Source organism: Oncorhynchus clarkii, chromosome 19 (genome assembly GCF_045791955.1).
Source record: "Oncorhynchus clarkii lewisi isolate Uvic-CL-2024 chromosome 19, UVic_Ocla_1.0, whole genome shotgun sequence".
In the NCBI taxonomy this organism is placed as follows: Eukaryota; Metazoa; Chordata; class Actinopteri; order Salmoniformes; family Salmonidae; genus Oncorhynchus; species Oncorhynchus clarkii.
In genome coordinates this window covers 38,575,171-38,710,558 of record NC_092165.1, presented here as the reverse complement: position 1 = coordinate 38,710,558, position 135,388 = coordinate 38,575,171, and the positions used below count along the sequence as shown (strand labels likewise).

The following is a 135,388-nucleotide window of genomic DNA, read 5'->3' as shown; positions in this document are numbered from 1 at the left end:
TATGGGCAGAGCAGACCATCAAATATGCATTTAAATATTTTGATATGCAACCTGGAATTAAATTCAATAGCACCAGTGCTTCTACAGTGAAACAAATCTCACATTGGTGCCATTTGTGAGCGATGTTGTTAGGCTACATTGTATCGTTGTTTCTTCTCCAGAGTGCACTGGCAATAACAATTTCATTTCACAGAGACAACACGGGTTCTTCAACTTTAGCACTAGCCAATATCCACACATTTTTGAATGATCTGAATGAAGATGATGGTGAAGGGTGTGATTGAATTTACAATATACAATTGGGGTTGGCCTCTAACCAATTTGTTCCTGAGCTTGTAGCTACTCGGTGGGCCAGAACATATAGCCTACTATCTGCCCAATTAATATCCCCACACTACACATTTAACACATGGTTAGTGGGATAATCAATTAAATGACAATGTGATCATTTCGATCTGAATACAGTGGTTAATTCACCAATGTCTCTATTAATAGGCCTTTACCTACTCTATTAAAATGCTCTATTAAAATATATTAATCTTATATGTATTTCTCCAATGCCAAACCAGTGTGTCTTGTTTGCAACGAAACTGTTGCTTTTTGCAAAGAATTCAATCTGAGATGTCATTATGAATCTAAGCATGGTACTTTCAGAAGTTGATTTTCCACCCCAGACATGAGGCCAAAGTCTGACGCAGAAAGCAGGTAGGCCTATTTAAGGAGTACATGGTGACAGTATTTTGAGGAAATAGCTATAGTGACAAATATATTGATAACATAATTACGTCTGTCAAACAGGTGTGGTGGAAAATTCTCACCAAGTTAGAGAGACTTTGTTATTTCTTCAAACAATCAATCTTTATTAATAACAATTGCAATAATGAAGCAGGTCAGTTATGCACTCTGATGTGTACGGCCAAGAGTTTCGATGACACTTATATAGATAAACTATCTTATGCAAGCATATACAAAACACGTTATCTTGGTATGTGTATGTGTGTGGAGAAAGGGACAAAACTAGGGTAAAAGGTACAGATGTGAATTGGGCGTCTCGTTCTGTGGCAACAGCTAGATATTCTAGTCTAGTGAGTCAAAACAACAGGAAATCACTCTAGACAGTTTCTCTGAAGTAGATAAACGGTTCCCCATTTTGAAATGCAAGAAGCTATACAGCCTTAAAAAGATCATTCATTATACAAGCATTAAAGAGGTTTGACTAAAATTCCCCTTCCACAGGTAAGCCCACCTCTTATTTTTTAAATAGTGGTCCAACAAATCCCTCGTTAGTAAATTTGCCTACTCAACTTTCAGCACCGGGCGCTGCCCATATTGATTTTTGAACCGCGATCCACATGGCTGCATCTCAACAAATATTTTTTCTAATTCATCCAATTGTATTCTATTCTCTGTTTTTTTACCATGAACCTATTCCCCTAATATTATAATTAAGCTTTCACATGTGTGTTTTACACTTTTTATCAAGCTGTTGGTGCTTGCTTCTATTTATGCCAAATCAGTTGACCGCTGTAGGTTGAACTTCTTGTTTCCTAACATTATTCCTTTACAATTTTTTGTAGCGAATTGAGAAGACCCTTTACCCATCATATCCTACATATGTTAATCAAAGCAGTGGTGGAGTGGCTTGTCTGTCCTGGAGATCATGTTGCGGGCTTTGTGCTGTATAGTGTGTTCTTTCAATCAGTTTAGATGTCGTGAAAAAATGAAATAGTAAGCCTATAGGCTACTCCAGTGACATGTAATACCCTATTCACTTTATTTTTATGCAAATCTCCAGAACATACATTGCAAAACTTGAAAGAACTCATGGTTCTCACGGTCAAGCAAAATGATACAATGTATCACTTGTACTCTCTGAAGAGGAAAGAATAATATGATTTATTTGACCATTTAAAATAAAAAAAAATAAAAAAAATATATATATAACCACACATGTTGATCCAATACATTTAAAAATCATTCAGGATAACACAACAAAGTTTAGAAAAGTATTTCCATTGTGGTCCTCTTAATACAATACAATGTAGCCAAACAACATCGCTCGCAAATGGCACAGATGTGAGTTTCTTTTCACTATAGAAGCACTGGGCCTCTTAGATTTTAATTCCATGTTGCATACCAAAGTATTTAGGCTCATATGACGGTCTGCTCTGCCATTCCTCTCCTTCACACCAGGGCTGCCAACAATTTAGGGTTGCTATAAGACGTAAATGGGAAAATACTGGACCTGTGAAAAAACTATAAAATAGCTCCACTACCATAAGATGTATTAAAGCTGCAATATGTAACTTTTTGGGGGACTGACCAAATTCACAGAAATGTGAGTTTTAGATCTGTCATTCTCATTGAAAGCATGTATAGGAAGTTTTAGATCTGTTATGTGCCCTATTTATATACTTCCCATTCTTAAGTTTGGTTATGCTTCTTTTACTTTTGTACACCAACTTTAAAAAGCTGAAAAACAATATTTTGGGTTATTGAAAATATATTTCACAGCGGTTTAGACGGTACAATGATTCTCTACACTATACATTGCTTGTTTTGTCACAAACTGAAATTAGGCAAACTATTTGAATTTTTGCAACCAGGAAATGGCAGAGCAATTTCTGCATATTGCACCTTTTAATTGAATAAATCAAATAAAATGTATTTATATAGCCCTTCGTACATCAGCTGATATCTCAAAGTGCTGTACAGAAACCCAGCCTAAAACCCCAAACAGCAAGCAATGCAGGTGTTGATGCACGTTGGCTAGGAAAAACTCCCTAGAAAGGCCAAAACCTAGGAAGAAACCTAGAGAGGAACCAGTCTATGAAGGGTGGCCAGTCCTCTTCTGGCTGTCCCGGGTGGAGATTATAACAGAACATGGCCAAGATGTTCAAATGTTCATAAATGACCAGCATGGTCAAATAATAGGTCTGGGACAGGTAGCATGTCCGGTGAACAGGTCAGGATTCCATAGCCGCAGGCAGAACAGTTGAAACGGGAGCAGCAGCACGGCCAGGTGGACTGGGGACAGCAAGGAGTCATCATGCCAGGTAGTCCTGAGGCATGGTCCTAGGGCTCAGGTCCTCCGAGAGAGCGAAAGAAAGAGAGAATTAGAGAGAGCATACTTAAATTCACACAGGACACCGGATAAGACAGGAGAAGTACTCCAGATATAACAAACTGACCCTAGCCCCCCGACACATAAACTACTGCAGCATAAATACTGGAGGCTGAGACAGGAGGGGTCAGGAGACACTGTGGCCCCATCTGATGATACCCCCGGACAGGGCCAAACAGGAAGCATATAACCCCACCCACTACAGGGATATCTTCAACCACCAACTTACCATCCTGAGACAAGGCCGAATATAGCCCACAAAGATCTCCGCCACGGCACAACCCAAGGGGGGGCGCCAACCCAGACAGGAAGATCACATCAGTGACTCAACCCACTCAAGTGACGCACCCCTCCTAGGGACGGCATGAAAGAGCACCAGTAAGCCAGTGACTCAGCCCCTGTAATAGTGACCACAGCCCTCCCGAAAATATACTGAACAAAAATATAAACGCAACAATTTCAAAAATATATTCATTAGGCCCTAATCTATGGATTTCACATGACTGGGAATATAGATATGCATCTTTTGGTCACAGATACCTTTTTTTTAAGTAGGGGCGTGGATCAGAAAACCAGTCAGTATCTGGTGTAACCATCATTTGCCTCATGCAGCGCGACACATCTCCTTTGCATAGAGTTGATCAGGCTGTTGATTGTGGCCTGTGGAATGTTGGCCAACTCCTCTTCAATGGCTGTTCAAAGTTGCTGGATATTGGTGGGAACTGGAACACGCTCTTGTACACATCGATCCAGAGCATCCCAAACATGCTCAATGGGTGACATGTCTGGTGAGTTACTGTATGCAGGCCATGCAAGATCTGGGACATTTTCAGCTTCAGGAATTGTGTACAGATCCTTGCGACACGGGGCCGTGCATTATCATGCTGAAACATGAGGTGATGGCGGTGGATGAATAGCACAACAATGGGCCTCAGGATCTCGTCACGATATCTCTGTGCATTCAAATTGCCATCAATTAAAATGCAATTATGTTCATTGTCTGTAGCTTATGCCTGTCCATATCATAACCCCACCTTCACCATGGAGCACTCTGTTCACAACAATGACATCAGGAAACAGCTCGCCCCCACACGACGGCATACACGTGGTCTGAGGTTGAGTCTGGTTGGACGTACTGACAAATTCTCTTACACGAAGTTGGAGGCGGCTTATGGTAGAGAAATTAACATTAAATTATCTGGCAACAGCTCTGGTGGACAGTCAACATGCCATTTGCACACTCCCTCAACTTGAGACATCTGTGGCATTGTGTTGTGTGACAACTGCACAATTAGGTGGCCTGTTATTGTCCCCTGCACAAGTTGCACCTGTCCAATGATTATGTTGTTTAATCAGCTTCTTGATATGCCAAACCTGTCACGTAGGTGGATTATCTTGGCAAAGGAGAAATGCTTATTAACAGGGATGTAACCAAATTTGTGCACAAAATTTGAGAGAAATATGCTTTAAGTGCGCATGGAAAATTTTGGGGATCTTTTATTTCAGCTCATGAAACATGGGACCATAAATGTTGCATTTATATTTTTATTCAGTGTACATTTAAATTGTGTTTTAATGCAATTTTGTCCCACCCTGCTCCATTTCAAATTTGGCTCCCAGTGTGTCTTTACTTCCGGGCTATTTTGATGCAACTTGCAATTCCTTCTCTGTATGCTCCTAGGTCACAGTTAGTGATGCAATGGTAAAACAATGGGTGGATTAACGCTGATTGTGGTGCATTTACCCTCCACTAAACCACTGGTCATAGTGTTTACAAATATGGCCATTGGCCAAGGTTTTATTCAGGCTCACACTATCTCATATTCAGTAGGCAGCAAACAGAGAAGATACATGGGACCTATTCAGGTTCAAATGTTGCAGATACAAGCTAAATATGAACTGACACAATTACCTGTCATTCTGCATTACACACCATATGTAGGGGGCCCAAGACCGACCATCGGTCCTTCAGTGGTCAACCATCCTCCACAGTCCCCATGATGTGTTCTACACTTTGCCAGTAGGTGGTTATGAATCATGGTAAAATTTTCCGATTCTATATGTCTTGGCCGACCAATTCTTGTAGTCTGTTCTAGGCTATACACTTCTGTCTGAATGTCCTGCAATATTATGTACTCCTGAATTTAAGCCCCTGGGCTGTAACTAATCAATTTTGTGTACAGGCAGTCTTACCTCTTAAATCCTGTATGGATATGGAAGTTGGCATAAAATATTTGCAAAAATTGAATCTATGTCATTGTGGTATTCCATCAGCACCTTAGTTGGTCTCACGTTTTTGCCAGAGATGCCAAGTGCTTTATATCCCATGGAAATACAATACATTTCAAATTGTTTTTAATAGGAATTATAACGTCAAACTCCTGCGCAACTCTGTATACGATCCCTTTGTACAGTCCACTGAAGACTAGTTTATGACGCGCGTGAACAAACCCTCTGAATTGGTGCGTGGGAGGGGCAACACCGCAGTGCATAGTGCTGTTGGACTGTACCGAGGAGAATCAGCCATTGAAAACAAATTATCGTTACATACCTACATAAGAGAAAATATACGTATTTGGATGACACAACATCGATTATGATCATTGTTGGCTAGCTGATGGAAACGGACATCTTTAGAAATGTGCGCGAATGTCTTTGGCGCTTTGAAAAGGTGAGACATTTCATGCGCAGCTGGGAAGGTTGTGAAACATTGCTGGCGTCTGTTACATTGAAACAGCAACCTAGCAACTGACAGTTTTGAAAATACGTTTTGTCTGAGAGATAGGCCAGATGCAGCACTGCAAGCCTATGTGGCGGTATGTGAGTTGGTGCATGCATTCTTTGCGGTGACACTGTTGTGTTTACTGCTATTTCTATCGCCATTCGGTCGGTAAGTAAATTATTAAATCGGCTGTTTACGATTACATAATGCTTAAAGCCCTCTGTAGTAGGCATGTAGTAACGTTACTGTAGATAGGCATGTAGTAACGTTACTGTAGATAGGCATGCATGCAATTCAAAGTATTTGCTTACTGGTTTGCTGCGTTTGAAGAGGGACTGTTCTAGAACTCGTATTGGAGAATGGGGTCTCTCAGACAATAAGCCTCACGGAGCATCACCTTACACCGGGGTTCCCCAACTGGTGATTTTATTTGCCCCCCCCCCCCCTTTTCATTTTGTTTCATTGTTGGACATAAAATAGTAAAAACACCAACAACAGCTCAAAGGGATTTACATTTAGGAAAGTTTTCCCACGCATAATAGAGACATGGATGAGATCGTATACAAACGTAAGCAAGGTTTGAAACGATTGTTTTAGTCAAATGTTATGTCTGTGTGGGCTTCTTGCGGTCAATTTGTAGTCTACAAATTATTTGTAATTATGTTCCGGCCTCCTGAACACATCCGCTCCCCCAAAAATTGTCCCGCAGCTGAATTTAGTTGATGATCCCTGCCTTACACAGCTCAATTGTAGACTACAGGTATCAATGTATTGATGACCTGGGTCTAAGATATGTAAACATATAAGCCATGTTGGCAGCCCACAGAAGACATCAAGTTTGATTTGTTTGCTCTTATCGGGTTCTGTGTCGGGCAATTTTTGATTTGTAAACTGTTGGTCTCACAGGTAACCTAAGCCGTGGCCAGAAAAGTGGCATTTGCCTGTGGCATCCTGGTTTGGAGACCTTTCCGGAGACTCAGAATGTGGTCATAACAATGTATGTCCCTTCCTGATAGGCTACCTCTCTCTGACATTCAGAGTGAGGTTACATATCTGGGAGGTTTGACTAGCCTTTCGGGTTTTATTTATTACTCATCCTAAACGGACAGCAAAATTAAATGTATGCTGTTTTATTCAATGTACCTCATGTAGATAGGATTTTGTTTGCGAAGGTCTAGTTGTCGATTTGTGTGGATTCGGCCCATGGTCGTCACCATGCTTTTAGGTAGGAGTACAATAGCAGCACAGTATTATTTTTTGATAGTCTTTCATACTACTGTGTCTGGTTATATTAATTCAAAAGACAACAAGTAGCCTAGTGTCTGTCTCTCTCCTGAGGCCTGTTCTGGAAAAATTAAATCATTTTCTCTTTCATTTCTTGTTTAACCCTCAAATACCTCTTGTCCTTTCTGTGTCAATCCATTTCAATTCAGCAAGCCATGACACCCACCCACCATGCTTCTACACCTGCATTGCTTGCTGTTTGGGGTTTTGGGCTGGGTTTCTGTACAGCACTTTGCGATATCAGCTGATGTACGAAGGGCTATATAAATACATTTGGTTTGATTTGATATCACATTATTCTCAAATCGTTTCTGTAGTTACAAAAATAAGATTCCTACAACATTATTTATGATGAAATGTAATTTGATCTCTGATGTAAAATTGAGCTATAATTGCACCCAAATTGACCATTTTAATTTATAGGATTCATATACTATTCAGTAAATATAATACCTAACATCTTATTTTGACAACTTTTTTTGTTCAAAAGCTACCCACTGATCCCACGCACCCCACTCCAATCCCAACACAACAGTGAGTATACTGTATCAGTTCTCTATGTTTAGTAGAATGGAGCTGCGGCCCTGAGTATTGTTTCTTCATCCTATGTAATGTATTCTCAGTGAATTCGGTGATGGTTTTCTTCCCTTGTTCAGAGAAATTTGTCATTAAAGTTAAGTTTGTCCCATCCTACATCCTCATATTGCCAGGTCTGACCACTAGATGACGTTGCTCCTGCTAATAGGTGAAAAGGGTTGGAAGATTCCCCCCTCAATGTTAAAGGGATAGTTCACCCAAATGACAAAATAACATTGGTTTCCTTACCCTGTAAGCAGTCTATTCATAGGTTGCACCTCCGTCACTTAGTCGCGTTATGAACGTTCTCAAGCCGCTCTCTATCAGTGGTGCCCTAAAGTGGTGATCAGCCCATTCATTCTGGATGGAGGCTAACGGTTTAATCTAAATTACACTATAGTGCCTGTAAATACAATGGCATTGCAAAAGTAGTCATATTTAGTAGGAAACAACTTTATCAGCATTATCATGTCATCAAATTTACTTTAGACAGATGGTAATGTTGTCATTAGCTATTAAAGTTTGTCAAACAGAGCTAACAATGCTAACTTTATCCAGCTAAAATCCAGTGGCCTCCCCTCAATCTTAGCTAGCTAATGTTCTACTGCATCTAAAGTCAATATGTTCACCTCAAAATGATGACAAAAGGTTTTCCTACTAATTATTTGCCTCCTTCTGAATTTCATTGTATTTCCAAGCCACTGTAATGCACTTTTGATTAAATCTTCATCAGCACTCATTGATGATGCATTGAGTAGAATGCTCAGTCAGTCCAAAACAAATGTTCATAACAATATTTTGACAAAACATGCAACCAATGAATTGATAAGGTAGGACATCAACCCATGCTTTGGTTTTGTTGGCCATGGTTTCAAATGGTAAATTTTAAGCATTTGTGGCACAAATCCAATTCAAGTCAATGGTACCTATATTAGCATTTTCACACTTCATGTTTGCCACAAATGCAAAAAAGTTAGCATTTGAAACAGTGGCCAGGTAAACAAAATAATGGCTTGCTGTCATACATTGTCCATAGACTGCTTACATGGTAAGGAAATCAATATGTCATTTGGGTGAACTATCCCTTAAACATTGAGGGGTTCTTAAAAAAAAAAACTTAAAAGCTGGAACAGCACCATTTAGTGGTCAGAACCTGGTATTATCAGGATGTGAGATGGGACATATAAACCTAACAACGTCAATGACTAATTGAACAGGGAAAAACAAACCAAAACAAATTCACTGAAAATACATTACATAGGATGAAGAAACAATACTCCAAGCTGCAGCTCCATACTGCTTGTCAAACACAGAGAACTGATACTGTATAGTCCTTGTTGGGATTGGTGTGGTGGGTCCATGGGAGGCTTTTGACAATTTCTTTGGATTCTTCATGTCTTACTCATTGTTAGAAAAAAAAGTTTGGTCCAAATCAAATGTTAGTTCCTATATTTATTGAATATAATACAATTAAATTAAAATTGCCAATTTGAATGCTAATCTTATCCGTTACTAGCAACAAAATAGGTTTCAGAACAATCGTGTGGTGTGTAGGAGAATACTATAAGCCCTAGGCCTATATTGTCTCAACTGACTTTTTCCAATGGCTCTTCTTAGGTTTTGACTATAGCCTATATGTAGTATTGTCTATGTCACACCGACATTATTTGAGGCTTTTCATTTGGGTTTATTATCTGAGTGGTCTTGCAATGTAACCAATAGACATGTTTTCCTCGGGACTGTTTAAATGGACCCTAGTAATCCCATAATGACTGCCAAATCGGCACTCTCTCTCACCATAATCCCCTTTTGGAAAAATCCCTCATATGGTGAACAACAGTGACACACTGTCTCTTTAAGAATGAGAATAACGACCTGTCTATTGTGACATTACAGACACATCACTGTGGAATAGCAGCAGAGGAACCGCCTGCAAATACAATATTTTGAGAGCCTCTCAATCTGCAGTGTCTGAATGCCGATGGTGCAGAAGTTAGGCTACTGGTGTGTTCTTCTGAGCCAGCTTGATCATACCTGAGCCAGCTTGATCTTATTCATTGAGTTTTCCCTCTGGAGTTTTTGTAAGTAGTGTTGTTGACTATTTTATACAATTAAGGAAACAGTCATCTTTGAGTGAGAGGAATTAGTTCTGTTGGGTGTCATTTTCAGTCCTGCTCAGACGTTCTTTGAAGAATGTAACTCAATTATGGTTATTTCGGACCTGGGGTGTAAAATGACATTGTTGTCGCTGCAGTAATCAGACTTAGTTCAGTGGTGTTCATTAGACAGCCTTGGACATAAGCTGAAATAGTAGCCAGCACTGTGTCTAGAGCTGTAGCCTACTTTCAGTAAGGAGTTTAATGATTGTCATGCTAGTGTTATCATTTAATGTTTTAATTTATTGCCTGTTTTTAGGACATGCATGCATAATTCTTGTTGGTTAAACGGTCACACTAACAAATTGGTATTGTACTTTGATCAAGTGCATCAAGTTCATTTAAACCTCCAGTAACTATTTGTTCTTTGAGGTAATAACAGTGTACAAAAGCGTCTTGTTCATTCTTGTTTTTATTTTGGGTGGAGCTTGGAAACCGCAGGCAGCTTAGGTCAACATTACATAATGGAAACAAGAACACCTGGCCTAACATACTGAATTGGATAAGCCTCATACACTCATTTTAGAGAGTGTAGATTTTGCCTATGAATGTGTTTAGTTATGAACTTTTGTTATTGCATTTGTGCTGTGCCTGTTTTGCAGCTTGTTTGGAAAGCCCTTTGATGGTGGAAAGAGGATGGACCATGGCAGCCAGCAGCAGCAGCAGCAGCAGCACCCAGCCATGATACGGCTCTATGAGGTCCAGCGGGAGGTCCAGTCTCTGGGCCCTCAGGTGTGCACCTTCAGCGGGTTGAAAAACGAGCGGGAGTATCGGCGGCTGGAGCGCGAGCTGACCCGGCTGCTCCTGGAGGTCGACCAGGTGGACACGGAGGGCAGGGCAGACCTACAGGGGGCACGCAAGAGAGCAGCCCAGGAGGTGGAGGGGCTGCTGCGCTACCTTGAGGAGAACGCCACCCACCCGTCCCGCCTGGCCATCGAGGAGCTGAGCCGGGAGGCCCAGGGGCTGGTGGAGCAGGGGGTGGTGGAACCACAGCGGGCCGGGGGCACAGCAGAGATCAGTGATGAGCTGGTGGATGCTGTGCAGGAGCTGATACTGAGGCTCACCCAAGTGAAGACAGGAGGGAGGGTGCCCCTCCGTAAGGCTCGCTATCGGGCCCTGACACGACTGTGTGCCGTGCAGGACGTGATCGAGGGGCGCACGCGCCAGCAGACCCTCCCCCTGTCAGAAGATACACACGTGGCCGTGCAGAGGATCAACCAGGTGATGGTGCAGGTGAGTGGGGCGCGCAGCCAGCTGGTGGCACTGCTGATGGGGCTGAGTGGGAGGGATAGCTGTGCCCACCTGTCCCGCGTGCTCACTGAGCTCCTGGTGGAGCTGGATGCCCTCGACGTGTCAGGGAACGCAGCGGTCCGGAACTACCGGAAACAGGTGGTGGAGGAGATCAACGGTCTGCTCAAACACCTGGACCTGGAGGGAGAGGGAGACGACACGCGCAGGTACACAGCTTTACTACAATTACAAATAATAGTACAGAAAGGATACAGTATGTATACAGTAATACAGTAATACAGTATGCATGTGTGTATACATGCTTTCAGGTACATCTTAGCTCAGAAATGTGATGTTGTATACATCTTTCTTTTTTCAGGTATGACTTGGCGCAGAATGACTCAATCCGTCAGATTGAGGCTGTGCGGGGTCGGGTGGGCCAGCTGCGCGGGGAGGTCCTGCGACACTGTGGGGTGGGCGACCTCTTCAGGCCCAAGCCTGAGCTCCAGAGTCTCCTCACACACCTGGACCAGGTGGACACGGCCCGTAACCCCTGTATCCGTGAGGCCCGCCGACGTGCTGTGCTGGAGGTCCAGGCTGTCATCACCTTCCTGGACCTCCGTGAGGCCCTGATCTGCCGCCAGCCTGGCTCCAACGAGCCCCCACAACACAGGGCTGTGTGGATGGTCCTGGGCAGCCTGTCAGACCTCCAGGCCCAGGTACTCTGCTTCAACGGCAAGCGGGCCGACAAGAGCTACATATTGCTTGAGGAGCTTCTAACTAAACAGCTGCTGGCCCTGGATGCAGTTGACCCACAGGGTGATGAGATGACCAAAGTGGCCCGCAAGCAGGCAGTCAAGTTTGCCCAGAACATCCTCAGCTATCTGGACATGAAGACAGACGAGTGGGAATACTGATCCACTGGAAAAGACTATACATAGATGAAGTATGCGTACGCCGACCTATTAAATTGTATATATACACTGGTGTATCATCACTCTAAGAGTTGGGGTCTGTACATTTTGACTAAATCCCAGAATGCACTGCAGCAGCGCTTTTGGTCTCTTTGTTGTCATTGTCGCTGGCCTGTGGGTAAAAACAACAACCCAAGAAAATGTTTGTGAAATACAATTTGGAGAAAAGTGTTATGACGTGCTTTTGAAAGTTTATTGAGCATCTTTTTGAAATCTACTGTATGTGTATGAGTTTTGATCAGTGTTGTTGTGTGGTTGTAAAGCCTGCGGCCAAAAGCACTGAAGCCTGTTATGGTGGTGGTCAGAGTAGTTAAGATCCAGTCACGTCGTCTGTTTTTCAAAAGCAGGAGTGGGACTAGAGCAATTACATCTCAATGGTATCCATGTTTTGCTTGACTACTTTGGAGGTCAGTTGTAAATTAACTCAGCCAAACGATGTCTGTGATGTCTCAAAATACTTCTTTACCGAGATGAACAGAGAGTGTACATCAGCACTGTGAGACAAGATCTTCACCTGTTAATTTTGCTTATCCTCTGCTCTCTTTCTTCCTTTAATCAACACTTCTGAGGCAAACTCCCCATAACCATGGCTGGACACACCAGTCTCTGGCAACTGTTCAGGTGACAAATGAAAAGGAGAGCTTCTTCATGGCTTTACCCACTGTCCTACAATAATGAGGATGGGCATGGAACTCAGTGAAGTTAAACGGCCTGTGAGATCCTTTGTCAACTTGGAGGGTTAGTTAAAGGCCTAGTTACAAAGAATGAATATTTGTAGACACGATAAATTACTATGTTTGTCTGTAATTTGTAGCTAAATGTTGATTGTGACTTGTGTGTTTGCGAGGCTATATCTTGTCTGCATTGAATTTAGTGAAGGGGAAAAACAGAGTGTGGAGGTGGTTTTGTTTTTGTCTGGGACTTTTCTATTGTCAGAGGAGTATGTCTGGGAGCCCTGGTGAGGGTCACTGATTTTTACCTTACTATTATTATAGCTGTTGACAGTGATCACAGTGGACAGGGCAGTCTAAAACCGCTTCAGCAGAGGTAGGGAGCTATTAGTAAAAAAAATCTGTCTTTCCTTCCTTTCACCCCCCCCCCCCCCCCTTCTGGTGTTTTTATCCCAAACAAAGCAACCCCCACCATACTCCACACACAAGCTAGGGAGGGACTGGCTGCTACCTTTTACAAAAGAATCCTGAAGGCACAAAGACCTGAAAAAGCACTAAATGGGTGACTGAGGAGCACCTAGGCTATTGTCACCGTGAGAAATTTGCACTTTTTACAAATTTTCAGTATTATACCTCAACTGTTTGTAAATGGACCCCTGCATGCCTGGTAGATAGCCCTAAGTACTAACAGAGCATAAACAGTCCTCAGTTAACTCCCACAGAACTCCCAGACTCTCAACATGACAGGGGTTATTCAACCCTTCCCCTGCTGCTGTTGAAAAACATATGGCACAAAAACAGTGAAATCCAGCTACACGGACATGGGATGTCTGACTCATAAGTGAGATAATGATTCGATTAGACAGTGTTCAGTGTGGCCTTCATGTAATGGGTGTTTGTTCACACAGCAAACCTAATGCTGTCTCAAAACAACCAACCCTGCCAGATCAGAGGCTAACACTAGCTACTGTTATAATTCTCCTCTTGATCTGCTCACGTACCAGTCAGTAGGTGTGATTATCAACACACAGCTGCACACAACCTTCCAAAATTGAACATACCTCTTATCTGAAAGCAATGCAAGGTGTTCTATCTGAACTACGTATGCATCAGTTGCATCCAGTGTTTGAAAATGCATTGAACATTTTAGGGGTAGAATGTATAATTTTGTCAGTGAAGAATACCAAAGCTGATTTATTTAAAGGAAACTTTTTTATGTTCTTTACTCTGTGGTGAACCTTTTGGTTTGCTTATTTTGGCAGGAATGTGTCTGTGGGGTACAGTATTAAATGTTTTAATCTGTTTCTCCAGTCGCCTTTGACTAAGTGGATTGTGACAGGCTCTGCTGTGTTTCTCATACAAGATGCACGTGTACAAACGCACACTGAGGTTTAAATGATGTGTGAATGCTTCAATAATAGGTTTGTTTGACTTTTTATTCCCACTCCAAAATAAAAAAAGGTGTGTCCCGGATCTAGTTGTGTAAGTTTTTTTATTCCTGGTTTTGCCGTTCCCATGACAACACTATCATATGAGTAGACCGGTTACAAAACTCCATGTATAAAAACAACTACAATTTGTTAACCTTCAAAATATCAATACTATATTTAGAAGAGTTTACATTGGGAGTAGTATATCTAGCTAGATTTGTACTGCCAATGTACTTTTTATCTGCTTTTAGTCTGCTACAGATTTGAAAGGCCACCCAAATGAAGCCCACTGTATCACCCATTTATGTATGTACATACATTACCGTTCCAAAGTTTGGGGTCACTTAGAAATGTGACCCCCCAATTTTTTTTATACCATCAAATTGATCAGAAATACAGTGAAGACATTGTTAATGTTGTAAATGACTATTATAGCTGGAAACGGCTGATGGAATATCTACATAGGCGTACAGAGGCCCATTATCAACAATCACCACTCCTGTGTTCCAATGACACGTTGTGTTAGCTAATCCGAGTTTATCATTTTAAAAGGCTAATCGATCATTAGAAAACCATTTTGCAATTATGTTAGCACAACTGAAAATGTTCTGATTAAAGAAGCGATAAAACTAGCCTTCTTTAGACTAGTTGAGTATCTGGAGCATCAGCATTTGTGGGTTCGATTACAGGCTCAAAATGGCCAGAAACAAAGGAACTGTCTTCTGAAACTCGTCAGTCTATTCTTGTTCTGAGAAATGAAGGCTATTCCATTTGAGAAATTGCCAAGAAACTGAAGATCTCATACAAGGCTGTGTACTACTCCCTTCACAAAACAGCGCAAACTAGCTCTAACCAGAATAGAAAGAGTGGGAGGCCCCGGTGCACAACTGAGCAAGAGGACAAGTACATTAGAGTGTCTAGTTTGAGAAACAGACGCCTCACAAGTCCTCAACTGGCAGCTTCATTAAATAGTACCCGCAAAACACCAGTCTCAACGTGAACAGTGAAGAGGCGATTCTGGGATGCTGGCCTTCTAGGCAGAAGAGTTCCTCTGTCCAGTGTCGGTGTTCTTTTGCCCATCTTAATCTTTTATTTTTATTGGCCAATCTGAGATACGGCTTTTTCTTTGCAACTCTGCCTTGAAGGCCAGCATCCCGCAGTTGCCTCTTCACTGTTCAACTTTTAACTGTTGAACCCCAAACTTTTGCAAGGTAGTGTATATGGTCACATTCCATCAGGTTATAGTATAGCTTTGCATAAGGACAGATAGGAACTAAGGGTACACCTGCATTGCTTCTACACCTGCATTGCTTGCTCTTTGGGGTTTTAGGCTGGGTTTCTGTACAGCACTTTGTGACATCAGCTGATGTAAGAAGGGCTTTATAAATACTTTTGATTGATTGATTGATTAAAGAAGCTTGAGTTGAGGTGTAGACCGTTAAGTGGTATGAGTTTTGGGGCACTAAAGTGCCTGTTGCCCAGCCTTGACCTCTACCTGAACCCAAAGTATCCAATCAACCATAGTCCGAGATTCCTCCCAACGCCCACACTTCATAAAGACATCAGTGACCATGGCCTCAACACACACACATACACAGAGGCTGACTGATGGATTTCAGAAAAGCCCCCAGCGTTCTACATTAAAAGTCCATCATATAAAGGCTTTTAAGAGCATTAGCTCAGAAGCAGAACTGTGGGAGGGACAGGGTGACTGGCCATCACGTCCAAATGTAAACCCCATGTGTGGGGTCATGACCTTTCACACGACAGGGTGTTTCAGCACCAGCTCACTTCCGCTCCATCACCTGCAACTCTGTACAGTATCACTATAGCATTACTACAGTATCAGTTGAGAGTGCCTGCCAACTTAAACACGGGGTAATTTCATAGGTACTGTGCCATGTTATTTTTTGTCTCTATTTTTCTTTCTCCCATAGGGCACAACTGTTCTTACTTATGGCCACTAGAGAGAGCCAGATAACAGGCCACGCACACACCCAGTGACCCTGTCAACGTCCAGAGAGAGGGTGTGTGTGCTGTTAATCAGGGCGAGGCCCACTCACACATATGGACTGCACCCTGCAGAGTGTATAAACTTGGTGTCGCTATGAGGACTGCATTAGTGTGTCGCACTAACGTAAAAACATGCCATGCGTTTCGGTTCCTCACAACATGGTTCAGTGCTGCTACACGGTAACACTATGTGCAACAACCTGTCAATGATGAGGCTACTGACTCCACGGTCCGGGCCAGCTAGCTGCTTAGTCAAATCAATCCCCCTGCCTGCCTGCCTCCCTCCCTCCACCCACCCAATAATCAATAACAATGTAATACTAGGAAAAAAAACTAGAAATAAGAAGAAATATGAAGTAAGTAAGCATACTATATACAGGGTCAGTTCCAGTACCATATTTACAATGTGCAGGGATACTGGAGTGATGGAGGTACTGTAGATATGTATAGGGGTAAGGTGACTAGGCAACAGGGTACAAGATAAACAGCAGCAGCTTGTATGTGAGTGGGTGTGCGTGTGTGTAGAGTCAGTATAAATGTACGAGTATATTATGTGTGAGTGAGCAGGTGATGGAGTGAGTGTGTGTGTGAGTGTGTCAGGCCCTGTGAGTGTGTCGGGCCCTGTGAGTGTGTCGGGCCCTGTGAGTGTGTCGGGCCCTGTGACTGCTCATAGACACAGTACGAAGATAGAAGGTTAACTCAGATAGTCTGTGTAGCTATTTATCAGATATTTTTGCCCGGAGATAGAAGCTTCTGGAGTCTGTTGGTGCCAGACTTGCACCGGTACCGGTACTGCTTGCTTTGCAGAAGCAGAAAGAATAGTCTATGGCTTGGGTGGTTGGAGTCTTTCACGATTTTTCTTCCTACCACACCGCCTGATATTGATCTTGGAGAGCTTGGCCCCACTTGAATGAATAGTGTAGTGTGTGGGTGCTCTTGTTTGCTATGTGTGTTTATAAACAGTTTGGAGCATTCTATACTGTATTTTGTGACTCATGTCATGTAATGTGTCGCTAGAGTAGTTACATACATGAAATGTATTATAATTCTATATAGAAAGACAGGGTAACGTGAGGTCCCATGATCGTCCAGTGGATTCTCTTCATTGGCCCGGGTCTGAGCCCCATCTGTCTGTAAGTAGGTTATGGTGAATTGAGTTGAACCTCAGCAAATAACCACGTAACTCAAGGACGACAGCTGTGAAATTAATCCCCCCCCCCCACATGGTCCCTGTGAGAAATTCTGTGGGTTTCCAGAAATGATTACACCGCCAGCGGTGAGGTCACAGCGAACAGACTGGAGGAGAGTGGGGGAGCTGGAAGGAGACAGTTGGAGGAGTCAGCCAGTCAGAGGGAAGATATTCTGCTCTGATGTACATAACTTAACCAGCTGCAGGGAAGCCAGAAACTATCTGGAGCAACAAGGACTGCTGACGTCTGTTATATCCCGGTTCAATTCACTGATAGGGATAATCTCAGGACAGAGCTGCAAGGCCCATAAATGATGGGAGTAGAGTAGCAGTTGGCTGGTTGCCACAGCAGCGGGAATTACTCACTCCTCCAAGGAAACTGGCCCTTGTTTGCACTGTGGATGTTGTTCTGTTTTTCCACTCCCACAAATGTACTGATGCCCATCCCTCACCCCAACCTCAGGGACTCAGAGTACACACATGCAGACATACACAGATCCTAAAGATAGGGTAAGGCATCTCCACATATTTACTGTTGTCATTAAATCACCCTCAAAACAGAGCAAAGCATTATTCCATTGGACAAGAGAGCTCAGCTCTACAACAACATAACTGTCTTCTGAGTGGACTCTTCAGTGGCTCTACACAGCCTGTCTTGTTTCTACTGCATATTTTGCTGTGTTTACACTCTCTGGTAAGCATCAATCTATGTTTGAAACCTTTGTAAACAGATCCCTTCTGCGGCAAGCTCAAAACCAAGTCCTACATTCTCAGTTCCCTTAAAAGCCATGCTTAAGGCTGAGAACACATATACAAGACATGCCACATCTATTTACACTGTATCTGGCATTGGGTAGTGTCTAATCTTAGAGGTTGGCACATCTTCATGCATGCTCCAGGGGGCAGTCGATCATTGTGCCATCCCTACCACGGCCAGGCCAGGGCGAACATTTCACCTTGGACGGTGGGCTTTGGAATGGAGAAAGCAACACAGTGTCTTGATGTGTTAGCTACTGTATTTCAGGGGCCATTGTTCCCCCAACCTGAAGTGTTCTCATTCGTCTCAAAGGATCTGTCCAGGTTTCAGATTCTCCTTCTCTCTACAGTGTTCACCTGCCCTTCAGCACGTTCTGTTGGACACTGGCATAGCCTACTGTCTGTCTAGGAATACTAAGAGGAATGTGACACACCTTGGTCTCTGTTCAAATGGATGAATGAAATGCTAAAATGGAGTAGAAAATAGAAACCCACACCCCAACTCTCACCACTACCCGTGCTAAACAAATAGTGGTTCTATTCTTAGCAGGGGGTTAGCTGTCTCAGTGTGGAATCTGTTAGACAAACCTACCAAGTTGGAACTTAGAGTATCCAGCGACTATGTTGTTCTCAGAAGAAAGGAAACACAGAGACAAACAATGACTCAGTGACTGCATTCATGTCTACATAGCTGTCTGTCTCTGATGAGATGTGGAAGGCTGGATGGACCACACTGGCTACTTCACTAACTGGAGGAAGCAGTATTTAGAACAGTTACGTGCAGTTTGGCAGGTGCCCTTCAGACTTCACCAGTGGTAGACTTCCTCATAAACCCAGTGGCAAGGGAGGAGTTGCCTGGAGCAAATGGCATATTAAAACAGCAGGCTAAAGTCCACCAACCCCTGCCTTACCATATCAACAGATCTTGTGACAGCCTGGAGTTGTGGGTATGGGGACAAGACAATAAAAATATACATTTTTATGCTCCAAGGTCCCTGGGCAAAAAAATCAACTTTTGTACCCAGTAAACCAGTACACAACATCCATCACGGAGGTACCAGAGGGGCTGCCACTGGGTGGCTGTAGGGAGTATAGAACAGTACCAACGTCCTTACACAAGAATCATAATAGATTAAGATTTTGGGAAGATTTGGTTTTGGGTCCAATTTCATCTCATATGTCTGCTCTATTCTGATACTACGGCTAGCGTACACACCAACTCTCAATATTCCAAATACTTCCCCCTCTCCAGAGGGAACCGTCAAGGGTGCCCTATGTCCCCGCTCCTTTTTGCACTTGTGATAGAACCGCTTTCCTTGGCCTTAAAATTATCATTATCATTCACTGGAATCCACTGAGCTGGTGAAGAACACAAGGTGTCACTGTATGCAGATGAGCTTGTAACGGGTGCGCTGAGAGTCGGGAAGCAAGTACAGGGAGTGAGTGCTTCAATAAATAAACAAAACAATAAAAACAAAATACAAATCGCACTGACATGAAACAGAGTCAATAACACCTGAGGAAAGAACCAAGGGGAGTGACAGATATAGGGAAGAGAATCAAGGAGGTGATGGAGCCCAGGTGAGTGTCATGAGGTGCTGGTGCGCTTGACGATGGTGACAGATGTGCAGGATCATCAGCAGCCTGATGACACTAGAGGCTGGAAAGGGAGTACACGTGACAGATCTAATATTATATATCACTAGCCCTGTCAACTCTGTCAATAACATACTGCATATTTTAAACACATTTGGATCATTCACAGGTTACAAATTGAACATTCAGAAAAGTTAACGTTTTCCGATCAACCCCGCTGCCAAGCAAATTCACTCTGTCTCCCTCTGGTTTTTCCTATTTAGGTGTGAATATAACACATTCTCAGGGTACCCTCCATAAAACACATTTTGCAAGTCTAGTCACATGAGATGAAGCAGACTTAGTTTAGCAGGATAGTTTTCCTCTCTTCTTAGCTGGCAGAATCAAATCTGTTATAATCTCAATTTTACCTAGGTTTCTATACCCTTTTCCAATGTCTTCCGATCTTTATGCCGAAATAATTTTTTACCAAGTTGGATAGGCTCATCAGTCATTTTATCTGGGCCGGCAAATCACCTAGGTTACGTAGAGCAATAGTTCAAAGAAGGAGACAAGATAGAGGATTGGCACTTTCAAATGTACTGCTTTACTAATGGGCAGCCAATATTCAAAAGATTATGGTCTGGTGTAATGCTCCAAGTAAGTACTGGTGCTCAATAGAAGCACACTCCTGCCAATCATACTCCCTTCCTGTTCTTGCTTGTGCCCCACTGTCCTTGAGTCCTTCAAAGTATACTGGAAACCCCATTGTGCTCTCTGCTCTGAAGATCTGGAGACAATTTCGTCAACATGTTAGACTTTCTGCCCTTTCTCTTCTAAGCCCTATCTGTAACAAGCACCTATTTTTACCCTCCAAACTCCACCAGGCTTTTGTTTTGTGGCGAGAGAGAGGTTTGGTATGTTTCAAAGATGTATTTTTAGATGGGAAGTTTGACACTTTTAATGATCTCGTAGCTAAATGTAATCTGGCTCATTCTAATCTTTTCTGCTATTTTCTTTGTTTGCTCTTTTCCACCTTTCCTAAACTACCTCCCAAGACGTTGCTAGAAGAGATTTAACCTGATTTCTAGATTATATGACATTATACTTTCCTCTGAACCCTCTCCAATAAACAAAATGAAGACAGAATGGAGTCGCGAACTTGAACTTGACCTTCTTAGGATTAACTCCACACCCTCATGTGCTCGGTTAAATTGAATTCAGTTCAAGGACTTGCACAGAATTCACTACACCAAAGAAAACGTAGTAAATTCCTCCCAGACACGTGACAGATGTTCAACCACTCCAGCAGACCACACCCATATGTTTTATTTATGTTCTAAGCTGTCTGACTATTGGTCATTCTTTTTTAATACTCTAACATTCTCAATATTGACCTGCAGCCTTGTCCTTTGATAGCTATATTTGGAGTTCCATCTCTGTTTCCTAGTCTCACTAAAAGTAAAACAGACGTTGTAGCATTTGCTTCCCTCATAGCCCGCCGGCAGATCTTGCTTAATTGGAAATCCTCCAAACCTCCCACTGTATCAGCCTGGTTGAAAGATCTAATGTCTTTTCTACACTTAGATCAAATTAAATACACTTTGAGAGGTTGTACTGATAACTTTTTCTTGAGATGGCAGCCTTTAATTTCCTTTTCTGAACAGTTGCCTTCTATTGATCAGGAGTAATAATTTTGGCCAACAGGGGAAATGAGAGTGTGGGAGGGAAGGGATAGTATGTTGTGATGTTTTTGTTAATGTGTGTGTATGTATGTATGTATGTATGTATGTATGTATGTATGTGTGTGTGTGTGTGTGTGTGTGTGTGTGTGTGTGTGTGTGTGTGTGTGTGTGTGTGTGTGTGTGTGTGTGTGTGTGTGTGTGTGTGTGTGTGTGTGTGTGTGTGTGTGTGTGTGTGTGTGTGTGTGTGTATGTATGTATGTATGTATGTATGTATGTCTCATAGCCGCAGAACTAAAAAAGTGAGCCCATCACATGTAATGAGTCTCATAGCCGCAGAACTAAAAAAGTGAGCCCATCACATGTTATGAGGGCAAACTTAAATGCCCTTTTATAAGGGACAGTGGCGAGCACAGTGGTGTTGTCACAAGGTTGGTCACGTTCAAACAAGTCCTTTACTTTGTGATTAGGCTGATAGTGACCGGGCATGTGTGACACAAGGCTCATGTTTGATATAAACTTTATGGCTTTTCCTCCTGAAAAGTACAATGTTCAACCATAATTCCTATTACATCATTTGCAGCAAATTTGCCTGACATAATGACTTTATAACAACGTATCTTCCCTTTTTATGTGTAATAGTGAAACCTGTCTTGTAAAACACTGACCTAGGAACCAAAGGAAAAATACACTGGTAATATCTTATCTGTACAAACTGCATGACTGGGTAGCCTGTACGTCCAGGCAGCCAGTGTACATATAACAACAGATATGGTTGTCCAACACAGGGCACCATAATCTTTATAGGTCTGTCTACTCAGTGAATTGTCTTGCTATTTTTATTAACACTCATTGAGATTATGAATGCCCACAAGTCCTCGGTAGAAGAGCTCCTCTGTGTGACCTGTTTATACTCCAAATCTATCACGTTAGTTCCAAAGTGGTTGTGGTGGACAAATGTTTCATATGACCCATGGCGAAAATAAGTCATACAGCATTATATTTTAGTGGTAGGGAACAGGCAGTGTGTGGGCAATTTGTGGAGTGTTATTGGACAACCTAAGTAAAATGGTGGGCCTTGGTCAGCTGTTTTCAGTTATAACAGTAACGTAGGGATAGTTGAAATAAAAAGGAAAAGTTTGGTGCTATTCAGATCCGCAGTAAACGTGTCCTCTATATTGCACTGGGCACAGTTGGGCAACGTTCCAGTTGTGGAGAATAAATGTGACATTTTCAGAGTAGATAACAGTCTCAGCACCTTCCTGCTCAGCTACCAGACTAGCCATGACGTCTGTGCCAGAGAGAACAAAGCATCGACGCTGACCCCGAAAGAAGTGACTACTGATAAAACATACAGACATCTCTGTCTCCATTCACATCTAAAGACATGGCAATTTCCCCTCTCAAATCTGTGTGTGCATTGTGGTGCTTCAAAAGTCAAGGGTAGGGAGTGGCAAGGGGGTGCTCCTGATGTCTCAGAGAACTGGTAGTCTTCACTGTCACTAGAACACAGGGATCACCTGGGACAGGAGTCATGGATCACACCCCCACCTCACCCCTCTTCCCTCCTGCTGCAGAGCCAGGATCTTATCACAGCTCACTCAGCAGGTGCCCATCCCTGATCACTGAGCCAATGTAATGCAGCCCTGTGTATTAACCCAGCACATTAACCCTGTGCAACATTGCTTGGAAGTGTGCCCTAGAGGCCTCAGAACCATCAGCTGGAAGACTGCCTTTAATTTAAGCTCTTAGAGGACTATCAGCATTCAGCTGCATGATCAAAGTATAATAATGAAGTATTTTGGGTAAAGTATCTTGTATCTTGCCATGGCGTCTCTCTCGCTTTCTTTATCTCAGCAGGTCACCAGCTGACTAAGCTATGAAGACAAGAGCAGCATCCGACCCTGATGCCCTGCTGTGTGTAGCAGTGCTTGACATGCATGGAGGAGCTGAGATGTTTAATGGGCGTGGGATGATTTTACTGAACTGATGCTGTGTTAGGGAATCGGTACAGGACACTTGTAGTAGCTGCAAAAATCTATTTGCTATTACAGCTCTTATGTAGGCAGCCAGAACTCAACATGGTGACATTGTGTCCATAAAGATGGAACTTCAGACTGGGAAAGCAGTAGTGCACTTTGTTTACACTTGCTGGTAAGATTAAAGCTAAGATAAAAGGGATGGAAAGAGTAATAGCAACGAGGTGGGATGAAAAGTATAAAAGGAGAGGGTATGAAAGCATGACAGGGGATTTTTACGACAGCGATACAGGAATAGTTTCTACTGTACCTGTTTGGCTCTCATCCTTGGTTTAGAATAATCTCATCACAGCCTGTGTGAAGTGTGCCCTAGCCTTTGGGCAGGGGTAAACAGACATTGGCCTTTCATCACAAAACCAATCAATTTGGAAATCAATCTCTTTCCAAAACCAAAATGACCTCACATACAAAATATGGATGTACAGAGGACAAATGTTTGCCTGTTGGGAGAACCAATCAGCAGAAAGAATAATGCAGCACTGTAGAATAATCAGGCTTGTCTAATCCACTGACCAGGAGTATTGACCTCAACCTGACAGACCACACACTAATCACCTCTGATTGGTAGTGTGGTTCAATGTAAGCATGCAGTTCAAAACATGTGATTGTGTGGGAGGGAGATTTACAATTTAAATCATATTTCATATTTAGAAATAATGTTGCTCATGATCTATGGATTTGACAGGCACCCACTGTAAGTAAGTAGTAGTAATAGTAGGGCACTTACTAATTGCCTTGTGAGATGAGACAGTCACCAAGCAGTTCCTACTTTTTTATTTTGTTTGGAACGTCTCTATGACCAATGACCCTGATGTCTGTGGACCATTATCTATGGGAAAAGGCTGCTCCACAATCATGTTCCATTTCCCCTCTGACAGCACCTACAAAAATAGAACCTAAAGCAACCCCCTATCTCTCCCGCACCAAAGGGCTCAGAACTCAATAATTATGTTGTTATTGTGTGCAGAATTGTAATGCAAAACATTCAGCTTTTTATGAAGAGGTGTCCACTGTCTTAATTTGCTTAACTACTTTCAGATATGTTTATCAGACTCAGTATTATGACCATAGAACTATGCTGAACAAAAATATAAATATAACATGCAACAATTTCAAAGATTTTACTGAGTTACAGTTTATATAAGGAAATCAGTCAATTGAAATAAACTCATTAGGCCATAATCTATGGATTTCACATGACTGGGAAGGGGTCCACCCACATGGGAGCCAGGCGCAGACAATCAAAATGAGTTTTTCCCCAGAAAAGGGCTTTATTAAAGACAGAAATACTCCTCAGCACACCCCCCATCCCTCCTTTAACGATCCCGCAGGTGAAGAAGCCGGATGTGGAGGTCCTGCGGTCGTGAAGCCGGTTGGATGTACTGCCAAATTCTCTAAAACGACGTTGGAGGCCGCTTATGGTAGAGAAATTAACATTCAATTCTCATGCAACAGCTCTGTTGGACATTCCTGCAGTCAGCATACCAATTGCACACTCCCTCAAAACTTGAGACATCTGTGGCATTGTGTTGTGTGACAAAACTGCACATTTTAGAGTTGCCTTTTGTCCCCAGCACAAGGTCCACCTGTGTAATGATCATGCTGTTTAATCAGCTTCTTGATATGCCACACCTGAATATGGAACATTTCTGGGATATTTTATTTCAGCTCATGAAAGCTGGGGCCAACACTTAACATGTTGCGTTCATATTTTTGTTCAGTATAATTTGCAGCTCAGTTTACAGGCGATAGCTAGCTATGTGTGAAACATAGAAACATGACTGGTCTCTACTGACATTGCTTGAGTTGAAGAAGCAAATCCTGTGACAGAGGTAGGAGCACTTAGTGTTGCTGATATGGGATGGTTGTCCTAAACCAGAGCAGGTTCTGTAAGAGGGTTAATAGCCACAATACCGACAAGAAGACACAGCTTTTCCTCTGTAATCTCATCAATGCTACATAATTGTATTTAGTTTTTTAAAGCACCAAGCCGCACCAGATCATGGGGTTTAAACTCCCAGTGCGGAGAGGGGACAGAGGAGAAACAAGAGATACAGAGATGTGGCGCAAGAGAGAGATGGGATCTGTTTACAAGTCAACAGTCATCAGTTCAAAGTGGTAAGACCATTTGTATTCTTTGTCCGGACAGCTGGATGGACTCAGAAACACATTTGGGATGTCCTTGAAGATGAGAGCATAAATATAAATCATAGATCCCATCACATACACATTCCAACAATTGCTCAACATCAAAGAAAAGAACAGTGGCCAAAACACTATTTTCTGTGCTTGGACTCCACAAACGCTCATCCCTGGTTTTCACAGTGGGTCAACCCTCTTTTTAACCATTAGTGGATGCTCTCTTCCATCCGAGGTCCGTCCTAGGTTCCATCCTAATGACTGCTTTCACAAGCCTGTCTGTCAGTGCTCTGTGATTTGTGCCTGTGCCATATCTCAGCTCAGGAGGGCAGATGACAAGCTGATTAGGAGTGGAATTTCCAGGGGCTCAGAGTTGCTATTCCCAGCCTCCATCCTCTAGATTAGACCCTTTCTAGCTGGGGACAGGCTGATGACACCCGGGCTACAGGTGAGACCGTTATATCTCATAACAACAGGGTCAGCTTCAACACAACCTGACCACACAGGGCTGTTGATAACCCACACAAATGCCAGGATTGCGTCATTAACTCCCCACCCCATATATACACAAATACACTTTCTAAACATGGTAGGGGGATTTATTCTAAACATGGTAGGGGGATTTATTCTAAACATGGTTGGGGGATTTATTCTAAACATGGTAGGGGGATTTATTCTAAACATGGTTGGGGGATTTATTCTAAACATGGTAGGGGGATTTATTCTAAACATGGTTGGGGGATTTATTCTAAACATGGTTGGGGGATTTATTCTAAGCATGGTTGGGGGATTTATTCTAAACATGGTTGGGGGATTTATTCTAAACATGGTAGGGGGATTTATTCTAAACATGGTTGGGGGATTTATTCTAAACATGGTAGGGGGCTTTATTTAAAGAACATAAAACTTCCAAGTAAAAAAAAAGTGTTGATAGGGGACAGAATGCAGTCGGACGATCAAATAATCGGCATATAGGGTGCATTCGGAAAGTATTCAGACCCCTTGACTTTTCCATATTTTGTTACGTTACAGCCTTATTCTAAAATGTATTAAATTGTTTTGTTTTTCCTCATCAAATCTACACATAATACCCCATAAGGACAAATCAAAAACAGGTTTTTAGAAAATCTTAAAAATGTATTACAAATAAAAAAAACAGAACAATTACATTTACATGACCTTTACTTGGTAAAGACATTACTGTGTAGCCGTAGTCATCGACCTGGCCCAAGGCTTTCGACTCTGTCAATCACCACATTCTTATCGGCAGACTCTACAGCCTTGGTTTCTCAAATGACTGCCTCGCCTGGTTCACCAACTACTTCTCTGACAGAGTTCAGTGTGTCAAATCGGAGGGACTGTTGCCGGACCTCTGGCAGTCTCTATAGGGGTGTGTTATTTCTTACATTGTTACCCCAGGTAATCTTAGGTTTTATTACATACAGTCGGGAGGAACTATTGGATATAAGAGCAACGTCAACTCACCAACATTATAACCAGGAATACGACTTTCCCGAAGCGGATCCTCTCTATTGCCCACCACCCAGGACAATGGATCGGATCCCAGCCGATGACCCAAAACAACGACGCTGTAGAAGGGGCAGACGGAGCAGTCTTCTGGTCAGGCTCCGTAGACGGGCATATCGTGCACCGTTCCCGAGCATACTACTCGCCAATGTCCAGTCTCTTGACAACAAGGTAGACGAAATCACTGTAAGTGTAGCCTTCCAGAGAGACATTAGAGACTGTAACGTTCTTTGTTTCACGGAAACATGGCTAACTCGAGACAGGCTATCGGAGTCGGTACAGCCAGCAGGTTTCTTCACGAATAGCGCCGACAGAAACAAGCATCTTTCTGGTAAGAAGAAGGGCGGGGGTGTATGCCTTATGATTAACGAGACGTGGTGTGATCACAACAACATACAGGAACTCAAGTCCTTCTGTTCACCTGACTTAGAATTCCTCACAATCAAATTCATTATCTACCTAGAGAATTCTCTTCGATTATAATCACAGCCGCATATATCGCCCCCAAGTAGACACATCGATGGCCCTGAACGAACTTCATTTGACTCTATGTAAACTGGAAACCACATATCCTGAGTCTGCATTTATTGTAGCTGGGGATTTTAACAAGCTAATCTGAAAACAAGGCTCCCTAAATTTTATCAGCATATCGATTACGCAACCAGGGCTGGCAAAACCCTAAACCATTGTTATTCTAACTTCCGCAACGCATATAAGGCCCTCACCCGCCCTCCTTTCGGAAAAGCTGACCACGACTACATTTTGTTGCTTCCAGCCTATAGACAGAAACTAAAACAGGAAGCTCCCGTGCTCAGTTCTGTTCAACGCTGGTCCGACCAATCGGATTCCACGCTTCAAGATTGCTTCGATCATGTGGACTGGGATATGTACAGTGTAGCTATTCCCTCCGCAAGGCAATCAAACAAGCTAAGCGTCAGTATAGAGACAAAGTAGAGTCGCAATTCAACAGGTATGTGGCAGGTATGTGGCAGGGTCTACAGTCAATCACAGACTATAAAAGGAAAACCAGCCCCGTCGCGGACCAGGATGTCTTGCTCCCAGACAGACTAAACAACGTCTTTGCTAGCTTTGAGGACAACACAGTGGCACTGACACGGCCCGCTACCAAAACCTGCGGGCTCTCTATCACTGCAGCCGACGTGAGCAAAACATTTAAACGTGTCAACCCTCGCAAGGCTGCAGGCCCAGACGGCATCCCCAGCCTCGTCCTCAGAGCATGCGCAGACCAGCTGGCTGGTGTGTTTAGGGACATATTCAATCAATCCTTATCCCAGTCTGCTGTCCCCACATGCTTCAAGAGGGCCACCATTGTTCCTGTTCCCAAGAAAGCTAAGGTAACTGAGCTAAATGACTACCGCCCCATAGCACTCACTTCCGTCATCATGAAGTGCTTTGAGAGACTAGTCAAGGACCATATCACCTCCACCCTACCTGACACCCTAGACCCACTCAAATTTGCTTACCGACCCAATAGGTCCACAGATGACGCAATCACACTGCACACTGCCCTAACACATCTGGACAAGAGGAATACCTATGTGAGAATGCTGTTCATCGACCACAGCTCAGCATTTAACACCATAGTACCCTCCAAACTCGTCATCAAGCTTGAGATCCTGGGTCTCGACCCCGCCCTGTGCAACTGGGTACTGGACTTCCTGACGGGCCGCCCCCAGGTGGTGAGGGTAGGTAACAACATCTCCACCCCACTGATCCTTAACACTGGGGCCCCACAAGGGTGTGTTCTGAGCCCTCTCCTGTACTCCTTGTTCACCCATGACTGCGTGGCCATGCACGCCTCCAACTCAATCATCAAGTTTGCAGACGACACTACAGTGGTAGGCTTGATTTCCAACAATGACGAGACGGCCTACAGGGAGGAGGTGAGGGCCCTCGGAGTGTGGTGTCAGGAAAATAACCTCACATTCAACATCAACAAACCAAAGGAGATAATCGTGGACTTCAGGAAACAGCAGAGGGAGCACCTCCCTATCCACATTGACGGGACAGTAGTGGAGAGGGAAGAAAGTTTTAAGTTCCTCGGCATACACATCACGGACAAACTGAAATGGTCCAACCACACAGACAGCGTGGTGAAGAAGGCGCAGCAGCGCCTCTTCAACCTCAGGAGGCTGTTGAAATTCGGCTTGTTACCAAAAACACTCACAAACTTTTACAGATGCACAATCGAGAGCATCCTGTCGGGCCATATCACCGCCTGGTACAGCAACTGCTCAGCCCATAACCGTAAGGCTCTCCAGAGGGTAGTGAGGTCTGCACAAGGCATCACCGGGGGCAAACTACCTGCCCTACAGGACACTTACACCACCCGATGTCACATGAAGGCTAAAAAGATCATCAAAGACAACAACCATCCGAGCCACTGCCTGTTCACCCCGCTATCATCCAGAAGGTGAGGTCAGTACAGGTGCATCAAAGCTAGTACCGAGAGAATGAAAAACAGCTTCTATCTCAAGGCCATCAGACTGTTAAACAGCCATCACTAACATTGAGTGGCTGATGCCAACATACTGACTCAACTCCAGCCACTGGAAAAATTGATGTAATAAATGTATCACTAGCCACGTTAAACAATGCCACTTCATATAATGTTTACATACCCTACATTACTCATCTCATATGTATATACAGTACTCTATACCATCTACTGCATCTTGCCATCTTCATGTAATGTATCACTAGCCCCTTTAAACAATGCCCCTTTTATATGTTTACATACCTACATTACTCATCTCATATGTATATACTGTACTCTATACCATCCACTGCATCTTGCCTATGCCGTTCTATACCATCACTCATTCATATATTTTTTTATGTACATATTATTATTCATTCCTTTACACTTGTGTGTATACGGTAATTGTTGTGAAATTGTTAGGATAGATTACTCGTTGGATATTACTGCATTGTCAGAACTAGAAGCACAAGAATTTCGCTACACTTGCATTAAGATCTGCTAACCATGTGTGACAAATAAAATTTGATTTGACAGGGTTCAATTCTCGGGCCGACTCTCTTCTCTGTATACATCAATGATGTCACTCTTGCTGCTGGTGAGTCTCTGATCCACCTCTCTAGACAACACCATTGTGTATACTTCTGGCCCTTCGTTGGACACTGTGTTAACTAACCTCCAGACCAGCTTCAATGCCATACAACTCTCCTTCCGTGGCCTCCAACTGCTCTTAAATGCAAGTAAAACTAAATGCATGCTCTTCAACAGATCGCTGCCCACACCTGCCCGCCCAGCATCACTACTCTGGACTGTTCTGTATTATTGACTGTATGTTTTGTTTATTCCATGTGTAACTCTGTGTTGTTGTGTGTTGAAATGCTTTGCTTTATTCTTGGCCATGTCACAGTTGTAAATGAGAACTTGTTCTCAACTTGCCTACCTGGCTAAATAAAAAAAATGTGTCTCATTCTGGTTAAAGCCAGTTTGCGCTGTTATGTGAAGGGAGTAGTACACAGCGTTGTACGAGATCTTGAGTTTCTTGGCAATTTCTCGCATGGAATAGCCTTCTCAGAACAAGAAAAGACTGATGAGTTTCAGAAGAAAGGTCTTTGTTTCTGGCCATTTAGAGCCTGTAATCAAACCCACAAATGCTGATGCTCCAGATACTCAACTAGTCTAAAGAAGGCCAGTTTGATTGCTTCTTTAATCAGATCAACAGTTTTCAGCTGTGCTAACATAATTGCAAAAGGGTTTTCTAATGATCAAACTTGGATTAGCTAACACAATGGGCCACTGGAACACAGGAGTGTTGGTTGGTGATAATTGGACTCTGTACACCTTTGTAGATATTCCATAAAAATAAAATATTCTGTTTCCAGCTACAATAGTAATTTACAACATTAACAGTGTTTACACTGTATTTCTGATCAATTTGATGTTATTTTAAATGGACAATTTTTTAACATTTTCTTTCAAAAACATTTCTAAGTGACGCCAAACTTTTGAACGGTAGTGTATATCAATCCTTTTCTGATGTACCCAGAGGACCGCTACTAGCATGTTTTAACCACTCCTATGAAAATGGTTGATCAGATACTCAACAAAAAGCTCTGATTTCACCATTACTGAAACAAGTAAATACACTGCTCAAAAAAATAAAGGGAACACTAAAATAACACATCCTAGATCTGAATGAATGAAATATTCTTATTAAATACTTTTTTCTTTACATAGTTGAATGTGCTGACAACAAAATCACACAAAAATTATCAATGGAAATCAAATTTATCAACCCATGGAGGTCTGGATTTGGAGTCACACTCAAAATTAAAGTGGAAAACCACACTACAGGCTGATCCAACTTTGATGTAACGTCCTTAAAACAAGTCAAAATGAGGCTCAGTAGTGTGTGTGGCCTCCACGTGCCTGTATGAACTCCCTACAATGCCTCGGCATGCTCCTGATGAGGTGATGTGACTGACTTGGAGTTACATTGTGTAGTTTAAGTGTTCCCTTTATGTTTTTGAGCTGTGTATAAAGATCCAATCCACTGGAGGTCCAGTCCATTGGGCTCACGAGTTGCACAGCTGTCTAAGGCACTGCATCTCGGCGCTAGGGTCGTCACTAAAGACCCTGGATTGATTCCAGGCTGGAACACAACTGGCTGTAATTGGGAGTTCCATATGACGACGCACAATTGGCCCAGTGTCGTTAGGGTTTGGCCTGGGTAGGCCGTCACTGTAAATAAGAATTTGTTCTTAACTGACTTGCCTAGTTAAATAAAGGTAAAATAAACATTTGAGTTCCCTTACAACACTGAAGTGTGATGCAAAATGCATAGTGCAAATAATTCAAAAAGGTACGGTCGATATTATTCATTCAAATCAGTTTTGGAGATAAGGTACTCATAGCTAACTTTGAAAAGGCTTATGATAAAGTACAACTGGTATTTATTGTATTGTTCACTCAAAAATAAAACTATTACATTACTGTGAAATGTACCTATAAAATGGTCTGACAGTGGACATAATCCATATTAATATACCTAAAGAAATGATATCAATGCAATACATTTTAAGAGAACGTTACCAAAAATAAGACCTTGCTACCATGGAAAGGAAAATACCTGTCTATTTATGAAAAAATATATATATCTGCCTGATTAATTATTTAGTTATATCCCAGTTTACACATTTGCTTATGACCCTGCCTACACCTAACAACTTGTTATTCATATCATTTTATTTGGAAATGCAAGCCAGACAAAATAAAAACATGTTGATTTATATAATATGAATTTGAAGGGCAGAAATGCTTAAATATTAAAGCATTAGACCTCACTAAAGCCTACAAATATTATGGTTAAACTCAAATATACAAATTGATATAAAATATTTAAAAAATTTAATATAACTTTGAAAATCATTTAAATACGACTGGAAATATATGGACATGTCTGCTCTATACAAAACTACAACCAATTAATTGGAGCAATACCGCAAAAATGGAAGAGGCAAGAGGAAGGGGCAGAAAGTAAGGAACTTGTCTGTCAGCCCTGCATTAAAGACCTAAATTGGTTCAAGAGAATTGTGATAAATTAAGAAGTATGAGTTTCATTTAAGGACCAAAACATATACAGCTGTGCCATACAGCTTGCAAAAAAGTTGTGAAGAGATTTGATGTACCGATTCCATGGCACATGGTTTATGAACTGATACACAATGACACTTGCTTCAAAACCATCCCAGCTCTGCAGATGTTGCTGCAAAGAGAGAATAATTTGATCATTTGTTTTGGTACTGTCCATATGTAGGTTGTTTTTAGTTACAGGTTCTGGAATGGCTGAAGAATTGAAACATTTACCTGGAGCCAACTCTGCAAATAGCACTGCTGAGTGATTTGAAAAGTCCTAGTCAATCGATCAATAATACTCTTCGCAAAAATTGTCATCTTTAATTTAAATCTGTAGAAACTATGAGAACAGAAAGGTTCAGAAGTTTTGTGAAACATCACAGCTGAAACACAAGGCAAATACAAATCAAAAATGCATGGTCTTCAGAGACACATTGGGGTTGAGGGTAGTTGAAGGATGGGACTAAAAACAAAAGATATACATACCATATATATTTTACATTAGTTATGTCTAAGCTGGAAATAGAAGCCTAAGTGTCGTTGTCCATTAGTTTACTCCAATTTGAATAGGGGTGGTAGGGTTAGGGGAAAATAATAAATTAAAAGTGTTAAACCCTAGGTTCTCCCACTGATATTTTTTTTTTTAAATTAGCAGACCTGTACACAAACTCATTGGTCATGTGTGATGAGTACAGACAATGTACAAAATCATTGGGCAGAGGTTGTGTTCCTTTGTGTAATGGTCTGTTTCTTCTACAGTAAAATTGTTTACAGTCCCTCACACAGAGGAAGAGAGGGAAGTAGAGCACATCTGCACCTCCTCCTCCCAGCCTGAACGGCTGCCATTCCTCTGCCTGTTTTGGTCTGGAGCCACAGCTCTGTCCAGTAATGAAGATAATAGCACACCATAAGTTAAAGAAAACATATCACAGTACAAGCAAGGCAGTAGGAAGGATAGTAAGGTGCTTATTCTGCGGAGGGTGATACTGTAATGAGGCTGAGACAAAACACCATCTCCCAAACACAAAGTGCAAAACAAATATGTTTAGAAACAAACTGGGTAGTAATGGGAGATTGTAACCATCAATTGGAAATAAAGTAGTATTATTTCAATCCTGAATGATGCAAGAAGATATCGGTGGCATGATAAGAGTGATTGTACATGACAGACTAAGAGCATATCTCAGACAGCTCTCCACAGCCCTGTGTAGAGACCCTCAGCAATCAGCTGCCTATTGATAAAATCCCATTTAGCTTTCTCTTCCCTCCGTGAGAGTGTTTGAGTATGTGTGGGTACGTGTGTATGCACACATTCATCAAAGGCCACAGAAGACTAAAACAGCAGCAATTTCTCAATCACGTCTCTCCCGAAGAGGATGTCGACTGTGAAATGTAGAGTTTTAGCTGAGCAGGGGAGAGGAAGGGAAATACAGTAAATCAGTCTGTGGAGCAGAGGTTTTCCACCCAGGTCAAGTTAGGACCCAAGTCACCAGCAATGTATTTAGATCTTGGAGTTTCCCTGACATAGCCTCCTAGACCAACAGTATCTACAACCTCCAGCAGTCAGTCCTCTACACCCAGGATTTGGTGGCTAAGGTGAAGTAGCCTGTGTGCCCTGCCATCTCCCTGGGGGGCATAGTTGTCTTAGAGAACAGAGGTCCCCGGGTGTCGGTGGGGGATCTCCAGGGGCCGGTCAGTACCAAAGTCTGGTAGGGGGAGCATGACGGTGCGCACGTCATGCACCTTCAGCAGAACCTCCAGAGTGCTGATCGCCTCGAAACCATCATCAGCCAGCGCCTCACGTCTTCTGCACCTGCTCAATGCATGGGGAGAAGGAGCACACACACGTCCCCCTGCAGAGGGAGAGAGAGAATGAGACAGTGGGATTACAGGATGGAGACAAAGGGTAAATAAGGGTAAAACAAATAAACAAAAGGGAGTCAATTATTATGTTTGAATCTCACACACTTTGCTTCTAGGCAATTTCTATGTAAACGTCCTGAGTTTCTATGTAAACGTCATCCCTAATGGAGAATCCTCTAGCTATGTTTAAGATGATTTTTCAACGTCGATACAGATTGGAGGACCAAAAAAAAAAAGCAGACACCGATTAAAATCGGCCAATTCATTAAATGTATTTGTAATAATGACAATTACAACAATACTGAATGAACACTTATTTTAACTTAATATAATACATCAATAAAATCAATTTAGCCTCATAAATAATGAAACATGTTCTATTTGGTTTTAAAAAATGCAAAAACAAAGTGTTGGAGACGAAAGTAAAAGTGCAATATGTGCCATGTAAAAAAGCTAACGTTTCAGTTCTTTGCTCAGAATATGAGAACATATAAAAGCTGGTGGTTCCTTTTAACATGAGTCTTCAATATTCCCAGGTAACAAGTTTTAGGTTGTAGTTAATATAGGAAATATAGGACTATTTCTCTCTATACGATTTGTATTTCATATACCTTTGACTATTGGATGTTCTTATAGGCACTTTAGCATTGCCAGTGTAACAGTATAGCTTCCGTCCCTCTCCTCGCTCCTGCCTGGGCTCGAACCAGGAACACATCGACAACAGCCACCTTCGAAGCAGCGTTACCCATGTAGAGCAAGGGGAACAACTACTCCAAGTCTCGGAGCGAGTGACTTTTGAAACGCTATTAGCGCACACCCCGCTAACTAGCTAGCCATTTTACATCGTTTACACCAGCCTAATCTCAGGAGTTGATAGGCTTGAAGTCATAAACAGCGCAATGCTTGAAGCATTGTAAAGAGCTGCTTGCAAAAAGCACTAAAGTGCTGTTTGAATGAATGCTTACGAGCCTGCTGGTGCATACCATCACTCAGTCAGACTGCTCTATCAAATCATAGACTTAATTATAACACACAGAAATACGAGCCTTAGGTCATTAATATGGTCGAATCCGGAAACTATCATCTCGAAAACAAAACGTTTATTCTTTCAGTGAAATACGGAACAGTTCCGTATTTTATCTAACGGGTGGCACCCATAAGTCTAAATATTCCTGTTACATTGCACAAACTTCAATGTTATGTCATAATTACGTAAAATTCTGGCAAATTAGTTCGCAATGAGCCAGGCAGCCCAAACTGTTGCATATACACTGACTCTGTGTGCAATGAATGCAAGAGAAGTGACAATTTCACCTGGTTAATATTACCTGCTAACCTGGATTTCTTTTAGCTAAATACGCAGGTTTAAAACAATTCTGTGTATTTATTTTAAGGCATTAATGTTTACAGTCGTGCAACGATTGTGCTTTTTTCGGAAATGTGCTTTTGTTAAATCATCCCCCATCCCCCGCTGTCTTTGTTTAAGAAATAGTCTTCACACAGTTCGCAATGAGCCAGGCGGCCCAAACTGCTGCATATACCCTGACTCTGTTGCAAGAGAAGAGACACAATTTTCCTAGTTAAAAGAAATTCATGTTATCAGGCAATATTAACTAAATATGCAGGTTTAAAAATATATACTTGTGCATTGATTTTAATACAAGAAGCCAAGTGTTAAATGCTGAGCTGTAATTGATGAACAGCATTCATACATAGGTATTCCTCTTGTCCTGATGGGTCAGGGCAGTGTGACAGCGCTGTCTGTGGACCTATTGGGGTGGTAAGCAAATTGGAATGGGTCTAGGGTGTCAGGTAGGGTGGATGTGATATGATCCTTGACTCGTCTCTCAAAGCACTTCATGATGACGGAAGTGAGTGCTACGGGGCAATAGTCATTTAGCTCAGTTACCTTAGCTTTCTTGGGAACAGGAACAATGGTGGCCCGCTTGAAGCATGTGGGAACAGCAGACTGGGATAGGGATTGATTGAATAGGTCCGTAAACAGCAGCCAGCAGTCTGCGCATTCTCTGATGACGCGGGTAGGGATGCCGTCTGGGCTGGCAGCCTTGCGAGGTTTAACACGTTTAAATGTTTTGCTTCCGTTGGCTGCGATGAAGGAGAGCCCGCAGGTTTTGGTAGCGGGCCGTGTCAGTGGCACCCTATTGTGCTCAAAGCGAGCAAAGAAGTTGTTTAGTTTGTCTGGGAGCAAGACATGGGTGTCCGCGACGAGGCTGGTTTTCTTTTTGTAATCCGTGATTGACTGTAGACCCTGCCACATACGGCTCGTGTCAAAGTAGTTGAATTGAGACTCTACTTTGTCTCTACACTGATGCTTAGCTAGATTGATAGCCTTGTGGAGGGAATAGCTACACTGTTTGTATTTGGTCATGTTTCCGTTCGTCTTGCCATGAGCACAGGCGTTTCCGGTTTTAGTTTCTGTCTATAGGCTGGGAGCAACGAAATGGAGTGGTCAGATTTGCCGAAAGGAGGGCGAGCTTTGTATGCGTAACGGAAGTTAGAGTAGCAATGATCCAGAATTTTGCCAGCCCGGGTCGTGCATTCGATATGCTGATAAAATTTAGGGAGCATTGTTTTCAGATTAGCCTTGTTAAAATCCCCAGCTACAATAAATGCAGCCTCAGGATATGTGGTTTCCAGTTTACATAGAGTCCAATGAAGTTCTTTCAGGGCCGACGAGGTGTCTGCGTGGGGGGGGGGGGGGGGGGGGGGGGGGGGAATATACACGGCTGTGATTATAGTCGAAGAGAATTCTCTTGGTAGATAATGCGGTTGGCATTTGATTGTAAGGAATTCTATGTCAGGGGAACAAAACGACTTGAGTTCCTGTATGTTATGATCCCATGACGTCTCGTTAATCATAAGGCATACACCCCCGCCCTTCTTACCAGAGAGATGTTTGTGTCTATCGGCGCGATGCGTGAAGAAACCTGGTGGCTGTACTGACTCTGATACATGGCTCACTCGTGATATGTTTTCCGTGAAACGGACACTGTTTCAATCTCTAATGTCTCTCTGGAAGGCAAACCTGGCTCGAATTTCATCTACCTTGTTGTCAAGAGACTGGACATTGGCTGGTAGTATACTCGTGAGCGATGTGCCCGTCTACGGAGCCTGACCAGAAGACCACTTCTTCTGCAGCGCCATTGTTTTGGGTCGCCTACTGGGATCCGATCCTTTATTCCTGGTCGTAATGTTGGTAAGTTGACGTTGCTCTTATACCCAATAGTTCTTCCCGGCTGTATGTAGTAAGACTTAATCTTTCCTGGGGTAACAGTGTAAGAAATAATAATACATAAAAACAAAAGAATGCATAGTTTCCTAAGAACGCGAAGCGACCATCTCTGTCGGCGCCATCATAAGATCTGTCTTTATACTATGGGCACCGATAGGTAACAAGCAGCAATAGTTCTGGTGCTTGGGCATTTCGTCACTGGTTATTTGGACAAGGCCCTATTTTTCGCAGGTGTATCACGTCTTTAGAATTTTGGGAGGGGACAAATCAGCCCATAACTTGCAAAGAGCGAGGGTGGAGCTCCTCGTTACGGTTCCGCTCCTCATTCTAGCATCTTTATCTCTTCTCTTAATACGTGTGGACCCAGAACTTAATCGAACAGCTGACCAATTATGCAAGACTTAACTGAGATGACATTGTTGTGGATGGATGTAAAAATATATTTATTAATGGCTTTGTAAATATACATTTTTGATTCCAACATTGGAACCCAAGTCAGGAGCCGAGTATTTCTGGTCTCTAAACTAGAGGTCGACCGATTAATTGGAATGGCAAATTAATTTTTCATAACAATCGGAAATCGGTATTTTTGGACACAGATTTTTGGCGATTAAAAAAATATATTTTTTACACCTTAATTTAACTAGGCAAGTCAGTTAAAGAACACATTCTTATTTTCAATGATGGCCTAGGAATGGTGGGTTAACTGCCTTGTTCAGGGGCAGAACAACAGATTTTTACCTTGTCAGCTCGGGGATACAATCTTGCAACCTTATGGTTAGTCCAACGCTCTAACCACCTGCCTTACATTGCACTCCACGGGGAGCCTGCCTGTTACGCGAATGCAGTAAGAAGCCAAGGTAAGTTGCTAGCTAGCATTAAACTTATCTTATAAAAAACAAAAATCAATCAATCATAATCACACTGTCACGTTCTGACCTTTATTTCCTTTGTTTTGTATTTATTTAGCATGGTCAGGGCGTGAGTTGGGTGGGCAGTCTGTTTGTTTTTCTATGTTTTGGGGCGTTTCTATGTTTCGGCCTAGTATGGTTCTCAATCAGAGGCAGGTGTCATTAGTTGTCTCTGATTGAGAATCATACTTAGGTAGCCTGGGTTGCACTGTTTGTTTGTGGGTGATTGTCTATGTTGATGGCTTGTTTCAGCGCAGCTCGCATTAGCTTCACGGTTGTTATTTTGTTTACTGTTTCTGTATAGTGTTTCAGTGTTCAGTTCTTTCTTTAATTAAACATTCAACATGAACACATATCACGCCGCATTTTGGTCCTCCGATCCTTCTCGCCTCTCCTCTTCAGATGAAGAGGAGGACGACCGTGACACACTAGTTAAACTAGTAATATCATCAACCATGTGTAGTTATCTAGCATGTCCTGCGTTGCATATAATCGATGCGGTGCGCATTCGCGAAACAGGACCGTCATTGCTCATTCATTATTGTTGTAATTGTCATTATTACAAATTAATTAATCGGCGTCAGCTTTTTTTGGTCCTCCAATAATCGTTATAGGAGTTGAAAAATCATGATCAGTCGACCTCTAGTACAGGTGCATCAAAGCTGGGACCGAGAGACTGAAAAACAGCTTCTATCTCAAGGCCATCACTGTTAAACAGCAATCACTAACATTATGTTGGCAGCAGCCACTCACCGACTCAAATCTCTATCCACTTTTAGAATAAAAAAATTGGATGTAATAAATGTATCATTAGTTATTTTAAACAATGCCACTTTATATAATGTTTACATACCCTACATTACTCATCTCATATGTACAGTCGTGGCCAAAAGTTTTGAGAATGACAAATATCAATTTTCACAAAGTTTGCTGCTTCAGTGTCTTTAAATATTTTTGTCAGATGTTACTATGGAATACTGAAGTATAATTACAAGCATTTCATAAGTGTCAAAGGCTTTTGACAATTACATGAAGTTGATGCAAAGAGTCAATATTTGCAGTGTTGACCCTTCTTTTTCAAGACCTCTGCAATCCGCCCTGGCATGCTGTCAATTAACTTCTGGGCCACATGTGGCACTGATGTCAGCCCATTCTTGCATAATCAATGCTTGGAGTTTGTCAGAATTTGTGGGGTTTTGTTTGTCCACCTGCCTCTTGAGGATTGACCACAAGTTCCCAATGGGATTAAGGTCTGGGGAGTTTCCTGGCCATGGACCCAAGATACTGATGTTTTGTTCCCCGAGCCACTTAGTTATCACGTTTGCCTTATGACAAGGTGCTCCATCATGCTGGAAAAGGCATTGTTTGTCACCAAACTGTTCCTGGATGGTTGGGAGAAGTTGCTCTCGGAGGATGTGTTGGTACCATTCTTTATTCATGGCTGTGTTCTTATACAAAATTGTAAGTGAGCACACTCCCTTGGCTGAGAAGCAACCCCACACATGAATGGTCTCAGGATGCTTTACCGTTGGCATGAAACACAGGACTGATGGTAGCACTTACCTCGTCTTCTCCGGAGAAGCTTTTTTCCGGATGCCCCAAACAATCGGAAAGGGGATTCAGAGAAAATGACTTTACCCCAGTCCTCAGCAGTCCAATCCCTGTACCTTTGCAGAATATCAGTCTGTCCCGGATGTTTTTCCTGGAGAGAAGTGGCTTCTTTGCTGCCCTTCTTGACACCAGGCCATCCTCCAAAAGTCTTCGCCTCATGTGCGTGCAGATGCACTCACACCTGCCTGCTGCCATTCCTGAGCAAGCTCTGTACTGGTGGTGCCCCGATCCCGCATCTGAAGCAACTTTAGGAGACGGTACTGGCGCTTGCTGGACTTTCTTGGGTGCCCTGAAGCCATCTTCACAACAATTGAACCGCTCTCCTTGAAGTTCTTGATGAGCCGATAAATGGTTGATTTAGGTGCAATCTTACTGGCAGCAATATCCTTGCCTGTGAAGCCCCTTTTGTGCAAAGCAATTATGACGGCATGTGTTTCATTGCAGGTAACCATGGTTGACAGAGGAATAATAATGATTCCAAGCACAACCCTCCTTTTGAAGCTTCCAGTCTTATTTGAACTCAATCAGCATGACAGAGTGATCTCCTGCCTTCTCCTCGTCAACACTCACCTGTGTTAACGAGAGAATCACTGATATGTCAGCTGGTCCTTTTGTGGCAGGGCTGAAATGCAGTGGAATTTTTTGTTTGTTTGTGTATTCAGTTGATTTGAATGGCAAAGAGGGACTTTGCAATTAATTGCAATTCATCTGATCACTCTTCATAACATTCTGGAGTATATGCAAATTGCCATCATACAAACTGAGGCAGCAGACTGAAAATTAATATTTGTGTCATTCTCAAAACTTTTGGCCACGACTGTATATACTATAAATATACTGTCTACTGCATCTTGCCTATGCCATTCGGCCATCGCTCATCCATATATTTATATGTACATATTAATTCCTTTACACTTGTGTGTATAAGGTAGATGTGAAATTGTTAGATATTACTGCAAGGACGGAACTAGAAACAAGCATTTCGCTACACTCACATTAACAGCAACCATCATTGATTGAGAGAAGCAGAAGAGGTGGAGCTAGTGGTGATCAGGCTGTCAACAACACTGATCCAGGGAGTGTGTGAAAGCTACTGTTCAAGGTATTTGACAACTAGTCAAAATATATCACGGGCCAGGCAGCCGTGCATACTGACAGAGGCAGAGAGAGGTCAGTAACAAACACGGTTGGGCCAATTGTCTCATCTTCAAGTAGGGACATTGTGTGTGTGTTGTGTGGCCAGGTCTAAATCAGGTTAAGAGGGTTGTGTAGGGACAGATGGAGTGAAAGGGGTTGGAGCAGAACAAACGCAGTGGGAGAGAGAGGGACAGGTCTGCCACTCATGAGCAGTGGTGTAAAGTACTTAACTAAAACATAGTTTTGGGGGTAATATGTACTTTAAATGTATATTTTTGACTACTTTAACTTGACTACTTTAACTTCACTACTTTCCTTAACAAAATATTGTACTTTTTACTCTACATTTTCATTGACACCCAAAAGTACTCGTTACAATTTGAATGCTTAGCAGGACAGGGGAAAAAAAGTCAAATTCACACACCTGGTCATCCCTCCACTTTTACTCAAGTATGACAGTTGGGTACTTTTTCCACCACTGCTCATGAGTTTAGTTTACCAGGATCACAGCAGATCCACTTAACCCAGGATCACCTCCTCCTCTGGCCAAAACCTGGACGTGCAACACTCAGGCTCCAGGGAGAAGAATGTGTGTGTGTGTGTTTCTATGGTGACAAGGAAGCAGTGACAGGACCAGTGTTGAACTTCACAGAACTGAAAGAGCCGAGGCAGAACGTGTGTACGAATACATGAGTAGAATCAAACGCACAAGACCATGCATGCGTTTCCACTGCGATAATGCATCCAGAGAAAGCCTACACACATCATTAACTTACATCCAAGAATGTGTGCAAACTGCAAAGGATTTCCCTCTAAATACAAGCCCCACAGCAGGGGATGAGAGCAGCTTTCCAAGATATCTTCATTAACCTGGAGAGACTGAGTAAAGCATGCAGCCTAAATCACGCGCCTATTACAGAAGCCTAGGTCTCACTGTGAGAAGACTTGATTTTTAGATTTAACAGTGTAGGAACAGTGAGGTGGCTTTTTAGCCTTACAAATAAAACAAGCAACACAAGCAGACATTTACTATTAAGTGCCAAACACACACACACACACCCCAAAGTAGAAGTAATATATTAGACAAGCACTCACAAAAAAAACTGTCTAATCTTGGAAATGTGGGATCTCTTAGATAGCAGACGTTCCATTGACAAATAAGAGCCGCCTTTCTCCTGCTAGACAGCTCTAAAGACATCCCCCATTGGCCCCATGTCTCCTGGAAGAAGGGGGGGGGGGGGGGGGTCAGTGCCAGGATACAGGGTCTTCGGAGCACAGCTTCTCTAAATGAAAAGGAGCAGGCCACTGGCCAATTTTTTAAAAAGAATTACAGTGAGAGAAAAAAAGAAATTCTTCACATTCTGCCCCTTACCCTGGTTCTCAGATAGCATGACCAAATGTAAAGCAGGGGAAAGGAAAACACACTTTTATTATTAGTGGTTATACAAGCTCTGTGCAGGAGCATGTGAAGCTCACAGGGGCAGTATAATTGACTGGTCAACTGCTGGACACCCTCGGCTGAAGCACAGAGACACACCTCCATAGTGTTCAGTCTTCTAGAGTGAATGAGAGCGAGATGGGGGATACCTAGTCAGTTATACAACTGAATGCATTCAACTGAAATGTGTCTTCCACATTTAACCCAACCTTTTTGAATGAAAGAGGTGCGGGGGGCTGCCTTAAATCGACATCAACGGCGCCCGGGGAACAGGCAGAATGACATATTTTTACCTTGTCAGCTCAGGGATACGATCCAGCAACCTTTTGGTTACAGGCCTAATGCTCCTACCCGCCAGGCTACCGGCCAGACTCAAGTCTCTAAGACTGGAACAGAGGGAAATAAATTGTGCCTTGCCTAAAGGAGACTCATGCAACCTCTCCCTACAGCACATAACCCTGTATGGTCATGGGACTAATTCTATATCCAGATATCTGGCTGTGTGTGTAAGGGGGAGTCGGATAGCTAAAGAGGAATATGCAGAAGTGAAACCATAAAAGGGAGGAGTGAAACATCTACTGCAGGAGAAAATGTAGGAAAGGGTGCTGGAGTCTTTGCATTGTTGCTATTCCATGTGCCACATTCCATTTCTTATGGAGGCTTCCGTTTAATAAGATGATCAGTTCATGGGCCTCAGGATTATAAAAATCAACTCAATCTTTTACAAAGCAGTTCATAAACCAGTGATCCAAAGTAAGTAACTGTACTAAGCTAGGGTTATGTGAATAATAGCCCTGATGTATTCTATCCATGTCCCACAAACACACATGCTCGCAGAGACTGACCACCCAACTAAGCCAACAACTTGCCCAGGCTTGCCCCCAATGCACCATGGGCCCTGGTCTGCACAGAGAACACTGCATGCACTTTAATCAGGTCACTTTATTCTGAGTCCGTGTGACATGGAAGAAACAAACAGGGAGGAACACATGCGAGCCAAGGACCCATTTAATAAGCACTCTGCTGACCCAGATCAAAATCCAATATGGAAGAGTGCACTGCACTGCCAGGGAACAAAGACTTGCTGGGATTTCAGAGTGGACAGGCCAAAGTCATGTTATTGGGACCAAGTTTTTGGCTTTCTCCACACACAACCTCGTGTCTTACCCTGCCTCCTCATGGCAATCTTGGCATGTTGGACGGTCTCCCAGGGAGAGGGGATATCACCCTCCTTGCAGATGTCCTGGTTACGGACGGTAGCCTACGCGGTGCTCCCTGAACTCCTCCGCCACCTTCTCAGCATGCTGCTGGTGGAACTCCAGTGTGCAGGTGGCCTGTGGGCGGAGGATGGCGTGGGACAGAGACCTGCTGCCCTTACCTACAACCACAACAAAACAAACAGGGAATGGGTTAAGAAAGGGTATGCGACGAGTGGCAGTGGTAGTGTCATAGATGGCTGGCGTTTTCACAACGAGAAATGTCAAAAACAGATCAATACCATTTTCATGTCATATTTCATAAACGTGTCTGATGTACAGTACAGAGAGTTTGTGTAGTTGTGCAACCATCAAAATAGTAATCAAATATTGGACTGTACATCATACTATATGACCACAACAATACTTGCTGTTGTCTGATTGCGTCTGAAGCAATCTTGTGACACGTGGTTAGTGCAGGGGGACATGGTGATGGGCTACAGTGACCCTTTCTCCTCCCATTGCATCACTGCTGCTTTTGTTCTCATGGCAACAATGGGTGCAATGTTTACCCCACAGCGGCACATTGACTTGCTAAACGCCATGTCGTTTGACCGACCGGATGACTGACGTCAGAGCCAGGGGCACAGACAAGTGCCTGGTAACTACTTACTGCATGTAATCTGATGCTATGTGTGGGTAGTGTTACTGCATGGTAAGCCATTTCCCAGGCTTTGTAGTTTACTCCCCAATTTCATTCACAACTCTGGTCCAGTGTGTGTGATGTTCTACTATGACAATCCTTAAGCACTATGGGGATAGCTTCAAATCGCAAGTATGCAAAACATCCAGTCACCTTCCATGGTAATATCAAGCAGGAACATTCCCTCAGGGTACACGTGAAGGCCTAAGCATGGAGTGCACTGAGGACACATTACTTTTTTTTTTATTACAGCGGAATATGTAAGTATCAAATAATCACACACACTACCAGTCAAAAGTTTTAGGACACCTAATCATTCAAGAGTTACTTTATTTTTATATGCCAGGACAAATGAGTTAGCTAGCTAAATTGCCATGAATGTGTAATGCTTTTCGACAGCGCTCCCAGTCTAGTCAGCATGTAATCCTGGCAGCAGGATGGAGCCTGGTCAGCGGGCAGCAAAGAGGGAAGAAATTAAACATGAGAAGCAGCAGAACATAACAGGAGACCTTGTGCTTGTGCTAGCCTGCTGAACTCCTCTAGTGACTGAATTCTCCCTACAACACATGGTGCACACAGAACAGCCAACTGATAATCACCTATTAATAATCGCCTGTTTACATTGCTCAGTCCCAAAGTCACTCAAGACAAAATAAGTCAACCCTGATATTAATAAGTGCTTATCGGCAGATAAGCTCATTGCAACACTGCAGGACATGTTGCGGCTCCCCATTATGCCAGGGAGGGCGAGTGGGGGATGAGCAAACAGTTTGTTCATCGATAGGCCGTTTTGAGTCGGCACACACGTTTACCGATGTTCCATCAATAACCTGCCCGACTGGGAAGGAACAGAACAGCAGTAAAGCATGATGAAGCACTGCAGCTAGAGCAGCCGTCTGCCTCCAGACACTCCTAGCCAGGCACGTACACGCGGCCAAGGCTGCAGCAACCATCCATTAACCACCCACACACAATCATTTTTCTTCTGAAATTAATTCAACCGGTGGACACTCCTTACTGGGGGAAATTTCTAGATGGTACTGTGGTGTTCCATCTCACGTCTAGTTCAGATCATTCTCATGACTGACCACTTTACTGAATTTGTCAAGAGAGAAAGCTGAAGTAGAATTTGATACCTGTGGGCACTCGAAGTCTAAGAAATGGGATGTAAAAATCCACACGGTGTGTCCCAGTGAAAACAGACATCAACGGCTTTCTTCAAAGGTAGATAATCATGACAACTTGACATGCGTCATCAAAAGCCAAGTGTGATGTTGTCCCCGCCACAGCTCTTGAGTGAGAGCTTTCACTAACTGGCCCCTCTGTTACAAGAATCATTGGTGTCACATTTAGCCTTTTGTTGTTGAGTGCCTGGTTTCCCACTAGTCTATGACACATTCCTCCTCCAGGTCTTCTCTCTGTGACCCTCTCCTACAGGGACCTCTCACCAGTTTCACAGACGACAGAGCCAGGCTTGAGCTCCAGCATCATGGTAATGTTGGCAATGTCTATTGTGTAGGGGCAGGTTGAGGGTCCACAGCTCAGGGGTGGGATGCATCACATAGATCACGAGACCATTGTGACTGGCATCACTGAGTTATAACCCAGGAAGATAATGGCAACATCACCCTCCTGGATAAACTCTGAATACTCTACAAAACTCATGTCTTCTATCACAGGGAGGAACCAAGGTAAAGAGTTCCAGATGTTATCACCACAAAGACTATCAAAAAGAGTGGAAACTAGTGAACATTTCCCCCATGACAAACATAACACTATTCACAAATGCATAAAAATACAAGCTTGTACAATGTATTGGGCGACATAGCTGTGTTAAGCTAAACATCAGTTCTGTCTCCTGTAGTTAGGTGGTCTGGACATCAAAATCCCTCCAAAATGAGTTTGTTTATTTTCATACTCAGAACAGTTGCACGTGCGAGTTGTATATTTTGTTTTAAAAACAAGTATCATTTAAATCTAAACGACCGTTGTTTATTTTCGAATTAGAACAGTGGAGAAACTTTACTTCAGTTATTTGACTGCCTCCACCTAAGAACAGCCACAACCATGGAGAAAATGTAAGTGAAAAACAGTTTGTTCATTTTAAAATTACATACCTAGCTAAGACATGTTAGTAAATTAACAAATCTAGTTAAATGCAATTTAGCAACCTTTCATCGTTAGCTAGCTTGGTTCGACAACAAATGTAATATTGCTTTTCCAAGTACACTATTCGGCAACTTCACTGTGCAAAACTTCTCAATGTTATGGGGGGAGCAATCTGACGCCATTCATTAGTTAGTTAGCTAGCTAGATAACATTAGCTAAAGTCAGGCAATGAACAGTCACGGCAACGAACGTGTTAGCAAACTTTGACCCGCCATAAACGTAGCTACTTGGAACTAACTCTAGTAACGTTACTGTATAAAAGCGAAGTAAAGATCATATTCGAAGTGATTTATATGTCGAAAGGTTAATGATTCAGCCTTGTTATCTAACTTACTTACTGTTCACATGCTCTTGCAGATCGCACATGTGGATTTGTTAGATACCACTGAGACTGACCAGACGAGACTTCGGTTCATTCGCAGTAATCCACTGAATCGTGCAATGAATGAGGCAGTTCAGGTGGTATATAAATCTGCGAAAAGGCGCACACGCGGTGCTTTTTAAATGCTCTTCAACAGCTGAGCTGTGCAGGCTCAAGTTGATGACGTTTAGGATTTCGTTTAAAGGCAGAACATGCAATTTAGTGAATCATAATTGACTTTCAGCCTTGTTCACATGACAGCCCTATATTTGTTAATGAATCCCTAGGAATTGCAAACAGTTTGAGCAAATAATAGTTAGTTAGGTCTATTTACATGCGCCAAAGAAGGTCAGTTCATAGCTTTTGGGACAACATCTGTGTATTGAGTGGACTGACACCACTCAGGGAGTCCAACCAACACACTAACTCTCGATGTTGTGTCCCAAAGCTAGTCAGTTCATATAATTTTACATTGGATAAAAACAGAGAATCATTGAGGCCACTAGGGGAAAAAAAGGCAGTTTTAGCAGGGGCAGCGCCAGGGCCAGATTAAGAAAGCATTAAACAGATATATTACATTTACATAAGTATTCAGACCCTTTACTCAGTACTTTGTTGAAGCACCTCTGGCAGCGATTACAGCATTGAGTCTTCATGGGTATGACGCTACAAGCTTGGCACACCTGTATTTGGGAATTTTCTCCCATTCTTCACTGCAGATCCTCAAGCTCTGTCAGGTTGGATGGGGAGCGTCGCTGCACAGCTATTTTCAGGTCTCTCCAGAGATGTTCGATCGGGTTCAAGTCCAGGCTCTGGCTGGGCCACTCAAGGACATTCAGAGACTTGTCCCGAAGCCACTCCTGCGTTGTCTTGGCAGTGTGCTTAGGGTCGTTCTCCTGTTGGAAGGTCCTGAGTGCTCTGGAGCCGGTTTTCATCAAGGATCTCTCTGTACTTCGCTCTGTTAATCATTTCCTCAATCCTGACTAGTCTCCCAGTCCCTGCCTCTGAAAAACATCCCCACAGCATGATGCTGATACCATCATGCTTCACCGTAGAGATGGTGCCAGGTTTCCTCCAGACGTGATGCTTGGCAAACTCCAAGCAGGCTGTCATGTGCCTTCTACTGTGGAGTGGCTTCCGTCTGGCCACTCTACCATAAAAGCCTGATTGGTGGAGTGCTGCAGAGATGGTTGTCCTTCTGGAAGGTTCTCGATGGTCAGAGTGACCATCAGGTTCTTGATCACCTCCCTGACCAAGGCCTTTCTCCCCTGATTGCTCAGTTTGGCTGGGCAGCTAGCACAAGAAAGTGTCTTGGTGGTTCGAAACTTCTTCCATTTAAGAATGATGGAGGCCACTGTGTTCTTGGGGACCTTCAATGCTGCAGAAATGTTTTGGTACCCTTCCCCAGATCTGTGCCTCAACACAATCCTGTCTTGGCGCTCTACAGACAATTCCTTTGACCTCATGGCTTGGTTTTTGCTCTGACATGCACTGTCAACTGTGGAAACATATATAGACAGATGTGTGCCTTTCCAAATCATGTCAAATCAATTCAATTTACCACAGGTGGACTCCAATCAAGTTGTAGAAACATCTCAAGGATGATCAATGGAAACAGGATGCACCTGAGCTCAATTTCAAGTCTCATAACAAAGGGTCTGAATACTTATGTAAATAAGGTATCTGTTTTTTTGTTTCGATACATTTAAAAAAAATTCTAAAGCTTGTTTTTGCTGTGCCATTATGGGGTATTGTGTGTAGATTGCTGAGGATTTAAACATGTCAAATCTATTTTAGATTAAGACTGTAACGTAACAAAATATGGGAAAAGTCAAGGGGTCTGAATACTTTCCGAATGCACTGTATATTATTATGCAGTAAAAACTTTTTTTTCTTCAATAATCAGTTACCCAATCAAGGCAGGGCCAGTTACCCAATCATGGCAGGCCTCCTCCCCCCCATCTGAAGATTAGCAGAGCGGCAGCAGCAGGCTGTCTAAACTCATTGTGAGCGGGCTCCTGAATCTTCCTGTGGTTGGCAGTTGCTGTAAAAATATATATTTATATATATATACATATACTGTATATATATAATATATATATACACACATATACACATATATACACACACACATATATACACACATATATATATTACATATAATATATACTGTATATATAATATATTTACACATACACATATGTACATACACATATATACACACATATATATATGCAAATATATACACACATATATATACACATATATACACACATATATATATATATATATATATATATATATATATATATATATATATATATATATATACATATATACACACACATATATATATATATATATACATATATATATATATTACATATAATATATATATATATATATATACACATACATATATATACACATATTTACACATATATATTACATATAATATATATACACATATATATACACACATATACACATATATATTTCTGTATATACATATTACTGTATACATTTCCTTTATTTTATTTTAGCTGCCTCTTGGGCCCTTCAGCCCCGGTAAGTCCCTGCATTAACCTGGCCTTGGGCAGTGCCATTGAGAGCTTCCACCATGCTTATTAATTTCAAAGTAGTCAACTAGGTGGGGATTCATATGGGTTGTAACCTCAATGGCACTGCACATGCTGTCACAGACGCTCTCATGCCATAGATATGAAGATAAGCCCTCTATTTTTAAAAATCACATTTTTACATTGTTATATCATATGTAACCGTAAAAGGTCCAATGCAGCCATTTTTATCTCAATATTAAATAATTTCTGGATAACAATGGTCAAAAATAAATAAATAAAATGTCATCTTAGCAAAGAGCAATTTCTCAAGCAAGAATTTCACTAGGTCTGGGAGTGGTCTGAGTGGGGAGGGGCTAGCTGTTACTGGCAGAGAGGTTTGGAACTCTCTTTCTTATTGGTCCTTTAACTCATTTACCTCCTGGTGATGTCATCTCACCAAAAACAGGCTGAAATTTCAGGTGGTCGTTTCAAACAGCTCTTACACTAAAAGGGCATTATCATCATTTTCACACTTTCACATTATCCCAACCTCATAGTATGGAAATATATATTTAAACAGAGGGAAATCACACTTTTGACTGCACTAGGCCTTTAAACCTCTTAGATGTAAAGTACCCTGTTTTCGGGACCTGCGTGGTCCAGGTACCGGTTTCGACTGACATTTTTCGCTTATAAATCATTATGTGGACACCATAGATTGAGCAGTAGCCCTGATTCTCATGGACACATGTCTCTTCTGCCTGTATGAAGCAAGATGTGAAATCTGACACCACTTGAAGCTGGGATGTCCCTCCTACAATTTAATTCACTCTTCCGACTGTCCATCAACTCCTGGCTGAACCCTAGGTCACAGCCACTAACAATGCATATGTCTGGAATCCTTACATCGTAATGAGATGTTCACAGCGATGGGGGCAGACATTTTGATCAAGAGAGACCTTCAGAAGATATGCACATTTTCTCTAACAGTAAATAGACAAATGTTTTTTACAGTTATAAGGAAGGTTAAATCTTATAGTTAGTCATTTTAGAAATTGATTATACTATATTTAGACAAAATATAATTCCTTTAAAGTCTTATTCATACAGTTTTGTTGAATAGGAAATACATCATATAAAATATTTCATATTTTTATCATATTTGTACTGTGTACCTTGAGTTTGTGTCCTCAAAAGTGACTACACCTCAGCAATGTATAAAAAAAATGTCAACCTTTCTTGGAGTATGCATATTACTTTTTGGGATTAAGTAGATGACATTTTCGATTACATGTAGTTACATATAAAAGGTTTCAAGAGAAAAGTGTGAAGGCGAAGGTAAGGGAACATCTAAAAACTGCAATCCGGTATAGTACCAGTAGGTATTAGATGGAGCTTCCTGGCCCCACCCACCTGTGGGTAAAACAATCTGTGGTTACCTAGGTAACTAAATTGGCTCACAGCAAAAACTTTCAAATGCAGTTTTCTTTTTGTTTGCTTGTTTTAACCAATTACAAACTACATTCAAGAAAAGTACATGTCTAAATATGACTTTTCAACATTGCTTGCTCTCTAGAATTCTCACTACTTAGAAAAACGTAATACTGTAGGTCTTCTCTCATGCCCTTTTCTTGACAATGCTAGCAGCCATGTGAGTGAGTGCTAGCTAGTTACCAACCTGACTATAAAGCTACAAGTAGTGAGGAGTTCCAAACGGACTAAACTAAACAAGTTAAATGTCTTACCTGTGATTCAACGTTTTCAACATGCATAGCTAGCTATGTGTAGCCTACTTGGACATCTGATCCCAACATTTCCCAGTCTTCCACACAGAATAGCCTGTACATTGAATAACACAGCAGCATTTCGGAATGTTTTGTTATTTATGTATAACTATAAATATACTACGAAGTTGCCTGTTTTAAATTGGGGGTCAATTGGAAAGAACGTTTGTTTTGTGGGCGCAGTCGAGAGGGATTCCTTATTTTTACGTCAATATCAACTCGGAGTATAGCCTAGTGTTCGACCAATAGAATGAATGGAATACAAACACTGACCAATGGGAGCCGAGTTCGCCTACTATAAAGAACCATCTCCAAGACCATTTTCTTCTACTGGAGAACCAAATAACTTTGGTGATTGCGCGTCACGGTCGGAAAAATAGGGATCTTTGTGTCTTCCCCTAGTAGTAGTAGTGACCAGCCTCGGCAGCAGGTAGGACCCCTATTTCTACTCACTCGAGGATGATCAGAATGGCATCAGTCTTTTTAACCCCAATCTGCACATTAGTGACTCATTAGCAAATACTTTTTAGCAGAGGCTAGATTTAAAAGGATATCATTCATATATTTTTACATATTTCGGGGAAATATCGATAATAGACAACGCAAATAAAGTAATATCTGTAGCCGTGATCGAGCAGGAGACCTCGTTGTGTTGATGATCTTGCTCTAGTCTAGTGTGCCGCACCTGTTATCTCGCATAGCCTACTCTAATTTATTGTTCTGAACGACTTGGATTTAACAAGCAAAATACCACTCTAGACTAGAGCTCTGTGAAATAGTTACTTGGCTTGGAATGACACTGCTGCGCAATCTTTCGCATTTGACTTGCATTCCATCACTCCGCCTCTAGAGCAAAGGGATCTTTTTTATTTAGCAACTTTCTGTCGACATTTTCCTCTAGCCTATATAATCGTGACTGTCTTTCGGTGCATTCGCTTACTACACAATGCGCATATTGATCCATGCAGTCGCATAATAAAAAACAACTATTTGACAGTTATGTTGTACTATTTTCAAGCTCACATTCACCCGTTTTTCCTCCACTCCGTGTTGCGTCCAGGGATCAGCCATGCCTTTCGGAAACACCCACAACGTGCTAAAGCTGAAGTATGCTTCTAGTGAGGAGTACCCAGATCTCAGCCAGCACAACAATCATATGGCCAAGATCTTGACTCCTGCCATCTACGAGCGTCTAAGGAGCAAACAAACGCCCAGTGGATTTACATTGGATGATGTCATTCAAACCGGGATTGATAACCCAGGTAAAGACCCATGCAGCGTTCAAACATCAAGCCACGTGTTCTGCCTCTTCAAAGTGCGTTTAGTGAGGGCGTCCAGTACAGAGATGTTCACAAGTCTTTGAGGTAAAGGTCAAGCCATTGCCAACAGGGACTTTCTGCCTGCTGTGGGTTATCAAATCAAATGTATTTGTCACATACACATGGTTAGCAGATGTTAATGCGAGTGTAGCGAAATGCTTGTGCTTCTAGTTCCGACAATGCAGTAATAACCGAGTAATCTAACCTAACAATTCCAAAACTACTACCTTATACACACAAGTGTAAAGGGATAAAGAATATGTACATAAAGATACATACATAAAGATATGAATGAGTGATGGTACAGAACGGCATAGGTCTATAAACCTTGTCAATTATTTCCTAAATTTTTGGGGACAATTAAATACATTTAAAGTTAGTTACCAAACACTGTCATATAATTTACAGCATATTTAAATTACATGATTTAACATACTATGATACACGCTAGTTCACTTGCTTGTTTTAACAAGCTTTACTTAAGAATAACGTTTGCTTGTTCCTGTCGTTTAGCTACATAGCAATAGCATACACAATGTCCGCTCAATCAAAAGTGCAAATATGAGTAACTACTATTCTCCCATTGAAATAGATTCGTCCTTGTCTGCATATTTTTTTGTGGCACGCAGATGTTCTAGAACACTTTTCAGCCCTCTGTATCAAACTACTTTCTGTTACAATGTCGCCTGTTCAATGTTATCTGACAGAATGCACAACAAACTTATCCCAGTACTGACTTGCATTGTTCACGAGTCTCATCTAGAGGTCAAGTCAATTGATCATGAGTCTAAGTCAAGTCGCAAGTCTTTCTTTGTGACTCGAGTCTGACTCACTGGAGTTTCCATCTCTGATCCAGTATCACACTCTAGGGAGGCGCTCATACACTTTTGTTCTGCACAGTGACCTTGTTGATGGATTATATAACTCTATATGAGTCTGTAATCAATAGGAAGGATGTGTGTATTCCATTGGCCTGCATCCATACCAAATGCCCAAAGCGCAATGGTTCAATGATTTGTTTCAGGTAGCCTTTCAAATTCTGCTGGGAATAATGCTTGTTGGTCTAGCATACCATAATAATGTATCAATACAGACACTATCATCGATTGTCACTGCAATAAGTGACAAATCTGACTCCATATGAACTAAAATGGTATAGTCCAACCCTTTTTGAGGAGAACTGAGGCGCTGAGTAGATAGTCCAAATGCATTTAAGCATAGCAGGTGGCTTACCCTGTAGAATGTGTGTGTTATTGTTCAGCAATGATAAAATGGCTAAACTGACCATCAAGAGGCTGTCACCCGAGGAGGAGTTCCCTGACCTAAGCCAGCACAACAACCACATGGCCAAGGTCTTAACCCAGGACATGTACACCAAACTCAGAGACCGTGCCACCCCCAACGGCTTCACCATAGATGGTGTCATTCAGACGGGGATTGATAATCCTGGTAAAACGAACCCATCTTGAGTGTGACTCCACTTTTGATGAAATGCTAACTATTATTTATTGAGGTTGTTAATGTTTGTCATGCTCTACAATTTGTCTCCTAATTGACTCCCCTGTTTGTTTTTACCCCAGGCCATCCCTTCATCATGACTGTGGGATGTGTGGCTGGAGATGAGGAGACGTACGAGGTCTTCAAGGAGCTGCTGGATCCCATCATTGAGGACAGACATGGAGGATACAAGCCTACAGACAAGCACAAGACTGACCTCAACCCAGACAACCTGAAGGTACTGCCCTCTAAATGGGTACCTGGTTGACTGTGGTATAAGGCAAATGTTCAACTGTGTACCCTGCAGGAAACTAGACCAGTGTTATCAAGTTACAGGTAACTCTAGGATAACTTTGTTTTCATTTATTTTTTTTACAGGGTGGAGATGACCTGGACCCCAACTATGTCATTAGCTCCCGTGTCCGAACAGGCAGGAGCATCCGTGGGTTCTGCCTGCCCCCACACTGCAGCCGTGGAGAGCGAAGGGGTGTTGAGAAAATGTCAGTCGAAGGTACTTACCTCAACCCACCCAGAAGTCTATCAAGTTGGACTGAACATATTTTCTAAATGTTTTTACCCAATAAATTGCGAAGATGGGAAGTGTAGAAACAATGTCTTGAGGGGTTGGGATGCATGGTAGAATTGTAGACAGATGAACTAGAATTGTGTTTGAACTGTGGGGTGGAGCGGTGCAGAGATTTTCAATCCAGTACTGTAGTAGGGTCTGGGACTCTGAGTGGATGCCAGCCTAGAATGATGCCAGTTCCCTCTTGCAACATTACTGTGTTGAGGGTCCCCTCTAGTGGTGAACTATGTGAATTTATGTCTGTTACTGACAAAAGATGACTTCAGACCAAGGGTAATCATAGACCAGGAGTATTTATTTAAAACATATTTGTAAACTTATCTATATTTCCACAGAGGTAGTGCAGGATTTCTGTGAAAATATTAAAATGTATAAAAAAAAGTGGGGAACTATTCAATGTTTTTATGAATTTGACTAGCAACAAGACTAGACCCATTTTGAATTACATACCTACAATGGAAAAGAGGTAAATCATCTCTCTAATAACTTTATTTCTGAACTCCTAATAGTGCAAATTGCATTCAATGGAGTATCTGACATAGGCTTTGACTGGTAATCACAGGTGCTTTTTTTCCCCATGGCAAGTGATGCTGGCTGCTAGTAAGCGTTCTTGAATTGGAAATCATCTTGCACATGGCTAACCTTTGTTTAAACAGTTGCTAATAGCGACCGTGTTTGGCGTAGAGCTGGCACAATTATCGTATAGTCTTAATATATACATTTTAGGAGAAGGGGGGGGGGTTCCAACTTTATATACAAGTGTGGATATATAGTTGACCTAATTCATTTCCAAAAGTTCTAATTTGTCAGACATTTGTTTTTGAGAAAGGAGTGTCACCAAAGCTGTGTTGTATGACTTGGGTAAGCTTACGTTGTATTTGAAAGGGGGATACCTAATCAGTTGTACAACTGAAATGTGTCTTCTGCATTTATGTATGTCTAAATGATGCATTCAAGCTCAAAACGCGTAAACAAAAATGACAATTATTACTATCTATGGTCAATTGCATGACAATCGTTACCCAAATGTCAGTTGTCACAGCCCTAGTTGGAGTTACCTTTCTAGCTAATGTTAGTTGACACTTCCAATTATAATGTGGGGAAGTCAAAATAATAACATCTACCAAACCTATTCATTTTAAAATGTTGATTATACTTGTCCTTTCCATTATTATTCACCGGATGACAAGGCATGGGGGGAAAGAAACACATTTTGTTAACATGATCTGGGTCCCTGGACAAGGAAATGTTGGAGACCTCTGCTTTAGACTGCAGATCACTGTCTGGACATATTTATATACATTGAATTGATACTTTCTTCCTTGAGGTAATTTCTGGTTGTAACACAACCAGATTGAAAGTCATGTAATGAAGACTGCACATTCACTCATCCAGTAAGCTCATGCAGAGCCAATGTATCTGACATATCTGATTTTGTTCCTCTGCAGCTCTGGACTCCCTGTCTGGTGACCTGAAGGGGAAGTACTATGCCCTGAAGAACATGACAGATGCTGAGCAGCAGCAGCTAATTGATGACCACTTTCTGTTTGACAAGCCTGTGTCTCCTCTGCTGCTGGCCTCTGGCATGGCCCGGGACTGGCCTGATGGCAGGGGTATCTGGTGAGAGGACAGGGTTTTTCATTCTCACACTTCTAGGTTTCCTCAAAGGTATTAGAATGTGGTTTTGTTCTAACTCACCAGTCTCTTACTTTCTCACTTCTCCAACCTTACTTTATTCAAGTAAATGACTGCTAGAAGGGTAATGGTAAATTCTCAAATGCCCTCTAACTAGATGTACCTTAATCTCTGCTAAGTCAGAGGGCAAATGTTCATAATAGTTTATACGCTGGTGGTGGCATAAGCCATTGTCCATGACCTTGTAAGAGGACCATATAACATCTATTTATTCTAATCGGTCAAGGCACAATGATACCAAGACCTTTCTGGTCTGGGTCAATGAGGAGGACCACCTGCGTGTCATCTCCATGCAGAAGGGTGGCAACATGAAGGAGGTGTTCAACCGTTTCTGCACTGGCCTCACAAAGGTGAGTGAATATCTGAGGAATACCTTCAAGGTTTTGAGAATTTAAATAAGGATAATTTGCTGTTGCCATATTAAAAATGCTGTGTAAAAACATGCTGCAATGATCAATCGATGGTGTTTGTATTACTTTCCTTGTTAAAATTTGACATTGTCTCTTTTCCTCAGATTGAAACCCTGTTTAAAGATAAGGGCACTTCATTCATGTGGAATGAGCACTTGGGCTACGTTCTCACCTGCCCATCCAACCTGGGCACAGGGCTACGTGCTGGAGTCCACGTCAAGATCCCCAACATGAGCAAGCATGCCAAATTTGAGGAAGTGCTCAAGAGGCTAAGGCTCCAGAAACGTGGAACCGGTAAAACATTTATCCATCACAGAACCAGATATCTACTTTTGTTTGTTCACTGTTGCTCAGGGTAACTTACAAGCACATTAAGGCGGTAGTTCTAGCGTTAAAGCTGTAATTTCTGAGTGTTGTAGCTGTTCAGTCCATCTTCTGACGTTGTCTCCATTCCAGGTGGGGTGGACACCGCAGCTGTGGGTGGCACCTTCGACATCTCCAACGCAGACCGCCTGGGCTTCTCTGAGGTGGAGCTGGTGCAAATGGTTGTGGACGGTGTCAAGCTGCTGGTTGAGATGGAGAAGAAGCTGGAGAAGGGACAGTCTATTGATGACCTCATGCCTGCCCAGAAGTGACACTCTTGATTGCCTCCCCCTTGTCATCTGAATGACATCCTGGAATGCACTCTGTAATAAACAGCACTTACTCTCTTACAAGACACTCATTGAAAGAGGACATCTGAAAATAAAAACTTTCTTCCATGTTTGATTCTATTTCTTTCCCCATTTGTGATGTTGCACATCCTCATTTAGAACTAAAATATACTGAGTCAAGTTGACAATTTTATTGACACAGGTGTTCTTACCTAATGAACATTTACATAAATTCCACCTAAAATCAAACAATATAAATCAAACTGAGTATAACGATGTGTAGCTGTCTTGAAAGTAAGCTACATTATTTACACTGAAAACAAGGGAAACTTTAATGAAATAAATAACATAGCTTTGTCCATTTTCACAGCATGACCAACTATATTCAATTTGTTATGGTCTAACATGACCAGAATATATACTGTAGCTATTAGTAATTCAGTGATTATTGTATAGCGGAATGCTTTTGGCATTTTATCATTCAATACATACTGTATTTTGTGGAGAAAAAAGAGAACTGCTACTTTAATCATTGTACAGCTTAAATACTTTTCAGACAGTTTTGCCCTTTCGTTCATAGCTTTAACTCGTTGGCAACTTTGGATGCAATGTTTTTAAAAGTGATGGATGAGCCTGATATCCTCTTGAATCTCACGCCATTGAGGGAGAGGCGGGGCAGCTTGCAAACCTCCATCTCCCATTGGACAAGGTTCTCAGCATGTCCATCACCATGGACACAGAGCAGCAGGAAACACTCTTGCTGTTCATAATCGCAGTTGTTGGCGTTGAGCACCTTGCGTATCTCTTCCATGATGTCGCAAGGCTCCATGGAGCTGGTGGTCCTCATACTCCAAGTGAATCTGAGGGAGCGGGGTTTACGGTCTTTACTTTCCCCTTTCTGATCCCCAGGTACATTGCGACTGATAAGAGGGAGAAAAAGAAGTTGAATTATCTAAAGCTCTGCATTTTCCCCTAGGTTTAGTCTTTGTCATGTTTATGGCTCTGCATCATGAATAGACAAAACAATGCAAAGTTGCTCAAATTAGCAAAGCATACAGTAAACAGATGGTCATGCAGCACACTAGGAGCACAACACTCAATGAGGAAACCACAATGAAATACAATAACCACACCCTTCATCACATACAGAGACCACTTCCATGGGGAAAAGGTGAGGGAGATGGGACTACTGGTTGACTGACAGAATGGAGAACAGAGCTGGGAGTGAAGTGATATCAAGCCTGTCACAGAAATATCAGGTTGCGAAAGCAACAACATACACCTCACCTTGAGCCCTCAAATCTCCCGTTTCTCTCAAACTCGGTTGAGACTCTGACAGTTGTAGAGGAAGCAGAGCAAGATTAGGAAAAAGAGAAAAAACACATGTGGACTTCCAAAGAGAGTATTTTGTCATTTCAAGGATGAGAGATAACATACAGTGAGCTCCAAAAGTATTGGGACATTGACACATTTGTTGTTTTGGCTCTCTGTACTCCAGCACTTTGGATTTGAAATGACACAATGACTAATTTGAAGGTATTTTCATCCATATCGGGTGAACCGTTTAGAATTACAGCACGTTTTGTACATAGTCCCCCCACCCCATTATCGGGGACTAAAAGTAATGGAACAAATTCACTTATTTATGTTAAAGTAGTAAATAGTTCATTGTTCCCAAATTCACAACACGCAAAGCTCGACTCTATACATTTGTTGGATGCATTTGGTGTTTGTTTTGGTTGTGTTTCAGATGATTTTGTACCCAATAGAAATGAATTGTAAATAATGTATTGTGTGTCATTTTGGAGTCACTTTTATTGTAAATAAGAATACGTTTTTAAACACTTCTACATTCATGTGGATGCTACCATGAATACGGATAATCCTGCATGAATAATGAGTTAGAAAGTTATAGACTCAAAAATATATTTGATATTTGTGCGTCTAACTTTCGACTCATTGTAATCATGGTAGCATCCACATTGGTGTAGAAGTATTTAGAAACAAGAAAGCCACCACCAAATAACTATAACCTCAATATGGAAGTGTTGACATGAACCCTGTGCAGAATCAATGGGACAAGAGACTTTGAACTGGTCACACTGATCAGTCTCGCCGGTGTTCAAACTAACAAAAAGTGCTTCAACAGACCACATAGAGCAAGGGGATACAGGAATGGAAATGTGTTGAGTGACGTATGACAGCTTGGATACGTTTGTTGACATGACGAGATTCACCCAAACAAGACAAAAACAAAACCATACAGTGGAACTACAGTCCACACACCCACACGTCTAATACACACATTGTGTATTAGGGTCAGTGCATGCAGACTGGGGCTGTTGTGGGAGCTCTCATGCAGTCTATTCTCGAGGTTGACAGACAGCAGGACAGAGGTCCTCTAGACATCCTCTAACATGTCCCATGTTTCTTCCCTCTATGTGACACTGGTTATATTTAGAGGAGAGGGGGTTGGCTTGAAAGACAATTAGGCAAGCAGTTACAGGGTCATTGTCGGACTGCATACCATGTCCACAGACCCTAATGAGTTTTGTGCTGCAGACATGCAGACTAGCTCTGAAATGAGTCTACAGGAGGGTAGAGAAAGTTTGATTCCTGGAGGGTTTAGTTAGTGGGCAAGATAGACGCCTCTAGCCAGTGGGATGAGGAACAAGAGAAGTACTGAGACTGTATCTGGGGCTGGGAGTGTCACATACACATTCTAGAGAGAAGGGAATGTGACCATGTAACCATGTTGTATATGAGTTTGTTCTCTCCACACAGAACTCTGACGTACAAAGTTGAGCCTAACTCTTGTGGGGACATAAGGGTTGAAATGATCCCTTACTTTAGGTCTCCATCTGCGACTTCCTATAACTTTCTATATCTTCCGCTCTTGAAAAGCGTGTATTTTTTACGGATACATGAAAAGAGAGTAAGAAAAAAATGACATGATCACAGGCCGATAATGCCAGGATGACGAGGAAGAGGAAGGGGAAAAGAGAAGAGGAGAGATGAGTGGACAGAAGACTTACTAAGAGTCTTTGCTCCCTGGGAAGAAGGGATGGCAGGCCCTGATTTGGCCGTCTGCCGTTTGGCCGGGTCAATACTGACCCTGAGGGGAGGAAGAGCAGTGAAAGGTCCAAGGTTAAAGGGCACAGAAAGGTCAGGGAGACATTGGCACACAGCAATACAAAAGTGAGGAGAAGTGTGAAGGGAGGGCAAAGCGCATTGCCTACTACTGAGACAAGAGACTCCCTGCTAAGACTTCCTTCCTTATACTTCAACCAATCGTATCTAAGATGCTGTTACTCTGTGCAGAAATAAGAATCACTCGACAGAGAAATGAAATGAGTGACAAGGACATGGTGAAGGAAGAAAGATGGGAGGGTTGCAAATGTGACGGAACTTCCTGAGATGTAGAACTCCTGGTCGCCACTTGATCCTCAGTGTGCCACTAAAGGCCTTTTCACACTGCATTGTTCTTAGCCCCAGGCTAAGGCTGGCCCTGGGCTATCTTATCCTGTGTTCACACAAACATTTGTTCACCTAGGGATATTGGGCTAAGCTTCAGCCCTGGGCTAAGGATTCACACTTGTATTCCAAAGCCCTGGGCTAAAGGGGTCTACACAGAATATGCAAACGGAGCCAACGGAGCGTAACGCAGTGTTGAAATGTTGTTTTACATCACAAAAGGGGCAGTGCCACATGAAAATTGTAACACGCCATATCATTCCTTCCAAAACCGTGGGTGCAGTGTTGTGTGAAGTGCTTGACTTGGAATGAAATAGGTGCCGGTACTCATTTTGGGTACCAGTACGTTTTATATTTAGGTGCAGGAGCTCCACAATACTTTCGACCTAATATTTTACAAGAGGAACAGGAGCTCAAGCAGTAGAACATTTTAGGTGCCAGTCCTCAGCTCCAGTGAGCTCCTGCACAAATCAAGCACTGGTTGTGTAGGCAATGAAGCTCGCTTGGTTCCTTGATCTATAGCCTATAGGTCCCTCAAACTCAACTCGACCTCGAAGCCAGTTCCACTGCATTTTTTCGGTGTTCCCCTCTAACCAGGGACTGATTTAGACCTGTTACACCAGGTGTGTGCAATTAATTATCAGGTAGAACAGAAAACCAGCAAGCTCCGCACCTCGTATGGTAAGAGTTGAGTACCCTTGCTATAGGCTATGCATCAAAGTAGCCTATTTTACATTAAGAAAATAATAATAATAATCTCAGTGACTGTAAAAAAAAATAAAAAAATAAAATGTTTTTTAAACAATTGGAGCCTTTTTAGAATCCCACCCAAAATGTATTTTGTTTAGATGTAATAACTAGGGACTCCAGGCTACTGGTAAAAACCAGGGGTGTAAAGTACTTAAGTAAAAATACTTTAAAGTACTACTTAAGTAGTGTTTTGGGGTATCTGTACTTTACTATTTAGATTTTTGACTACTTTTACTTGACTACATTCCTAAAGAAAACAATGTACTTTTTACTCCATATATTTTCCCTGACACCCAAAAGTACTTACATTTTGAATGCTTAGCAGAACAGGAAATGTGTCCAATTCACACCTGCTTTGTTTGTAAATTATGTCTGAGTGCTGGAGTGTGCCCCTGGCTATCCGTAAATTTAAAAAAAACAAGAAAATGGTGTTGTCTGGTTTGCTTAATATAAGGAATTTGAAATTATTTTGACTTTTATGTTTGATACTTAAGTATATTTTAGCAATACATTTACTTTTGATAGTATAGTGTATTTAAAATCAAATACTTTTAGACTTTTACTCAAGTAGTATTTTACTGGGTGACTTTCACTTGAGTCATTTTCTATTAAGGTATCTTTACTTTTATTCAAGTATTACAATTGGGTACTTTTTCCAACACTGGTAAAAACAGCTGTGAGATATATGCTTTTTCTCCACAACCAAAACATGACATTCTATTTTAGTTGATATGGGAGTGAATATATTGAAGCAGCATATCAAACTGGGATAATGTTCTAGGTCACATGGTCAAGTATAAGGATATTTGCCGGATATTTGAACTATAAATCTGATTATAAGGGAAGCTAAGAAAAACTAGCTCGCTTGCTATGTTTTTAGTTGCCAGCTTGCTACTACTAGCAAGGGAAGGAGACTCTTCCTTGTTTTCACTAAATAAAAAAAATGAAAAAGATAATACATTGTCATCGCCCCCTTGTGAATACGAGTGGGACCGGCGAGGATATTGTGTTCCCGAAAGGTGTCCGCTACTCCAAAATCCCACATGCACGCAGGTAGATCAACAGAGTGGAGCTTGTGGTAACCTTAACAGACAAACACAACATGCGAACAACAATCTCTCTGCTAAGTAAGACATTTATTAACACATTATGTCTTCTTGCTTCCAGCCTAGCATTTGATTTCCAACAGTGTTGGTTTATAAACCTTGATGTCTGCCTGTCTGACCTCAAAACCAATGTTTCACTCATACAGATCCTATTAAATTACTAGAGGGGCTATATCATAAACCCTCAAAGTTCCATAATGGCACCAAAATGTCAGCCATCTTGGTCAGGGATTTACTTAATTTACTTAAGCAGGAAAATAAAAGGCATGTGATGTATCAGAAATTAATGTAATGGAATAATTATAGTCAATTGAAAATATTGTCATATAATTATAATCTGAGACATTTTCTGTATAAACAGCTTCTAAAACATATGTAAACAGACCATAAATGTCTCAGATTCTATTTTCTTAGAAAACTGTGAGTGCTATTATATGACAAAATATCAGTACTTGTTGCATTTACAACTTGTCCAAGTCCTATCAACTGTTTGTGCCAGTGTATGGCTGCGGATGGAATGCATTGTTTGAATGTTTGCATTTTGGCAGTTAATTAGAAACATTTATGGAATAATTAATCTAAAACTGTCTGCCTGGGTAGCTAACACACATACAGTGCAGATAAATTCTTCACATTCATTGTTTTACACAATATCTTATCACAACCCTGGCAAACCATGGTTGACCAACTCCCTGACTAACATGGCTGACCTTTGGACCATCATAAGAAGGTTCATTCTAGTATTCTAAATAGTATTCTGTACTGTTGAAATGTGATCTTGCCCTGTACAGAGAATGCTGTGCATAGACGAGACACATTTTTCTGAACCAGGCAAAAATAATGCAACAATATTATTATCATTGATCAATAGAAAAGCTATGAAAACAGTCCAAAGTTTGGACACACCTAATCATTCATGGGTTTTTCTTTATTTTTACTATTTTCTACATCAAATAAACAATATATTTAGATTTGTTTTACACTTTTTTAGTTATAACATAATTCCATATATGTGTTGTTTCATAGTTTATGTCTTCATTATTAGTCTACAATGTAGAAAATAGTAAAAATAAAGAAAAACCCTGGAACGAGTAGGTGTGTCCTAACCTTTGACTGATACTGCATATATACAGTATAAGATGGGATGCATTGACATTATGGACAGTATGTGGATAGAATATTTAGTATATCTGTAGAATACGTAGGATAGAATGGTATACACTGTATTCAGCAATGTTCGAATAGGATGCAATTGACCAGAATACAGTATATACAGCGGCTTGTGAAAGTATTCAACCCCTTGGCATTTTTCCTATTTTGTTGCCTTACAACCTGGAATTAAAATGCATTTTTGTGGGGTCTGTATCATTTGATTTATACAACATGCCTACTACCACTTTGAAGATGCTAAATATTTTTCATTGTGAAACAAACAAGAAATAAGACAAAAAAACTGAAAACTTGAGCGTGCATAACTATTCACCCCCCCAAAGTCAATTATTTTGTAGAGGCACCTTTTGCTGCAAGTCCCTTGGGGTATGTCTCTATAAGCTTTGCACATCTAGCCACTGGGATTTTTTCCCTTTCTTCAAGGTAAAACTGCTCCAGCTCCTTCAAGTTCGATGGGTTTCGCTGGTGTACAGCAATCTTTAAGTCATACCACAGATTCTCAATTGGATTGACTAGGCCAATCCAAGACATTTAAATGTTTCCCCTTAAACCACTCGAGTGTTGCTTTAACAGTATGCTTAGGGTCATTGTCCTTCTGGAAGGTGAATCTCCGTCCCAGTCTCAAATCTCTGGAAGACTGAAACAGGTTTCCCTCAAGAATGTCCCTGTATTTAGCGGCATCCATCATTCCTTCAATTCTGACTAGTTTCCCAGTCCCTGACAATGAAAAACACCCCCACAGCAGGACGCTGCCACCACCATGCTTCACTGTCGGCATGGTATTCTCAGGGTGATGAGAGGTGTTGGGTTTGCGCCAGACATAGCGTTTTCCTTGATGGCCAAAAAGCTCAACTTTAGTCTCATCTGACCAAGGTACCTTCTTCCATATGTTTTGGGAGTCTTCCACATGCCTTTTGACATGTTCGCTTTTTTTTTTTAAGCAATGGCTTTTTTCTGACCACTCTTCAGTAAAGCCCAGCTCTGTGGAGTGTACGGCTTAAAGTGGTCCTATGGACAGATACTCCAATCTCCGCTGTGGAGCTTTGCAGCTCCTTCAGGGTTATCTTTAGTCTCTTTGTTGCCTCTCCGATTAATGCCATCCTTGCCTGGTCCGTGGATTTTGGTGGGCGTCCCTCTCGGCAGGTTTGTTGTGGTGCCATATTCTTTCTTTCTTTTTTATAATGGATTTAAATGGTGCTCAGTGGGATGTTCAAAGTTTTGGAGATTTGTTTTATAACCCAACTCTGATCTGAACTTCTCCATAACTTTGACCCTGACCTGTTTGGAGTGCTCCTTGGTCTTTCATGGTGCCGCTTGTTTGGTGGTGTCCCTTTCTTATTGGTGTTGCAGACTCTGGGGCCTTTCAGAATAGGTGTATATATACTGAGATCATGTGACACTTCGATTGCACACATGTGGACTTTAACTAATTATGTGACTTCTGAAGGTAATTGGTTGCCCCATATCTTATTTAGGGGCTTCATAGCAAAGGGGGTGAATACATATGCACGCACCACTTTTAATTTATTTATTTTTTAAATTTATTTCAACAAATAATTTTTTAATATTCGCTTCACCAATTTGGACTATTTTGTGTATACATAAAATCCAAATAAAAATCTCTTTAAATTACAGATTGTAATGCAACAAAATAGGAAAAACACCAAGGGGGTGAATACTTTTGCAAGGCACTGTACGTATGAAATAACACATTATGTAAACATTATTAAAGTGACCAGTGTTCCATTATTAAAGTGACCAGTGATTCCATGTCTATGTACATAGGGCAGCAGCTACTAAGGTGCAAGGTTGAGTAACCGGGTGGTAGCCGGCTAGTGACAGTGACTACGTTCAGGGCAAGGTACTGGGTGGACAGTCTGATGGACTTGAGATAGAAGCCGTTTTTCAGTCTCTCTGTCCCAGCTTTAACACACCTGTACTGACCTCGCCTTCTGGATGATAACGGGGTGAACAGGCCATGGCTCGGGGGGTTGATGGCCTTGATGCTTATTTTGGCCTTCCTGTGACAGTGGGTGCTGTAGGTGTTCTGGAGGACAAGCAGTGTGCCCCCAGTGATGCGTTGGGCAGACCGCACCACCCTCTGGAGAGCCCTGCGGTTGCAGGTGGTGCAGTTGCCGCACCAAGCGGTAATACAGCCCGACAGGATGCTCTCAATGTGCATGTGTAAACGTTTGTGAGGGTTTTAGGGGCCAAACCAAATTTCTTCAGCCGCCTGAGGTTGAAGAGGCGCTCTTCACCACACTGTCTGTGTGGGTGGACCATTTCAGACTGTTAGTGATGTGTACGTAGATGAACTTGCGGCCCCATCGATGTGGATGTGGGCGTGCTCCCTCTGCTGTCTCCTGAAGATCCTTCATTTTGTTGACATAATTTCTGGCACCACTGTGCCAGGGCCCTCACCTCCTCCCTGTAGGCTGGCTTGTCATTGTTGGTAATCAGGCCTACTACTGTTGTGTCGTCTGCAAACTTGATGATCGAAGTGGAGGTGTGCATGGCCACGCAGTCATGGGTGAACAGGGAGTACAGGAGGGGGTTGAGCATGCAACCTTGTGGGGCCCCTGTGTTGAGGTTCAGCGTAGTGGAAGTGTTGTTTTCTACCTTCAACACCTGGGGGCGGCCTGTCAGGAAGTCCAGGAACCAGTTGCACAGGGTGGGGTTCAGACCTAGGGCCCTGAGCTTAATGTCTCAATCATAGCAATAGCGTCATTGCATAAAATGGTACGCAGCATCATCTGGATACGTGTGCAGCAAAAGTTCAACATTCACCTTCTGCTACCATTTCTGTCAAGCTGTTTTTCGGTAAATCCAACATACGCACCACACATAACGCACTGCAACTGCAACGCAATGCTGCAAGGCAAACGCAGCGTTCCAATGGAAATTAAAGTACTTCTGGTGTACTAAAATGCAATGACCCTGTTTCACACGGGCTATTTTGGCACCATGTTTCTGGGTCTAGCCCCGAAAAGTCATTTCTAACCTGCTCCGGAGCAGGGCCAGCTAGCCCTGGGCTAAGGTTGGTGCTAGTCCACTTTAGAATGTGCAAGTATGAACACTCGCTTGGCCCCGGGCTCAAAATCTCCCTTAGCCCTGGGCTAAGGAGCAGTGTAAACACGTCTTGAATCAGACTGAGGAACAGAAGGTTTTCTCTGAAGAGGAGGAGAGCTTTTTCTTTGCTTTTTTTTAAACTGCTCCTGAGCTGCCAGACCATCCGCTTGTAAATGTTCAGAAATTGATGTCTCAAGACATAATTCCCTTTGAATTTGTGAATTGCATCTGATCTTGCTATCAGTACAACTTGTTCACAAAAAGCTACCCAATAATTTATTTCAGAACCCTCTTGGTTCCCTAACAGTGTACATATGACTCCACAAACCAATATTCCACAAACTTAAGTTCCCAAAGTCTTATAAACAGAATAATCTATATCACGGTATTCAACTCTTAGTTGGAGATCTGGAGCCTGCAGGTTCTGTTCTACCTGATAATTAAATTGCACCCACCTGGTGTCCCCGATCTAAAATCAGTACGTGATCAGAGCGGAAGAATGAAAAAAAGCAGTGGAACTGGCTTCGAGGTCCAGAGTTGAATTTGAGGGATCTATATCATGCCTCAGCACATCACAAAGTCGATCACATTGCTACAAGCCAGCCAAGTTATCACAGGGACCGTCAAGCATAACCCATAAACATACAACAAAATCCAATACTGGACAGAGCACCAGAATCTGTCTACCTTTCAAACACATATCAGTCTACATAAAACACACACACTTACCTGGAACAACAGTTCAATACTAACCAATCATTGCTTTGTGAAAAACAAACCAGTCAATAGCAACTACATAAGCAGCCCCGTCCCCACAGCATGCATTGTAGATTGATTAGTGGCAAGCTTTCTGTTTGCTGTTGATGGATTTTTTTACTGACTGATCAAGAGGACAACACTGCCCTTAGAATATACCCCATCTTTGAAGCCTGAGACCAATCACAAAGGTTCTAAGCAGTGTGTTAGTTTGTCAGTTCCAGCTAATTATTGGTTAAAGAGAGTTTTAGTTGATTAATTGCACACACTGAAGGGAATAAGGGGTCCTACCTTTTGGTAAACCTGAATGACATGTTTCTACAACAGAATCAGGAAACACAAAGAAACATGAACATGAGGAAGGACAGCTGAAGGAATACGACTGATTGGCTGAAATTAGTGAACAAAAATCACACTCGGCTGTCCCCATAGCAGGACCCTTTGAAGAACCCTTTTTAGTTCCAGGTTGAACCCTTTTGAGTTCAATGTGGAACCCTTTACACAGAGTATTCTATATGGAACCCAATAGAATTCTACTTGGAACCAAAAAGGGTTTTCCTGTAGGGACAGTCGAAGAACGCTTTTGGAACCCTTTTTTTTTTAAAGATTGCAGGGTGGTTGGAATCATCAATGGTGAGAAGGAGAAGGTTCAAAAGACAGATGTTGATTTCTATTCCTAATGTCAGGTTAGTCTTGGGACATCCCTAAATTGTTGTCAGTAGCCTGGCTGCCCGCCTGAGATGTGTTAGTCAGTCTGGACAAAAACTCAAATTGGGTTTTCCCTGCTGGTTTACACTTGAGATAAATGTAATTATAAGTATTTCTTAGGCTGGCACCCAGGCTACGTTATCAGTGCTTTTGGAACAATCTATTGTTAGTAGGACTGTGAACGTTCCACACAATGTGAATCAGGATGCTAAAAGGAAGAGTGTTAATAGGATTAAAAACAAACCATATAAGTAAGAATTTCACTGTTAGTCCACACCTGTTGTTTTGATTTGATATACAGTAGCTCGATATAGTCAGAGTATATTTTAGGGGCTTGGACTCGGCTGAATTGAGTGGCATGGAGCCGTTGTCCCTGACACCTACCTGCGTGTGAGTTTGGAGGTGAGTTTGGAGAAGAGGTTGCTGGAGCCGCGGCTGCGAGTCTGGGTAAGGCGCGCGGCGTCGTCGGACAGCGTGGGTGAGGCTGGGGGCCCATTGTAGGTGGCCGTGCGGTGCTCCCTCAGCTGGCCGCCGTGGAAGGTGCTGCGGCTCGCTGTGCCTCGTGGGAAACGTAGTCTGTCGGGCGTGGTGGCGCTGGTGATGCTGTGGGTGGACACCACAGGGTTCCGCTGGCCAGGAGACACGGCCACACTACAGGGAGGACGGAGGGAAGAGATGATACAGAGAAAACAGACTACACCTGGCAGTACATACCAGTTCTATACATAGCATCACCAGCTGGGCCATTACCATATCACCAGAACCTTACCTTCAAGCCCCAAACTCTCAAATTAAATCTAACCTGTGTTAATTACGTTAATTTAGAATAATACTAGTAGTTCCCCAAAATGTTCTATTTTGAAAGTGAGAGGTAACATGAACAGTTTGGGGAAACTTGTTAGTGGGGGAACATGGAGTGACCGACACAGTTTTGCATAGTCAAGGTAGAGGTGGGTGGTGGAGCTGCCAGTGCCAGACAGGGCCCGGTTTCCTGATAGCGATGGAATTTAGGCTTACGAGTGTTTTAACGATGCATCTTTCCTACAACGGCCGAAGATGTAACATGCGTTTCCCAAAACACCATGCAGAATGAAGTGCATCGTTGGAGCATGTGTTGATACTGATAGGATGGAAAGAAAGGTAGCGCTGCTCTCGGATCAGCTTTCTCCATTCAAATCTTACCTTAACATTATTTCACAATACTGACAACGGATATGCTACTAGAGAGATATAACCACCTACGGCTACAAATATTGAGGCGGTGTCACATTGTATAAATGATGTGAGACAGGCGCAGGAATTCGTAATAGGGAGGTTTAATACTCCACCCAAAATATACAACATGCCATGAAAAGGCACGGGGACGAAGCCCAAAACAAACACGTACAAAAACACAGGGATGTAACCCAAACAAAAGAGTGAGGTTAAACCTCAAATAAATACACGGGATGAGACCCGCAATACACTACACGGGGTGAGACCCGTAATAACAAATGCACAACACCCGTAATAACTAGTGCACAATACACGCAAGCCGAAATAGCAAAGCACAGGTACTCACAGACCAACGGACATGGGAACAATAACCGATAAAACAATGATGAACAGAGGGCACATATATACAATTACTAATCAGGGGGAATGGGAACCAGGTGTGCGTAATGAAACAGTTCAGTGATGCTGAAGGCCATTGTGACGGAGTCTCCAGAGCCGGTGCACGGAATGAGCAGCAGTACCGGGGGAATCCATGACAGGCGGCTTATTCTAATGCTAACCCGAAAAAAATGCACTAAATCACTAATTTGGCACATCATTGCACACATGTTAGGTTACACACCATGAAATGGAGTATATTGAGACAAATTAAAGACAGTAGTCTTTAGACAGTAGCAAAATAACCCACAATAACCCACTATTGAACATTAAACGTATTTCAATATGATTGAAATAGGCCTTGAACCTACTGTATTTATAATTTGATGCAGTCATCTCGGTTTTCAATTGACGCATTTTTTCATACATCGCTTGTTTGTATCAATTGCAAAGACATGGGCAACTTTGTTCTAAGTTATCTGTGGTCACAGCGAGAAAGATAAACCATGTGATTCTATGTTTAGCGGAGATCTTTTGTGTATAAAGTGACACGGGTGGGAAAAAAAAACATCAGACGCACTTAGCTGTCCTACAAGTGGTCATAGGCAGGCGTTACATTACGAGCGTTTTCAAGTGCAACGTTAATGAAGATGTTTTTGGGAAACCGGGCCCAGTGCCATACCAGGGCAAGACTAGGGTCAGACCAAAGCTCCAAGGACCAAACAGAGGATGGAGAGATTAGGGAACAGAGTTGTGTGTATAATAAAGGCTGGGGCTGTCTCCTACAAGAGGTTACAGAGAGGGAGAGATGTCGCCATCACAACGGTTAGAGATAGTCCATAAAAGGGATGGATGTCGATGTGGGGCCGTTGCATGGGTTAGAGAGGGCCCGAGACAGTGAAATAGGTGGTCTACACGTGGGAGGGGAGAGATCAAACAGACAGTTGGACTCCCTGCCTGCCGTCTTACTTGGGCCTGTAGAAGTCCAGAGTGCAGTGGGGCAGCGTGGCCCAGTCTGAGTCTGAGAGGCAGGCAGAGAGAGGGCCAGAGGCCTGGTACCTCAGCTGGACCGAGGTGGACGAGCCAGCCAACACGGGGGCAAAGCCAGAGAACGGACTACTCGTCACACAGGCAGACATCTCAGTTATACTGGGACACAACCAGACCAAGAGGTAACGAGATAGATAGAAGAGAAGAAAAATGGAGCCAAGAAAGGCAAGTAAAAGAAGTTGAAATTGATGATATTTCTCCCCTAAAGGCCTTGTTGTGTTTTTCTTTAATAACTTCTCTCAATAATAACAGTATTACTACACATAGTTCTCTCCTCTGAGGCCTTGGGGGGATGGACAGTGAAGGTGCTGTGTTGATTGCTGATGCCATGTGGAGGGTTCCTGTGAAAGGGGCCACTAGGGGTTAAGTGCAGGCAGCCAGTGAACACAGCAACATTCCGGCCTGTTCCTTACCTTTTCTCCTTCCCATTGGGAATGACAGAGAGCCGGTCCGTAGCGTTCTTGTCGCTGCACACGTACGTATTTCTCCTTGTCATCCCGCCTGAGCCAGTGTTATTCTGCAGGGTGGTACAGAAACGCTGATTCAGCACACATCATCAAATCAGAATGAGGGATTCATCCCCACTTCAAGTGTCATAATATGTTCTAGAATCGATAATTGAATGGAATAGCAGACACTCACATTGGGGACGGGGGTAACACCCTTCTTGCCATTGGGAATATCAGCCTTGTTGGGGTTGTTGGCGTTCCCCAGCAGGGGACTGGAGGGGGGGACACTGCGCCCGCCGGGGGTGTTGGGTTTGCGTAGCTGCACCCCTCCCTCCTCTTTGATGTTGTTTTCGGCCGTGCTGGTCTGGCTCCTCTTGGGGTATCCGGACCCTTGGGGAACATTCTGGCCCACTGGAGAAGAGAGAGAAAACGAGGAAGAAATAGTAAAAGGATATAGAAAGAAACATTACTGGCCTACATAGAATTGAATATCTTTAGCCTCACATTTGAGCTGAAAAGCATGAGTCAAAGATGAGAATTGCCTCTAAATGTTTGTGAGTGTCTCACCCTGGTCACTGTAGCGTCGCTGTTTCTGGTTGGAGGAGATGCTCCGCTGGACTTTGAGGTGGGAGGGAGACTGGCCATTGAGCTCGCTGGTGGGCCGGGGCTTGGCCAGGGACAGGTTGCTACTGGAGGTTGACTCACTGGGCTCCAGCTAGGGGTCAAAGGTCACAAGAACACATGTTAAAAAGACTGGACTCTGGATATACTGTGCACTAGAACGGAGATATAAACAACTATCTATAGTGTTGCTCTGACCTCAGAAGACTTCCTTCCAAGCAGCAGGTAGGTGGCAGTGATCTCGTCATACTTCATCTTGGCCAGAGACTCCTGGATCTCCTCTGGAGAGAAGCCCATCCCCACCATTACATCTGGAACAGTACAGAGACATGGGTTCACATACACAGCCCTCACCTCTACAACCATTGTCAACAACTTTCTCATTTTCAGGGACTATTCCTTTAATGAAATTGACCCCAATCCTGCAACCCAAAATGTTAACAAACGTAATAACAAAAATATCTTTATTCACAAGTTTCAGCAACCAAAAACAGCCCACATCCTTAGTGTGCTCTACATAGTTAATACAAAATTCATAAGCAATTATGCACACTTTGTCCTCTGACTCATTTAAAGCAATGGTGTATTTATATCTTCCTATTCCACCATAACGACAAGAGCGAATCCACCACTTATTAAATGCAGCAGAAACCTCATCATGAGTGAGTCAGCACTGCATTCCAGCTCAGGTGTTATCACCCCTCCTCCCTCTCGCCCCATCCATCAGCAGAGGAGGAAAAGTGCTGGGGGGAGGGGAGGAGTGGGTAACACACAGGCCTCCCAACCAATCACTGCCACCCCCGCTGCCTTCCAACCAATCACTCCCCATTTTCCATCTGCCTCCCGACCAATCACTTCCACCCCCGCTGTGCTGCTCGCATCACGTTGAGAGGAGCATGCCAGGTGAGGAAGATCCCGGAGCTGTAGTTCCATCATACATCAGCTCCCTTAATAATACATCAGTTCCCTCTATCTATCTCTGCATCCTTTTCTCTATCTCTGCATCCTTCTATCTATCTCTGCATCCTTTTCTCTATCTCTGCATCCTTCTATCTATCTCTGCATCCTTCTCTCTATCTCTGCATCCTTCTCTCTATCTCTGCATCCTTCTCTCTATCTCTGCATCCTTCTCTCTATCTCTGCATCCTTCTCTCTATCTCTGCATCCTTCTCTCTATCTCTGCATCCTTTTCTCTATCTCTGCATCCTTCTCTCTATCTCTGCATCCTTCTCTCTATCTCTGCATCCTTTTCTCTATCTCTGCATCCTTTTCTCTATCTCTGCATCCTTTTCTCTATCTCTGCATCCCTTTCTCTATCTCTGCATCCTTTTCTCTATCTCTGCATCCTTTTCTCTATCTCTGCATCCTTTTCTCTATCTCTGCATCCTTTTCTCTATCTCTGCATCCTTTTCTATATCTCTGCATCCTTTTCTATATCTATCCATCCTTCTCTCTCTCTGCATCCTTCTCTCTCTCTGCATCCTTCTCCCTCTCTGCATCCTTCTCTCTATCTCTGCATCCTTTTCTCTATCTATCCATATTTTTCTCTATCTCTGCATCCTTCTATCTATCTCTGCATCCTTCTCTATCTCTGCACCCTTCTCTCTATCTATCCATCCTTCTCTCTAGCTATCCATCCTTCTCTCTAGCTATCCATCCTTCTCTCTAGCTATCCATCCTTCTCTCTAGCTATCCATCCTTCTCTCTATCTATCCATTCAAATTGGAAGATAAGGCTTCACTAAGCCCACTGATGAGTTTTTCGTTCCACTGGATGAAAGAGATCGGAAGCCCCCTGAAACATAATCTCTCTCCACTAGACTACAGAGCCCTCAGTGAAACATGTGATCTCTCTCCACTAGACTACAGAGCCCTCAGTGAAACATGTGATCTCTCTCCACTAGACTACAGAGCCCTCAGTGAAACATGTGATCTCTCGCCACTAGACTACAGAGCCCTCAGTGAAACATGTGATCTCTCTCCACTAGACTACAGAGCCCTCAGTGAAACATGTGATCTCTCTCCACTAGACTACAGAGCCCTCAGTGAAACATGTGATCTCTCGCCACTAGACTACAGAGCCCTCAGTGAAACATGTGATCTCTCTCCACTAGACTACAGAGCCCTCAGTGAAACATGTGATCTCTCTCCACTAGACTACAGAGCCCTCAGTGAAACATGTGATCTCTCTCCACTAGACTACAGAGCCCTCAGTGAAACATGTGATCTCTCTCCACTAGACTACAGAGCCCTCAGTGAAACATGTGATCTCTCGCCACTAGACTACAGAGCCCTCAGTGAAACATGTGATCTCTCTCCACTAGACTACAGAGTCCTCAGTGAAACATGTGCTCCATCCAATCTCCCCCCTCTCTTTCTCTCTGTGCGCTAGGTGACTGGCATCTCCCGCTAACACATGTGCTCTGACGGAGATCCCAGCTGCTATTATGCAATACCCCCACACTCCAGAGGACATCTTTCAGAGCATACGCCCTCTCTACCCCTCCCTCTCCCGCCGTAGTGCTTTTATCCAGGGCAGGATGTGGAGGCTTTCTCTGTCTCATGTGTCTCACCCTCTCTCAGGGGCTCTCGCAGAAACAGGGCTGCTTTTATGCTGCATCTCTTCTCTTTCTTTTCAAAGTGTTTAAATACTGAGAGTGATTCTGTTGCAGTGTTGCTGCTGCCTACACACTTGAGTTTCTGAAGCGCAATAACAAGAGCAGTTTTTCTCCTGTTTAGTACCTATTCTCTTCTGATCCGTGATGTCCTGTTCTGGTTCTACAAAAGGCTTAAGCTCGTCCTCCTCCGATCCCACGTTGATCCAGCGGTCCTTCATGATTTGCTGAAAGAAAAATAAATAGTCCTTGTAATACAGGCCAGGGTCCTCTTAGTACAGGGTTTTAACATCATGATCAGTCATACGTACACATGGATGTGTGTAGCATAAGGAACCCTCTTAAATCCACTTTCACATCATTGAACTCAAATAAAGTGAATTGTGGTTTCCTTGAAAAAGATTGGATAGAGATTTCGATTGGATGCAACGCTCCACTGTTTGAAAGTAGAATCGCCATTTAAAGTCTGCATAATGTCATTTTCAAACAAACTCGCCAATCAATAGGACAGTCGTGTACGATGGGTTTACAAGATAATAGGAAATGTACAATCACGAGGCCGACACCTATTCTAAATGACATCTTTCAATGCAAGGTTATAGCTCATCTGAACATCTGGTGACAAGAGGGATGAGGGTGGATTCTAGCACACACAATGTGAACACAGAAACTAAGACAACGTCTGTGTTGTTCTCAGAAACAAAAAGGATAAAAATAAGAGTGATCATTAATTATGTACTGTGCCAACAGCGGAGAGAGATAAAGAGAAGGGAGAATATGAAGCACAAAAAGAGAGTGTCGAGCAGATGCCAGGCCGAGGAGTGGTGGATGGATGGAGAGGTGGTGGGTGGAAAGAAATGCTCTGGAGTGCCATGGCGGCGTGAATAAATAAAGAAGTGTCGAATATTTACATTTTCGCTGTCGTCCCTCACCTCGAAAGTCCCCCGCTTGGCCGGGTTGAGCACTAGGAAGCGCTTGAGGAGGTTCTCGCAGTCTGTGGACATGTAGAAGGGGATACGATATTTCCCCCTCAGAACCCGCTCCCTGAGCTCCTACAGAGAGACAGACAGGGAGAAAGAGTGAATGAGACATCTTTGAAATTGTAAGTTCTTGTTCATCTAAAATTTTACCCATATGTTTCATTGACTATGAATCTCCCAATGACAAAGAATCTGAGGATGGAAGCATTTTTGTGATAGTATTTTTGCTGACCTTGAGGTTCTGCCCATCGAAGGGCAGCGAGCCGCTGACCAGTGTGTAAAGGATGACCCCTAGGCTCCAGACGTCCACCTCGGGCCCGTCGTACTTCTTCCCCTGGAACAGCTCTGGGGCGGCGTAGGGTGGGGAGCCACAGAACGTGTCCAGCTTGTTCCCCATGGTGAACTCATTACTGAAACCAAAGTCTGCTATCTTAATGTTCATGTCTGCATCCAACAGTAGGTTCTCTGCCTAGAGACACAGGAGGGAAGGGAGAGAAAATGAACATAAGGATGAGGTGAGAAATAGCAGTGAAATAGAATAGATGTAGGTAACAGACCAACTGGGTCACAGGTAAAAGCAAATACTTGAATAACTCAAAGACTCATAACAGTAGAGCTCCAATAAGATATAGAGATGTCAGAGGCACAAAAAGATCAACTGATGCCTGAAGAGGGTCCTTTACAGAACACCCCCCACACAAAAACAAAGTGCTCTGCAAGTCAAAGTTAGTGTCGCGTTTAAAGTTTAACTGTGTTTCCTCCTCTCCCCAGTGACACAAACACACAGGGTGGAGATGGATGCTCTCTGCTCTCACATCTCTGTCCTCATGGATCATTCATGAAGCTCTACAGAGGAAGCAGAGTGTGGACACGCGGCTGCCGCCAGAGGAGAGGAGATGGGAACTCTGAACAGAGTCACTCCCACCGAGGTTGACCCACTCACACTAACCGTGATTAAAATAGCATCAATATTTATTCTACTTGTGGTAGCATAACATAGGCTGGCTAAATGGAATGATTGCTTTACGTGAGTATATTGTGCAGCGGACAACATGGGAGCAGGTAAAAAGCCTGCCTCCAGCCACCTGACTTCATCCTCCTCTCCCCCACATACACCCCCTTCACCCCCCCCCCCCCCCCTCCCAGCCAGGCCCTCACTGGTTCCTTACCTTCAGGTCTCTATGGACAATGTGCTTCTGGTGGCAGTACTGCACAGCAGATACGATCTACATAGAAATAGACAGATAGACAGACAGTTACAGTCTTCCACCTGACAATGTTCTCACACACACCTCCCCCCGGGTGAAGGATGTGGTGAGGAGATGTGGTGTAGAGTGAGAAGATACAGCTAGAGACACAGAGTATCTCAGACACAAGGTGTAGACATGACATCTCTAGCTGGGAGAAAACTGTGTCCCCTCTTCCTGTGTGAGCATCTGCTCTAGATGTATCAGTATATCAGTGCCCCCAGTGAAACGCTGCAGTAAGATGAACCTGCAGTGAGACCAGTGAAGTAGGAAGCTATAGCCTAGACATTTCTAAGTGTGCCTTTCCTTCCACTGCAGAGCACTGTGTGTAGGCAGCACACCCCCAGTGTTTCACCGTCAGTGACAGAGAGATAAGAGATGAGGGGAGCTCTGTGTTTTGTCAGTTTGTCAGTTCTCATAACCCCACCTCATACCCTGGGTGGGTCAGGACACTGACTTGTGACATATGGCCAGGCAGGCAGGCAGGGTGTGAATCCAGCACACTGCGGGAAAAGTCCTGTACTTACCTGTCTAAATTTAGCCCTGGCCTCTTTTTCTTTCATCCTTCCATGTGCAACAAGGTAGTCAAAGACCTCTCCTGCAAGAGAAATGCAGAAGTTAGGAGCTGAAATTAAAGGTTGCATATTTCAAAGGGAAAAAAAGTTTAAAAACGTCAACATTCAGACAGTACATCAAATGAGGTAAAACGGTATGTGGAGCATGTGAGCCTAACTGTTCCTCATGCCTACAGAGGGAAACAGAACTCTAATTAATATACTGTAGTTCTGTCCTGAAGGCACAAGCTTCTGAGTATGGCTACAACATCAGGGGCATTCCTCAGCCCACGCACCTGTGTATTTGTGGGGGGGGGAGCATCAACACAATTCTCCCCATAAAACCTCTAGTTCTGCATCCTCAAAACCCTCCCACACACACTCAGTGTTGACCGCAGGTAGGGAGTAAGTGTGTGTGTGTCCATGTCCGTGTGTGTGTGTCTCTTGGCTCTCCCACCCAGACCAAGCTCTTCTCTGTCCTGGTACCCCAATGGAAGAACCAGCTTCCCCCTGAAGCTAGCACAGCAGAGTCCCTGTCCATCTGAAATCCTACCTCTTCAAACATCTTAAATAAATAATCCTCCTCCTCACCTCGACCCCCCCCCCCCCCACACACACACAAATTCTAAAAATAAGTAACACTTCACCAGCACTTGATATGTATGATATGTATGACTCTTCACCAAGCCCTTTACCATCACAGCAGTTGTGAGGGCTGAGAAGCCAAGGCGTAATACTGCTCACCTCCACTGGCATACTCCATCACCAGGTACAGCGTCCTCTCGGTCTCGATCACCTCAAACAACTTGACTGAGGGGGAAAGAGAAAGAAAACTATTTTTCTTTGGCCCACATGCAATAACAACTAATACATTGCATCTTTCTGGCTCAACTTTGTAAAATGCTTGTCCTGGATAGCGCACAGGGCATTCAAGATGGTTCTAGGGAGTTTCTGCTCCTCAGTATAAATAGCAAGCTGTCGTAACTTAAAGCAAGGAATCCAATAACTTACATTTTCTACTGCTGAAAGCCTTGAGGAGGCTGAGGAAACTGAAGACATTTCTAATTTCCTTTTGTGCATGCGTGCCTGTGTGTGGGACCCAGTCATAGACTAACGCTTACCATATCTCACGTGTGCATATACTGTAGGGCACTCACACATGCTTATTGGGTATATACTGTATACGTCTTCCCTGCAGTGTTTTCCGTGAGCTGATCTAACAGTCTCTGGATGAAGAGTGGCTAAGCTCCAGGGCTATATATAGCAGAGGTGGGATGTAGAAGCGGTTCTTTCTCTCTTTTAGATGGTTATCATTGTGTATGTCATTATAATCAGATTTTAGAAATCATGGCGTACAAAATCAAACTAAATTAGCAGAGAATCCTGTCTACTTCCCCAGCTGCAATTGTGTGTATGTGTGTGTTCTACTTACCTATATTTGGGTGGTTTAAAAGCTTCATTATTCTTACTTCTCTGAAGAGCTGGAAGGAGAGAAAATAAATTAATTCATATTTCAGTGTTGGATGTGCCAGAGAAGAGAGACAGTAGGGAACCTTAGACTTGACCATTTTCAACTTAATTTGAGCAGGATGTGCACACACACACTAGACAAATGCTCCATAACCATTACAGAGTTGTGTCAGAGCCATGTGCAGTTTTTTGATTGATCTCCCTTTAACTATAGCTAGCTGTGCTCCCATCCCATCCATAAAATAATAAAAGTCATCCATCTTTAATGGAACAGGACACATGCCTGATGTTGTGCCATACTACTGTGCGGCTGGCATTATCCAAGACATAATAGTGCTGCAGTAGACATAAACAATGCATTAGAGGAGATACAGTATATCACCATGTCTGAAAGTTGCAGCTTAAAGACATATCCTAACTGTTCACCCAAAGGTCCGTTATTTAAAAAATTGAACCACTCCTATACACATGGTAAACTATCAGATACTCAGCAAGAAGGTCTAATTTCACTGTAACTGAAACAGGACCCAGGTGGCAAATATAAAGATCCAGTCCACCTAAAAAACTGGAGGCCACTTGCACTTCAGTTCACTTCAAATCCTAGAAAAATGTACAGCGCTTAGAATTAAAAAGGTATTGTCAGATAATATTAATCCTAATGAAACAGTTTTTTTTACATGGTGATACATTGTAGATAATATAAGACAAGTACTTGACACAATAGAACACTAGAAAAAAAATCTGGGAAACCAGGCCTGGCATTAATCGCTGATTTTGAAAAGGCCTTGGATAAAGTACGACTACAACTTATATATAATTGGACTATTTTAGTGTTGCACAATGGGTTAAAGTTATGTATCCCATGTGATAAAATAGTAAATAATGGCTACTTCTCAGAAAGTATTCAAAAAGGGCAAGAGGAGTAAAACAAGGTTGTCCGTTATCAGCATATCTATTTATTATGGCCATAGAAATGTTAGCTATTAAAATCAGATCCAACATTAATATCAAGGGGCTAGAAATCTAGGGCTTAAAAACAAGGGTATCATTGATCTGGGTACCAAAAAATGTCTGCAGCATTGAAGGTAACCAAGAACACAGTGGCCTCCATCATTCTTAAATGGAAGAAGTTTGGAACCACCAAGACTTCCTTGAGCTGGCCGTCCCAACTGATTGGGGTTAGGGAGGCGTAAAGGGTCTGAATTCTTATGTACATTTATATTTCAGTTGTTGTTGTTGTTTTTTTATTTGTGAAAATGTCTAAAAACCTGTTTTGTTTTGTCAGTATGGGGTATATTGTGTAGATTGATGAATAAAAAAACGAATGTAATGCATTTTAGAATAAGGCTGTAACGTAACAAAATGCGGATAAAGTCAAGGGGTCTGAATACTTTCCGAATGCACTGTATATGGGGGATAGGAAATTCTGTAAACAATTACATAGATAGAACCCACAATCTATCTGCAATATTAAATCTGCCTGTTAAAAACATACAAAAATAACTGTTAAGCCATCAACAAACACAGACAGAAAGATAGACAGACACAGGCCACACTCCGTACTGGCGAAGCCAGCCAGCCTAGAGGAGGATGAAGACCGGAGGGGTTCAAATTTAAGCTCACTTTTCCCATTACATCTCTCTACCCATTATTACATCCAAAATATTGTCATAGTTCTGCATAAATATTGAGAGAAAAAATCCATTTTTCAAAAAGGCCATTTTCCATGTCATGGAAAGGCAGGCAGGCGTATCATTGTTTCCAAATAAAAAACTATGGGGGTCAGATAACACTATATTACAGCAGTTAATGACAGGCTTATGGGGTGACAAAGAGCGGAGCTGGTCAGTTCTCTCACTCTCACACACGCACGCATGCACAGATGCACGCACACACACACGCGTTAGACTTCAGTCTACATCAAGAAACATCCAGAGTGTGCGTAGAGGCATAGACACAGACCACATGGGAACTATCAGGCCAGGGCATTAAGAAGTCTGCCAAAACATCACGAGACACAACACTTCTAGATGTTGTTGCAATCAATGCAGCTATACCAGAGCACTAATACATGGATCATTAATCTTTACTTGCGCAATGCTAATTGTCACAACGGGTCACTTTCTAACAGGCAGTTCCACATTTACTGGTGAGCACTGCTTCTACTCTCATTAGCCTATACTGAGACTAGTGCTGCTCTGTGGTGACTTGAGAAGAACAGAGTAGGAGAGCAGTAGAAGCAGACGCCACACCAACATTTGAGAACAAACTGTTTACCTTTAATCAAGGGCTTCCATAACCGTTGCCCTCTAACCTATGCAACAGCCTGGTCTTCACCTCCAGTGAAGTGTGTGTGTGTGGGGGGGGGGGGGGGCTAGGGATGGATAGAGGGAGGCGAAATAAAATCACAATAAGCTTGTGACAGATGTGAGCTGGGCCTCCTCTCTTCCAAACTAGGATGAAAAAAAACTTCACATCCAACACCTGTAATTACATAACTACAAAGGTCAAGGGCCAAGGTACACTGAGAAGAGGACACTACAAATGCGGGTGGCTTCGGTTATTGGGACAATAAATCAAAACATGGACCGTGTCAGAGAGAGGTAGAGTTTCTATTGTTCACAAATCAAAGTCTCTGATAGCATTGTCAGACAAGGGAATTTCAACTGGCAAAGGGGACATTTAAGCATGGTAGCTTTGCATTGCTATAAATGAGTTAAATCAACATGACTACTCTTAGGGTTTATTTATAACGACCTACAAGGAGGTTGTCAACAGAAGAGTCATGTTTTGTGTGTTTCCAACAAGCCACCTCATGAAGAGCCCCTCGTGGCTCTGATTGTTTCTGTTGGTTTAGCACAATCTATGTCGAAGGGCCAGGCCTTAAATACAAAGCACAGAATCAATGGTGAAAAAACAGATGGAAACTGCAGCTAAGCAGTGAGTGAGAGAGATGCTTACCCTAAGTCTCAGAGTTGGGCAGGCAGAATACCAACGGCCACACAAGGTATGCCCTGGTCATGCTCTGCTTTCTGTCTACCAAAACCCTGCCTGCTACAGCACATCAGTCAGATCAATAATGGCCTCTGACTGGCAACAACCACAACCAGGGCAAAACTACAAAGGTCAGGGGTTGCACAGCCACACTCACAAATGATACATTTTGTCACACCACCTCAATAAGTGTACTGTGAATCGCAGCCACACGGGGAGGATCCTTACCTTTTGAAGGCTGTTTGGGTTTAGTTGTGTCTTGTCGATTATCTTTATTGCCACCTGAGGAGAGAGCAAAAACAAGGTGTGTAGAAGACGAAATACCAGTATAAACAGTCAGTTAGGACATCTACTTTGTACATGTCACAAGTAATTTTTCCAACAATTGTTAACAGACAGATTATTTCACTTATAATTCACTGTATCACAATGCCAGTGGGTCATGAACGTACGTTGGTGCGAAAAGTGCTAATCAATCCCAGAACAACAGCAAAGGACCTTGTGAAGATGTTGGAGGAAACAGGTACAAAAGTATCTATCTATACACAGTAAAACAAATCCTATATTGATATAACCTGAATGGCCGCTCAGCAAGGAAGAAGCCACTGCTCCAAAACCACCATAAAAAAGCCAGAATATGGTTTACAACTGCACATGGGTACAAAGATCGTACTTTTTGGAGAAATGTCCTCTGGTCTGATGAAACAAAAATAGAACTGTTTGGCCATAATGACCATGGTTATATTTGGTGGAAAAAGGGGGAGGCTTGCAAGCCGAAGAACACCATCCCAACGGTGAAGCACGGGGGTGACAGCATCATGTTGTGTGGGTGCTTTGCTGCAGGAGGGACTGGTGCACTTCACAAAATAGATGGCATCATGAGGTAGGACAATTATGTGGATATATTGAAGCAACATCTCAAGACATCAGTCAGGATGTTAAAGCTTGGTCGCAAATGAGTCTTCCAAATGGACAATGACCCCAAGCATACTTCCAAAGTTGTTGCAAAATGGCTTAAGGACAACAAAGTCAAGGTATTGGAGTGGCCATCACAAAGCCCTGACCTCAATCCTATAGAAAATATGTGGGCAGAACAGAAAAAGCATGTGCGAGCAAGGAGGCCTTACAAACCTGACTCAGTTACACCAGCTCTGTCAGGAGGAATGGGCCAAAATTCAGCCAATTTATTGTGGGAAGCTTGTGGAAGGCTACTCGAAACGTTTGACCCAAGTTTAAATTGTTTAAGGCAATGTTACCAAATACTAATTAAGTGTATGTAAACTTCTGACCCACTGGGAATGTGATGAAATAAATAAAAGATGAAATAAATAATTCTCTCTACTATTATTCTGACATTTCACATTCTTAAAATAAAGTGGTGATCGAAACTGACCTAAGACAGGAATTTTTTATTGGATTAAATGTCAGGAATTGTGAAAAACTGAGTTTTTGTAAATGTATTTGGCTAAGGTGTATGCAAACTTCTGACTTCAACTGTACATACACTCACCGAACAGTTTATTAGGTACAGACAGTGAGTCACGTGGCTTGCTATATAAAGCAGGCAGACAGGTATCGATGCATTCAGTTAGTTTTCAATTGAACGTTGGGCAAAACGTGTGACCTAAGCAACTTTGAGCGTGGTATAATCATCGGTGCCAGGCGCGCAGGTTCCAGTATCTCAGAAATAGCCGGCCTCCCGGGCTTTTCACACAAGACAGGGTCTAGGGTTTACCGGAAAAGGTGCGACAAGCAAAAAACATCCAGCGGAAGTCCTGTGGGTGAAAGCAGCTCATTGTGCAAGCTAACAGGTGGGCCACAAACAGGCAAATAAGAGCACAGTACAACAGTGGTATGCAGAACGGCATCTCGGAACGCACAACTTGTCAATCCTTGTCACAGATGGGCTATTGCAGCAGATGACCACACCAGGTTCCACTCATACCAGATAAAAACAAGAAGAAGTGGCTTCAATGGGCACACGATCACCAACACTGGACAACTGAGGAGTGGGAAAAAATTGCCTAGTCCGACAAATACCAGTTCCTGTTGCATCATGCTGATGGCAGTCAGGATTTGGCGTAAGCAGCATGAGTCCATGGCCCCATCCTGCCTGGTGTCAACCGTAATGTGGTGGTGACAGTGGTGTACTGGTGTGGGGAATGTTTTCCTGGCACACATTAGGTCCCTTGATATAAACGAGCAACGATTGAACGCTACAGCATATCTCAACATTGTTGCTGACCAAACCCAATAGAGCATCTATGGGATGAGAGAGAACGGGATGAGATAGATGTGCGCAGCATGAATGTCCTGCCGTCCAATCTGCAGCAACTGTGTCATGCCATTGCGTCAGCATGGACCAACATACCTGTGGAACGTTTCCGACACCTTGCAGAATCCATGCCATGAAGAATTCAGGCTGTTCTAAAGGAAAGGGGGGGGGGGGTACGACCCAGTACTAGCTGGGTGTACCTAATAAACTAGCTGGTGAATGTACATTGCTTCTCTTTTTTTATGTCACCTACTGATGAAAAACATACAATTCATATTTGCACAACAAGAACAACGCTATTGAGAGGGGAAAGAAGTATATATTATTTTATGATTTTACCTTTATTTAACCAGGCAAGTCAGGTAAGAACAAATTCTTATTTTCAATGACGGCCTAGGAACAGTGGGTTAACTGCCTTGTTCAGGGGCAGAACTACAGATTTTTACCTCGTCAGTACAAGGATTCGATCTTACAACCTTTCGGTTACTAGTCCAACGCTCTAACCACTAGGCTACCTGTCTGTGAAGCTAGGTAAACCAGAAAGGGGCTACAGCAGCTTGTCATGCTGCAGGTCTCTCCTCTCACCTCTCTGCCAGTGAGGATATGGCGGGCCAGCTTGACCTTGGCGAAGTTGCCCTTCCCAATGGTCTTCAGGAGCCGATAGTTCCCCACATGAGGCTGCTCGTCGGCACCAGAGTTTCGGGTGCGGACTCCCGAGCGGACAGAGCGTGTGGTGACTTCCTGGCGCCCATTGCTGTGAGTCGTATGCTGGGGACAGACAGACGGACAGACATGAGTGAAACAGTGTGCTGTAGACAGAAAGACTGACGGACAGACAGGAGTGGAACATCTCTGCACTAGCAGTGGCTCATGCTGGGGCATTCCATCCCCTGTCAGGGTCCAAAACAATTCTCCTGTTTATTACATGTTTATTGAAAAGATTATGATCAAGCAAACCAAGAGGGTAAAGAAAGGTTAGTGTAGGTTGGGGTTGCAAAATTTCGGGAACTTTTAATAAATTCCCTCGGAATGAAGAGGGAATAAGCAGGAAATCCAGAATCATCCTACCAGGATTTCTGGAAAACCAGGGAATTTTGCAACCCTAGTGTAGGTGACTCACTATAGTGCAGTTTGACTATCCAGTGTATGTCCAGCGTATTGATCCTCTGACCATGGATAAAAGCCCACAACACCCCATCCCAAAATGAGATAGATACTTTTCTATGGGTCAGTATCGACTCTCCACCCTCATACAGCTCCCTCAACAGGGCCTGCTCTATGCTCTCACTCCGCCCTAACAACCCCAACCCTAACCTGGGCATCAGTGGTTCCCTGGCCACACAGACAATTTCAGTTGTGGGAAAAGATATACAGCGCTGAAAAGCATAGGCTAATAAGATTCTGATGTTTGCATTGATCAGGATGTTACCAGTAAGAATGCACTAGATTCAGCAGACGTCCAATAGCCTCGTAAACCAGACAGATCGCTGTGCTGGTCAGTCTGTTGGATCAGGCTAGACTTCCTATAAAGCCAACCATAACACTGGGTTACAGTGCTGTTATCACTTTCAGGGATGCTATAATATTTTTATTTTTTTAAATGTAACCCTTTTTTCTCACCAATTTCGTGACATCCAATTGGTAGTTACAGTCTTGTCACATCGCTGCAAAATGTTTTAATTTCTGTTGTGATCCACTACCAGCCTAGACAACAACCTAAACACAACACCTCTGAATGTGAGAACAATTCAACTCTCTCATAAACCTTCTCAAAGTAGATCACACTTAAAGTATTATTACCTGTCAATATACTGAGTATACCAAACATTTGGAACACCTTCCTAATATTGAGTTGCACCCCACCTTTTGCCCTCAGAACAGCCTCAATTCCTTGGGACATGGACTCTACAACGTATCGAAAGCGTTTGACAGGGATTCTGGCCCATGTTGACTCCAATGCATCCCAAAGTTGTGTAAAGTTGGCAGGATGTCCTTTGGGTGGTAGACCATTCTTGATACATGTGAGAAACTGTTGACCATGAAAATCCCAGCATTGTTGCAGTTCTTGACACAAACTGGTGTGCCTGGCACCTACTACCATACGCTGTTAAAAGGCACTTCAATATTTTTTCTTGCTCATTCACACTCTGAATGACACACATACACAATCCATGTCTCAGCTGTCTCAAGGCTTAAAAATCATTATTTAACCTGTCCCCTCCCCTTCATCTACACACTGACTGAAGTGGATTTAACAAATTACATCATTAAGGGATCATAGCTCTCACCTGGATTCACCTGGACAGTCTGCCATGGAAAAAGTAATACATATGTTGTATACTCAGTGTATGTTCCTTCACTATAATGTCAATTCCAGATTAACCAGATACAAATGAAGGAAACTTCATACAACAGTATAAAATGATCAAATTCACTAAGACATTCCAAGAGAGTTTCGTCCTCATTTAGCCAAATGAAAATTTCAGGTAGCCTAGAGTTGCAGAGATTTCTCTTATTAATAAATCGTTACTTACTATGGTGATGGGGGGTCTCTTCATCGACGGAGACCCTGTCATTTTTGTGCTGGCAATTTGAATGCCATTTAACCAGATAACTCTCTCGTTTTTGTGGGGGTAACTCATAGATCCCCTCGCGCTTGCCCGATACTCTCAACGAGAATGAAAACTGACAGACGATTGCCTTTGAACTGAAAGGGGTGGGAACTGTGTAAGCCCATTGGTAGGCGAGCAATTGGCACCTCTATTGACCGACACTTTTAAAAACCAGTCTTCTAACAGGTAAGGTTTGGATGGAGATACAAATGAGTATCTATCACTGTCTACAGACCAAACACAGCATATGTCGTGTTATCAGGCAACATAGGAGATTAAAGCCAGGGCATGCACAGTAGAGGAACATATGCCCATCTCCCGTGTGACACAATGTATCGAACACTCAGATACAATGTAGCCAGTAGCCTAAGTAAAATGGTATGTATGATACAATGGAACAGGGAGAGTGGTTATTTTGTATTGTCAGACACAATACACCTCTAACTACTTAATAATACGTTTACTTACGCTTTCCGCCTCTTTCTCATTGACCGTAGGTAGTGGAGTTTTTGTTGACATTTTATTCTCGATGAATGTTGCCTCTATTTCCCGGATGATTCAATTCTGCACCTTCTTTGGCAATACAAGGGGTGGCGATTGTACTCTTGCTTCTGGACCAAAAACCATGGATTCTGGATACTGACTTAACATCGGTCCATCCAATCCAAATGTGTCTCAAGGTGTCCCGGGGACGCAGAAAAAGTGTGATGATGACATCTATTTCCCTATTACGCTCGCTCGGTATATAGTCATTTATATTGAGAATGAAGGCTGATAAGCTATATATATATATTTTTAAATGCCATACATGGCCTCTTAAATTTAAGTAATTATCAGAGACTGGCTCCAATCTAGGCTAGAATAGCACTCAGACAGAGAGGACGGCAGATGGTTGTTGTCACCGGTCCCAAAATCGCTCCTTTTTGTAACGCAATCCTTGTGTGCCTTGATGTCCTGTCCGTCTGTATTCCTGAGTTTCAATAGCGTTTATCTTTCTGACTCGCTGTCGGCTCAATTTCTTCCATCTCCGATTCAGAATGAGGCTAGTGTTTTAGGTGGGACCAAAATGGCTACTCACGGGTTGGATCGGGCCAAATCCTGTCAGAACAGCAGAGGAAGTGAGGAAACAGGCGTCCCTCGGCGCTCATTGGAGCGCAATACAGCCGGTGATAGCGCAGTCACCACTCAGTGATTCACATTAATGACAGATAGGAAATAACATGTCTTTCTCTTGTGTACAAGTTCATGCCTTACCTACAGAAACCATGAGTCAGTGGTTGTGCTTCCAAACGTAGCAGGGTTATGGCAGGATGGCAGGTCCCTCCCATAAAGAAAATATACTGAACAAAAATAGAACGCAACATGCAACATTTATTTTACCGAGTTACAGTTCATGAGGAAATCAGTCAATTCATTAGGCCCCAATCAATGAATTTAACATGACTGGGAATACAGATATGCAGCTGTTTGCACGCTCCCTCAAAACCTGAGACATCTGTGGCATTGTGTTGCGAGACAAACTGCACATTTTAGTGTGGCCTTTTAATGGTCCTCAGCACAAGGCACACCCATGTAATGACCTTGCCGTTTAAATCAGCTTCCTGATATGCCACAGGTCAGGTGGATGGATTATCTTGGAAAAGGAGTAATGCTCACTAACAGAGCTGTAGCAAATGTGCACACACACTCAGAGAAATAAGCTTTCTGGGAGTATGAAAATGGGATATTTTTTTTCAGATCATGAAAAATGGGACCAACACTTTACATGTTGCATTTTTGCTCAGTGTATATTTGCCTCAGCCAAGTGAAGTAGGCCTATATAATATATACTGATGCAATATACTGAATACAAATCAGGGGGGAAGGAGTCACCCTGATGAGCTTCATATATTTCAGTGTTTTCTGTGCTCTCATTATTCCAAAAAGTTGTATCAATTCAAAAATATGCTGCAATGGCACTGCTGACTTGTCAAGAGGGGGAATACCACAAGTGTGTTGAGTACTGAGTGACATCCAGAGGTTATGCACAGTTTACACATACCACAGAGCTGACAATATCAATACCATCTAAAAACTCAATTGGAACAAAATAGTTGTGGACAGTAAAACATTTAATGACAAAAAAAGGGAAGAAATTCATACCAGTCAAGTAACTCCCCCAAAACTGACCCATATCTCAGATCGGATACATCTCAAAATTACAGAGGACATGTGCATAGCGCCATGTTAATCATGCCAGGAAGCAGGGAGGGTGTGAGAAAAGGAAAGGAGGGCTGGTGATTTGACAAGATGAACAAAATGTGATTCAAAGCTACAACTTCTCAAAAATGGCATCCTTGTTTAATTAAATTGCATCAATATCGAAGTCGTCCTCTTCAGGCTTGTTCGGTTTTACTGTCTCCACTTTCAGTTCCCGAGCAGAAGAATCATACACAACCTGAGTATGAGAAAATAAGAGTTGTTACAGTAAGTCTTGCATTAGCTGCAATTTTGACTAAACAGATCCTAGTAGCCCAACTCAAACAGTATAAAACTGGAAAAGCTGTGAAATCAGGGGACAGTCTAACCAGTACCTCCACATTTTCATCATCCTCTTCCTCCTCTACCTCACTGCCCTCACTCTCTTCCTCCGCCTCCTTCAGCCACCTGATGAAAGGAGATGCCCTCGCATGGATCTCTTTGGCAAGTTCCTTAGAGACATACTTCTTGGACACCTGAAAGAGAGTCATGAGCAACGAGACTTAGAGAACCGAGCAAACAGAAAATTAAACATCACTTATTTTACAAGAAGCTACGTAAGTGGACATTCAAATGTATTGAAGTGTGTGCGAGCAATGTACATGTTTCACCACACACCTTCTCTGCCCAGGACAATATGACATCCTCCTCCACTAAATCAGCATCATACAAGTCTTTGAGCACGACAGGCACACGGGGCAGGAGCTGGGCTTGGTGCAGCTTCACCAAGCACTCAAAGCCTCCCAGGAGGTACTTCTGGGCCTTCTTGTTATTCACACAGAACTGAAGTCATACGGAACAGTAACAAAACCCATGATCAATTTGAGATGGTTTTGGTCAACTGTCCCCTCTTGAATGCATTACCACTGAGTTATGAGGTTAAGACAGAGGTCAAACGTAACAATACGGATTTGAAGACTCACGCGAAGGAAATGGCGTTTGTATTTCTTGATCTGGTCACGGATGTTTTCGTCAAACAGCAGTTCGCTCAGAATCAGCGGTCCCATGGCCATCACATCCAGACGCTCTGCCTCCACCAAGATCTCCTTATCTGCTGCATCAACGGCGCAGTCCTCCCTTTTTTGCTGGAGACGGGGAAAGTAACCACAAACAAGAATGATTTTTAACACCATGGTCTTCAACATAGACCAAGAAGCCTAGCAACACAAAGATTTGAGTGTGGAACAGGACTACTGGGCAACACTTCTTGGTCCCGGTCATAAAACGTTCACTCTTTCATTGTTACCCTGTAGGAGACCCTGATCCTGGAGTGCCACGACAAATGGACAATTTAGCTTAATGTTTAAACTGCCATTCCTCTTTGTTTTCCATTAAAAATGCTAAGAAAAAAATCTAATCCACGTCAATTTACAATGCAGATTAATGGTTCTATTACCCATGTATGACCGCTTGGACCTGACAATTAAGTGATGTGAGGTCTACCGCAAACCTTTACAGACATAGAACACAGCTACAGTAACATGTCGATAGCGACAATTGTGAACGTTGCAGACCAAGAAAATAAATAAGTGACAGAATTCTTCTCTGGCATAAAATGTTCTGTATTTTCTCCCCAACAATAAACGTCGCTGACTGATGTGCTGCTGTGTTTTTTTATTTATGGTATGGTAGCTAGAGGTTTAATTTCTATTAAATGTCTTGGTAAGTGACAGTATTTAACTAACTTTAAAAGTACTTTTTTGGGACAGTCTGCCCGCAGGCAAGGCAGCAGGCTGCGCACAGCAACTCAGGATTTGATTGACAGTTCTGGTTGCCTAGTGATGGACATTAGTTCTGCTTCAGAAGCCTCATTCCTTTACAGACAAGTACAATGCCCATTCATATCTCCAGAAGTTTAGTGTCGGCATTTAAAAAGCCGTAGCGTACCCTACCCTAGCAGGCAAACATGCCGTAGTTGCAGTGCGTTCAAGGGGTCACATTCCATTATGTCTGAAAAGGGTAAATCGATAAAGGCTCCCGGTAGCCTTCTGTAATTTCAGATGAGGCAGAAACGAAGAATAGACTACCCTGTGCTCGCAAAACTGTCCCGAAGAGGCTACTGTATCCCGGCAGAATCTGTTTTATTTATTTACACATTATTTACAATGACAGCCTACCCCAGCCAAACCCTAACGACACTGGGCAAATTGTGCACCACCCTATGAGACTCCCAAGCACAGCCAGTTGTGATACAGCCCATGATTGAACCAGGGTCTGTAGTGACACCTCTAGCCCTGAGAAGCAGTGCCTTAGACCCCTGCTCTCTCTGGAGCCCTGTACCATGAATAGGCGACAATATTCTACACGCAACAGACAGAAGACTGATCACACATTTGCATCATTAGTGAAAAAGAGAGCAGACAGGCCAGCGTGGGTGAGAGAGGCAGCAGAAACATGCTAATATGTTTTGGTAATGTGCATCTCGCAATGTCTTGTCTTGCAAATTCCCCAAAGTAGCCTAAAAAGTTCCTCTTCCTCTGGTTTTACACAACTTTCCCAGGCCTTTATAGCCTATAACAGAAAATAACTGCACTGCGATTTCAATTAAGTGGGGGGAATACAAAAAACATTGTTTTTAAGTTAGGGATTTTTCTTAACGTTAAGGATCCCAACTTCGTTTAAAAAGGTTCACACCCTTACCGCAGGTACTGCAGGAGCTTGTCCCAACTACGCCCCACACCAAACCAACCGAGCTAATTGCATTTAGTCCGTCACTGAACTAATCAACACACCTGGTCTGGTTAAATCAAAAACATGAAGTGCTTATGGCACTCTAGGACCAAAGTCCTACACCATATCAAAGAGAATTTCACAATCAGTCACAAACTTTCATTATCCTTGCAATTAGTTTCAGGCACAACTTACTTTGACAAAGTTATAGAATATGTTGACCCGCTCCTCCAGGGTCTTCTCCAGGTCCTCACTGAGGGTCAGGTTCTTCGCATGGGAGCTGATCTCCTCCATCCTTCGTCTCTGTGCCTCCTCCGTGGTTTCCTCTGCCCAATCCTCATCATCTTCAACATCCTGATACACAACATATTATTACTGGGTAAATGCTGCTAGATGGCAGGCTTAAGATACTGGCAAACTAGTCCCTCAGACCAATAATAACTTGGGAGGCAGGTGGAGATTTGTTCCCCCTATTCAACCGCTAACATTAAGAACTGGCATGGTTTGCGTACATTAATGAGGATACTCACCACGGCATCAGGGGCATCTATGTCGTTATGGTTCCCAGCCTCAACGCTGCCAGAACCATTATCCTTGTCCTTCTTACGATTCTTCTTATCTTTCTTCTTCTCCACAGACCCAGGTTCATTTTCTGATGAAAAAGCCACCGGCGCTTTGACTCAATAGGGCACATATCTGACTTGACTTTTTGATTAGTAAGGAAACAAATTATGGGCAAATTCTTATTGTGTGCTTACCTGGTGGGTTTTTGAGGATGAATGTGCAGAGCTTGTGTCGTGTGTCTAGCATGCCGCGGTACCCACAGGCCTTACAGGAGTTACCGATTGTTTGTTTCTTAGGATTGATATGCTGCAATGAAAAGGTCAAACAAATTAGCATATTCACCCTAATGACAGTGACTATACCAACAATAACAGACAAGTAATAATTTACCCAACAGACCATAACTGTATTGCAAGACAAAAAGACAATTGATCACTCAATGCAGGGTATGTAGCATACAGAATTAGATCCAAATGGCTGAGGCATGAACAAGCAGAACCCAAAATTACAGATGTAGCACAAGGTACGCAGGACATCAAATATATCTATATACAAAAACCTGACCAGGGCTGCGTCATATCTACAGGCCTCAGGAGGGACCTTGATACAACACTACGCAGAGTAAAATTTTAAAAAAAAAAACATGATTAAAAAAACATTACCGGGAAAACTGACCATCTGTGGCTTTGGTATAATGGTCAAATTACAATTGCAAAGTCCCACAGATCAATGCGCTCGGCACACTTCATTCCTGTGCCCCTCTACTACCCAAACGTACACCACAAATATATTCCTCAAATAGTTACCAGATCAGTTTCAGGGTTATCACACTCAGGACAGAGCACAAATTTCCGGATAAATACATCTAGCATGTCCTGCAACTTGTTTGCCTCATGGGATCCGTTGACGATGAAGCGGTCATTCTTTGCATCAAACTGGGTCTGAGCACCAAGCTCACAACCAAAAAACTTGGTTGGATCTGCAAGGAGGATAAGAGTCAAAATCAACATCCCCTAAGCTAATGGATGGTAATGCACACTAACATTTAGCCACGTCAAGGTATCAATGTATGGTGCGAGTCAATGTTAGCACTTCAGAAAACACTTGTGGTGGGGAGGTCAACTTACATGTTGGAGGCCTACTCAGTGCCTTTGCAACATCAGTCATGTTGACAATGACGGTCTTGATTCCATTTCCTTTGCCCTCAACCTGGACACAAATCCGACCACAAAAAAAAAAAAATTTTTAGTAGAATCATTTTGCAGATGATCACCCTTGAGGCCTGCACATCTCACCGGAAAATAACTAAAAGAAAACACACCCTAAGATAGTCATTCAACATTCTTGATATATGTAAGTCATTCCTCTTACAGGATCATACTATACCAGATAGTCAGTCACCTTAGCAATCAGACGGGGCATCTTGTAGCGATAGAACTGGTCTGCCACACTGCGGTTGACATTAACAGACATTTTGGCTGGCTACTAGCACTATCAGTAAGATAAAAATATATTGAATGGAGATGTTTCGGGATCTTCTGTCTGGAAAATAGAGGATGACATAAACGACTGCAAGCGTCCACCGTCTCTGACATGAAAAATATTTGCCAAAGTGGCTGCAAGCTCCTTGCTTGTAGACTAGGTTTCCACACAGGTTCCAACAGCTGCACAACAGCTCTGAAAGAAAGGGTGAAAGGCACAGACATCAGCTCTAGTGCCACAGATTCTGATAACAATGATGGCATTGGTTTTTATTGAATACCCAAGTAGCCTATATACATTTTATGACTTGACCTTTTAATAACAATCTGTATAGGTATATTGTTAGCTACCCAATGTGTCCATAGTGTGACTCTAAAATATCACCGTTGACAATTACAGACAAGACGAAAAGGCAGTCTGACATTTAGCTCATTGTCCTCCAATTCCGACCAGGCATTGCCAGAGGTGGTCAAGTCACGAGTTGAAGACATCAAATTCGGCATCAAAAATTACTCTAACCTACGGAGCTAGCCATCTTCACGACTAGAGCAGTTAATCTCACATGTCATTGGGTTTGTTAACTAGCTACGCTAGCCAGCCAATTGATTTTGCTTTACCGTTAACTAGCTAATACATTTAACGACACGTTATTTCACTTCGATATACAAATCACTTACAAACGAAGATGGGTAGATTAGCAACCAGAAAGCCTGACTGAATTCAAAATAACTGGGAACTCGGAAATCTCCGACTTCAGGACGTCCAGAACAACTGGCAACTCAGAAAAACCGAGTTCCGACTGGTATTTGTCATTAAGGGTCATCCAACTCGGAATCTCGGGCATCTATCTAGTTCGAGTTCCGATTGAAGAGCATTGACGTCATGATTCGACCTCGTTTCCGAGTTCCCAGTTATCGTGAAAGCGTCATTCATGCCGCGATCAAAACAACTGGAAAATCTGGACAACAAAAAGCGCGCTCCGTCTGGGAAAGATAGATTTGAATTGCACCTCCGGCCTCTTTCTAGAGTTCCGACGTCATGATTTGACCTCGTAAGTGTCCGGGTTCCCAGTTATTTTGAACACGCCAAAACTATTAGTTGGCACTGAAGAGTGCGTCATCAGATGGCACGAGTGATGGGAGACGCCATTTTGATGTTAAGACGCAGAAAATGTAATTTTAAAATATACATACATTTACGATAGCACCTTAATCGTTATATAGTCATAATGCACTCACCGATTTCGTAAAACAGACATAAACACACCGCTGGTCGTCCAAGAGGCGCAGTGAACGGTTGCCAATAGCTGTGATGTGTTGCTAGGCTTGTGGTGGCAAAATAAGTGTCGTGAACGTCGGAGGTGACAAATTCCAGCTGATTCTTGCCCCTATTGTGAAAATATTCTGGACGCCCTCAGAGTGGGGATACCTAAGGAAACGCGAAAGTCAGTCAGTAGAAACTTGCTAACTAGATAATGCGGATAGCTAGCACGTTGATACTCTCACGCTAACTTTATCTGTTTTTTTGTATGTTGCCTAACTAGCTTTGGCTAAATATAACATGTTGATAACACAACAATTGCTAGCTAGACAACAGTCAGATAGATGGTCGACAGTAAAATTGCTTACCTCTCGAAGGTTATTTTTCAATGCTTCTGCTTCTTCTGTGGGGTTTTACTTAAACTATTGCCGCGTTCACGACAACTGGGAACTGGGGAATCTCCGACATCAGATTTACCGTGCGTTCCCGACAACTGGGAACGCGTTCCGACTTTGAAAAATAGTTTCAGTCATCCAACTCTGAATTCCAAGTCGGAAACTCAGGGATCATCCTAGAGCTTCGACTTCTCCGACCTAAAGATCAGTTGTTTCATAATTTGGCCGAATTCCTATGGTCCTTTCAGGACAACTAGATTTCGGAATTGGATGACCAAGTTAAAAACTATTTTTCCCTGTCGTTGTTCGTTTTTTCAGAGTATCCGGTGTTCTTGAACGCACTGAAGTCGGAGAAGTCAGAGTTCCCAGTTATTTTGAACGCAGCACCATACATCCTATTATGGTGCATGGTTTTACACATAGAATTAAGGATTTAAAGCTACATTTTTGGGGGTGACCCAACCAAATTCACAAATAAATGTGTGTTATAGGTTCTCATTGAAAGCAAGTCTAAGAAGCGAAACTGTGTATTGTTTCTATTTGCACTCTTTCCAGTGGTGTAGAGTAAAAATACTTTAAAGTACTACTTAAGTCGTTTTTCTGTGCATCTGTACTTTAATATTTATACTTTTGACAGCTTTTACTTTTACTCCACTACATTCCTAAATAAAATGATCTACTTTATACTCCATACATTTCCCCGACACAAAAAATTACTTTGTACATTTTGAATGCTTAGCAGGACAGGAAAATTGTCTAATTCATGCACTTAAAGACAAAATCCCTGGTCATCCCTACTACCTCTGATCTGGTGGCTCACTAAACACACATGCCATGTTTGTTAATAATGCTGGAGTGTGACCCCTGGATATCTGTAAATTAAAGAAACAAGAAAACTTGTCTGGTTTGCTTAAAATAAATGATTTAAAATTATTTGCATAGTGTATCTTTAATATGATCTTTATGGTTTTATGCATATAATTAGGAACTAGTCATTTAATAGGATCTCTATGATTTTATTGTACTGGGCATGCCACGTTCACATATAGTCGGAACTAGGAAACTAGGAAATGTCCAGCTTGCAGAATCATTAATCGCAACACGTGTTCAACTGCAACCAGTTAGCAAGTCGGAAATTTCAGAGTTTTCTAGTTCCGAATAGCATGTGAACGCAGCAACAGTCCGGAATTTTGGCCTTTGTCCGGTCTCCTGCAACCAAACACCACTAAGGTAGAACAAAAAGGTTGATCTGTCCCGTATTTCAGTAAGACATTCCGACCTGTCTATTGCAGTTACCTTGCACTTATGAAAATATAGGCATGTATCACAGGATTCGGTGGCACCTTAATTGGGGAGGACGGGTTTATGGGAAGGGCTGGAGCGGAATCGTATCAAATACTTGGTTTCCATGTAGAAAGATTAACATGCTATCATACACACACATTTGCGTGTGTCTTTACTAATAACATCAAAATGGCGTCTCCCATCACTCCCATCTGATGACGCACTCTGCAGTGCCAACTAGTAGTTATTGTAAGAAAACTCCTCACAGCCAGGAAAACAGCAAGTAGCTCCAGGTAATTGATATGCAGTGCTCTTAGTTCTGTCGACCAAACCCCCCTTTCAGAGTAGCCACACACTCTCCCTGTCTCCTGCAGCCAGGAGGCCCCCTTAACACTGATTTTAAAAAAGAGAGGCCCTTCTCCAGTAACCCCAATTTTTCTAAGAAGTCAGTGAACAAATAAGTCTGAACTCTTCTGGTGATACTGAGTGTGTTTCCACCCCAGGCAAACAGGACAGCACTTGTGAGTATCATGCCCTAGGCTTACTCGAATCAAATTTATTTATATAGCCCTTCGTACATCAGCTGATATCTCAAAGTGCTGTACAGAAACCCAGCCTAAAACCCCAAACAGCAAGCAATGCAGGTGTAGAAGCACGGTGGCTAGGAAAAACTCCCTAGAAAGACCAAAACCTAGGAAGAAACCTAGAGAGGAACCAGGCTATGTGGGGTGGCCAGTCCTCTTCTGGCTGTGCTGGGTGGAGATTATAACAGAACATGGCCAAGATGTTCAAATGTTCATAAATGACCAGCATGGTCCAATAATAATAAGGCAGAACAGTTGAAACTGGAGCAGCAGCACGGCCAGGTGGACTGGGGACAGCAAGGAGTCATCATGTCAGGTAGTCCTGAGGCATGGTTCTAGGGCTCAGGTCGTCCGAGAGAGAGAAAGAAAGAGAGAATTAGAGAGAGCACACTTAAATTCACACAGGACACCGAATAGGACAGGAGAAGTACTCCAGATATAACAAACTGACCCTAGCCCCCCGACACATAAACTACTGCAGCATAAATACTGGAGGCTGAGACAGGAGGGGTCAGGAGACACTGTGGCCCCATCCGAGGACACCCCCGGACAGGGCCAAACAGGAAGGATATAACCCCACCCACTGTGCCAAAGCACAGCCCCCACACCACTAGAGGGATATCTTCAATCACCAACTTACCATCCTGAGACAAGGCTGAGTATAGTCCACAAAGATCTCCGCCACGGCACAACCCAAGGGGGGGGGGGGGGGGGGGGGGGGGGCAACCCACTGGCCATCTTACTCAAGCAAGGAAGCACAAACTACACAAGCAAAGCAGAAGTGCTATGCTTTTAGCAAACACAAATCCTACCCAAGCAAGGAAGTATTAGCTACATGAGCAGAAAGTAGTTTGCTTTTAGCAAACACAAAAACCAATAACTAGACCCCAAACTCGCAACATCTAGGTGGACAAATAATCTCTCCCCACTAACAGACACCTAAGACGCTTGTAAATTGTGTGAGCTGAAGAGCGAAGAATTGAGGAAATGAATGCTAGCCATGGTGTTATAGCCAGGAAGGCGAGGCTTCCGGGGATGGGCTCTGCCCTCTGGGCATGTTTTTAGTTTTCTTCAGGTGAATGTGATTGGTTGTTGACTCCCCATAGTATGTTATACAGAGTGACCGACTGAAAGAGAACAGACTCCCACTTCTTCCATCCTTCAAAGTTCCATATCTCCTCACTCGGGGTAGTCATACTCGTGACAGCCTTTCATGTAACTCCATCGCCGAGAAGTCCTCCAATCTCAGAAACCACTCGGCCGCATCCGCAATGGTCCATCTTTCAAGACTTTTTCTCCACTTTGGCAGTGCCGTTGATCACCATAGCCATAAGGACAAAGTCCACCTTCTTAACCTATAGAATATCTGGGTCCTGATGATGAGAGCCAACCCCTGCTGCCTGCAGTGAATGCCTATCCACCACCGTTGGCCCTTCAGGACCATTCGCCTCCTCAACCCTCTTGGCAGCTGCTGCATATGATATGTTCTGGTTGGCCCTGACTTTAGCCACCTCATTTTCTTTCACCCTCGTCGGGCACGCCAAACATGAAGCAACATGGTTCCCACCACAATTGAAATATTTCACACGATCAAAACTCAAACCACACTCAGTTTTCTATTCTTTTGGACCATTGTCCAATCTTCCTTGCTTTTACCACCATAAGTTTGAAGTTCATCACCGTCTCCAGTTTCCGCCATCTTTCTGAGTTGCCTGTACCTCAATCCCCAAATAAATGTGTATATTGATAAAATAAATGTAGCTAGTGTTGCAAGACATTTAATAGATAAAAGGATACATAGCATATTTCTCCTTCCAGAAAACAACCACTGCTTCAAAGGGGGTGTGGTAGATATCAAAACTCTTCCGCGAAGGACTCCGGTAGGATACACATGACCATCCTCGATGAAAGGTGGCTATCAAGGAGGGGAGGACAATCTTCTGTTCGACTACTAACAAATTTACTTCTCCTCAACCACCGACAACTTATTGGTTTCTAGGTCACTGAAGATAGAGGCTGGAGGACGAGCTTTTGCCCAAATGACAAAAGGCTCTTGCGTCCTTTCTCCTTGCCTCCTTTTCAAAACCCATTGGAAAAGGTCAGAGGGGATGGACTTCTGACTTTCTCATCCAATGGGATTTGAGAAGATGGCAAGAAGAGAGGACTCGAGGAGTATGCTATTGAGATTCTCCCAGATGGCTCATTTTCATACAGGATTTACCCCAGTGTTTTACCCAAAAGGCAGACTTTTCTGTTTCCATCTACGCGGGCCAGCACCCGTGTCTCACTGGGCCATGGCTCCGGTGGATCCACTTTCACCTGGGGCCAAAGCCAGGCCACTGGTACTTTTCAGCCCTCATCTACATAACAATGTCTCACTGTGAATTGTAACACCTTTGCACAAAATAACCATCTTGATCTATGCCGCTCTGACATTGCTCATCCAAATATCTATATTTCCTTAATTCCATTCCTTTACTTTAGATGTGTGTGTAATGTGTGTATTGTTGTGAAATTGTTAGATATTACTTGTTAGATATCACTGCACTGTTGGAGCTAGAAACACAAGTATTTTGCTACACCCGCAATAACATCTGCTAAACATGTGTATGTGACCAATAACATCTGCTAAACATGTGTATGTGACCAATAACATCTGCTAAACATGTGTATGTGACCAATAACATCTGCTAAACATGTGTATGTGACCAATAACATCTGCTAAACATGTGTATGTGACAAATAAAATGTATTTTGATGATGCAGTGGTTGTTGATTTTGCTCTCCCCAAGTTTTTAGTTTCACACTCCTATTGGAAACACAATTACACTTGAATTTACATTCATGTAAAACACTGGCGACACACTGGTGTGGGAGTAAGTTTCCATGGAAATGTTGCAAATGCCTCCTCATTCTTCTCTTTCAATGCTAGACCTATGTCTGACGGGATAAATTCCTCTGTAGCCAAAATGTGAACTGTCTGCACAACTGGTTATCCCCGCCATCCCCTTTCATCCTTTTGAGAAATCCTTCTTCTCCGATGGGGTTGATGTAGTGGAGTGTGCGTCAGAGACAGGGAGGAAGTAATTAATCCTCCCTGTCTAATCCTTCACTAGAGTTCTCTCTATTTACACACAATGACCATATCAAGCAAATAAAAAACAACAAACATGTTAAACTATTCAATGGAATAGTACTGATGTTGAGAATACTGGAAGTTAGTTTACACAAACAAAAACAACTTTCTCTATGCAGTTTCAATTCAAATGTATTTGGTGAAGGACCCTCCCTCATATCACTCCCCTGCAGTCCCCCAACGCCAAAATATAGTGCCTTCAGAAGGTATTCAAACTCCCTGAATTTTTCCACATTTTGTTGTGTTACAAAGTGAGATTTAAATGGATTTTAATTGTAATTTCTTGTCAAAGATTAAAAAAAATACAAAAATACTCAATAAGTGGAAGAAAAAGTCTAACATTTATAAAAACAAATAATCATGAAAAATAACACCAGTATATCTTGATTAGATAAGTATTCAACCCCCTGAGTCAACACATGTTAGAATCACCTTTGGTAGCGATTACAGCTGTGAGTCTCTAAGAGTTTTCCACACCTGGATTGTGCAACATTTGACCATTATTCGTTTTAAAATTCTTCAAGGTCTGTCAAACTGGTTGTTGATCATTGCTAGACAAAAATGTTCAGGTCTTGCCATAGATTTTCAAACTGTAACTAGGCTACTCAGGAACATTCAATGTCATCTTGGTAAGCATTTCCAGTGTATATTTGGCCTTGTGTTTTAGGTTATTGTCTTGCTGAAAGGTGAATTTGTCTCCCAGTGTCTGTTGGAAGGCAGACTGAACCAGGTTTTCCTCTAGGATTTTGCCTGTCCTTAGCTCTATTATGTTTCTTTTTATCCCAAGAAACTCCCTAGTCCTTGCCGATGACAAGCATACCCATAACATGATACAGCCACCACCATGCTTGAAAATACAAAGAGTGGTAGTCAGTGATGTGTTGTTGGAATTGGCCCAAACAAAGCTTTGTAATCAGGACATAAAGCTAATTTATTTGTCATATTTGTTGCAGTTTTCCTTTAGTGCCTTATTGCAAACATGTGCATGTTCTGGAATACAGATGAAGTCGGAAGTTTACATACAACTTAGCCAAATACATTTAAACTCAGTTTTTCACAATTCCTGACATTTAATCCAAGTAAAAATTCCCTGTCTTAGGTCAGTTAGGATCACCACTTTATTTAAAGAATGTGAAATGTCAGAATAAAAGTAGAGAGAATGATTTATTTTAGCTTTAATTTCTTTCATCATATTCCCAGTGGGTCAGAAGTTTACATACACTCAATTAGTATTTGGTAGCATGGCCTTTAAATTGTTTAACTTGGGTCAAACATTTTGGGTAGCCTTCCACAAGCTTCCCACAATAAGTTGGGGGAATTTTGGCCCATTCCTCCTGACAGAGCTGGTGTAACTGAGTCAGGTTTGTAGGCCTCCTTGCTCGCACACGCCTTTTCTGTTCTGCCCACAAATTTTCTAAAGGATTGAGGTCAGGGCTTTGTGGTGGCCACTCCAATACCTTGACTTTGTTGTCCTTAAGCCATTTTGCAACAACTTTGGAAGTATGCTTGGGGTCATTGTCCATTTGGAAGACCCGTTTGCGACCAAGCTTTAACTTCCTGACTGATGTCTTGAGATGTTGCTTTAATATATCCAGCATGTGCAGTAGCAAACCATAGTCTGGCTTTTTTTATGGCGGTTTTGGAGCAGTGGCTTCTTCCTTGCTGAGCTTCCTTTCAGGTTATGTCGATATAGGACTTGTTTTACTGTGGATATAGATACTTTTGTACCTGTTTCCTGCAGCATCTTCACAAGGTCCTTTGCTGTTCTGGGATTCATTTGCACTTTTCACACCAAGGTACATTCATCTCTAGGAGACAGAACGCGTCTCCTTCCTTAGCGGTATGAAGGCTGCATGGTCCAAAGGTGTTTATACTTGCGTACTATTGTTTGTACAGATGAACGTGGTACCTTCAGGCATTTGGAAATTGCTCCCAAGGATGAACCAGACTTGTGGAGGTCTACAATTTTTTTTCTGAGGTCTTGGCTGATTTCTTTTGAAATTTGTGGAGAGGTTGAAAAACAAGTTTTAATGACTCCAACCTAAGTGTATGTAAACTTCTGACTTCAACTGTATATTTATTCTGTACAGGTTTCCTTCTTTTCACTCTGTCAATTGGGTTAGTATTGTGGAGTAACCACAATGTTGTTGATCCATCCTCAGTTTTCTCCTATCACATTCATTAAACTCTAACTGTTTTAGTCATCATTGGCCTCATGGTAAAATCCCTGAGCGGTTTCCTTCCTCTCCGGCAACTGAGTTAGGAAGGACGCCTGTATCTTTGAAGTGACTGGGTGTATTGATACACCATCCAAAGTGTAATAAATAACTTCACCATGCTCAAAGGGATATTCAATGTCTGCTTTTTTATTTTTTACCCATCTACCAACAGGTGCCCTTTGTTGAGAGGCATTGAAAAATCTGCCTGGTCTTTTTAGTTGAATCTGTGCTTGAAATTCACTGCTCGACTGAGGGACCTTACAGATAATTGTATGTGTGGGGTACAGAGATGAGGTAGTCATTCATAAAACATGTAAAACACTATTATTGCACACAGAGTAGTCCATGAAACTTATTATGTGACTTAATGAGCACATTCTTTTACTTATTTAGGCTTGCCATAACAAAGGGGTTGAATACTTATTTACTTTTTTTCTATTATTATTTATTATTAATCCACTTTGACATTATGGAGTATTGTGTGTAGGCCAGTTACACAAATCTCAATTGAATCCATTTTAAATGCAAGCTGTACACAACAAAATGTGGAAAAAGTCAAGGGGTGTGATTACTTTCTGAAGACACTGTACATGTATAGCTCAGTGCCCCCAACAGCATGTCCCCTTGTGATTAGTACTGACAAAGGTCTATGGCTTTGCCTCTTCCTCTTTGGTACTGATAAAATGATTGCGTCATCATTATCTCATCTTTGAATAATCATGATTGTCATGTCAACAATAAGGGAAAGATTAGCGTTCACCTGGGAAAATTCCCTTTATCCTGATACACCAGCACTACCCACTGCCCCACCCACATCTCTGGTTACCTGTTATAAAACAAACAGCCTTTGGTTTCATACTTCAATAAATTATATTTCTCAGTCAACCATAAATATGTCTACTGTGGCAGACACAAATAGGCCTACAGTACTTTTTCATATTTTTTTCCTATGAAACCAGACCAACAGCTTGTTATGGGCCTGTTATGAGTGGATTAGCAATCACGTTTATCCAGAGCCCCTTCCAGGAGGCGGGGTAGGGGAATTTGATTATGTAAACGTTGAATGAAACAACCAGGTAGATCAGTTGTTATTAAGGAATATACCAAATATTCCCCCACACTTTGAAAATGTTCCCGACCTGGGAAAGTTTTGGGGAATTCAAAACAGTTGATTCATACCATCACCCAGTTAGGCAAGTGCTGCATAATGCTAATTTGTTCAGACTATAACCTCCAGCATGTTTACCTTAAAATGTATTGTTTCCTGTCATCAGTTAGTCCATTTAACAGATCAGTTGGTCTATTAACAGGATTCTCATAAAAAAGTCTTCACAATGAGTGTATTGTTCAACATGTAATGGTATATAGGTGTGCAGGACAATACAATGCAGCCACAGAAACTGAAAGCAACACTGACTGTGGTGTCTCCAATCAGGAAATGGGAAATTCCCTGCTCCAGCACCACTCTATATCGTTTGGTAAACGGTTAATTGTATGGATATTGGTGGTTGGTTGACGAACTGTGACTTACAGTATTCCTCATTTGGACTACTGTACATGTACTTGCTACATCCTCTCAAGATATTCCATCATCATATCCACCTACTTGGATTCTGACTAAGGACCAGTTGAGTTCAGCAGTGGTCCCTTTTGTGGCAATCAGTGTGTCAGGCAATCAACCCAGAAGAAAACCATGAAGAAATTCAACTTCATGAGCAGAAAGAGTAAGCCATTGGGGATAGAGGACGGGAGTCCTCTGATTAAGAACAGTACACTGCCTACAGATGGTGAGGTCCAGATTATTATTATTATTATGGTCTGTCTATTGTTTGTCTGAGTTTTTGTCATTCGTCATGTTTGTTCCATAAGCAAGAAGATATGTCTACATTTGTTGGGATAAATTTGTTATTTTAATGTAATAATAGCATGACCAAAACAAACAGTATTCAATTTATAATGAATTAACTAAGAATACATGAATGGTTTTATAATGGTCTTTTGCATATTGTTTTTAGCACTGTACTCATTCAAATGCATTGCATTATTGGTATATTCACAGAAGAGGAACAAACCGGGAATGTGGGATATGGGAATCCCTACTTGGAGAATGGCTTTAACAATCATCAGGAGTTGGGCAGTCAGGGGGGTCAGGAGAAGGGACAGTCATTGCTCAGTGTACTTGCAGAAGCTTTGAGGGTCAGCCATGTTGGCCCTCAAGAGAGACTTGAAGCTAATTTGGAGGGGCCACCAGAAGAGATTATGTGCCATGAGGCTCAGAAGAAGGACGATACACACCCAGAAGTCTTGCTCCAGAGGTACTTTAATCTTATTGAAGCGTCTGTGGACAAACACTTCCCCAAACTGCCAGCAGGGAACACTGTGAATCAGCTGGAGGGCTACCTGATAAAAGTGCAAATAACTGTGCAAGGGGAGCTTCTGAGGTTGGCACCCCTGCTCAAAGAGGCTCAGTTGCGGAAGCATTTGATTGCTTGCTATCATCAGCGTATGTTTGACTGTCTACAGCAGATCCTTCAGCATGTCAACACAAAAAAAGAGGCCTTCACAGTTCTTGACTGGGTACTACGCACATACTTGAGGTACTCTGTCCCACCTGCACTCTCTCTCTCTCTCTCTCTCTCTCTCTCTCTCTCTCTCTCTCTCTCTCTCTCTCTCTCTCTCTCTCTCTCTCTCTCTCTCTCTCTCACTATGATGGTGTAGTACTGATTCTGATACTAAAACAGTAATGGCATACCTTTTCTGGGTTGTTTTTCTAGTGAGGAGCTGCTAGGACACCCCAACATCTGGGATGAGGCTCTACATGCAGTTGACCTTCTCCTTCTGACAGACTGGATCCCACAAGCTGAGAAGAAACTCTTGGCCATTGTGCAGGTGAATCACCTATAGGTGATGTGATGTCATCTCAAAACAAGCACACTTCTTGAGGGCTAGATTTCTATCATGTATTGATTTTTTTATTTGATAATAACCCATGAAGTTCCTGTGAAAATGTTACGTATTTCAGTCTCTCTGTCTGACCCATTGTAGGAGGACATCTCCACATCACTGAGGAGGATCCTTCAGAATGAGGAGTCAGGTAGAGAGGTGTGTGTCTCTGGAGAGGAGGCCTTTATCAAACTGCATCTGGATGTCATCCAGGTACTTCAACCAGCAGTGATGTGTAAAGAGATAATAAAGTGTATCACTGTAAATCTATACTAAGCCCTTTCTCTCCCGGTGACTCTTCCTCCTCCACATAGTGCATCAATGCTGTTCTCCAGAAAGCAAAGATGATGAGCCAAACTCTGATGCGCAAGGTCCAAATAGTCTGTTGGCAAGAGCTACAGGACTTTGTGGAAAGGTAGTTGTCACCTTTTCTTAGTACCACTCTACTGTTTCATTGTCTTGCTGTTTGTCTGGTAATACACTGAGACCAGGCAAAATGTTGAATGAATGTGCTTATTGTGCAGGTATGTCAATGTTGAAAAGAAGCACCTTCAGAAACAAGCAGGAAGGGGAACGTCAGGTACAATGCACTTCTTTAAGACGTTCAACACCTGCATTGAACTCAAGTAAGTTTTATATGTTTATATTTATGCTATGAAATCAAATCTCATGTATTGTTGTTGAATCATGATAATCATTTTGATTATGTATCTGTTGCAGGTTGTATATTTCAAGGATTGCCAAAGATGACACAAGCTTAGACTGTGTTAAAACCATATCAACACTTAAGGGGTTGGAAGCTCTTTCTTGGAAGCTTCTCCTGGAAAAACCAATTCAACTTGCACAGGTTAATCCCCCCCCCCCCCCCCCCCTATAGAAATACTATAGCAAGACAAGCCTGCCTATCTGTTCAAAATCCACAAGTTCCCACTTCCAATATGAACTTCCTCCTAGAAACACATACATTTTGTAATCTTCATTTATATTAAATTATATTGAAACAATTAAGGGAAACTGTGTTACAATGTTTTGTGATCCCAGATTTCCTTGAAGAAGTATTTCAAAAAAGAGGATGAACAAATGGAAAATCTAATGAAAGAGATTACATTTATTTTCCAAGACCTTCCCAAAGACAAGGATACGCAAAAGGTGTGTTCACTGTTCACATCTGGTGTGAGAGCATTCCTATTACATTCTTCTTCTTTTTTTTACCCCCTTTTTCTCCCCAATTTTGTGGTATCCAATTTGTAGTAGTTACAGTATTGTCTCATCGCTGCAACACCCGTACGGACTCGGGAGAGGCGAAGGTCGAGAGCCATGCGTCCTCCAAAACACAACCCAACCAAGCCGCACTGCTTCTTGACACTATGCCCATCAACCCGGAAGCCAGCCGCACCAATGTGTCGGTGGAAACACCGTACACCTGGCGACCTGGTCAGCGTGCACTGCGCCCGGCCTGCCACAGGAGTTGCTGGTGCGCGATGAGACAAGGATATCCCTGCTGGCCAAACCCTCCCTAACCCGGACAATGCTGGGCCAATTGGGCGCCGCCCCATGGGCCTCCCGGTCGCGGCCAGCTGCGACAGAGCCTGGACTAGAACCCAGAGTCTCTGGTGGCACAGACCACTGCGCCACCCGGGAGGCCCCACCTATTACATTCTTATAACGAAACTGTAATGTGAAATACTCAACACTTCTCTCTTGTTCTTTCCAGTATATTATTTTATACATCTCTGTCCCTTCTCTCTGCAGACTGTGATTAGCAAAGCCTATCAGTGCATCACCCTTCTGTACCTCCAACACCTGGTGCAGAGTAACCATGGGAAGCTGGAGAAGAGATGGGATTATGTGAACAAAAGAGTGATGCATGATGCCGAGCTCCTTCACTCCATCTTCTCAGTCCTGGTGAAAAAGCTAGTCCTGTTGTACACCAATTACTATAAATGCCTCCTTTCTACCTGATAAGATGCAGCTGGTTCTTTTCAAAATGTGTAATTACTTTAAAAGGTCAACATTCTTCTACTGACATTAGTTATTTTTTTATCAGAATCCTGATGTTAAACAGTGGAACATCATACTGATTAAAGTGAGAGAAGTGCTGGAATGCAGAGACATTGAAAGTCTCAAGATAATAGTCAGTGAGATACTGAGGGACAATGCCAGTACAAGGTAAAACAGAGTATACCACAGGGTTTCAAAAGTCTGCATGGTCCACAGCACTGAATGTAATTTTATTACATATGGATTAGCTTGAGAACAGGCTTGATATCTCCAATATTATGTATTGATAAATGTTTATCTCTGTTGTAGTGCTGCTGAGCACCTTCCAGCCCTGCTGCGCTGGAAGGGAGGCCTGTCATGGAGACTGACCCGGGAGGTTCTGGAGGCAAGCCAGGAAGTGTACCCCATTGACCTCTCCCAAACCAGGTCTGCACCCTGGTTTGACTGCCTTCTTTGCTGCTGAGTGTGTGAACTGGGACGTCTCAGGCAAAGGACAATAACGACCCCACTCTAACAACATGACAACACAATATTTGGAACTATGTCTTTGTCAACTTTTTAAAGATATTGTATGGCAAGTTATTATTTAATGTCTTAAAGAAGAAGAAAAATACATATTTGAAATTGGAATTAAAACTGCCTAATGTTTTTCATTTTGAGGTCAAGTGATTTTAATCCTCATCAAAAATGCCTCATGGAAAGACTTAGAACCAATAGTGCCCTGTAGATGGAGACAACGGCAGTAAGGCTATCAGTGATTGTGCTTCCGCTGAGAAGGGAAATCCCCTAACAGTCTTTTTGGGTTGTGAGAGTAGTACTCTGATATTGGAAATTCCAAAATGTACACATACAGTAATCAGTAAGTCAATTTGAATGCATTTTGGATGGCTCCATTGGAGAGGTAGGGTGGTATTTAGCTTATCTTTTTCAATGGACAGTATGGTGTTTCCCTTTATATCATTATCACAAACTATTATCAAATCACTGACAGTCTTCCAGTGGAGATAAAGACATTAACCTGGAAGAATTGGCAGCATGATTCACTTGAAACATCTATCCTGTTAACAACAAGGCTGTTAATGTGGTTTCCTTCCTCCTTCCAAAGTCATAGGTACACTACCGGTCAAAAGTTTTAGAACATCTAGTCATTCAAAGGTTTTTCTTTATTTTTACCAGTTTCTACATTGTAGAATCATGGTGAAGATGTCAAAACTATAAAATAACACATATGGAAACATGGAGTAAACAAAAAGAAGTGTTGAACAAATAATTTATTTTATATTTGATATTCTTCAAATAGCTATCCTTTTCCTTGATGACAGCTTTGCACACTCTTGGCATTCTCCCAACCAGCTTCATGAGGTAGTCACATGGAATGCATTTCAATTAACAGGTGTGCCTTCTTAATAGTTCATTTGTGGAATTTCTTTCCTTAACGCATTTGAGACAATCAGTTGTGTTGTGACAGGGTAAGGGTGGTATACAAAAGATAGCCCTATTTGGTAAAATATCAAGTCCATATTATGGCAAGAACTCAAATAAGCAAAGAGAAATGACAGTCCATCATTACTTTAAGACATGAAGGTCAGTCAATACGGAAAATTTCAAGAACATTGAAAGTTTCTTCAAGTGCAGTCGCAAAAACAATCAAGCGCTATGATGAAACTGGCTCTCATGAAGACCGCCACAGGAATGGAAGGATGGATGCTGCAGAGGATAAGTTCATTAGAATTATCAGCCTTAGAAATTGCAGGACAAATAAATGCTTCACAGAGTTCAAGTAACAGACACATCTCAACATCAACTGTTCAGAGGAGACTGTGTGAATCAGGCCTTCATGGTTGAATTGCTGCAAAGAAACCACTACTAAAGGATAACAATAATAAGAGACTTGCTTGGGCCAAGAAACACGAGCAATGGACATTAGACCGATGGAAATGTGTCCTTTGGTCTGGAGTCCAAATTTGAGGTTTTTGGTTCCAATTGCCGTGTCCTTGTGAGATGCGGTGTGGGTGAACGGATGATCTTCGCATGTGTATTTCCAACCGTAAAGCATGGAGGTGGTGTTATGGTGTGGGGATGCTTTGCTGGTGACAATGTCTGTGATGTATTTAGAATTCAAGGCACACTTAACCAGCATGGCTACCACAGCATGCTGCAGCGATACGCCATCCCATCTGGTTTGGGCTTAGTGGGACTAGAATTTGTTTTTCAACAGGACAATGACCCAACACACCTCCAGGCTGTATAAGGGCTATTTTACCAAGACGGAGAGTGATGGAGAGCTGCATCAGATGAACTGGCCTATTATTCTACAATGTAGAAAATAGCAAAAATAAAGAAAAACCCTTGAATGAGTAGGTGTTCTAAAACTTTGGACCGGTAGTGTAGCTTACTGGTAAAGTGAGTGTTTACCTGGAACTGATACACAAAAGAAATCATGGTTGGCTAGACAAGTGCTTAGAGTGTATACTTTCCATTTTAATTGACAGAATGACTTGGAATCATTGACTAACCAATTGAAGGGAAATCCTTGAGTAAGGCAGAAAATACTAAATAACCACATAATTGTTGAATCCATGAAGGAGACATTGAGAAATGTCAACTACACAGAGGTGCCTCACATACATGTAATGAATTGCTATTTTTATTACATAAATAATTCAACATGCAAAATACAACATACAATCATTAAGAAGCAAAAGTACAAAGTTAAACAGCCCCACTTCACACAGATGAGTATACCACAGGGTTTCCAAAGTTTGCATGATCCACAGCACTGACTAATTTACTCCATAGGGATTAGCTTGTTACATGTTTACCTCTGTTGTAGTACTATGGAGCACCTGCCTACCCTGCTGCATTGGAAGGGAGGACTGTCACAGAGACAGACCTGGGAAGTTCTGGAGGCAAGCCAGGAAGTGTACTCCATTTTCCTGTCCCAAACCAGGTCTGCAGCCTGGTATGGCTGCCTTTTTTGCTGCTGAGTGTGGGAACTGGGAAGTCTCAGGTAGAGGACAATAACGACCCCCATTCTAAACAACATGACCACCAGGTTCTCACTCTACTGCACAATATTTGGAGCTCTGTTTACATGTCTTTGTCAACTTTTTAAAAGGTACTATATGGCAAGTTATTATTTACTCTTAAGAGAAATTGGAATTAAAACTGCCCAAAGTTTTTCATTTTCAGGTCAAGTGGTTTTAATCCTCATCAAAAATTAGTAGTAGTAGATGGAGACAACGGCAGTAAGGCTATCAGTTATTGTGCTTCCGCTGAGAAGGGAAATCCCCTAACAGTCTTTTTGGGTTGTGAGAGTAGTACTCGGATATTGGAAATTCCAAAATGTACAGTAATTCACAATGGACAGTCCCATACACAACATGCTTCCTCAATGGTATGCTTCCTCAATGGTATCCCAGGGGATATCAAAGAATGGTGTTTCCCTTAAATCCTTATCACAACCTATTATCAAAACGGACAGTCTTCCAGGGGATATAGGGACATTAACCTGGAAGAATTGGCAGCCTGACTCACTTGAAATGCTATCCTGTAAACGACAAGGCTGTTAATGTGGTTCAAGGGAAAATGTCATCTAAATTATAATCTATGTACCCACAAGTAATTATTTATAATGAGATGGCAATAAACAATCATTTGTAATGCAGAATACCCCAAGAAAGATTAAAATCCCACCTTTCTGGTATTTAAAAAAAAATATTGTTGAGGTGTAGTCACTTTCGAGGACACACGCTCAAGTACACAGTACAAATATGATACACATATTCAATATTTTATGATGCATTTGCTATTCTACACAAATGTATGAATGAGACTTGAATAACTGTAAAATACATGTTTCATGTTAGAGAAAAGGTGCATATTCTCTACTCATTATGAACTGGCCATTCTTCTCATATTAATCTTGTCTGTCTATGGCAAACAGAAAAAACATTTATTTAAAATCTCTGAATTATTGTTGATGACTTTGATGAAACCATTCTCTCCTGCTACGCTAGGATCTAAGGATTGCAGGCATGTGCTTTGTCAACGGCTGTTACGTAGCATTCAGCCAGGAGTTGATGGAGAGTTGGAAGAGTGAATGAAATGGTAGGCAGGACATCCCAGCTTCAAGTGATGTCAGATTTCACAGCCTGAGGTATACAGGTGGAAGATATATAGTCCCGAGTCCGTGAAATCTAGGGCTATCGCTGAATGCATGCTATTTCAATCTATGGTGTCCACAGAACAATTTATAAGCGAACATTTCAGTCAGAACCGGAACCAGAACCACGCTAGTCCCCTCTTTAGGGTACTTTCCTTACAAGAGCATTGCAGACGTGACCCATTAAGAGTATTCAACACTCATTTGACCTGTACCTTGGAGAAAAAAGATGGGACATCCTGGGAGCTGGTGGTGTCCTGGTTGTCCAGGAGCGTCTTCTTTACCCTCCTCACGGCAGAGGCAGAAAGGTTGGATTTGAGGCTAAGCAGGGCGGACACCTGGAATTCACTGTGGGTCAAAGTGGAAAAGGTTGAGCTCACTGGGTGTTCAACGCAAACACAGCGTCATCTGCCGTGTGTTATTGGCTTTGTGCAAGGCACTGTACCTGAATTTAGCATTATAAAAGGAACTGTTTCAGCTGTATCAATATAAGCAATCACTGCATTAGAATATGCAAAGGAAATACAAAATCACATAGCTACAGTATTGTCTAACAACAGTTATGTGAATAACAAGTATGAAAGTTTAACCTGAGATCAGGGTAAGCTTGACTCAGAGTCACTATCTCCAGCTGTATGGAGGAAATGTCTTGGAGTTTCAGCACTTCAGCAATCTTGGGAAGGATGTCACTTAGCCACTCCTCCCTGGAACCCTGTGACAACAAACACAATATGATCTCCAGTGTGTGTGCGTGTGTGTGTGTGTGTGTGTGTGTGTGTGTGTGTGTGTGTGTGTGTGTGTGTGTGTGTGTGTGTGTGTGTGTGTGTGTGTGTGTGTGTGTGTGTGTGTGAGTGAGTGAGTGAGTGAGTGAGTGAGTGAGTGAGTGAGTGAGTGAGTGAGTGAGTGAGTGAGTGAGTGAGTGAGTGAGTGAGTGAGTGAGAGTAAGTGTATTCTCACCGCTTCAGTGAACAGTTTGTGTAGTCTCTGGCCATCCTCACACACCGACCTGGCCGCCTGCTCCTGCATCTCTTTGTCTCTCAGCTTGATCTTCCTCTTCAGTAGCCTCCTCACATACTCCACTGTCACCTCCAAGTGCAGCTGGCTCAGCAGCTCCTGTATAACCATTCGACCAATTAATCAACCAACCAACCAATTGATTTCTCAATCTATCAATTAACCAACCTACCAACCAACCAGAAAATTAGCCATTCCATCTCTCAATCAATCTGTTAATCAATTTACCTGATGACAGGAGTCAGTCAAGCCCTTAAGATCCTGGGTGTGTTTGTTAATTCCTTCAAACAGCTTCTCAAACACCTGTTTCTTCTTCTCCAACCAGACAGGCGTCCCCAGATCTCTGTACTGAGACTGTGTGTGGCGAGGGCAGATAGACAATAGATCAGTACTGAATTAAGAGCAAGGACAGACTAGTAAGTACATTACACTTTATATTACTTGACTCAGACGCAAAATCAAAGAGAGATGAATTGTGTAAGTCAGCTATACCTTGAGATCCTTGTGTATAGGGCTTGTTAAAAATGTGTAGCCAATGTTTTTCATTTCAGCTACTATGGACAGACAGCATTCCTTTACATCCACTGGGAAGATATCGGCTTTGTTTACAATATAGTCCCTGTGTGGAATCATAGACATCAAATTAGATGACTAGATGTCATCGTGGTCCAATCAATTTGGATATAAAAAACTGAAAAGAAAAGTAAAACATACCTAAATTGTTCAACACAGGCAAGATTGGCCATTATCACAGTTCTGCTGTTTCCATTGTTGCTTCCCTTGAGAACTTTCTCCTGGAATTTCTTATAGCTGCAAGTGTGTAATTTGGTATATTAGTAATAGATAATCATAATTTGATAGTATTTGGAGTAGAATACAATACAATGCATTCAGGTCATGCAATTATTTCCTGCAAAAAGTGTATACTGTAGTACCTATTCAAGAAGTCCTTCAATAGGCACACAATTATCTGGACTTTGGACATGGCTCCCAAAACTGTCTCTATCGATTTCACTGCAGCATTAATAAACTAAAGGGACAGTGAAATAAAAAATGCATTAAATTAATCCCTGTTAAAATCAACAACCTAATTTGTGACTAACTGAATAGTTAGAGCAATAAAGGCATGAGGATGCCAAATATTTCCTATATAATGTCTACCTGAATTACGTCGATGGCCAAGGGGCTAAAGTAACAGTCATCTCTGAGCTCAGGCACAGACCCCTCCATCCAGGCTTGCTCCTCCACCATCAGCACTTTGTTGATCAATGTCTGCACCTCTGTCTGAAAACAGGGCATCAACAAAACAATGCATCTAACAAGGGAAACATTTATCTCTGCACTCTTAGAAAAAACGGTGCTATCTATAACCTAAAATATAACATAAAAAAAGTTAATGTAATAAGCTCAGACACTTAGAAAAAAGGGTTCCAAAAGGGTTCTTTGGCTCTTCCCATAGAATAACTATTTTTGGTTCCAGATAGAACCCTATTGGGTTCCATGTAGAACCCTTTCCCCAGAGGATCCTACATGGAACCCAAAATAGTTCTACCTGGAACCAAAAAAAGTGTTGGCTTATTACCATAAACTTGTTTTAATGATCCACAAGCCATCATTTACATCTCCAGATGTAGGATCTTAATTTGAGCCTGCATCTGACAGCAGGAAAATAATCCTGCAGCAACAGGAAATGTGAATTATTGTGTGGATTATAAATTGACATTTTTGGAGAGGTGGATACATTTTTAGTAAGGGCAAATCAAGTCTGAACATTTTAAGTGGAAATTACTAACTTTAGAAGCCTTTAAAACTTTGAATCGTTTTTTGTTGTTGCAAGATCCTACATCTGTAGATGGGCAAATCTAGGGCTCTATTTAAACCGTATCGTGGAACTTCAGCATTACAGCATGATTGAAATTTAAAGGCAATGTTCCCACGTTTAGTGAAGACTTTATTCACGATAAACGCTGCATATGTCGGCTCAATCAGATATTACCTTCACATTTCTATCGCACAATCTGTAATGCTTCAGCGATACAGACTGAATAGAGCCCCTAATCTTTTGCTGTACAAAAACATAAACACATGGGTCAGAAAGCTGTGGTCCAGTTTGCAGGACACATTTGAATTGAAATCATATTTACCTCTTTGTGAGTAAGACATTGATTCTCCAATGGTGTTGTCAACTCCTCAGTCAACAGCTTTCCTAACATTTCAGGGTTAATCTCCTTGGTCAGTTCTGGATTTTGTAGAATTCTAAGACAAAAACCAGGAGTTACTATGCTAGTCAGTCACATTTCCTAACCTCATTATATAGTCTTTTAATAACCAAACACAAACAAGACATCACTCACTCTGGGTAGGCAACATTCACCCAATACAGGAGGTAAGAGCAGTCATCCATGCCCAGCCCATATTCTTCAATATTCCTCATCCCTGCGCTGAAGGCTTGGTGATACATCTTTCCATAGAAGTTGCAGATATCCATGTCCTCTGGGTAGCAGCCCTTCACATCCTTCACCACCCTCAGCAGGTCCTCCTGCAGCCGCCTGCCCTTCCCACAGACATCCCTCTGCAGGGAGGAGCGTAGCTTGTTGTTCTCTTCAGGAGGCAATTCGGCATTGTCCATACGCTCCTCCACCAGGCTCTGGAGGACAGTGTTGTGGTGACGTCTACACTCACTGGGCCTCCAGGCAGGCTGTTTACCCACCTGCTTCAGCCATCGCCTATCCTGCTCCTCCTCCTGTAGGATAGCTTTCACTGCAGACTTCAGAGCCTCAAGACTGCCTTCATCTGGACTGAAAGAACTCTTTACAGCCAGGTCTATTTGGCTGAGGAGGGCTTTGTGATCTCTGGTGAACTGCTCTTCCTCCTTCTCCCACTCCGTGGTCGACTGAACCACCTCTTCTGAGATCTGTCCATATAGACGCTCCTCTCTCTCAATCAGCTGTTGGCCAGCAGCAGACAGGCAATTTCTCTCAAGGTTCTGCTCAAAAGTCAACAACTCTGAGGGGAAAGACAACAAAGACTGTATAGTGTTTACAGTGTCTAAACTATATGCCATAAAACATTTGCATATGAATGTACTGTATGATATCGGTTATACTAACCATCTACAGATGTTATATAAACAAATGAATCAGTCATAAGGGAAATGTAAATTCCACAGGGATTTTGATAACCTTTGACAAGAAAGGAATCATTTGAAAATATGATGCAATGACAGATAAAAGGTAGAACTCATTGCAGTGTTTACTCACCCTCCAGAGGGGCAGCAATAACACTGGATGTGTTGGGGACATCTGGAGCAGTGATGTTGGTGTTACTCTTGGAATTCCGTCTTAGGATCCGGGGCAATGTTAAAGGTTTAAACTTTCTTCCATCTGATGTTGTCTTTCCACTGTGTTCCACTGAAGAGTTTGGCTCAGTGGATCCTGTTCCCAAGACTGTGTTTCTAGTCCTTAGGGTCCTCATCACTATAGTGAGACAGTCAGAGACAGATGGACACTTACTGCATTATTATCAGAGGTGGCATGCCGATGGGGGTGTTTTACAGACACAATGTGCAATAAACTGACGGTATTCAATCTTCTGCGCTGTTAAATATGGCAGCGACATTAACACAACACATAGCGAACTCATCAGTTTGGACCGTTTAGTATAACGGTTAAGCATTTCGCTACTGCTAAAAATGTGTATGTGACCAATACTATTTGATTTGATTAAGGTGTTAGTTTGACAGTCGCTGAACAGGGTTGGGTCCTGGTCGTGGCTAACCCCCCAAATTCGCTACAATATTTAAAAATGTAAGGCCTTTTTATCTGGCAATATCTTTATCTAACGTTACCCTAAAAAGTGGGTAAAAGATAAGATATATATTCTGCAGATATCTTTGCTATGTATATTTTATTAATTCGAATTTTGAGATCATAAGCAAACATTCAGTATGTGTAAAAGAAATCATTCAGTATAGACATACCTTAAGCCTGATAGAAAAATAAGTATGAACCGAAAGGAATAGCTCTACTCTCCCGACAGGACTGACCACTTTACTTGTATAGCGTAGAACCAGAGTTGCCAACTCTCACGCATTGTTCGTGAAATACACGCATTGACCCTCTTCTCACGCTCTCACGCATTGAAAAGTACTGAATTTATTTTTGTAATTAGTCGATTATATAATCAGCGCCTTAACTTTTCAACTGTTCTCCAACTCATTCTGAAATCGGAGCATATATGCGCCTGCAATTTAACATCACGAGCGGAACATCTATAATGGTCCTGCCCTGCCACACACTGTCAACCGCCACACATTGAAGAACATGATTGGTCTAAATATCTATGGGATCAAGATAATTGGTTGCATGTTTTAAAGAAACGCCCCTCAAGATTAGAGTGGCGCTGAATGGAGAGAAAGGCGGCATTCCAAAAACTTAAAACACACCCTCTTCCCCTCAAGCGTCAAATTAAGTGAACACTTCTGATCCTGACGTCTGACGAGTTTACACTTTTATTTGTATTAAACAGTAACATGTGAAACACAAAAAGCAGAACAGCCAGAGGGATTCCACAAAAAAAATAAGGAAGATAAAAATAAAATATTAATACAAATCCACACACACACATATACATATATATATATTCTTGACAACAAAATAGGTAAAGCGGTTGACCAGATGCTTTTCAACTTCATCTGGAAAAATCGTACACATTATATTAGGAAATCTGTCGTTATAAACACATATGAATATGGTGGTCTCAATTTTTTGAATAATCTGAATAAAACTTTTAAGATAAATTGGGCTAAACATTTCTTAAAGAATCCAAATTCAATTTGGAATTTCATCCCTCATTAAATCTTCTCCCATTTAGGTGGCTTCAATTGTATGTAACTATAACATTCATAAGATTCCTACAAAATTATCTGCTTTTCATAGGCAAGTATCCTTAGAGTGGTCGTTAATATATAAACATACTTTTCCCCCGCATAGGTATTTCATTTTGAACAATAAGGATATTTGGTATAGAAACAAGTCTTTATTTTTTAAGAACTGGTTTAATAATCATATCCTGCTGGTGAGTCAACTTTTCAATGCAGAAGGATTGTTACTCAATTATGAGGAATTTGTTATCTCGTTACAATATCCCTGTTACACCTAGAGGGTTTGCCATAGTCTTTGATGCTATTCTATTTGGAACTCTGTTGTTTAAAGATGTAACCCGACCTCACCTTCTGGACCTACCCTTGCTTAATCCAGTTGACTCTCCTATAGGAAAACTGTGTTTCTCCTTGCTCCCTCAGAACAACAGATCTATACGTGCTTTGTTTCAAAGGGATATTTTATCCATTCCTTAAGTCACAACTTACTGGAATACATTTGTCAATAATATCTGTTGGAAAAAAGTCTGGTTATTACCACACAAATACCTGCTTGTTAATAACAAGGTCAAAGAGGTCTCTTTCAGAATGATCTATAAGTACTACCCTGCAAATCATTACCCGAAGAAACAAAAAACACATTAACATTAACTGCACCCAGAAACAGTTTTGCATTCATTTTGGCATTGTCTACATGTAAAGAAATGATGGAAAGATATTCATAATATTTATAATTGTTAATATTCTTGATGTTTTGTTGTTTTATGGGAGAATGTGCTGCTCAGTTTCCTTAACTATAATAAGGATAAAGGAACATTTTTACCTCATTAATCTAATTGTGCTGATGGTAAAATGTCATATTCACAAATGTAAATTCACGAATAAAAAAACATAATTCCGTGTTGTCTATAAGGGATTCGAGCAGTACATTAAGACCATTCTACATTCTACTAATAAGAAAGCTGTTAAAACAATGTGTGTATCTTTTTAAGTCTTTCTATAATCTGTAATTGTTTGTTGCCCCTAGCATATGTTATAATTGTCTGTTTGTATACTTATTGTATGTATACTGGGGTTTTTTTGCAATAAAAAACAAGAATAATAATTGTAAAAATATACAAACGACAAAAAAAATGTGAAAAAAACAAAACAAGAATCTGTCAATTATGATTGCATGTCTACTTATATTAACTAACATTATATAATTATTAATATACGCCTACAGTATGATAGCTAGCAAATTATTAAGTTAGCTAACATTAGCCTGCCTAGCTGGAACTTCTGAAGAAGGAAAATGTTTAATTTCTACATTTTTCAAAAGCTAACCAAACAAAAACAATGACCTTTACGTGCATTAGTGGCACAATTTCTAACTGATTTACATTCGTTTTGATTTACGCTGGTTGTTGACTCCACCATATTGACGTTGAGGTTTTAAGTTTTGTCTTGACTCTTCTTAGTGGATGAACAATTAAAAACGAGGGCTGAGGAATTTACGTTGCAAACTTAACCTTACTTGGCTAATCATTTGAAACGACGACAAATATGGCCGCGGGGATTCCCCCAAGGGCATAAGGCGAGGGTATGTAGACGAGGGTGTGTCTTTTATGAGTTTGAAACGTAGCCAGAGAACGTTCTCTGCTGAGTTTATAAACTGTGGCAGCCCGTCAGGTGGGGGTTTTGAGCCCCACCTGTTTTGCATGTTATTTTTGCATTGATATGTGACGTTACCACGATTCAACTTTGTTTTTTTTTTCAGAGTTCCCAGCTGTCTTGAAAACACCATAAATCCAGTGAATGGAGAATTTGATGACAACTTTTGATGACAAAATTTGCCTATGAAGGACCGTCGCGCCACCTTCCTGTTCAAGTGAGCACAGCACAACAAGGTGAGTCCAAACATGTATTGTATGCTGTTGCGTAAATTATGTAACATGCCAGGGAGATATGTATACTGTAACTAAGAAAGTAATACTAAGTGTATGTTGTGTAGTAAGCTGTTAGTAGCCCATGTCCCTCACCCTAATCAGTTGGTCCTTTACCCCTCTTAATTTAGCCTATTGTTCTGATTTGGTGGTGCACATGTAGCCTATAGCCTGCTTTAGATGACAACTTGTTTTCAGGAGATTTTATTATATATTTACTTTAATTAGCCTGGTCCATGGAACAATTGTCATTCTTAACAATTGGCTAAAATATAGGGTAATTACTGTGCTTGTCAGAAAGAACCCTACTGTTATTCCCACACTTACTTTGTTATTCCACTTCTTCCCAATTATGCCAGTGTAATCAGTGTAATGTATGCCAGTGTAATGTTTAACATCTCATATTTCTACTTGTCTTTGAAAATGAATAATATGAGGCTATGTATTTTTGCAGCCATTCATGGACAGTTTTGAATAAGTCATACAAATAAGCATTTCTCCAGGAATCAAATATAATTTTTGACATTTTAGTATTGTGCACATGCTAGGCATGAAACACTCACAACTCATAAACACATATTTTGTCTATGTAGAGTAAAAGGATGGCAAGGATCTTCAACTAGTAGGCCTAAACCACCTGAATATTGATATTCATTGCATTCTTCTTGAAGGTTTGGTGATTTTGAGAAATGTATTATTATAACAAGAACATTTTCAAACACTCAACTCTTGGGAAACATAGATCAGCGGTTCCCAACCCTCCTGGAGAGCAAGCAAGATTTTCTTCCAGCCCTATTTTAAAGAGTTCACCCAAATTACAATATACAAAATGTTTGCAATCTGCAAATTATGATTTGGTTAGCCACTGCCATCAACCATTATGACTATTTCCTGTGTAGAGCCTTGGTGTAGTGGTAACACTCCCAGGCACGTGGTGCATGCAACCTTCCACCTGAGAACAGGGATCATTGCCTGCTTCCAACCTTCCCACTGTTTCTAGCATTTGCCTGTCTCCTTATTTCATTTCTGTCTGAATAAAGTGTCAAACCACCTAAAAAATATCTTACAAAGTCACACCTATTGTCACGATCGTCGTAAGGAGTGGACCAAAATGCAGCGTGGAATGTGTTCATGATGATTTTATAATTAAAGAAAGCACCGAACACTGAATACAAACTATACAAAACAATAAACGAATAACGACCGTGAAGCTATAATGAGAACTGTGCTGACACAAGCAACTAACATAGACAATCACCCACAAAAAATAGTGAAACCCAGGCTAACTAAGTATGATTATTAATCAGAGGCAACTAATGACACCTGCCTCTGATTGAGAACCATACTAGGCCGAAACATAGAAATCCCCAAATCATAGAAAAACAAACATGCCCACCCCAACTCACGCCCTGACCATACTAAATAATGACAAAACAAAGGAAATAAAGGTCAGAACGTGACACCTATCCCACTTTTGTAGAAGTCCAGAATGAGAAAGTGTAGGTTATATAGAAATACAGTAATTATGCTCAAATTAAAAATTATTAAACAAAAGAATGAGGATTTATATCAGCCTAATCGAGGTGAGATGACATCTCACATTTCAGTGTTCGTACTTGTAAACAAGGCTGCATGGGATTTCTCTTAATCCAATTCCGTGCAGCCAATGGCAATTTCGACTTTAGGGATAATGCGGGGAGAGCTTGTGGATTTGACTGCCTTTAACGCAGTTTCACCTCCAACACCGTCCAAACATCAGCTATGTGGATGTTGGCTAAAGCGGATTTGATTGAATCGGCCATAAAACACTTTGAGGCTATGTCATTTATCACCTGTTTTAAACAGACTATTGCATAGCTATGTCAATAATAACTACTAAAGAAGTGAAAGCTTAATTGTTAGTTTTATTTTTCTGCTATGCAATGTCATTGAGTTCTAGACTTGAGAAATTATCATTCCTTACCTGCTTCATCCCTCAACCCTCGAAATAACTTCATTCTTCCACAGTGTGCGCTGATATTAATGATGGGTCAAGTGTTCTACCTCCCCTGCATGTGGTCCAGGTGAACTGAATGTTGCTTAGAAATAGACACCTCAGGAGGATACTGAGCTGTCTTTTATAAGACGGTTGAGCTGTTCTTTAGCAACATTGCTTCCTTCCTCATATGACGATATGGGTTTTCCTGTAGGTGTAGCTGGCTTCTGTGATCTGATGCTTTGGAGTCTGTTTTCATAGAGCATGTCTCAACAGTCTCAAACATATTTCCCAATCCTACCATGTGCTGGGTTGGCCTGCATGCATCTCACATGATAAACAGGCAAATATGTATTGACTTCAAATAAAACTTTATGTACAAGATAATGATTACCTTTATGACACATTTGCTTGTCATTATAGCTACAATATAATTAATAAGCTGACACACATGAGTACAAAGGAAGGAAACTAAAGTTTTCACTTAACTAACAAATGGAGAAGACTGCATTTGTTTTGTGGTTTAATTCTCAAAATGTTATATTTCAAAACCTCACTACACAAAAACAGGACTGTGGGGTCCCCCCTAAAAAAAAACGATAGGCTAGATAATATCTGCAACGAAATGCATCTAAGTAGCCCGGAAATAGCTGTACTTTCACTTTCGTCAACGGTAAAGTTTTTCAACACTGAACACCAGGGGTGCAACTTTCACTGGGGACGGGGGGAGCATATCCCCCCCACATTCTGAAATTGCATTTTTACCCCCAGTTTGATCATGAAAGAGGTAACGGTGTGCTTTAGGACCATATGGACACCTCCAAGCGGTCGGGTAAGCTGTTTGGAGTGTTTATCTGACTGGATTTAGGACCACTCGGACACTACAGAGCGGGCTGACAGGCTGTGTGAAGGCAAAGCTTCTGGAAGGTTGGCTGGACCAACATGGGAGAGTTGAGCATAGTTACGTGATGATTATGTGTTACGCTCTTTCCCTGAGTTGTGAAAGGAACAGAAACTGGCTACTTTTAGTTGACTGATGTAGCTGGCAAGATAACTGCTGTTTAACTTAAAAGGAAAAAAATGAAACTTGTGTTTATTCACAGTGCTGAGCTAGTATTGTAACTGACATGTGACGTTAGCTAATGTTTCATCCCCTCTCGACTGAGGTGAATGAATAAGCTACGCTAGTGAGTAGCTGCCATAGCCAGGTCAGCTCTAGCCTTTAGTTATCTGTCAGATAGCGATATGAGGTGGCTATTATTACTACATTAAACAGCAGTTGTTTGTATGGACATGTTTTGTAGCCTTTGTTTTGTCACGTTTCAGAAGTAAATTAACTTGGCAAGCTTTTGCCAATTGATAGAGAGATAGCTGGCCAAAAGTTGGCTTACATTAGCTATTATTTTTGCCTCAATCTAACTAGACCTGACTCAAACAATGAATCCATCGGCCAAACAATTGAAGATTGATATTCTGATGTTTTTTCAGTGCAATGTGGGTTGTATTAGTCAGTATGTCAATGTAACGTTATTGATCTGTCAGTTTCCCAGCTAATTCCCTTATTTTCACACTAACAGAAATAAACAGCTCTAATGTTACAGGCTTTACTATCATGGTGCACAGTAGAGGTTTGCACCAGACCAATTTCTTCCTCCAGCTCTCGCCTGCACCAGCTGGCTTTCTGTCCGACTCCCACCCGCTACCGCAAGAACTGGTCCCAAACCCAACCTCTGTCCTGCAATGTTATTTTAGGCGTATGTGATGCAGTTCACTTGCCAGCCATGGTCCCAGCAATTTTGCGCCCTATAGGCAATTTCAAATGCGCAAAAATTATTTAAGAAATAGGTTAAATTACCAGAGATTCTCACATGGCCCTTATCAGCCAATGTGCTAGATGTAGTTTGAAGAGAGCAAAGTTGGAAAGACTTGCACTAATTCTTGAGCTATTTTTATTGCCTACTTTTCAGGAGTGGGAAGAATTTCAGGTGGAGAAATATAGGTGATCAATATTTAGGCCTTTTCTAGGCAATGTAGTAAACTATAGCCTAATCATAGGCCTATTTAGAAAGTACATTTCCTTGGAAAGATAACTGTCCCGTGCTTCTCTGCCCATTCTCTTAAATGCATACCAGCAAAACCACTACACAACACATTAATTGCACTATAACTGTGACAAACGGTGCCCACAAACTGTTAGGGCCTACATAAAGCTGTCCCAACAGAAGAGTCCCAACACCTTACCACTGCTACACCTGGCTATTAGCGGAGCCTTGTCTGGCAGCGAAACAGTTCATTCAGCCTCAGTTACTGCCTTAAAAAAACATAGCTGATATGGCTGACTTGCTTAAACAAATGTGGTTTCTACTGAAAATTGAGATGTACAAACTACATTATGGCATAAGGGGATGACGAGCGGATAAGAGGCAATCCGTAATTTCAATTAAGACATTAATGAGTGAGCTAGGACGGCCGTAGTCAATATAACTAATTGTTCAGCACTTTTGAAATGTACAGCAACAGAATTCATTACATAGACCGTTCATACACGATTCTCCCTGGGCACCAAGTCAGAACTGTAGGATAAATAAAGGGGGCATAAAAGCAGACAATGAAAGCTCTTACAATATTCAATGATTACATTTCTCTAAAACAGGCTATAGGCTACATGTGCACCACCAAGTCAGAACAGTAGGCTAAATGATGAGGGGAAAAGGGACCAAATGATTAGGATGAGACACGTGGGCTACTAACAGCTTACTACACAACACACTTAAGTATTACTTTCTTAGCTACAGTATACATATCTTCCTGGCATTTTACATAATTTATGCAGCAGCATACAATACATTTTTGGACTCACCTTGTTGTGCTGTGCTCACTTGAACAGGAAGGTGGCGCGGCTGTCCTTCGTGGGCAAATTTGGCCATTCTCTGAATTTATGGTGCTTCCAAGACAACTGGGAACTCAGTAAACTTCAGGTCGGAGCTCTAGAAAGAGGCCTGAGTTCCCCACTTCCAATTCCGAGTTGGATGACCGTTCAAAACGTATTTTCTTGTGAAGAGGGCACGACAAAACCTATTCCCCCTCAGGAGACTGAAAAGATTTGGCATGGGTCCTCAGATCCTCAAAAGGTTCTACAGCTGCGTCTGGTATGGCAACTGCTCGGCCTACGACCGCAAGGCACTACAGAGGGTAGTGTGTACGGCCCAGTACATCACTGGGGCCAAGATTCCTGCCATCCAGGACCTTTATACCAGGCAGTGTCAGAGGAAGGCCCTAAAAATTGTCAAAGACTCCAGCCATCCTAGTCATAGACTGTTCTCTCTGCTACTGCACGGCAAGCGGTACAGGAGTGCCAAGTCAAAGTCCAAAAGGCTTCTTAACAGCTTCTACCCCCAAGCCATAAGTCTTCTGAACAGCTAATCAAAGGGCTACCCAGACCCCTATTTTAAGATGCTGCTACTCCGTTTATAATCTATGCATAGTCACTTTAACTCTATGTACATATACAGTTGAAGTCGGAAGTTTACATACACGTAGGTTGGAGTCATTAAAACTTATTTTTCAACCACTCCACAAATGTATTGTTAAAAAAACTATAGTTTTGGCAAGTTGGTTAGGACATCTACTTTGTGCCTGACACAAGTAATTTTTCCAACAATTGTTTACAGATTATTTCACTGTATCACAATTCCAGTGGGTCAGAAGTTTACGTACACTAAGTTGACTGTGCCTTTAAACAGCTTGGAAAATTCCAGAAAATGATGTCATGGCTTTAGAAGCTTCTGATAGGCTAATTGACATCATTTGAGTCAATTGGAGGTGTACCTGTGGATGTATATAAAGGCCAACTTTCAAACTCAGTGCCTCTTTGCTTGACATCATGAGAAAAAAAAAAAATCAGCCAAGACCTCCACAAGTCTAGTTCATCCTTGGGAGCAATTTCCAAACGCCTGAAGGTACCACTTTCATCTGTACAAACAATAGTATGCAAGTATAAACACCACGGGACCACGCAGCCGTCATACCGCTCAGGAAGGAGATCTGTGTGTTCTGTCTCCTAGAGATGAACGTACTTTGGTGCGAAAAGTGGAAATCGATCCCAGAACAGCAAATGACCTTGTGAAGATGCTGGAAGAAACAGGTACAAAAGTATCTATATCCACAGTAAAACAAGTCCTATATCGACATAACTTGAAAGGCCGCTCAGCAAGGAAGAAGCCACTGCTCCAAAACCATCATAAAAAAGCCAACTGCACATGGGGACAAAGATCGTACTTTTTGGAGAAATGTCCTCTGGTCTGATTAAACAAAAATACAACTGTTTGGCCATAATGACCATCATTCTGTTTGGAGGAAAAAGGTGGGAGGCTTGCAAGCCGAAGAACACTATCCCAACCGTGAAGCATTGGGGTGGCAGCATCATGTTGTGGGGGTGCTTTGCTGCAGGAGGAACTGGTGCACTTCACAAAATAGATGGCATCGTGAGGAAGGGAAATTATGTGTATATATTGAAGCAACATCTCAAGACATCAGTCAGGATGTTAAAGCTTGGTCGCAAATGGGTCTTCCAAATGGACAATGACCATAAGCATACTTCCAAAGTTGTGAAAAGTGGCTTAAGGACAACAAAGTCAAGGTATTGGAGTGGCCATCACAAAGCCCTGACCTCAATCCTAAAGAAAATTTGTGGGCTGAACTGAAAAAGCGTGTGCGAGCAAAGCCTACAAACCTGACTCAATTACACCAGCTCTGTCTGGAGGAATGGGCCAAAATTCACCAAACTTATTGTGGGAAGCTTGTGGAAGGCTACCCGAAATGTTTGACCCCAGTTAAACAATTTAAAGGCAATGCTACCAAATACTAATACTAAGTGTATGTAAACTTCTAACCCACTGGGAATGTGATGAAAGAAATAAAAGCTTAAATAAATCACTCTACTATTATTCTAACATTTCACATTCTTAAAATAAAGTGGTGATCCTAACTGACCTAAGACAGGGAATTTTTGCTAGGATTAAATGTCAGTTATTGTGAAAACTTGAGTTTAAATGTATTTGGCTAAGGTGTATGTAAACTTTCGACAATTTGATTGGATCCCTTGGGGCAGGACGGGGTGACCCAGCTATATTGTGTGCAAGTTAAAAGAGCTCTACAGAACTATTAGGCCTATGATATGAATTATATGGAGGGTATACTGTTATGTGTGTTTTCATTCAACTTTTGTTTTCCAAAGCTTTTCCTTGAGACAAAAAAAAGATGGGAAGGATGTTGTGTTGGGGAGAGTTGAGTTATTGAATAGACTGGTGGGGGTCGGGCATGTAGGCGGCTTGGGTCGGCTGGGTGGTCTGCCTGAAATTTTATATAGAGGATGTCTTACAGAAAATCAAAAGTTTTAAACGTTGTTTATTTGTTAGGCTATTGGTTAAAAGGTGCAACACAACATTGATTATTGAATTATCATGGATCTAGTTCAGTCTTATCAATCACTTAAACATATTTAATAATCTCTTATCTAGCTTGATGACTGTGGGCATTTTTGCTTACTTTTTGTTGTTCTAAAGAGAGACGGCTAGAAGTGTCATGGGTCATATTAGATTGTGTAGAAATGCAGGAAATGTGCTTTAGATGCCCCCCAAAATGGGAGGGCCCCGAGACCTCCAGCCAAGTTATGTCCCCCTCTGCAAAATAGCACTGCTGGGTGATTCAAAAAGTCATAGTCAATCTATCAATACTATAATAATACTCTTAGACAAATGAGTATTTATTTATTTACAATATGTAGAATCTATGAGAATAGAAAGGTTCAGAAGTTTTGTGAAACATCACAGCACAGTTCAAAAATATGGCAAATTAAATGGTGTTCAATATATGGCAAAACTGGATGGTGTTCAGAGATCGATGGGAAGGGTTGAGTGGAGCTGAAGGATGGGACTAAAAACGAAAAGATAACTACTGTAAAATATACTGTGTCCGTAAAATGTATATAGCATGTATAATCTGGAAGTAGAAGCCTAAGTGTTGTTGTCCATTAGTTTATGCCAATTAGGGGAGGGATGGTAGGGTTAGGGGAAAATAATCAAGGAAAAAAATATATATATATATTAATAAACATATTTACAAATAAAGATATGGGGGATTGGAAATGCAGACAATTACATTGAGGGAAGACACAATCTGCTATATTAAAGCTGTTCTTTCATTTAGCATTATTATTTGTGTCCTAAGCTTCTTTTTGCGACAGTAACAATACATGATAGGAAACAAACGAGGCGTCTCAAAGCATCCCTTTGATTACATTAATCATTATTCTCAGTTTGATTTGTGCGAGGTGATCCTACTTGTGATACAGTATGTTATTTTTCTCAGACAGTTTGGTTATCATCTCTGTCGTAGGCTCCTGTATCTAGGTCCGTTTATTAGCTGTCTGGGAGGAGGAAGCAGAAGAACGGAATGTCAGCCAGACGGTCTGTATTGGTGACCTGCATATCACTGAAGAGGGCTCTTCTATTATCTCCAATGTTCCCTGCGGTTCCCAGTTCCCTCTTCAGCTCAGTGAGACGCTGCAGGATCGCCTGTCTCTCCCTGCCCCGCATCAAGCCCCTGAAGTACAGCACAGCCGACAGGTGCTTCTTACTGCAGACCGAGACAAAAAATTAAGTGAATCTTGACATGTAGTTTACTAAAGTTCAAAATCAACAAATCACATGTCAGAGAGGTTCACAAAAACCCAGACCAGGACAATGTTCTGGGATAGTACAGCACAACATACAAGTGGTCATGCCTCATCGGGGAACACCCCCCCCCCCCCCCCCCCCCCCACTGTCAACCCTGCTTTGTAGTCAATTCAATGGGCTTTTTTCACACGGGAAACATTGCCAAATCAAGTGAAATAGATAAACAAAAGTGAAATAAACAAAAAATGAACAGTAAACATTACACTCACAAACATTTCAAAGCAATAAAGACATTCCAAATGTCATTATGGACAGTGTTACAAAAAGGGAAAATAAACATAAATATGGGTTGTATTTACAATGCTTCACTGGTTGCCCTTTTCTTGTTGCAACTTGTCACAAATCTTGCTGCTGTTATGGCACATTGTGGTATTTCACCCAATGGATATGGGAGTTGTTCAAAATTTGATTTGTTTTCGAAATCTTTGTGGGTCTGTGTAATCTGAGGGTAAGTATCACTCACCAGGCTCAGGCGGGTCTTGCCCCTCCTATGTACATCATGCATTTACTGCTCTCAGGAATCAACAATGCTTTCTGCTCCCTCTCAATCTGCTACAGTCAACATGCTTCCCCTGTCTGATGAACACTGCTAACCACTGACCTACTTTATCTTCCACTGCTGTTCTCTCTTCACAGCAACAGGGCCATAACAGAGTCAGAGTAGAATTCATGATGTTTTTTTAACTTGCTCTTTTTTTGTAATTTATACTGTGCATATTACACCGGTATACTCTGTTGATTACCAAAATCAACAGATACAAGATGTGACCACAGGAAGATGCATGGTATTACCTGATGTCTGGGTAGTCAGCAACGAAAAGTTTCAGGTGGTTCTTTATGTCCCTCTTGTTTGTTTCCCCAATGATGTTACTCAGGTGGTCTCCTACTGGGTGGAGCCAGTCATGGGTTGTCTTATAGAAGAGGAAAGTATGTGTGTTTATTGTAGTCTTGAATGGTTATAACACGTCATTTGTTTATGACAGCCTTTCTGAATATACAAAGTAACATTCCTCAAAACACAAAAGACATAACGATGAAACAAATCGATGTACTGTAGTATTCTACATTTTAAACAATGTTGAATGAACATGGAATGTGTGTGAATGTAAATTGAAGAAGTGTTAGCTACCATTTCCTCAAACAGATCCTTGAGTTTATCCCACTGCACCCTCATCTTGGTGGCAGCTTTGTCATGCTTCCTGTTCTTACAGGAGTAGTTGTTTTTCATCAGCTGGGAGACATACTCTTTCACCACGTAGTAGTGCAAGCAGCTCAAAAAGGTCTGATGCAGAGGAACACAGGGGCAAGAGAAAAAAAAAGAGAAATTAAAGTCTGCTGTTTTCACTGTTTACATTCTCTTTCACATGACTGACATCATCCTAATCAACTAAGTGACATCCATCCTCCTCTCCCTTTTACTGCTTTCCCTGGCAGTTCACTGACATTTCCACATCAACTCAAGAAGCTACTTGAATCCATTTTCCATTCTATGCATGGTCACCTTCCAGCAACAGACTCTTTAGGAAAGAGAATAGCAGGGAGGCTGCTGGCCCGGACACGGTCTCTCCAGTTCTGCATTCAATACCATCATCCCAGAACTGCTACAAGACAAACTCTCCCAGCTGAATGTGTCCAGCTCCATCTGTCATTGGATCACTGAATTCCTGAACTCCCACAAGTGCAAGTGGAAGGACATCACAATGGTCACCAAGAAGGAACACCAGCGGATGTACTACTTGCGGCAGCTGAAAAAACTGCTAATTATTTTATAGCTCCATGCTTTATCACTCTACCTAGTTGTATTATATAATGTATGTGAACTTTGTTTAAACTCCGGTGTCTGTATTCTGTCTCTAAATGTTGTCTATCACTAGCAGCACCATATCACCAAGTAAAATTCTGAGTATTTGCTTAATTGAGTGTTATATCCTTCATTTAAAACAATATGAACAGCACTTCCCGATTCCTTACCTGTACATATGGAGGTCTCATTTGTGAACAGCGATGGGTCAGCTTCTCTGTCCTGCTATACAGCTGTTGGAAGTCCTCATCTGTGGAGAGCCACTTCCTCGTCATCATTCTCCTGAGGTAGGGCTGGAAGAAACAGACGCATATTAACCCACCCATTCCCTCACAAATGTTTTGTTTGATCACCCATCCATAACATTGACAGCAGGAGCAATTGAGAGCTTAGTTTAAAAGCCTTTACAAAAACATGTGCAAGGAGGAAATCAGTAGGCTACCAAACTAAGTAACTTCCAGGTCACCCGAGACAAGTAGCAAAGACAGATCTCAATCACCTCAACACACTCTGATCAACTCAGGCTATCAGGGCATTTGTAGAACGAGAACAAGGTCAAAGGTCAATCAAACTTCCCTCCCTAACCTACCCTGACATCATTTTTAAACTGGTCCTCCAGGCTCCGGACCAGTCTATTGACCAGGCCATCCACCTCTCTGCTGAGATGGTCCACCTGTGTTGGGCAGCTCTCCCTGTAGCCCTCCATATGCTCCCTGGAGGAAGAGAAAGAGGGAAATGAAAGAGGTCAGGTTGTCATTCATACACACCTATGTTCAATTCATCAGAACACTACGTTGGGGAAGGGGGGGGGGTGAACGGGGAATGGCGTGAGGGTTTCAACAGGGGTTGTCAGAATTATGTTTTGTTTGTGAAACTATGTGATGTTTCTTGTGAAACTGGGGGGTTTTCAGAGTCTGTTTGGAAACATTTGTGACAGATGGATTTGGTAATTTGGGGAAGAAGGGCTATGCTGTCTTGATAGAGCTGCGTGATGAGATTATCCAAACAAACATTATGCCAATAGTAGAAAATATGGCTAAACAGTATAAAGTTATATCTGGCCATCTGAGTGTCCTGTCTCCTTGAACATGAATAACTAAATCTGCAGGAGAGAATTCTGACTTTTTCTGCCCATTTCTAATACAATGTTCCTCTTTTTTGACTGACATAGGCATGCTGTGGATTGATTCAGTGGCATTACCAGCTCTTTGAGCATGGAGAGAGGTCTTTCTCTTTCTACAGCTTAAACCCCTAGGCAGTTATTTTGCGCAGCTTCGTTTCCCCGAAACCACGTGGTGTTTCTCTCTTTAGGCTGGCAGTGATATACTTCAGAAATACCTGGAAACAGCTTTGCTCTTCAATACACTTTCACTTGTACAATAATATGATATAGTGTGCCACTGAGCCTGCATGTTAGTGTGTTTGAGTATGTTTGAGTTGGTTTGTAAGATACTGTACATATTTATCCATAATTCAACATGACTTGTGTATTTTGTATGTTTATCTTGAACAGATAAAAATGCACATGAAATAACTGCTCTCTTATAGTTGTTCAAATTGTCCCAGTTTTCCATCACACTTCTGTTGCATAAGTGACAACTTTAAATCAGACATAGTGAAGTTAAACTTGTACCTAAATGCATGACATTATACCACTAAAATATGGTTGCAAACAAAAAATGTGCATCAAATCACTGAGATAGTATGTTACGGACACTGTTCTTCTGATCCAAGACTTCTGTTCTTAGGTCAACCTCTTAGGCAGCAGTCAAATGTTTTGTTTATTCACACCTTCCTTTGGTGAATGTACCCCAAAGTGTCTGGCAAGCTGAACTGACTGCCTAGCAACTGTTGTCCAGGACATTCTAGTCTACATTGTGGGTGGCGGAAAGGGAAAGGGGGATACCTAATAATTTGTCCAACTGAATGTATTCAACTGAAATGTCTCTTCCGCATTCGGGGGTAGTGTTGTTTACCGGATGTAGTGAAGAGGAGTCAGACTTACATAAGAGCTGTAAAGCTGTTGATGTAGGTTATCTGATAGTCAGCCCAAAGTGAAGGGTTTTCCACACTGTTACAGCAGTACCTTAATTTAGTCTCAAATCTATGGAGATGGTGAGATAAAACATATATAAGGCATGGGGTTATTAACAAGCAAATGAGAAGGCCCGGTTTTGTTTTTCCAGTGAATAATGGTTAGGATAGAGATAGAAAAAGCAGACTCAAATCAAATAACATTTTATTGGTCACATACACATGATTAGCAGATGTTATTGCGAGTGTAGCGAAATGCTGTTGCAGGTCTGTTGCAGAGCATACCGTTTGGGAAACTGCTGTAACTCTTCTAGGCAGGAACAGACTACTCTCATCTCCAGGTTCACATCAATCCTCTTGGAGTTAACAGCATTGCTCTTAACAGTCTACAAAGAAAGCAACATCAGTTTCAACTCTTACAAAGTTGTAGCCTGTCACTACAATCAAAATGTAACTAAGTAGGCAATGTTGCCCTCTAATGGAGATATGACAGTATTGCAACATGTGAAATCATGACAAAACAATACCGTCCAAATATCCATGTGTAAGTCAGAGTTCAAGAAGTGTTCATCATCGGTCTCTGGTGCCTGTTTCTTTATCCAAATGTCCTCATTTTCAAGCTCTAATATTTTATCCAGCGAAGCTCTCATGTCCTCCTGGAAAAGACAGGGAAAGCAAAAGAATAAAAGGCTAAAGGACTGATGAGCAAAACATAACAAAAGGTTTTGTGAACTCTTCTAGTGTACCTGCTTTCAATCTGAATTCCTCCTAAACATCTTTCCATCTGTCTCTTAGGGGTGTTCGATCCCTTACCTTAGCCCGCATGCAGTATTTCCCCTTGAGCTGGTCCAGGAAGCCCTCCTCCAATGAGAGGCCTGTTTTCTCAGCCTCCATCTCTGGTCTCAATGAAGGACTGCCCATTATCTTCTCACTGTTCAACAGGGATGGTGTCTCTCAGATACAATAATACTCACCATTTTGAGTCTTAGAAAACATTTTGTTTATATACACTGTAATTCTTAGTCAAGACAATGACTTTTAGTCTTCCTCACCTCTCATAGCGATTGATGATCCAGTCCAGCAGGGCGTAGTAGTCCTTCAGATCTGTCACCTGCTGCTGAAGCGTGTTCAGGTGCTGGCTGACAGCACCATGGTAACAGCTCATGTAAGTGCTGAACACGTTGAAGCTGGGTGGGTAAGAGCCCTGCAGCTCTCTCTTCACCTTCTCCAAGTCTTCTACGATGGCCTTGCCCAGCAGACCCAGGTGGATAGCCAGCCAGGAGGCATTCTGCTCGGGCCTGTCCAGAGGAACTCTCTTCAACGTTGCCTCGACCCCCTCGCTCACAGCCTCCCTCCAGGCACCCCGCCAGTCCCCTAGCCCAACCACGCCCCCAGGCTCTGCCTCCCTCTTCTCTTCCTCCTGGATGACGCGGGCCACATGTATCAGGAGCTCCTTGTTGAGGGAGGGAAGGCTGTTGGAGTTGCGCACTATCTCCTTCACCTTTTCCTGCATGGCTCTGTAAAGGATGCTCAGGTCCTTCTCCTTCTTTGCCAGCTCCATGGGGGAGGCCTCCTCCGTGCACTCATCCCTCTCCCGCTGGAACTCCTGGCGTAGGGAGAGGAGGTTCAGGTGGGCCTCCTCCAGCACCTCAGTCTTAATCAGCTCGTTGATCTGCATCACTGGAAATCAAGAGCAGACAGAGTGAAGGCCTTAGTGCATAGAGAGACGACTTTGTTATCCGTCTGTGGAAGTTCAGGCTGTGTTACCCAATACACACATACTGCACACACAAGCGTAGTGATTTACATCACAGATAAGATCTCTTGTGATCTCTGTTGCTAAAACAAAGAAAGATGGACGAGACAAATCAAAGTGAGAGAGAAAGAGAGTGTGAGTGAGAAAGAGGGGGAGTGAGAGAGGGGAGGGGGGGGTGAGCCTCACCTGAGAGGGGTGTGAGGGGTATCTCTGGGAGTATGTATGACTCTTTGATCTCTACGCTCTCCTCCCCCGCTCTCTTCTCCTCCACTGTGATCTCAGTGACAGACTGGAGCTGCTCCTGTTTGAGGGTCTTCTTATTCCCCACAAGTCGAAAACTCCTTCGAATGGAAGCCCCCTTCTTCAGAAGAGAGTCCCCAATGGTTGATGGGTCTATAGATGGCCAATACAGAGATCAGATTATGAAGACCTTAAAAAGACTCAGGATATCGCAACGGAGCTCGCTTGAATTCTGTCAGTCAAAAATATGTATTTGTGCTCATCTTTGAACAGCATTTATGCCTACTGCAAACAGCCTCTAAAAACATCCATTGACAAAAACAAGTTATGGTTGGTTGGGTAAACAGTGGTGTACCTGAGTGTGTTCTGGAGTGTTTTTTCTGGGATGGTGGTGAATCTTCTGCAATCTCTCCTCCCTCCTTTATTTGGAAGAACCCAACCGGACTCTTCAGGGGAGAGCCCACAGGAGACCCAGCAGTCAAACCTGAGTGAGAGAGAGAGAGAGAGTTGCTGCCCAGCTAGCACCTAATGCCAGGAGAATCATATGTTTCTTAGAGCTTGGTGAGAGCGTGGTTGTCCTATGGTTATTTTACATACAACCTACCCACAATGATCTGGGAAGGATGCAGGATAGCCAGGTAGCACATAACGTTCTGAGAACCATATGTTTCTTAGGTAGGAATTTCAGCATAACGTTTCCCACAGGTTCCTACATGGTTCTACTTAAA

At 42.2% G+C, this 135,388-nt stretch overlaps 7 protein-coding genes and 1 pseudogene across 26 annotated transcripts in view; 3 read left to right on the top strand and 5 right to left on the bottom strand.

Annotated features, from left to right (window-relative positions):
• The first annotated feature begins 1,092 nt into the window (after positions 1 to 1,092).
• Positions 1,093 to 14,210, top strand: LOC139375151 (BAG family molecular chaperone regulator 5-like). 3 transcript variants are annotated; one of them, XM_071116665.1, is made up of 4 exons: positions 5,615 to 5,795; positions 9,603 to 9,787; positions 10,465 to 11,319; positions 11,472 to 14,210. In XM_071116665.1, exons 3-4 carry the CDS (start codon positions 10,499 to 10,501, stop codon positions 12,007 to 12,009), a joined length of 1,359 nt encoding a protein of 452 aa, XP_070972766.1. In that variant the 5' UTR covers positions 5,615 to 5,795; positions 9,603 to 9,787; positions 10,465 to 10,498; the 3' UTR covers positions 12,010 to 14,210. The 3 variants fall into 3 exon arrangements, with proteins under 3 accessions (XP_070972767.1, XP_070972765.1, XP_070972766.1); XM_071116666.1 differs by lacking the exons at positions 5,615 to 5,795; positions 9,603 to 9,787 and adding an exon at positions 1,093 to 1,236; XM_071116664.1 differs by lacking the exon at positions 9,603 to 9,787 and having other exon boundaries at positions 5,581 to 5,795.
• A 19,972-nt stretch (positions 14,211 to 34,182) lies between these two features.
• On the bottom strand, positions 34,183 to 46,496 carry LOC139375154 (tRNA (adenine(58)-N(1))-methyltransferase catalytic subunit TRMT61A-like; annotated as a pseudogene).
• A 5,485-nt stretch (positions 46,497 to 51,981) lies between these two features.
• Positions 51,982 to 57,976, top strand: LOC139375153 (creatine kinase, brain a). 2 transcript variants are annotated; one of them, XM_071116668.1, is made up of 8 exons: positions 51,982 to 52,065; positions 52,767 to 52,968; positions 54,606 to 54,760; positions 54,901 to 55,033; positions 56,557 to 56,728; positions 57,030 to 57,153; positions 57,318 to 57,507; positions 57,670 to 57,974. In XM_071116668.1, exons 1-8 carry the CDS (start codon positions 51,982 to 51,984, stop codon positions 57,846 to 57,848), a joined length of 1,239 nt encoding a protein of 412 aa, XP_070972769.1. In that variant the 3' UTR covers positions 57,849 to 57,974. The 2 variants fall into 2 exon arrangements, with proteins under 2 accessions (XP_070972769.1, XP_070972768.1); XM_071116667.1 differs by having other exon boundaries at positions 52,034 to 52,136; positions 57,670 to 57,976.
• Positions 57,977 to 58,037: 61 nt separating this feature from the next.
• LOC139375150 (MAP/microtubule affinity-regulating kinase 3-like) lies at positions 58,038 to 88,456 on the bottom strand. Of its 12 annotated transcripts, XM_071116660.1 has the most exons (19): positions 87,827 to 88,115; positions 85,332 to 85,514; positions 82,700 to 82,753; positions 79,440 to 79,488; positions 78,752 to 78,817; positions 77,981 to 78,051; positions 77,376 to 77,432; positions 76,439 to 76,675; positions 76,138 to 76,278; positions 75,354 to 75,453; positions 72,811 to 72,923; positions 72,559 to 72,706; positions 72,185 to 72,402; positions 71,956 to 72,059; positions 69,284 to 69,550; positions 68,483 to 68,509; positions 60,902 to 60,981; positions 59,154 to 59,198; positions 58,485 to 58,786 (listed from the first exon to the last, which is right to left on the bottom strand). In XM_071116660.1, exons 1-19 carry the CDS (start codon positions 87,875 to 87,877, stop codon positions 58,710 to 58,712), a joined length of 2,088 nt encoding a protein of 695 aa, XP_070972761.1. In that variant the 5' UTR covers positions 87,878 to 88,115; the 3' UTR covers positions 58,485 to 58,709. The 12 variants fall into 12 exon arrangements, with proteins under 12 accessions (XP_070972752.1, XP_070972755.1, XP_070972753.1 ...); XM_071116651.1 differs by lacking the exon at positions 60,902 to 60,981 and having other exon boundaries at positions 58,038 to 58,786; positions 87,827 to 88,456; XM_071116652.1 differs by lacking the exon at positions 60,902 to 60,981 and having other exon boundaries at positions 58,174 to 58,786; positions 76,159 to 76,278; positions 87,827 to 88,433.
• Positions 88,457 to 89,059: 603 nt separating this feature from the next.
• LOC139375149 (eukaryotic translation initiation factor 5-like) lies at positions 89,060 to 96,114 on the bottom strand. 4 transcript variants are annotated; one of them, XM_071116647.1, is made up of 12 exons: positions 95,941 to 96,114; positions 95,551 to 95,740; positions 94,232 to 94,507; positions 93,958 to 94,039; positions 93,637 to 93,809; positions 93,025 to 93,136; positions 92,797 to 92,918; positions 92,462 to 92,620; positions 90,520 to 90,681; positions 90,215 to 90,379; positions 89,932 to 90,072; positions 89,060 to 89,795 (listed from the first exon to the last, which is right to left on the bottom strand). In XM_071116647.1, the coding sequence occupies exons 3-12, from the start codon at positions 94,301 to 94,303 to the stop codon at positions 89,703 to 89,705; spliced, it is 1,281 nt and encodes a 426-aa protein (XP_070972748.1). In that variant the 5' UTR covers positions 94,304 to 94,507; positions 95,551 to 95,740; positions 95,941 to 96,114; the 3' UTR covers positions 89,060 to 89,702. The 4 variants fall into 4 exon arrangements, with proteins under 4 accessions (XP_070972748.1, XP_070972751.1, XP_070972749.1 ...); XM_071116650.1 differs by lacking the exons at positions 95,551 to 95,740; positions 95,941 to 96,114 and adding exons at positions 94,990 to 95,041; positions 95,248 to 95,357; XM_071116648.1 differs by lacking the exon at positions 95,551 to 95,740 and having other exon boundaries at positions 95,941 to 96,037.
• Positions 96,115 to 104,687: 8,573 nt separating this feature from the next.
• On the top strand, positions 104,688 to 108,770 carry LOC139374246 (exocyst complex component 3). The gene is made up of 11 exons (XM_071115274.1): positions 104,688 to 104,977; positions 105,250 to 105,787; positions 105,965 to 106,079; positions 106,236 to 106,346; positions 106,448 to 106,548; positions 106,658 to 106,759; positions 106,854 to 106,980; positions 107,175 to 107,282; positions 107,886 to 108,038; positions 108,181 to 108,302; positions 108,444 to 108,770. Exons 1-11 carry the CDS (start codon positions 104,884 to 104,886, stop codon positions 108,595 to 108,597), a joined length of 1,725 nt encoding a protein of 574 aa, XP_070971375.1. The 5' UTR covers positions 104,688 to 104,883; the 3' UTR covers positions 108,598 to 108,770.
• A 620-nt stretch (positions 108,771 to 109,390) lies between these two features.
• LOC139375148 (tumor necrosis factor alpha-induced protein 2-like) lies at positions 109,391 to 122,224 on the bottom strand. 2 transcript variants are annotated; one of them, XM_071116644.1, is made up of 13 exons: positions 122,081 to 122,224; positions 116,574 to 116,789; positions 115,668 to 116,319; positions 115,458 to 115,569; positions 114,475 to 114,597; positions 114,249 to 114,343; positions 114,028 to 114,123; positions 113,806 to 113,932; positions 113,542 to 113,667; positions 113,257 to 113,412; positions 112,890 to 113,011; positions 112,515 to 112,647; positions 109,391 to 109,841 (listed from the first exon to the last, which is right to left on the bottom strand). In XM_071116644.1, the coding sequence occupies exons 1-13, from the start codon at positions 122,112 to 122,114 to the stop codon at positions 109,782 to 109,784; spliced, it is 2,052 nt and encodes a 683-aa protein (XP_070972745.1). In that variant the 5' UTR covers positions 122,115 to 122,224; the 3' UTR covers positions 109,391 to 109,781. The 2 variants fall into 2 exon arrangements, with proteins under 2 accessions (XP_070972745.1, XP_070972746.1); XM_071116645.1 differs by lacking the exons at positions 109,391 to 109,841; positions 122,081 to 122,224 and adding an exon at positions 117,293 to 117,608 and having other exon boundaries at positions 110,595 to 112,647.
• Positions 122,225 to 127,824: 5,600 nt separating this feature from the next.
• LOC139375147 (exocyst complex component 3-like protein 4) overlaps positions 127,825 to 135,388 on the bottom strand; it is a 19,213-nt gene continuing 11,649 nt past the window's right edge. For both annotated transcript variants that reach the window (XM_071116642.1, XM_071116643.1), the window contains exons 5-16: positions 135,016 to 135,144; positions 134,607 to 134,813; positions 133,717 to 134,344; positions 133,478 to 133,595; positions 133,192 to 133,320; positions 132,950 to 133,050; positions 132,636 to 132,734; positions 131,220 to 131,343; positions 130,801 to 130,923; positions 129,959 to 130,111; positions 129,622 to 129,740; positions 127,825 to 128,728 (exon numbers count right to left, since the gene is read on the bottom strand). In XM_071116642.1, the coding sequence (XP_070972743.1) occupies positions 128,512 to 128,728; positions 129,622 to 129,740; positions 129,959 to 130,111; positions 130,801 to 130,923; positions 131,220 to 131,343; positions 132,636 to 132,734; positions 132,950 to 133,050; positions 133,192 to 133,320; positions 133,478 to 133,595; positions 133,717 to 134,344; positions 134,607 to 134,813; positions 135,016 to 135,144 (2,147 nt within the window). In that variant the 3' untranslated portion in view covers positions 127,825 to 128,511. The remainder of the gene's footprint in view (positions 128,729 to 129,621; positions 129,741 to 129,958; positions 130,112 to 130,800; positions 130,924 to 131,219; positions 131,344 to 132,635; positions 132,735 to 132,949; positions 133,051 to 133,191; positions 133,321 to 133,477; positions 133,596 to 133,716; positions 134,345 to 134,606; positions 134,814 to 135,015; positions 135,145 to 135,388) is intronic.

Excerpts from the sequence above, each read along its gene's own strand:
- LOC139375151 (XM_071116664.1), top strand. The coding sequence starts at position 5,764 with ATGTGCGCGAATGTCTTTGGCGCTTTGAAAAG. Across the intron at positions 5,796-10,464 it reads GTCTTTGGCGCTTTGAAAAG|CTTGTTTGGAAAGCCCTTTG; the intron begins GTGAGACATTTC and ends CCTGTTTTGCAG. Across the intron at positions 11,320-11,471 it reads GAGGGAGACGACACGCGCAG|GTATGACTTGGCGCAGAATG; the intron begins GTACACAGCTTT and ends TTCTTTTTTCAG.
- LOC139375153 (XM_071116668.1), top strand. The coding sequence starts at position 51,982 with ATGGGAGCCGAGTTCGCCTACTATAAAGAACCATCTCCAAGACCATTT. Across the intron at positions 52,969-54,605 it reads AACCGGGATTGATAACCCAG|GCCATCCCTTCATCATGACT; the intron begins GTAAAGACCCAT and ends TTTTTACCCCAG. Across the intron at positions 57,508-57,669 it reads GCTCCAGAAACGTGGAACCG|GTGGGGTGGACACCGCAGCT; the intron begins GTAAAACATTTA and ends TCTCCATTCCAG.
- LOC139375150 (XM_071116651.1), bottom strand. The coding sequence starts at position 87,877 with ATGTCAACAAAAACTCCACTACCTACGGTCAATGAGAAAGAGGCGGAA. Across the intron at positions 76,279-76,438 it reads TCGATGGGCAGAACCTCAAG|GAGCTCAGGGAGCGGGTTCT; the intron begins GTCAGCAAAAAT and ends GTCTCTCTGTAG. Across the intron at positions 72,924-75,353 it reads CACGGATCAGAAGAGAATAG|ATGTAATGGTGGGGATGGGC; the intron begins GTACTAAACAGG and ends GTACTGTTCCAG.
- LOC139375149 (XM_071116647.1), bottom strand. The coding sequence starts at position 94,303 with ATGTCTGTTAATGTCAACCGCAGTGTGGCAGACCAGTTCTATCGCTAC. Across the intron at positions 94,040-94,231 it reads TGCCCCGTCTGATTGCTAAG|GTTGAGGGCAAAGGAAATGG; the intron begins GTGACTGACTAT and ends ATTTGTGTCCAG. Across the intron at positions 90,073-90,214 it reads TATTGTCCTGGGCAGAGAAG|GTGTCCAAGAAGTATGTCTC; the intron begins GTGTGTGGTGAA and ends ACTCTCTTTCAG.
- LOC139374246 (XM_071115274.1), top strand. The coding sequence starts at position 104,884 with ATGAAGAAATTCAACTTCATGAGCAGAAAGAGTAAGCCATTGGGGATA. Across the intron at positions 106,549-106,657 it reads CTACAGGACTTTGTGGAAAG|GTATGTCAATGTTGAAAAGA; the intron begins GTAGTTGTCACC and ends CTTATTGTGCAG. Across the intron at positions 106,981-107,174 it reads AACCAATTCAACTTGCACAG|ATTTCCTTGAAGAAGTATTT; the intron begins GTTAATCCCCCC and ends TTGTGATCCCAG.
- LOC139375148 (XM_071116644.1), bottom strand. The coding sequence starts at position 122,114 with ATGAAGTTATTTCGAGGGTTGAGGGATGAAGCAG. Across the intron at positions 116,790-122,080 it reads AGGGTTGAGGGATGAAGCAG|TGATGAGGACCCTAAGGACT; the intron begins GTAAGGAATGAT and ends GTCTCACTATAG. Across the intron at positions 114,344-114,474 it reads TGGCCATCGACGTAATTCAG|TTTATTAATGCTGCAGTGAA; the intron begins GTAGACATTATA and ends CTGTCCCTTTAG.